This window comes from Pollachius pollachius (genome assembly GCF_949987615.1).
Source record: "Pollachius pollachius genome assembly, chromosome: 6".
Taxonomy (NCBI): domain Eukaryota; kingdom Metazoa; phylum Chordata; class Actinopteri; order Gadiformes; family Gadidae; genus Pollachius; species Pollachius pollachius.
Genome location: NC_136939.1, coordinates 18862909 through 19005556, shown reverse-complemented (window position 1 = coordinate 19005556; position 142648 = coordinate 18862909). Strand labels below are relative to the sequence as shown.

General features: G+C 44.4%; 9 protein-coding genes across 11 annotated transcripts in view; 6 read left to right on the top strand and 3 right to left on the bottom strand.

Annotated features, from left to right (window-relative positions):
* Positions 1-8763: 8763 nt before the first annotated feature.
* cdc23 (CDC23 (cell division cycle 23, yeast, homolog)) lies at positions 8764-16990 on the top strand. Its single transcript, XM_079738880.1, has 16 exons — positions 8764-8871; positions 9348-9420; positions 9608-9745; positions 10073-10115; positions 10210-10315; positions 10453-10585; positions 10943-11120; positions 11256-11353; positions 11569-11650; positions 12684-12837; positions 13361-13480; positions 13812-13887; positions 13988-14049; positions 14398-14476; positions 15989-16108; positions 16504-16990. The coding sequence occupies exons 1-16, from the start codon at positions 8765-8767 to the stop codon at positions 16654-16656; spliced, it is 1722 nt and encodes a 573-aa protein (XP_079595006.1). The 5' UTR covers position 8764; the 3' UTR covers positions 16657-16990.
* An 11019-nt stretch (positions 16991-28009) lies between these two features.
* On the bottom strand, positions 28010-42905 carry kif20a (kinesin family member 20A). Its single transcript, XM_079738433.1, has 19 exons — positions 42763-42905; positions 41848-42016; positions 41481-41600; positions 40902-41021; positions 40371-40509; positions 36657-36832; positions 36253-36346; positions 35588-35800; positions 34365-34476; positions 34170-34244; positions 33906-34049; positions 33324-33492; positions 32796-32951; positions 32567-32706; positions 32102-32204; positions 31435-31744; positions 30302-30393; positions 28945-29082; positions 28010-28565 (listed from the first exon to the last, which is right to left on the bottom strand). The coding sequence occupies exons 2-19, from the start codon at positions 42013-42015 to the stop codon at positions 28218-28220; spliced, it is 2817 nt and encodes a 938-aa protein (XP_079594559.1). The 5' UTR covers position 42016; positions 42763-42905; the 3' UTR covers positions 28010-28217.
* Positions 42906-43897: 992 nt separating this feature from the next.
* Positions 43898-49313, bottom strand: LOC307077132 (cationic amino acid transporter 2; the record flags this gene model as incomplete). The annotated part of the gene is made up of 11 exons (XM_079738435.1): positions 48690-49313; positions 48429-48584; positions 47943-48105; positions 47458-47588; positions 46737-46959; positions 46170-46306; positions 45848-45950; positions 45269-45402; positions 44674-44840; positions 44090-44198; positions 43898-44007 (listed from the first exon to the last, which is right to left on the bottom strand). Exons 1-11 carry the CDS (start codon positions 49096-49098, stop codon positions 43898-43900), a joined length of 1842 nt encoding a protein of 613 aa, XP_079594561.1. The 5' UTR covers positions 49099-49313.
* A 4013-nt stretch (positions 49314-53326) lies between these two features.
* On the top strand, positions 53327-60354 carry casr (calcium-sensing receptor; the record flags this gene model as incomplete). The annotated part of the gene is made up of 6 exons (XM_079738434.1): positions 53327-53514; positions 53865-54171; positions 56801-57640; positions 58194-58424; positions 58764-58887; positions 59210-60354. 6 exons carry the CDS (start codon positions 53327-53329, stop codon positions 60352-60354), a joined length of 2835 nt encoding a protein of 944 aa, XP_079594560.1.
* Positions 60355-61337: 983 nt separating this feature from the next.
* b4galt4 (UDP-Gal:betaGlcNAc beta 1,4- galactosyltransferase, polypeptide 4) lies at positions 61338-73076 on the top strand. The gene is made up of 7 exons (XM_079738436.1): positions 61338-61408; positions 62389-62879; positions 63882-64114; positions 66272-66459; positions 67627-67749; positions 68553-68657; positions 70725-73076. The coding sequence occupies exons 2-7, from the start codon at positions 62615-62617 to the stop codon at positions 70861-70863; spliced, it is 1053 nt and encodes a 350-aa protein (XP_079594562.1). The 5' UTR covers positions 61338-61408; positions 62389-62614; the 3' UTR covers positions 70864-73076.
* A 3362-nt stretch (positions 73077-76438) lies between these two features.
* On the top strand, positions 76439-91373 carry arhgap31 (Rho GTPase activating protein 31). Of its 3 annotated transcripts, XM_079738431.1 has the most exons (13): positions 76439-76973; positions 80272-80374; positions 81149-81293; positions 82097-82179; positions 82491-82598; positions 83076-83218; positions 83601-83814; positions 84266-84387; positions 85134-85190; positions 85429-86085; positions 86767-86864; positions 87242-87429; positions 87490-91373. In XM_079738431.1, the coding sequence occupies exons 1-13, from the start codon at positions 76874-76876 to the stop codon at positions 89783-89785; spliced, it is 4314 nt and encodes a 1437-aa protein (XP_079594557.1). In that variant the 5' UTR covers positions 76439-76873; the 3' UTR covers positions 89786-91373. The 3 variants fall into 3 exon arrangements, with proteins under 3 accessions (XP_079594557.1, XP_079594556.1, XP_079594558.1); XM_079738430.1 differs by having other exon boundaries at positions 87242-91373; XM_079738432.1 differs by lacking the exons at positions 76439-76973; positions 80272-80374; positions 81149-81293 and adding an exon at positions 81344-81364 and having other exon boundaries at positions 87242-91373.
* Positions 91374-96617: 5244 nt separating this feature from the next.
* gsx1 (GS homeobox 1) lies at positions 96618-97526 on the bottom strand (the record flags this gene model as incomplete). Its single annotated transcript, XM_079738394.1, has 2 exons — positions 96618-96967; positions 97154-97526. The coding sequence occupies 2 exons, from the start codon at positions 97524-97526 to the stop codon at positions 96618-96620; spliced, it is 723 nt and encodes a 240-aa protein (XP_079594520.1).
* Positions 97527-131876: 34350 nt separating this feature from the next.
* LOC307076835 (actin-binding protein WASF3-like) lies at positions 131877-136885 on the top strand (the record flags this gene model as incomplete). Its single annotated transcript, XM_079738016.1, has 8 exons — positions 131877-132009; positions 133110-133244; positions 133633-133786; positions 134051-134168; positions 134416-134600; positions 135021-135239; positions 135874-136187; positions 136734-136885. The coding sequence occupies 8 exons, from the start codon at positions 131877-131879 to the stop codon at positions 136883-136885; spliced, it is 1410 nt and encodes a 469-aa protein (XP_079594142.1).
* A 1188-nt stretch (positions 136886-138073) lies between these two features.
* The window catches only part of LOC307076833 (V-type proton ATPase catalytic subunit A-like), a 9958-nt gene continuing 5383 nt past the window's right edge, over positions 138074-142648 (top strand). The window contains exons 1-8 of the mRNA XM_079738014.1: positions 138074-138131; positions 139135-139234; positions 139446-139574; positions 140209-140423; positions 140607-140744; positions 140960-141111; positions 141663-141825; positions 142419-142527. Coding sequence (XP_079594140.1) covers positions 139153-139234; positions 139446-139574; positions 140209-140423; positions 140607-140744; positions 140960-141111; positions 141663-141825; positions 142419-142527 — 988 coding nt within the window. The 5' untranslated portion in view covers positions 138074-138131; positions 139135-139152. The remainder of the gene's footprint in view (positions 138132-139134; positions 139235-139445; positions 139575-140208; positions 140424-140606; positions 140745-140959; positions 141112-141662; positions 141826-142418; positions 142528-142648) is intronic.

The window sequence follows — 142648 nt, the reverse complement described above, 5'->3', positions numbered from 1 at the left end:
GCCACACACAAAACTTATACACACACACACACACACACAAACACACACACTCTCTCTCCTCCACAAACAACACTTCTATACGCACACCACCACGCACACACCACCACAACCACACACACACACACACACACACACACACACACAAACGCTCACATACAACAGACACACAACAATACGCACAGTGACTCCAGGGGGAAAAAAAACTGGAAACACCCCCAGTCCCGTGGTAATTTGTTTAAATTAGGGCACCCAAGCAGTGCCTCCAGACGAATGCGGCAGTGCTGTGCACTGCGTAGTGCATTAGCCCAGGACAATAAGAGCTGGAATGTCCTCACTACTGTACCTTAACAAATGAACTCGACAAACATTGTGTCCGCAATATTGCTTAATCGGTTTCTGATAATCGGTTCACAAACTAGGATTATAACAACAGGTTCAATAAACAACTCTGTGTACCATTATGTATATTAAAAACCGACCGTTTTCTGGGGAGGGGGATGACCCCTCCATCGAGTTAAATGTTTTCTTTTGAGCTATTATACTTTTTATTGTATTTGTACCCAAATTCTATCCGAAGAAATATTGACTGTTCAATTATCTGTCTGTTACTATATTTATCAAACATTTCACTTGAACGGGCAGGCATATTGACCTATTGATTTGGTCTGCACGAGAGTTGAAAATGTAAAATGAATAGCGTTGCCTTGTTCAAGCCACCAAGCGGCCTGCGTCCACCCACCTCCAGGGCAGGAGAAGATGAAGGAGGATGGAGGCCGTGGACGTGACTCCGGGCAGGGGGGTCCAGGGACCCCGGCTGGCCCCTGGCAGCCCTCCTGATCTGAGTGAGAGAGGATCATCTGTATTAGATTACCAGCCACCAACCAGACTCCAACTACACCCTCTGTCATGTGTTGTGAAGGACGTATCCATCCTGAGAACAATCAAATGGCATGAGATAGGAGTGTTTGGGCTAACTGCTGGACTGAGGGATTAACAGAGACCGTCGTCTAAAGGGACTTAGATAAGCATGGTTTTTGTTTTGTGAGTAATCAGGGATTTTTGAAGTGTCATACTTCAAACCAACTGGGATTATGCACAAATTTCCACATACTTTTGAATATTATTTTCCATTTCTGCCAAGTTGATTCAGCTAGACTGACATTCTACACACTGCAACTTTCAGGCCTCCTGTGACTACTACATGACTACAGGAATAGACACACATTGAGGACTTTGGCGTTTAAACCCAGAACCATATGTCTGGGAGTCAAACACACTAATCACACTTAGCTTCTGAAGTGTTTGTTGAACCCTCAAATAGCATACCACCTTTCCATTTTCAATCCAGAAATGTAGTTTTGGACAAAGGACCATAACAAGGGGAATGATAACATGTGTGAATGATAGTAACCCATTCTAAATGGATGTTTCAACTTTCCTTTTTCCAAATTGACTTTGTTAAATTAGATATCATCTGTGGTAATACTGGGCTTTGGGAGGCAAGCACTTTAATGACATTCCATGTAATTATAGTTTTTAATTTTGCGGATCAAAGATTGCCTCTTCTATATTAAACATGCAGAAATAATCCAACTCTGCAGCACATGAGAGCTGTGTTTATGTCAGAGTAAATTAAAATGGCATAGTAAATATCCCTGTGTCGTTCTGGTGAAAGTATCCAGAGATCCTGGGAATCACTGTCTCCTCTCAGTCGTTGCCATCCAGACAGCTCTGTCCACACCCCTCAGTCCTGTCCAGACGACTTACACTAACAGCATGGGAGAGGTACTGTATAATGTACTGCATGTTGTTTCGGGAAGTCTAGAGGTGATAAGGGTGTTTTACTCCCAACCAAAAGGTTGTGGGGTTGAACCCCAATGTCCAGCGTGTAACCTGTGGGCATCCCTGAGCAAGATGCCCCCTTATCCCCTTCCCAATGACACAAATGAAACAAATGATAAACATAAAAATAAATTCAATGAAAGAAACAATCACTGTTAAGTACCTTTGGCTTAAGGAGCCAAATAGCACATTTCAAACAAGTTGAGGTCATTTGTTCCTCATTCTTTTGGGCGTTTTGCAGTTTTGAAGTCACAACATTTCAATTAGCTCGTACCTTGAAATAACCTGGAGACACCTGTAGAGAGGGCTGGCCCCTCTCTCTTTGGTTAAAAGATTTGTACTACGGACGCTCCCTGAACCCCTCCCACTCACGCCAACCAGCCAGCCCAGCTACCTGGTTCACGTCACACGGTTGCACATCTCTTTAGAGCGGACAGAAGACTGTTATTTATGTGTTTTTCTAATTCTAAAAGTCTCCCGTCTTCCACCTTGGACCAGCAGCTTGATCTTACCGATTGTGACTTTAAGCTTAAGTATGAAATAAGGACATTTTAAACTTTGTTTTTATTGAATTTAGTATACATCTTGAAATGTCCTCTAAAGCAAATATTCCACACTCTCACACATGTACTGAAGCCTACTTTAGTAGAAACGTTCAACGAGTTCAAATGCATTATCTGGACATTTAACAATAGTGGAACAGTAAAAGAAAATGTCATAATGGAAAAAAATCATGAAAGAGTGAATTAATTTTGTCAAAATGAATAATGACACGAGTGTTAATTAAAAAAAAGTTAATTAACACCATTGACTGGATCCAGAAGAAGCGTCTATTCCTTGGCCGGCAGACTTCCCTGGCAGAGGAGAGGTTGGGGCATTGATTCGATGAGAAACTGCCGGACAGAAATAGCTAGATCCATCACTGTGGCAGTGATAAAGAAAAATTATGAAGTATGGATTCTTAATGTCTTTTTTGAAGGCATGAAACCCTCTTCTAGCCTTTGGCTTTACTAAATCCACTCCATGTGTTAGGTTGCTTTAAGAGTTTTTGGAGCAACTATTAGGCTAAACCGTGTTTTACTATATCATAAAAGATTATTTTCTAAAAAGACAATTATCTAAAACCCCCCAAAAAACAAACCTTTCATTTTGTCTATTTAATCTTACCCAGCGTCCTTAATTAAATATAGGGCTGTATTTAATTATTACAATCATCTGGAAGCCATTATCTTCAGTAAATTACATTGAGATGTGACAGGCAAAGGAGCGCTCTCGCTCTTTGTCCTAATAACGTCCCGGCTGCTAGATAAGAACCTGCACAAGACATTATTACTGTGCTTACTAATTCAGTTAGGCAGCCCCGCCTGGCTGCTCTTTTATTAGTGCACTCGCCCAGCAAGAAGGGGGTGTGGGTGTGTGTGGGTGTTATGCAAGCAAGGCAGTGAGAGAAAGAGAGAGACAGGGAGAGACACAGAGAGAGGAAGCAAGTGAGAAAGAGAGACAGAGAAGGGGCGAGATAGACAGAGCAAGGGGCAGAGACACAGATATAGAGCGAGAGATAGAGAGAGAGAGAGACAGAGGGGGAGAGAGAGAGAGAGAGAGAGAGCGAGAGAGAGAGAGAGAGCGAGAGAGAGAGAGAGAGGGGGGGAGAGAGACAAAGGGGGAGTGAGAGAGAGAGAGGGAGAGAGAGACAGAGAGAGAGAGAGAGAGAGAGAGAGGGGGAGAGAGACAGATGGGGAGAGAGAGAGAGAGAGAGAGGGAGAGAGAGAGGGGGAGAGAGAGAGAGAGGGAGAGAGACAGAGAGAGAGAGAGAGGGCCTTTGGCTCCTCAATAACTCCTTTCTAGTCATTATAAAAAATGGATCCATAAAGCTATTTAATCAAAACTTTCATCAAGTTTTTTATTTTTTTATATTTAAGGCTAATTTTGTCCACAGAATTTCAGAGAAAAAGTTAGAAAGATGTTAAAAAAAAGAATCTCCTATCCTCCAACCGTCACACACTACATATATGTTGGAAAAAGTATGTGTTGTATCTCCACACAGCTCATAACATATTACCCATGAAGCCGGGGGGATGTATTGATATGATGCATGACATATACAGCAGTACAACAGTGTCTCGAGAGACAACAACATAGCACCAAGTAATACTTTCATGGCTGTGCGGCCCAGGACAGCATTATAGTTTTTCCATAGCCTTACTCAAATGAGCTCCATCGTGAACTATTTTCTAGTCTTTACAAATGTCCCAAATTGTGCTATTTGGGGCGTCAACGTTTTGTCGTGCTGCTTGAAATTTGAGTGGATAAATCTGGTTCATTATTTAGTGCACTTCTTAATAAATGCCCATAATGCACTCTAAAAGAAGTGTAATAGTGATGCACTCTTACTTCAATTTAATTAAATTCATTGATTACTTCTGCACTATATTCCATGATTCATATAAGTTATGTATATAAGCACATACAGGTTAATTATTATATAATTGGCACATAATTAGTGTCCGAATTCCCCGTAATACTTGTTCCCTTAATAGTGTACATTGTTCGCTATAGAAAACAGGAAATGAGGGGACAAGTGAGCACAGCGCGTGTTTACATGACGCGTCACTCTTTCCATGTTGTTCTCTCCTGGGGGGCGTGTCATCTGTTGCTGCTCACCAAGAGAGGTCAGAGGTCAGGTAGGTGCTAGTCTCGCAGCGCCAGACCAGAATAGGGGACATGCGTTAGAACATGACATCACTCAGCTACCACTAGGACAACACAAACACTTTCTTTCTTGTTTTACATGAAAATATATTTTCTTGATCAATTGTACTCATGCATGTTTTTGGACTGAAAAATTCGATTTTATTTAGTCATTTGATTTGTGTCAATTCAAACTGTACTAAAATTGCAATGATGGCCAAACAGCTGGTGGTGTACTTTTTGTGAAATTTAAATCTTCGTAAAATGATAGTTGTATTTCATGAGTTGATGGTGATAGTATTATGGTGTTGCTGTGTATATCATCAAGTCGCCGACATACTTGTGACTTTTAACTGAACTCAGATCATATTTCAGTTGACCCGTCGGCACAAATTAAGTGCATATTTGACGGATCACTTTTGAATCGGCTACAAATAAATCCACCACAATCTCTTGGCTAGCTTTAAGTAAAAACATGTTTTGGTTGTCCCTGTTTTGGAAAAGTTTGAAATTGGCTAGCAACTGACAAACAGCATGTAGTGTGGGTTTTAAGTACCAATTTGTCTGGGATTTCAGGCTGACATGAAGATTTGCATTGGCATTGAATGGTTTCTTAATTAAACTCGAAAAAGTTTTTTCCAGCTGAGACTCCAACAAGCAAAGATTATCGCATAACTTCCAGCCATAACTTTAAAAGGTGGTTCCAGTTGGACATCTGTTTAGAATTGAGCTGAAGTACCTCCTTATTGACCGACAGGCGCAATTCATCTACGACCAACCATAACTTTCACAGGTGACCCCAAAAAGCTTGTATAAAAAGTAGTAGAACCCAAAAAAACAGGAAATATACATATATCCCATCCTGTATACTATGAAATTAGTATTCCATGATTTAAGTATAGGTTTGAAAATATTCAACGCCTACTTAAACAGACAGAAAATATTGAGCTCCAACTTCTCTGTTTTAACTTGTAGCATTATGAACCATGGGGTTGTGCTGGGCCAGCCTCTGGAACCCGCTGCCGCCAGACAGCTTGGGCCCTTCACTGTCGTCGGAGTCGTCCCACGGGGCCCGTGCTGGCCCTTAAGGTCCGTGTTACTCATCAGCCGGCCAGAGTCAACACTCAGATCGCCTTACAGGAAACACTAACAACGGCGGCGCAGCGACGTGCCGACGGAGTCCGCCCATACGGCTCCTCTTCTACCCCAAACCTTTCCCAGGGTGCACTGGGGGCCTTCTTGAACTTCCCATGCTACCACCAATTGTTCAGCTCAACACACACACACACACACACACACACACACACACACACACACACACACACACACACACACCTGTCCTGAAAGGCAAATTAAAGCTAGACCAGTCCGCACCCCCCCCTCCCCATCTCTCCCTGACGATCAGACAGGTCCATCTGTCCCCCAGTCGTTACCCAGGCTCCCTTGCGTGTGTCTGTGATCCGTCAGCCACCACCTCCCCACCAGGATGTGGGCGGCGGGGCTGCTCTCGCTGGCCCACCGCAGAGAGACAGACAAATGAGAGGCTTTCCTGCAATATTCCTCTCGCTCTCTTGTGCTTGCTCTATCTTCCTCCCTCCCCTTTTTTTTTTATCCCTGTCTACCTCTATCCCTCACTCTCTCTGGGATGTTCTCTTGCTCTCTCTATCAGTTAAATTCAAGCTTGCTAACGTCTCTCTCTCTTGCCACATATTTTGGCCGATATCAGCCAATGTACTGTATCTTGGCTGATAAAGCGGTGAATCCCTGCTAATAGCGACAACTTAATCAACACTATAGCTATCCAGCCCTGGTATCAAAACTGGATATTACAATTACTCCTGTTAGCATCCATTGCTAGCATGGTTTAGCATGTTAGCATGGTTAGCCTATTAATATGGTTAGCATGTGAGCCAGGCAAGCCTTGCTCCCATGTTAGCCTTGCAAGCATGGTTAGCCTGTTAACATCTGCTGCTAGCTGGGTTGAGCATGTTAACTTGTTAGTATGCTGAGTCCATCAGACAACTCCCAAGAGGGGGGGTAGCCAGCAGGCGGGTCACATAAGAGCGGCCCCCACCTCACCATGACAACCTTATCAGTTGCCAATCAAAGGGTCCAGTACCTGGTCCCAGCCCCCTCCCCTTAAGGTCCTGGTCTTCCCATTAGACAACATGACGATCATATCTCATGGAGAGAGCAGATGCACTAGCCGGGCACTACCCTTGGGGAGGGGACAGTGTTTCTGCCTGAACTAAGGCGCTCCCTGTGACCTCTGCTGCTGTGTTGTATGTCGGAGTCCAGCTCCAACCCAGAGTCGGTATGGAGATGGACCGCCCCTGAGGAAACGGGAAAGGTCAAAGTCAATTAACTTAAAAATAATTGTGATGTGAAAAATCAATGCGCTATATATAAACATGACGACACTTGCCTTTTTGACGACACAGAGAGAGACATTAAATTAGTAAATCAATTAAGTATGCGCCATTGATTTTGCTAACTGTTATTTCAAGAGTTGTCTGGACTCATCCTTTCAATCACACGTTCACAATTACACATTAACTCGCGCGCACACACACACGCAGACACGCGCGCGCGCACACACACACACACACACACACAATTGAGCAATTCCTTGTATAAATACGGATTGAAGGGGCAATTAAAAGGCACATTACTTTTTTTAGTTTGCAAGAGAAAGTGATCTCGTGCCAAAGTAAGCTGTGCACATAAAACACACAAACACATACACGCACGCACATACACGCGCACGCATATACATGCGCGCACGCACGCACACACACAGAGACCAAGTGCAGTGTTAGCATATTGTCCTTTTTAATTACACAGCCATCTCAAAATTCTGTCTCAGCAAGTCCGTCACGCGCACTTCACAGGACCCGCGGCGCGCTATGAATGAGTCTGTCAGTGGGTGTAGCGGAGGAGAGGGAAGAGGACGAGATGAGAGAGGGGAGAGAGAGAGAGAGAGAGAGAGAGAGAGAGAGAGAGAGAGAGAGAGAGAGAGAGAGAGAGAGAGAGAGAGAGAGAGAGAGAGGGAGAGAGAGAGAGGGAGAACACAGGGAGAATTAAGAAAGCGAAGAAGGTTGAAAAACAATGTCTTTATGCTTAACTTGTCTTAATGCGTCTTTCAGCCGGCTCGCTGAACCATGCGCTCGCCCTTGTACACTACAGCTCTCCTTGATTACTTTGTCACTTTTCTTAAATGGTTTTTTGCTCTGTTGAGAGAACGGGCCGACCGAGAAAGAGGAAGATGTGTCAACAGAGTAAAGTGCAGATTATCTGACAATATGGGCGAAGAGGCACAACATTACAACGCACGCAAGTGCCGGACAGAAGAGGGACGACGTCAAAAGTGAAATAGCGACAGCAGATTCTGAGGCAATTTTTGCACTTCACCACACGTGCTTTAAGTAATTGTCGTCCTCCAGCACAATTCTCTCTCTGCCTTTTATCGGATTTGAGAGAGCTAGGCTGCATAGCTTTTATCAAGACGGATGGTTTCTCATACTAGCCCTAATGATCGCAACTCAACAGATAAGTAGAAAAAAAGATGAACAAACTACAAAACACATACACATTATAGGACAATATTGAAACATAAGCAGCGGAGGATACCATATTTTAAAACAAATAAATAATAAGAGCAAGGGTTTGAAGCGAATACAGATCTTATGTGCCACCTGCCGGCTCTGCTCGGTATTGTTCGTGACCTACGGCGTAACGTGTATTATGTAAAATAGCGGCTGTGGACTCCTGTTACGACCTCTACTCATACTCTACTCAAAATTGTTATTGCAATTTCCCACGAGTAAATTATATAAGGTTTCAAGGCAGGGATTGTTCTATACTTCATTCATTATTACGGTTAAACCATTAGAAAACAGGGTTAAACCAATTCTTGGCCTGCACCTTGCAAGGAAACATTAATTGACAAAAATATCATGTAGCCTACTGTAGGCCTACATCATGTTTAATAACCCACCTTCTTTTTCCCTTTGTAATAACTGGTGTCTGGTGTATCTTTAGAAATGGTGCTTCATGTTAAGTTTTTATTTATACATATTTTTATATTATATTTCAGTAATCTTTTTTTTATATATATATAATTTTTATGTCAAAGGAAATCGTCACATTTACGTTCCTGTAGAGCGCAACAGTGACCGCCCTCTTTTTGTCTTCTAGGGGCGGGACTTCCGTTCATCAGACGCCAAATTTGAAAATGGCGGCTCTCTGCAGTGAGTTTGGAGACTTGGTGCAAATCAAAAAACAACTAATATCTGTGATATTGCTCTGCAAAGAGAGAGGACTTGTACACAGCGTGAAGTGGTACGTGTGATTAACGTTTAGAAAGAAAAAGTATCTTTATTTTTATAATGCAGTAACGTTAATTAGGCGCAGTAGGTCCATGTCTGATTAGCATGGGCTAACAACAAATCCATGCCATTGAACAGGTTTCTGTTATGATGAAGACATAATCTATGTGTTGCAATAGTAGAACCTGAGACTCGGTCGTGGATATATTGAAGGTTGAGAAAATGATGGAACACACGCACACACAAATTAACCATCTACTGCGATTTAATTTACAAGCTTTTCCAATTCTGAACCCAACTGGAATATAAGACGCTGTGGGACAATCTACCGTTAGCTTCTTTTTTAGGTTGGGGTATTCCTGTCACACATTCAAGGTTTTATACATGACCTCGAGAGCTCTATACAAGACATTAACGTTAAACACTAAAGCAATTCCCTCCGGATATGTCAATAATGACATGTGGCGCTGTCTGTATCTTCTATTTTAGGGCTTCGGAATTGGCTTTTGCCTTGGACCCTCTTCCAAAGGATGAATTACCCCCATCGCATCTCGTTAGTGAGGTTTGTATGCAACCAGGTTTATTTCATCTGATATATATATATATATATATATATATACATACATACATACATACATACATACATACATACATACATACATACATACATACATACATAATAACACAGGCTCCTGCAGTCAGTGTTTCAGGTTGTAAGAAAATGCTGCTTTCTTTGTCTCACACATTAGGAAGATGTTCAAGACCTAGATGCTTTCGCCCTGGCTAAGTCGTACTTTGACCTCAAGGAATATGACCGCGCTGCTTACTTTCTGCGCGGCTGTCACAGCAAAAAGGCCTACTTTCTCTACATGTACTCGCGCTATCTGGTAAGAGAATATATAGCTCTGATGCTTTTCACATTCAATTTTGCGTGACTTTTTGTTCTATTAAGTTCATTACCTGAAGTGATGATCATGCAATGAAATGCTGATTGCATATATTTTAACGTTCAACGTTATTGAGTGCTATTAAAAAGTTATTGAGCTTTGAGGGAGAGTGATTTAAATGTAAGAATTATAGTGTGCCTGTTGGTTCACTTATCATCCTACTTCTCTGACTGCCATCGAAAGAATTCCAGTGGTGTCCGTCTATTTATGTGTCGTAATTCACAACGTCAACCTTCACTCGATCACCTTTCTTCATGAACCCAACAGTCCGGGGAGAAGAAGAAAGACGACGAGACCGTGGACAGTCTGGGTGAGACCCCGTCTGGAACAGTAATATAGCATACTGGAAGTAGTATGTTATGAACTGGACTGGCCTGCTATTTTGTGTGTGTGCTTTTCTCCAGGGCCCCTAGAAAAGGGCCAGGTGCGTAACGAGGCTCTCCGGGAGCTCCGTGTGGAACTCAGCAAGAAGCATAGAGCCGGAGAGCTGGACGGGTTCACCCTCTACCTGTAGGAGCATGCACGCACACACACTTAAAAAATGCAGTACATTGTTCAAAATGACCGTCTTACTTTCATCAGTTTAAACATGACCTGCATGAGTGCTGGAGAAGGCTTCTAATTGTGTTCCATGTATACGTGAACAGATATGGTGTGGTGCTACGGAAGCTTGACCTGTTGAAGGAGGCGGTGGAGGTGTTTGTGGAGGCAACCCACACCCTGCCTCTCCACTGGGGAGCCTGGCTGGAGCTCTGCAACCTGGTCACCAACATTGAAATGGTACCGGCTGCTCAGTTTCCAATTGCTTTAAACATTAGTAATTACACATGCCTATGTTAATGAACTATTTCCAAACGGCATCCAATTATAAATAATTGGATGTTAAAATAATACATTTGATTTATAAAGCAAGGTATTATAAGAGATTAACGAGCATAGAGTCGATTATTAACAAAACAAGTGTTTAAAATGATTGGTATTAGTTTTACTGAATTGTTTTGTATTAGGGCAATCTCCCCCTTTTTACTCAACCAATGCCTTGCATCTAAAGGCAACAGTTCAGACCGGCCGCTTTTACTGTTGTGTACAGCCATTGTCCCTGTTAGCCAATCAGCCGTGGCCTCCCCCTTCCCGCAGCTGAAGTCCCTGTCTCTACCGAGCTGCTGGATCAAGGACTTCTTCATGGCCCACATCTACACAGAGCTGCAGATGATCCCTGGAGCCCTGCAGAAGTACCAGAGTCTCATCGAGGCCGGCTTCTCCAAGAGCACCTACATCATCTCCCAGATCGCTGTGGCATACCACAACATCAGAGGTCGGTCTTTCCCATCTTCGCACCTTGTTGGGTTGGGGTGGGGAGCTTTACCGAAGCCATGAGGTTTGCGTATGTTTCGGTTGAAGTTGTTTCCTTTGCAGTTCATGACACGGCTATCGTGGTATTGTGTTTCAGACATTGATCAGGCCCTGGCTCTGTTCAATGAGCTGAGGGAACAGGATCCGTACCGCATCGAGAACATGGACACCTTCTCCAACCTGCTCTACGTCAAGGTGAGTCAGCTAGACCGCTACCTGTCGTAGTGTAGATAGTTTACATGTGATGGGGATTTTATACTACATTTCCCACTGCGGACAACACAAATGCCCTCTCACAGTGTCTACTATCTTGGCCACAGAACAGGCGCTGTCTGTTCTTGCTTAGTGTCTCTACCTGTCCTCGGGCTCCACCAGCAGAGGGGTAAAGCTCTGCCCCTTTTCCTCCGCAGAGCATGAAGCCGGAGCTCAGCTACCTGGCCCACAACCTGGTGGAGATCGACAAGTACCGCGTGGAGACCTGCTGCGTCATTGGTGGGTGCTGAGGCCGCACGCCGCCTGAACGACTACCCGTGTTCCTCCTTTGGGCCGCGTGATGCGACGCACACAAACACACACGCACTCACACACTCAACGAAGCGCCCGAATGTCGCAGTGACTCTGTCACGCCGTGTTCTGTCACCGTCTGTGCGAACACGCGCCAAATGTTGCCCGCACCCACTGCCTGCACTCTGTTCAACACTCTGCTTGAACAAAGTGCCCGTTTTCTCCACGGGGGGACATTTGCATAGTCGTCTAATCACGGATCCAACTGTGGCATTTCCAAGACTGTGCCATGAGTCTTTCATAATTATTTATAACTGTGGCTTTTAAGTGTTTTCTAGATGGCCCCTACAAGCGATTTTGAGTTAATCGAACGGTTTCCCAGAAAGCTTGGTAGTACACCACAGGGACGACATGAGTGGACTCAAAAGGTTTCAAATGCCTAGAATTGCGCAAAGCATTCAAAACCCTGTTTTTAAAAGGCAATTCGGGGCTTTTGGAAAACTGAATGTGTTTTCTGAATGCCATAGGGCAGAAGTGCATTCCAAGAACTGTGGTAAACAAACTGTTGTAAACAAGCCACTGCTTGTGAGTAAACACAGACATACATCCGCTGTCTGAAGGTCTCAGTCAGTCAATGGTAATTGAATTATTAGAGTCTCATTTGGGGTCTCATTGTGTCCTGATCATTAAATCCCTCTGTGCTAGAGCCTTCCTGCTAACCCTAGGGACTTACCCAAACTCCAGTGCTAATGCTAAGTGCTAATGTCTGCCTGTGTGCAGGTAGCTATGGTGCTGCTTATACTAGGTGGTAATGGTGTACTTCTGATTTAATGCTAATTCTGCTAGTGGTTTGTTCAGGTTAGTAGCTGGTAATGCTAGTTTCAGGTAACTTAACTGTTCATAAAAGCTAACGGGTTGATTGTCTATAGCTAGCTCACTGCTTATTCTAGGTGCTAGCAGTGTCCGTTTGTAGGTAAACAGCTGCTAATGCTTGGCGCTAACTGTCAGGGTTCATCCATAGGTAACTACTACAGCTTGCGATCCCAGCATGAGAAGGCGGCGCTGTACTTCCAGCGGGCCCTCAAGCTGAACCCACGCTGCCTGGGGGCCTGGACCCTCATGGGCCACGAGTACATGGAGATGAAGAACACTTCTGCCGCCATTCAGGCCTACAGGTATGTAGCTTACTATATTACTATACTAGCTACTGCAAGCCTAGAGGTATGGATCGTAGCATCTTCTACTGCAAGCCTAGAGGTATGAACCATAGCATCTTCTACTGCAAGCCTAGAGGTATGAACCGTAGCATCTTCTACTGCAAGCCTAGAGGTATGTACCTTAGCATCTTCTTAATCCAGGTCTATATGAGGGTAGCTTAGCATCTTTATTATCCAGGCGTAGTTACGTAGATTAGTATGTTATACGGCAAGCGTACAGTTTTATAGCTTAGCATCGACTTCTGCATGCCTGCATGCTCTCCATGTGCCTAGCGTAACAAAACTAACTGCAATCTTACATGTCCACCATTCCCCCACTAGTAAAGCTTAGTCTTAAAGATATATATTTCAGCCAATTCTAGAATGTCGAGAAGACCGGAAATGCATAATTGTTCATGAAGGGGTAATAAGCCAGCCAGCCACATTTCCGGGGGGGGGGGGATGATATGTGGTCAATATGGTGGCTCTCCTCTTCCAACAGACACGCCATCGAGGTGAACAAGCGGGACTACCGCGCGTGGTATGGCCTGGGCCAGACCTACGAGATCCTCAAGATGCCCTTCTACTGTCTGTACTACTACCGCAAGGCCCACCAGCTACGGTCCGTCCTGTGCACACAAACCAACCGCACCCATCATGTTTCCATAGTCTATAAATAGATACAATTCATTTATTGAAGCGTGGCAATATTCGGAACATTAAAGCGCCACCAGCTGTGTTTTTTTTCTCTCTCAAAGAAGCCATTGCAGGGTCTTCCCTTTAGTGAAAGGTCCAACCAGATGTATGGTACATCAGCCTACACAGTGGGCCGTACCTACTGGTAGGCTGATTCAATGGATGATCAGCGTCACACCTGAGGGTCAAACAGGGGCCCTTACATTGACGTATTGAGCGTGTCCCCTGACCATATCCTGGTGTGTCTGTGTGTACAGGCCCAATGACTCACGTATGTTGGTCGCCCTGGGTGAGTGCTACGAGAAGTTATCGCAACAAGTAGAGGCCAAAAAGGTAACACTGCGCACGAGCGCTCCTTCTGCTTCTTCTCTTTGTGAAACTTAAGGATTAAAGGTTATATGCCACTATTTGACCTCTGACCTTGTCCGTCCAGTGTTATTGGAGGGCGTTCTCCGTGGGGGACGTGGAGAAGATGGCGCTTCTCAAACTTGCTAAGTAAGTAGTGACTCTTGCTGATATTTGAAACGTGCCACATTCAAAAGACACAATATGGCATGTGAATTGGTTCTTGTGGATTGGATTTTGCAAGTGCCTATTGCTGTGAAGAGGAGGTCCTACCGTTGTTCCTATTGGTTCAAACGTCTGCTCTGCACACTTGGCACTCGATGACACGACCACAAATACTTCTGAACTTTGAGGATTTAATGGTGATTCCATTTTGATGAAAAATAAGACCACAGTATTTACAGTGCTTATTAATGTGGAAATATGCGGGTAAGTAAACCAACTAAACATTTTCATGTTCGGTTTCTGTCTTAACCATTCCCCTCTCTCGGTCGACAGGCTCCAAGAACAGCTGACTGAGACTGACGAAGCGGCCCAGTCCTACATCATCTACATCCAAGAAATCTTCTCCTGTGGGGTGAGCTACTGCCAACACATCGTCCTCATCGTCACACGCTTCACAAACACACCATCCGTCCTGTGGGTCAGGGTTGGGATAGAGTCATGGGTAAAGTGTCTGACTCCCAGCCACAATGCACTGGGCTCGGTCCCTAATCTCAGTCTTATCTGTCAGCATCCTGTAGATTACCTCATCCCCATGCCCTTTCTAAATAACACGCATCTGAAATCCCACTTTAGATAAGTGGCTCAAATAAAGTAACTAAAAAGAACAAACCCATGATCCTTTTTTTTTTTTCCAAAAAAATTGGAGCCAGTAAGATGTTAAAGTAGTAGTTTCTTAACTACTTTAGTACTTTAGTGCTATTCAAAATCCATTTAAAATTACTTTATGGACCTATAATGGTCTTTGTCTGCTAAATCACTGATAAGTGATGTATTTAGAATGGAACTTTGCTTCTGCAACCGTCTCTAATGTCCTGAGACGTCTATTTCACTGCCATTTTACTTGGAACAACACTTGTATACACTGACCAATACAGAACTTCAACCCACTGTCATTTCATTGTACCGCATACCGAGGAATGTGACAAACACAGAAATGGAGGGGAACTGATCATCTCACTGGAGATTACACATTTTAGTCTTACAAATTAGACTTGAAGTACTACTGGGAAACTATAGTCTGATGTCAAATGAGTTCAAATCTTGGTGAAGTTTTCTCTTTTTCGCTTCATCCAATCATGTTCCTGGAAGCGCCTAATATGCAAACAAACAGAAATCAGCAGTAGTAAACTGTTCAAAGCGTCATTTTAAATCAACACTGTGCGACTAGCCATTGTAGGAACACTTTTAAAAACCCCTTCTGCAAGCCTTGTTTACTTGTGTGAATAAGCACGTAAACAAGGCTTTACTTTGTATAAGGCTTGTTCACACGGCGTAACTCAGTCCCTTGAGAGCCTTTGGTTTTAAACATGGTCATTTGTCTTATATGGTCTTGCCATTTTATCAGTTAACGAAAGTCCCCAATTTAGTTTTTTTTTGTAAATTTCCTATGTTTTTGCCATTCTCCCCAAACACCCAACAGTCAACTCTGCTTAACGCAGGTGGCATTATGTCTTGAAGTCCGACTACCTTTTTTGAGGTAGTCCGACGTCACTGCCAAGGGGCGGTTTGTGTGGACATGTGTGTTGGTAAAACGCTACGGGGTGTGTTATTATAACGCTCATAGCAGTTACACAACGACGGTGCTAAAAAAGTATCATAAAGTAGTGGAGTTAAACCATTGGGATAACACGCCCCCCTCTTCCCTAAAAAAAGAGATCTCATAGTGTTTGAATTCCATCTGAGCCAGTGGGCCCACTGGCTCATCAGGGTTATGGTGGTACCAGCCCAGGCTCTGTGCCGGTACCACCAAGAGGTTCTGCCGTAACCTGGTGGGACAGCTGGATCCGAGAGGACTCTTGTATATACTGAGGTGTGTGTGACCAACACAGACCCTAACCCTCTGGTCTGGTGTCCTGGTGTACAGGAGCAGCTGGAGCACGTGGAGGTCAGCACGGCGCTGCGCTACCTGGGCCAGTACTACTTCAAGAACAAGCTGTACGACGAGGCGTCCCTCTGCGCCCAGCGCTGCTGCGACTACAACGACGTGAGTCACCTGACCGCCCACTCCCACCAGTCAGAGCACGGGGCTCAAGGCTACATCGGAAACATCATCGGAATCGGCTTTGTTGGTTATACATTCTAGGAATCTTACTCGCGTTTACAATTGAATGCACTAAATATAAAAAAAAAATCAGTTGCATAAAAAATTATATGAATTTTAAAAGTATAGTGTGTGGTGGTAAGGGTGTTCGACCCGCAGCTTAAAGGTTCTGCGAGTCGAACTGGCGGCCTTTGAATCCTCACCTGCTCCTCAATGACATTGAATGTATCAGTATCATGTAACTCAGTGGAAATGGCTTGGGATAAAAGCATCTGACAGAAGACAGCAGTAAAGGTCAAATGTATAACATGAATGCACACCTGTGTGTTGGTCCTTAGGCGCGGGAGGAAGGAAAGGCTCTCCTCAGGCAGATCTCCCAGGTCCGGGACCAGACGGAGACGCCGTCTGGAGAACTGTTTGTCTCGCTCTCGGACAACAACACTCCGATCAAGAGAGTGTCACCGCTTAACCTGTCCTCCTTTACGCCATGACTCTCTCCTCAGACTCGTTCACCTCACGTGTTCAAAACAAGTAGTACTGTGAGGAATATTAAGATCACCAACACAGCTCTACTCAAATATTACATTTGAATTTGATCACAAATTGGCAATCAATAAAAATGTATTTATCTGATTTTGTGCCTTGTATGTCAAATCTGTTTAAAAAAAACTGGAAAATATATAAATAAGATTGTTTTAGCTAAAATTAGTATAGTTGCATTTTTATGGCCCTCTCACAATAAGGTATAACGAGTCTTCATATTGTAAATTAATGTAAATATGCAAATATTCCATTGCATGTTTTTTTAACCAAGGATCCTGGATTGCGTGGTAACAGGATTTACCAAGTGTGTGGTTTTGTTTTCTAATGTGAATAAATACTTTTAGAGAATGCAGTTGTGGCAAATGTGTTTCATTTAAATAATTTAATAAAGTGTAGTTGCGGTAATAGTCTCACCATGCTTTCAACACTGGCTCCTTGCACCAGGTGGGCACAGTTGAGGGTTGCCAGATGATGCGGTGCACCTGTGCAGGTATGGGCAGTATAAGAGGTCCCATATTGGTCATTTATCCGACCTTCAGGTGGGCATTTGTTGCATGTGGTCACAGCAAAGTACATAGATGCCACTTAGCCCGTGGGTTTGTGCATCAGTTGGGCTGCCATATTGGAGAAGCAAAGACTGGCCTGAATAAAGTAAACCAGGCTTTTGTTTTCTGTGAATATAAAACAAATGTTTATCTCAAGATGTTTTGGAAAAAGAACAATTGAAATTGGTCGAATGGTAAATATAGCGCTCTTCAAGAATAACTGCAGCTCCAGCCTTTACTTGTATTTGATTACAGGCCAGTGTTACAGCCATCCTTTAACTTAAGTTAAATATGTGTGTATTAATTGTTGATTTTTATTTGTAATGTTAAATGTTAATTGACTGATTAGATGGTTTAATAGATATATTTTGATTGATTTCATAAGGAATCTATTATTGTAATATTGTAAATACAATAAGCAATTATAATGGTAGGAATCTATTTTTGTAATATTGTAAATACAATAAGCAATTAAAATGGTTAAAGGCCGTTTAGCAGGGTTTATTTTCCAGCAAATTTGTGCAATTTGCTTGCTGGTTATACAGATTTAAACTGTTATCCATTGTATTTAATGTTGTTAGGTATCACAAAACGGAATGCAATACGAAAAAATAGGTACTATTTTAGCGGTTTGCTATTGATTCTCATTTCCCCCAGGATGCATTGCATGACGTCACGTTGGGGAGACACGGACCAAAGCCGCATTGAGACCCTTGAGGGTAGAGACTATTAAGAGAGTGTTCAGCAGATTATACAGATACATAGATAAATACATAGATATTATATATAGTTAGTATATGCTACACGTGAACCTCCTAAGTTGGCGCAATTTGATTGGTTCGCTATATCGGGATATTGGACAATATCCCATGATTGACATCTTAAACTCGATATTGTTTTCATCGCAAAAAGACCGCTAATAACAACAAATAAACAACTAATAAAAACAAATAAATCCTGACAAAAAGTATTTTTGGAGTGTTCACGTGTAGTATGTACTAAAACATTTAATTAACAATTATTCACCTCAGGCTCCGTGAATTGCCCCGGGGCTATTCCCCACTATTCACTTCGTCTTCGGTGAATAATTGTTAATTAATAGCCTAGAAAGATAGATAGCCTGGTCAATTTGTTATTAATACCAAACGACACAATTCGTCGGGAATTCATTTAGGTGATTCGGCTCACAGGACATAGCCTACAAGACCACACAGAACAAGGGAGACAACAAGTCTGACTGGACATACACAAAATACGTCACATTAAAAATAGACACATGCGTTGCTAGATAGATAGATAGAAAGATAATTAAATATGTTATATTATTTGCCTTGCGGAGCCAGCCAGTCCTGTGCGCGTATGCAAATTAGCCATGTGCGCCTAACAGAAGAAAGATGTCTGTTGAGAAGTCATACTAAAAACGGATAGCAAGCGAAAGCTAAACCAGACTGTATCAATCACACACTTTGGATCCATTCTAACTTATGGTAAGAGGCTAGTCTTTAAGTCTTTGCAGTAACTGAATGTTGATGATAAAACGGATTGTTTTGCATAAGATGAGTGAGAGCGACTGTCCTTTCCGGCTTCGGCATACTCCATGGTTATGAAGGCCTTGTGGTTAGTTGTGGTCTTAGTGAAGCAGCCTAGCCTTGGAGTTGGACAAGTTGGAGTGATTGTGTACGGGCGTGCGAGAGTGAGAGAGAGAGCACACCCGCCGTGGTGATGTTTGGCTTGTTGTGGGCTGTCTATCAGCATCCGCCGGGTTGGACGATGTGCTTTGTGTATGTGTTCAATGTACATCTGTCTGGTCGTATTTGCGGTAGATTGATGGTTAAATAATGTCACACCACGATCGGTCATACTTGCAGGCACTCATTTGCAAGTGCACTGATTGCGTGTCCAATAAGCTATACCTGTCATTTATTCAGTTGATTGCTCAAGATTTTGCGCAAGATTGGTGCCAATTATTGTCGTGTTTGCATTGTAATGCACAACTTTGCCTCTCCTTGTTATAAATCAAGGTGCATCCGAACAACTTTAGTGTGTTGTCATGTAGGCTAAATACTAAGTGTCTCGTTGCTGCTTTGCTAAATGATAGCAACTCTCCACTCATTCTCCTCTGACCATGCATTTAATTGGCTTTGACCGCCATCAGTTCTCGGCAATTCCCCATTTGCCCTCTCACGTCTGACAGGTTTGAAATTATACTGCTGTGGGCCACCATACATGTTATTTGTGGTTCTTGCAACCTCTTACTACGCCATAGTTCTAGTTCTAGGTTGAGGCTACCTTCCACCACGTCTCCCCAACGTGACGTTATCGCCAAATGGCTTAGAAAACACCCGTTACTGCCAAAACGACCAACAACTTGACTTTAACAATATTTTGGACACATTTTATGAATTATATACATACCCATTGATCAAAACTTCCGGTTAACCTGCACGTAGGCCTTTAAAGGGCGTTTAAAAGAGAATTTACTCAAATAGTTCATAAAAAGTCCTTTAAAACGTGTCCTGGAAGAGTACCTTTTGGTTGGTTAACTAGGCTTACCCAATCCGGAAGCAGAAGCTCTCGGCCATGCTGCCCTCATTCTTGTCGACGGTACAACTGAGAGAGAACCGTGTCAAGTGTGTTTATTAACTTCTCCCCTTTTTAGGTATGAAAATGAGTATTAATGGTTTTAACTTTTAAAATATGTTTGATAACGTGTTTCGTTTGTGTTTTGTTGGTATTATGACCGAATTTAGAGGTTAAAACCATTGTTAGAAGCTTTGTTGGAAGTTGCTGTATTAATTTGTGCAAGTTCAGTTATATCGCTATTCTGCCATGTCCAGTAGAGTGCGCCATTAGACATGCTTGAGACCAACATGCTTGTTTGGGTTTGTGTGTTTGCTGCCTTTAATACCTTTGTTTACAAGAACATTGTACATGTAAATACTTTGGAATCTGTAATACATTCTTGTCGACGGCACGACAGAGAGAGAGCAACGTGTCGAGTGTGGTTATTAACTTCTCCCCTTTTTAGGGTGTTACTTTTTGAACCTGTCCCAGATAAACGTCCCTGATCAACATCAACCCCTTACATCTATAACCAAGGAGGACAAAAGTGTTTTTTGGGTCAACAGGTGCCTAGAGAGACTTGCATGCAAGCTGAGATCAACCGCTGGTGCCAAGAGAGCAGCGTCGCTCACTCTGCAAAGGAAAAGGTTAAAGATTAGAATGGATTCTTCAGAGCTGGAAGAATTAAAACTAGAAGTTGGTGGGGCCCTGTACACATTAACCAGAGATGCTTTGATTGAAGTTTGTGACTCTGTTTATCGCTGGTTTAAACCTTGAAAAGGTAACAGGCAAAAGTCGATCCTTTCTCATCTCACATATCACAAGCCACTTAGAGAGAGAGGAGCTAAATGAGCTTGAAGACCAAGGCATGACAGAGCTACTGATTCTAAAAGACCTAATTGTCGAGTTGCAAAAGACTGCTCAGAATATTGCACAAGATAAAGCAGCCTCAAATGCAAAACAGACTGATTTGGTGCAAGAAGAACAGCGTCTGCTAAAAGAAATAGAGATACTACAGTTAGCATTATCACTGCAAAAAGAGTCAAGTCAAAGTAATGGAGATAAAAAGTCAGTGAGTGGGGAGGTAAGGATGCAAGACAAGTCCACGCCCCTTTTCAACCGACCCCTCAATCTCATATCTCACTACAGTGGAAAAAATTATTTAAAATATCAGGCCAAATTGATGATCCAGGCCAAAAAGACAAACTCACCTTCTCCAGTCTAGCACACCAAATCGAGCAAGGCATCAAGCAAGGGATTTCCTGAAATAGACATAGTGGATGCAGTGATAAAGGCAATTGCACCAGGCTTACAACTACGCAGCTACCTAGAAGGAAAAACCAACCTTACTTTACCTACCCTGAGGAGGATCTTGAGATCCCATTACCAAGAGAAGGGCGCAACTGAACTGTACAAACAACTCACCTTGGAGGTCCAAAGTGTTAAGGAAACCCCACAACATTTCCTTATCCGTGCTCTAGATATGAGACGGAAAATCTTGTTTGCTTCACAGGAAGCAGAATCTGGCATAAGGTATGATCCAGTCCTTGTACAGAGTATGTTTCTCCACACTGTTCTGACAGGCCTGCAAAATGATAGCATTAGGAGTGACCTGCAGCCCTACCTGCAACAAACAACATCAAGTGACGAGCTGCTCCTTGAGAAACTCAACATTGCTTGTGCAAACGAATTTGAAAGACAAAATAAAAAGAAATTACTCACCCAACAGCGGCCGACCACTGTGAACTCAGTCCAGTCCAATGATCCACCTGCAAATAAAGAAGAGAAAACAGAATACACCAACAAACCCCAGCCTGATATACTAAATTAACTGAAAGAAATGCGTTCTGACATGGCATTATTAAAGAATATTGGTGTTGAAGTCGCACAGATCAAGGAGGCAATGCAACAGCCTAACCCAGCACAAACACAGTATCTGGCCTCATCTGCCGCAAATGAATGTATCCCGCCCCCTCAGTTCCAGTATCCCCCACAGAACTGCTGGCCCCCGCAAGGACCAGGACGAAGAGGAGATACAGCTCAATACCAACAAAGGTTTGCACCCCAGTACAGATATCCTGCTCCAAATCATGCACGGCTGAGAAAATGTGTCAGCTGCCAACAAAGTGGGTGTGAGTATTGCACCCATTGCTACAGATGTGGCAGCAGTGAACATTACCTCACAGGTTGCAGAGTAAGAACCAACAGACAAGACAATGATTGTGCTTTAAACGAAAGAAGGTTACCCCCACGGGACAGGGGGTAACCAGCAGCAGTGTCATGTCCCATCAGTATTGCTCTCACTGTGGCGTCTCTGGAAAAAACCAAAGACTTAGAAGATGTGCATCTTGTAAAAAGACACTTACTCCTCTAAGACCTGTCAAAGTGAAAATTGGCCAAAACATGGAAAACAATGCAAGCAGCACTCTCGCCCACAAGGAAAACAACGCTCTCACCCAAAGAAAAATGCTACCCATAACAAGGAGGACAGCCAGTCTCGTCTTGTTGCCCTTGTAGGAAAATGGTGTATGGTTGATTGCTATATTCAAGGCTGTAAAACTCAAGCTCTATGGGATTCAGGTTCCCAAGTCTCTATTGTAGATGAAGATTGGAAAAGCATAAAGTTGCCACATGAGAAGTTGAGAGATGTAGCTGAGTTACTTGATGTACCTGACGAGTTGAAAATAATAGCTGCTAATGGATAAATGATGCCTTACAAGGGGTGCATTGAGGTCACCTTTGGATTAGCTGCAGCGGGAACCGACCCCAAAGAGCTTGTTGTCCCCATTCTGGTGATGAAAGGTGGCAGTGTTCCACACCCCATCCTAGGCTATAATGTCATTGAGCAAATAGTGAAAAACAGCGCTGAAGAACAACCGGACACTACCAAGAAAGGCCAGTTACATGATACATTAACAGCAGCATTCCCCAGCCTCAACAGAGAAATGTAACGGCCTTCATTGATTTAGTGACAACTGAACAGACTTGTGAGTATGTTGGAAAGACAACAAAGGAGAAAGTCACTGTACGAAAACACACCTCTGTCCAGATTGAATCTAAGGTGCAGACACAGCCATTGAAAAATGACACTTCACTTCTTTTTGAACTTGACATTATTCCACAATGGGCTTAAGGCCTTGAGTTCTGTGAAACGTTGGTAGAACTCAGAAGTGGTGTTTCACCGTACATTGTTCTTGATGGTCAAAACCCAACTGATTATGATATTGAGTTGGCAGGAAGAATTGTTGTGGGTACTTTACATCAAGTCCAGACTGTGTATCCAGCGACCATTTTTGAAAAACCTGATCATTGTTTCCCAGTGTCTGTGAGTCAAGGGAATGCAGGCAGTGACCAAGTGACTGGTACACCATGGACTCCACCAATCGACCTCAGTCATCTGGATGAAGCAAAAAAAATGATAATACAGAACATGGTTCGTGAAGAATGCTCCTCTTTCTCCAAATCAGATGACGACATTGGGTGTATCGAGAAATTGAAGTTGGGCATATCTTTGAAAGATATGGACCCTGTAGCCCGCACTTACCTGTCCGTGCCAAAACCACTTTATAAGGAGATGAAAGATTATTTACACAACCTTATTGCCCAAGGGTGGGTGAAGAAATCCAACTCAACTTATGCCTCGCCAGCGGTCTCTGTAAGGAAAAAAGACGGCAGCTTACGACTATGCATCGATTACAGAGAACTAAACAAAAAGACTCACGCTGACAGACAACCGATCCCTCGAGTGCAGGACATCCTTGACAGTCTTGGTGGCCATTCATGGTTTTCATTGTTAGACCAAGGAAAGGCCTACCATCAGGGCTTTATTGATGAAAACAGCCGGCCTTTGACTCCATGGGGGCTCTATGAGTGGATACTAATTCCATTCGGGTTAATGAATGCACCAGCAGCCTTTCAACGGTGTATGGAAGAGTGTTTGAAGGAAGCGAGAGATAACATTATTCCCTACCTGGATGATCCATTAGTGTACAGTCAATCATTTGAGAATCATGTGGACCATGTAAGAAAGGTACTACAGCTGTTGAGAAAGTTTGGGATCAAACTTAAACCCAGTAAGTGTGAGATATTCAAACATGAGGTTCGCTATCTGGGAAGAATTGTCTCAGTTGAAGGAAGCAAAGTCGATCCTGCTGACACCATCGCTGTGAGAGCCTTGAAAGACAAGAGACCAAGTAAAGTCGGAGAGCTACGAGCTATCATGGGTTCTTTAAGCTATTACAGACAATACATACAGGATTTTACCCGTATTGCTGTGCCACTTTATGACTTGCTTAAAGGTACCACAGACAACACAACACAAGACAGAGTAAATACAATGAGGAACACGGAAGACAAAAGGAGTGCCATCACATAAACCAATTGTGTGGTAGGAGGCACATCAAAGCATACTGGAAAGGTTAGTTGACTGCCTGGTTGAGCCACCAGTCCTCGGGTTCCCAGACTTTTCACAACCGTTCATTCTCCAATGACCTAAATTAACAGCCGTACTCATGCAAGAACAAGTAGTCCAGAAAATGTTGTAGACATACTGAAAAGGCAAAATGACATAACTGAAATATTAATAAAACAGCAGAAAGCCTCCCTCCTGCCTGTTAGAGAGATTCCCAGCTTTGATGGTGACCCACTGCACTTCCATTCCTTCATTAGAGCCTTTGAGCAAGGCATAGAAAACAAAACAGAATATGCAAGATACTCTACTACCTGGAGCAGTATACTGTGGGGCAGCCAAGACAAATTGTACGCAGCTGTCAGCATATGGATGTGGAAAGTGGATATAATGAAGCAAGGAAGCAGCTTGAGTGGCATTTTGGAAACAAGATGAAGATCACAATGGCATTCATGAGCAAAACATTAAATTGGACAGCTATAAAAGCAGAGGGTGGCCCTGCATTAAGAGCATATTTAATCTTTCTCCGTAGCTGCTAGAACACCTTTTCAGGAATCGACTATGTGGAGGCAGAGCAACGGGGGGGCGCCACCAGAGGGCACCCCCAACGCATTTGCCGCCCTAGGTCGCCTATGCCGAGCGCCAGCCCTGTGTGGAGGAACTGGAAAAGCAGCAAATCTGAGGATAATTGCATCAAAGTTACCCTTTAAGCTGCAATGCAGACGTCCAAAGTTTAAACATCTCCTCCAATTCATTGAGAAGAAAACTTGTGCACTACTGGATCCCATGTTTGGCGAAATAAATATGCCAGTATCAGTGAAAAATAGAGCCAAACTCAAAGTACTACAAAAGTCCAGCAGGGGGAACAGTTTTGCCACCACTGTCACCCCTGTCTCAGAAAATGCAAAAAACAAGATGGAAGTGGAGCATAAACAAATAACAAGGAATGCCATTAAAAGACCCTGCCTGTTTTGTAGCAAAGACCACTCAATGGAAACATGCATAGTGGGGCAAAAAAGTATTTAGTCAGCCACCAATTGTGCAAGTTCTCCCACTTAAAAAGACGAGAGAGGCCTGTAATTTTCATCATAGGTAAACCTCAGCTATGAGAGACAAAATGAAAAAAAAAATCCAGAAAATCACATTGTCTGATTTTTTAAGAATTTATTTGCAAATTATGGTGGAAAATAAGTATTTGGTCACCTACAAACCAGCAAGATTTCTGGCTGTCACAGACCTGTAACTTCTTCTTTAAGAGGCTCCTCTGTCCTCCACTCGTTTCCTGTATTAATGGCATCTGTTTGAACTCCTTATCAGTATAAAAGACACCTGTCCACAACCTCAAACAGTCACACTCCAAACTCCACTATGGCCAAGACCAAAGAGCTGTCAAAGGACACCAGAAACACAATTGTAGACCTGCACCAGGCTGGGAAGTCTGAATTTGCAATAGGTAAGCAGCTTGGTGTGAAGAAATCAACTGTGGGAGCAATTATTAGGAAATGGAATACATACAAGACCACTGATAATCTCCCTCGATCTGGGGCTCCACGCAAGATCTCACCCTGTGGGGTCAAAATGTACTACGCCGCCAGGGACTCAAATCCTGCAGTGCCAGACGTGTCCCCCTGCTAAAGCCAGTGCATGTCCGGGCCCGTTTGAAGTTTACTAGAGAGCATTTGGATGATCCAGAACAGGATTGGGAGAATGTCATATGGTCAGATGAAACCAAAATAGAACTTTTTGGTTAAAAACTCAACTCGTCGTGTTTGGAGGAGAAAGAATGCTGAGTTGCATCCAAAGAACACCTTACCTACAGTGAAACATGGGGGTGGAAACATCATGCTTTGGGGCTGTTTTTCTGCCAAGGGACCAGGACGTCTGATCCGTGTGACGGAAAGAATGAATGGGGCCATGTATCGTGAGATTTTGAGTGAAAACCTCCTTCCATCAGCAAGGGCACTGAAGATGAAACGTGGCTGGGTCTTTCAGCATGACAATAACCCCAAACACACCGCCCGGGCAACGAAGGAGTGGCTTCGTAAGAAGCATTTCAAGGTCCTGGAGTGGCCTAGCCAGTCTCCAGATCTCAACCCCATAGAAAATCTTTGGAGGGAGTTGAAAGTCTGTGTTGCCCAGCGAAGGCCCAAAAACATCACTGCTCTAGAGGAGATCTGCGAGTGTGAAAACCTTGTAAAGACTTACAGAAAACGTTTGACCTATGTCATTGCCAACAAAGGGCATGTAACAAAGTATTGAGATGACCTTTTGTTATTGACCAAATACGTATTTTCCACCATAATTTGCAAATAAATTCTTAAAAAATCAGACAGTGATTTTCTGGATTTTTTTTTTTCATTTTGTCTCTCATAGCTGAGGTATACCTATGATGAAAATTACAGGCCTCTCTCATCATTTTAAGTGGGAGAACTTGCACAATTGGTGGCTGACTAAATACTTTTTTGCCCCACTGTATGTTGTTTAAAGGCAAACCCAACAAAGAAAAAGTGGAATTCATGGGGGCCAATGGATTGTGCTTTGGATGCATGGAAAAAGGACAAATGAGCAAGTACTGTAAAAATCGTATGATATGTAAAGCCTGCCATAAGACCCATCCAACCATCTTGCACATAGAAGCAAAAGACAGTCAAAGAGAGCAACCAGCTAGAATGAAACTCACAGAAGCATCCATGTCCAGTGCCTTGGTTTCCCTGAACGCTGGTAGCCACACTGGGGCCGGCATAAAAGAGTGCACTCTCAATAGTCCCAGTAAAGGTGAAATTGGACAAGGGAACAAAAACTGTGCAAAGATATGCCTTTTTGGATGGAGGAAGCACTGCAACATTCTTCACAGAGGAGTTGATGAAACAGCTAATTGCTAACGGAAGTAAGCAGGACGTATTGCTCAGGACAATGGGTCCAGAGAAGCCAGTGTCTAGCTACAAAATCTCTGGGTTGGAAGTTGCTGCTTTGAAGGGAAATGGATACCTTAAACCGCCTGATGTCTACACACACAAATCCATCCCAGTCACCCAAGAAAATATCCCAAAATGAGGATATTAGAAAATGGCCTTACCTGGATGAAGTTGACTTGACACCCATTGATGCCAGCATTGGGCTGCTTATAGGTGTCAATGCCCCAAAGGCCATGGAGCCGTGGAGAGTAATTAATAGAGGGTATTCGGCCCTACGCTGTGAAGACTCGACTTGGGTGGGTTGTCAATGGCCCACTCAACATGACTGGTGATGGAAGTGACGCTGCAGGTACAGTGCAGGTTAATCACATATCTGTTGAAGATCTGTTGGTCCAGCAATATAATCAAGACTTTGTTGAGCAGCACTATGAGGGCAAAAAAGTGATATGGACAAAGTGGATATGGACAACAGTTTATGGACAAAGTGTCAAGCTCAGCTGTGCTGGAAAATAGCCATTACAGCTTAAAACTCCCCTTTCGTAAGGATAATGTGAATCTTCCCAACAACAAAGCTGTAGTCCAGTAGTGGTGCTGTGGAGACTGTTCTTCCTGGTCAGGGGTCACTCGTGAAACATACAGCATCAGCGCATCACCACCTGTAGATCTCTGCAGGTGAGAACTCTCACAATCACACACACAATGGGGAACGATCAATCTTTATGCAGGTGGGAACCTGGAGCTCTTCTCAGTGGGACTGTGCTTCCCTCAAAAACAAAAAGCCCATTCATTCTGGTTTAACATGGAAAAAAAATGGAGATAAATAAGTAGCACTCAATTTTAACCAAAACAAGCAATTTTATTGGATCCCAAGCCATTGTAAAACCGCATTGGCGACTTCATACACTCGTGGTATAATCCAAAATATAAAAAGGATATTTCTAATGTGCAGAGCAAATTTACTGACCAAGATGGCATATGCATGCATGAGGGTACGTATTTATATACTGTGTAGCAAAAATAACAAACGTGTATATCAATTGTAAAGCCCTGAAAACCGCAGTGGGGGTGAAAGTTAAAATTTAGTATTTCCCCCTAAAGGAGCGCGGTGTGGGGGCAGGGCTCGGGGGCGGGGACTGCTGGCGCGACCGCAGGATGCGGGCGGACGGCGTGTTGGGCTGGGCGGCGGCGGTGTATTTGGGCGTGGCCATGCGCGCGGGGAACAGTGAGTTGAAGAAGGTACGCTTCTCCGGCGGATGGTTCTCCATGTTCCCGCAGACCCTCTTCTTGCAGGAAGAGGGCGTGGCCATGTAAGCGGAGCCCAAGGGAGGGGGTCGGGAGGCCTGGAGCACGGCCAGGCTTTCGTCCTTCCTCCTCAGGTCGGCCTTGATCAGCCGCAGGCCGTTCTGGAGCTCCGATAGGATCTGGTCCTGGGGACGACGCAGCCAATAGGGTTAGGAGGAGCCCGGGGGGGCGGGGGTTAAGAGTGAAAGCCAGGTGAGAGGTATAGGAGGAGGAAGCAGTGATCGATAAGGCATCCGGTGAAGCTTTAGTCTTAAATCGTAACATTAGTTTAGGTTAAGTTTAGAAAACGGCAGAGGGAGAGAAGGAGTAGGAGCTGGTTACATCGGGAAATACACAACAAATAATAAACGCACAACATTCTTTATAAGATACTATACAAGCATAACATGGGAACCAGACAAATCTGCAAGCACAGGTTTTTTTATTTTCTCTGGCAGAGCGATTTTCTCAGGCAAGAGCCCTCTACACGTGCTATGTTGAGGACTGTCTGAGGACTTTATGTACCTGTCTGACCAGCGTCTCGTCGGCGCTGGACAGGTCCTGGCGCAGGCGCTCCCCGTCCGTGTTGCGGCAGCAGGCGCGCTCCCCGGACTGCAGGTTCCCCACCAGCCTCTGGAGGCTCAGCCTCAGCTGCCGCAGGTTCTGATGGGACAAGCAGAACCAGGGAGGTCAGGAGGGCCGTATCAGCAGGGCCAGCTCGGCCGCTGACAGCAAGGGACTCAACCGACGGCTTCAGTGGGCCAGCCCCCGGGACCCAGTGAGAGAACGATGGCGTAGACAGCTTCGCTGACGGAGAAGACGCCCCCCCTGCGTGCCACTGAGCAGCTCAGTCAGGCCATCTTGTATTTCAGTGAGCTCCTGCTCCATGAGTGGCCTGCTCTATGTTTTTACACATCAGGACAAAGCTGAGAGAACCGGTTCTCAACACAGGTGTTTATTGCAGTGTGTTATCAGTACAGTACAGTGGAATGCTGTTGTCTCCCAGGTCAAACACAATATGATATAAAAGAAATCAGTACGATATAGCTAGATAGAAAAACAATAGGTACAAATACATTGCAATTGATAAGCTTTTGGGGCGGGGGGAGGTTGTGGGAGTTCAGAAGGCACTTCATGGTGGGTTAAGATTTAATGTTATTCAATTATTTTATATAATAATATATATTGAACAAATAATTTTGCCTGCAGAAGCCATTTGTATAAAAATTAAGCTCCCTTACAGCACACTTGAGTTACTGATGCTTACAATGCATCAATATTTCTATTGCGGTTTGCTTCACTACGTTCGATAGCAACAAAATGAAGAAAGCTTTCAACACCAGAAGACCTGGCTGCTGAAGACTTCATACAGGTAGTTGTATAACTTTATAGAGGTAGTCGTTAATATATCACATGCACGTAGCTAGTAGTGCCTGGCTTTTATTCCTATTAAAGCAATAAAGTGTGTACTTTTGTTAAATAAACAATATAATAATGATTTGTCAATAAATAGTGATGAAGTGATTTATGTGTAGCTTTTCCCTCTAGGTTATATCTAATTCATTGTAGACCTTACTTTAGGGTTAGGAGTGGCCTGTGAAGCCCTTTGAGTCTTTACGTTATGATCTTGGCTATAACACATATACCATAAATCCACACGAATATACCTTGCATATCCTGATACATAAAATCATAAAACTTGATTATACAACTGTGCAACACAATATAAAGTAGCATTAGTTCTCTTGATTAGGCAGCATAAACAATGGCCCACTCCCTTTTCCCCCAGTGCAAATCTGAAAAACACATCAATGAAGTGCAGGCAGAGCTCCTAAAAGCAGGCAGTGAACTCTTTAAGCTGTAGGTCAAGATAGCGTCTAACCCTCTGGCCTTCCTCCAGCTTGCGGTCTGCGGAGCCCGTCAGCGCCCTGGTGGGTCCTGGTACGGCCATCTGCACCTCAGCACGCCTCAGTTCTGGGGGGGAGACGGGTGAGAGGTCAGTGCTACTGGTGACAACTCACAGGCACTCTGTGTCCTTGGCTTGACAATGGACATGATTAGTGTCAACTGTAGGCCTCCTTTAGCGCCTCATATAGCCTAGTGAAGACGAGCATGCTATGGCCTTTGCCAAAATATATTTTTTATTTAAAGGATTCAGTTAGTTTCACTTTGGAAAGTGTAAAATAGTGTAGTTAATGGCAGTTCGAGGATGGCAATTATTATGGATGGCTTTGATACACCCATGTTTTGGGGACGTTCTGGATGTGGTTTCCCTGTTTAATAGCTTAAAGTAGGCGATCACGCATCTTGGAGAAATTGGTGTCCAAAAGTGTCGCAATACAACTGCCTGCCGTAGTTATCAGAAGCAACACGTATTCACGTTCCGCAGTGCAACATTGGCTTGTAGCGCTGACTGCTATCGGGACGAATGATCAATACATGTAAGAAAGTATCGATAACTATAAGTATATGAATGTAGTACTAGGACTAGTAATAGCCCTATGGATGCAATAAGAGGACTGTGTGGTGAGAAATGTAAACTGGCTGTTACCTCCACCGTATCCTACAAACATGTACAGTGTGCGTGGCGACTGTGACAAAGATACCCAATTGGGATTTTTGTGCTGATTTCCATCACAGGCTTAAGCTGTCAAAAACTTATGTTGCCTTTTGCAAAACGCAAATCGATGCCTCAGTGGGTTGCAGATTGCAACCAGATTTGCGTAGAAGCCTCACTGCCAGAGGCTACTACATTCTACACACTTGACCTTTAAGAACTACACACAGGGGACTTTGAAGGTTATGAATCCCACGCTCTAAACAACGAACACTGTCACCGAGTGAAGTTAGCAAAGCACAACGGAAACACGGACAAAAGAAACCGGTAACAAAGTTACATCATTCCTAAGGGAGAAGGGACTAAGCCTTGGAAGGATGCCCAACGCTCCGGCAGCACGACACCCTAAAGAGTGATCGTTCTGCCCCCTTCTGGTCGGCCGCTCTCTGCAGGCCTACCTTGTGTTCTGGAGGCCAGCTCGGCGCGGCATTGGTCCAGCTCGGCGCGGCATTGGTCCAGCTCGGCGCGGCTTTGGTCCAGCTCGGCGCGGCTTTGGTCCAGCTCGGCGCGGCTTTGGGCCGGCTGAGGCCGCTCGCTGTCCGGCTGGCCGCTGCCCAGGCGCGCCGAGCGGCGCGGCGCAGCCACGGGGGTGAGGGGCAGCGGGGGCTGGGAGGACGAGGGCAGGGGGAGGGTGGAGGGCGCGGGCTGGGCCGCGTCCTCCTTCCGTTCCAGGGCCGCGGTCAGAGCGGCGATCTCCTGGTCGCGCTCCTGGAGACACGCGGGTCACGAGACATCACGTTGTTCATTCGTTTTAGGATACCATTTGATTCCAATGGTGGTACAGAAAACGTCCAAAATACTAATCTATCAACATAAGACACTTTTATTTACAGAACGTTCTTCTAAGAACACCACGGTTACCAATATTGTAATAAAGGATGAGTAAATAAAATAAATCTCCAGTCTTTTCAGAAGGCATTGCTGCAGAATCGCCTTTTTAAAATCAGCAGATTTTTTTAAAAATTATTTCTAAAGCGCTTAAATTCTTTGACAAATGTGGCACGCAATATATTCAATAGGCTTCATGCATTCATGAGTCCGGTTCGTGAATGTGAAGTGACTTACGTCCAGCTCCTGACTGTAATATTGCTTCAGGTACTTCTGCAGGTTGGAGAGATTGGTTTCAAACTTCTCCTCCATCAGATTCTTCTGCGCCTCCATAGAAGCGCTGTGTGGAGAAAGAGGGGGAGTGAATATCCCCTGTGCAGTGTGAACCCACAACCCCTCCAATAGCTACTAAGGGTGGCGGTTACAACTGCATTCGTCATTTCCAATGGAATGGATCAATATAATCCGTCGTGTTGAACGAAAAAATGTATTCAAGCATCAAATAGTAAATACAGCAAGATTAACGTGTGATAATGAATGAGCTTTCAAACTCCCGTAAGAACACCAATATATCGTTGTGTGCTGTGTGGATGTCCTTCAACTCAATGCCACAGACTGGTAGTGGGCTGTTCTAAAATACAATATCTCCGCCCCTTCCCCTGGCCCACCAACAGCTGCCACACCGGGCCACCCGACCCCCACCTGAAGTCGTTCTGCATGCTGGTGAAGACCTCCATCGTCTCGGACACCACCTGCTCCCGGACCTCCGCCTCCAGCGTCTCCTTCTCCTGGCGCAGGCGGAGCACGCCCCGCTTCAGCACCTCGATGGCCCTCAGCAGGGACTGGGGGGCGGAGGGGAGAGACGGTGAGCGTCGAGGGACCACACTGGACCGGGACACACAGCGGGTGGGAGGGGGTCAGGAAGTGGTACCTCGTTGTTCAGCATGGTCACGTCTCCCTCCTCCTCGTCGCTCTCCTCCACCTCCTCCTCCTCCTCCTCGTAGGTGCTGTCGAGGGCGGCGGCGGGCTCGTTCAGCAGAGACAGGATGTACGCCACGCGTGACTTGGTGGACGGCCCGTGGAGCAACTGGGGAAAGACACACCATCAACAACAGTAATAGTACAACATTTGGGCTCATTATAAATTAGCTCCTTAATCATTAAAAATTGTGGGTCTTGAAAACCACTATTTAAATTATGTATGACCAATCAACCAGTCAATGAAGGAGTGCGTGTCCGGCTATGCACCCTTATTCCGACCCCCGGCTGAGAAACTGTGGTGAGTGTCGGGTTAGCGCACGCGACACGGGAGGACGGCCTGTGTTGCGCGGCTGCAATACAGGACTACCTCTAGAACAGTCGCTTCCCTTCCATCTCCCATCTCTCCACACAATGCACAGTGCGTGTCGAGACCTCACGTCAATACACATAACACACGGGGGAGGGGTGTGGCTCTCACCTGGGTGGCGATGGCGGAGAACTTGAGGGCCTGCAGGGTCTCGTCGTAGATGCGGGCGCAGGGGTTGATGTTGACCACCATGCTGGAGCTGCCGCGGCCGCTGAAGTAACCCTGCAGGACGCGGGTCAGCTTGCTGTCCCTGAAGGGCACCAACTGGGGGGGCCGCGACCTGGGGGAGGGAAGAGGTGGAGGTGGTTAGCCACGCTAGCAACTTAGCCAAAAGGTAAACTGAACATTTGTTTGGGTTCAACTACAGGGTGTGCAAGTGGATGAGTCCAAACCTATGGAAGAACTACTGAAGGAACCAATATCTAGTAGTACATGACAAGTGTGAGCAAACCACTTGTTCTGGTGGTCCTACAGTGGACCAGTACCTGTTGTTCTGGTGGTCCTACAGTGGACCAGTACCTGTTGTTCTGGTGGTCCTACAGTGGACCAGTACCTGTTGTTCTGATTGTGTCCTACAGTGGACCAGTACCTGTTGTTCTGATTGTGTCCTACAGTGGACCAGTACCTGTTGTTCTGGTGGTCCTACAGTGGACCAGTACCTGTTGTTCTGGTGGTCCTACAGTGGACCAGTACCTGTTGTTCTGGTTGTGTCTGAGAGCAGCGATGCAGCGGCCCAGCGTGTGAAGGGAGGTGTTGATGTTGTTTGCCTCCTTCATTCTCTCCCCGTTCCTTTGGTGCTTGCAACGCTCCGAGCCAGCCAGGTCACACACTGTCAGCCTGCAAGGACACACACATACATCATTAGCACACATGTATAAGGGTACACACACACACACACACACACACACACACACACACACACACACACACAACGCATCTCCAAGCCGTGGTACGTACTCGCTGATGTGCGCTGCCTTGCTGGCCTCAGCCCCCGGGTGGACGTGCAGCAGGCGCATGGAGAAGATGCTGTGGCTGGAGGGTGGAGAACAGATTTACAGATCAAAACACAAATAGACCCATGGCTGACAAGCAGAGCACAGATTAAATCAAAGAAAGGAACACACAAAGGAAGACCAGGTGAGGGCTGGTTACCTGCGGCTGGAGTTCTCGTTGAGGTGGGTGCTGGCGAAGCTCTGGTTGCGCTGGCCGGCCCGGAGCACGCGCCACGCCTCCTCAGCACTGCGCACCTGGACCCAGGTGAGGTCTGCGGGGAAACAGAGCCCAGAGTCAGGTGACTGTAGGGAGATGGTAGACCAGGAGGCAGGAAGTCCAGTACAGATGGGTGTATTTATACGGGGGTATCTGCCCTGGCGTTTAAACAGCGGTTAAAATCAGCGGTTTTCAATAGGTGAGGCGCGCCTCCCCTGGGGGGCGCCAAAGAGCCACAGGGGAGGTGCAACACGCAACACGCAAAGAAAAGATACACATCTGTATGCAGCTCTATTGATATCAGTAATTGTGCGTGCTTGTATTAGTTTTAAAATGCATCGTTTTCTTGTCCCAAGTCACCAGAAGTCAGCATTAAGGGAGGAGAAAAAACGTAGGAAATATGATCCTGAATGCGTTTCTGGTTGTCTGTGGAGAGCGAGTTCCCCCAGATCTCCACAAAGGCTATGAAAGTCCTAATCCCCTTCACCTCAACCTACTTGTGTGAGTGTGGGTTTTCCGCACTGACCCTGATTAGACACAAATACAGATCAAGGCTGCAGGTGGACGACGACTTGCGTTTATTTCTCTCTGCAGTGCAGCCCCGCATCGAACACCTCTGCCATCAAAAGCGAGGCCTTATTGTTATCACTGATATGGACAATTAAATTGAAGGTCAAAGTTGTGTCTTGAATGCATAAATTGGTTGGGCCATAGGGTTGATGCTGCTTGTAGTGCAATGATGTGAGTATGGCGCATTTTGTTTGTGGTTTAAATCTGTGGTTTTATGTGGCTGAAATCGTTAAAAATTTTGATGAAAATATGTGAATCTGTTCGATCTCATAACATGCAGTTGTCGTTCATTGATCCGAGAGTTGTCCATTGTGCTGATTTCTTTCGAGACGATGTGCATCTCCTTCAAATGTGCACTTAAGGCCCAGACACACAGCGCCGATTTCAGTCGTCGGGTGTAGCTTTGTTTAGTGTGTAGTTTTTTTTTCTTTTGGGGGGGGGCTCGGCTGTCCTTACCTAGTCTAAGGGGAGGCTCACATTCACCCAATTTGAAAACACCTGACCTATGTAACAAAGCTGTTAAGCGTGCGTTGGCGAGGGAGGCAGAGAGCTGAATGACACAAGGACAATCATTTGCACGTGTCAGCAGCTCTTACCTTTGACGTAGGGGTTGCCCTGCTTGTCGTCGCTGAGCTTCAGGTTGGCTCTCTTCTTGAGCGTGCTGGTGGGCGAGGCCTCCAGCAGATCGTACAGGAACTCATTATAGATCTCGTAGTAGGACACCCACACAGAGTACTGCACGCCCTCCCCGAGACCCTCCCCCCCGCTTTGGGACAGGCTGTCTGGATTCAGGCACACGTTGTCCGAGTCTGGGTGGGGAGAAGGGAGGCGCGCGACCAGAGTTAATTGACAGTACGACCTGGTTTGGAACTGCATCAGGATATTGTAGTGGATAGGGTGCTGGATTTTAATGGAGGAGAATGGTGCTTGAATAGGTTATATGATATGCATTTGTTATGTATAGCTTTTCATTATCGAGGTCCACTTTGGAAACAAGCACTTTCAAGTGCCAACTCCCACGATGTTTTATGTACCGTAACCCCGAAAAAGCTTCCTCCGCCAAAGGTAACTGGGTTCGATCCCCATGTCGACAGTCTACCCAGAACTGAATCATTCCTATCTGGCCCTAGATGAAAATTCCAATTGTAATTTATTCCAATTGACTGAATGCATAGCTTTGGCTGATGACGTGCTGCTGAATGACTGAACAGCGGACGGTGTATTGGAGCAACAGAGCGGTGACGGGGTTGAGGGCTGGTACCTTCCAGCTGGGTGTTGATGGTGTTGGAGAGCCCTGCGATGCCGCTGTCCCACGTCGTGCTAGTCCCGCCTCTACGGGAACTCATGCTCTCCTCCTATTGGAAGACATGGATGTCAGCGTTGAGAAGCATCAGCACTCAATGTGTGAAAATGAGTCTGTGTCTGATACAGTAGAGACCAATGTCAGGGGGCAACAAATGCTCGTTTTGAAAGTATAACCATAGATCAAACATTGCGGTGATGGTGAAACAAACTTTCAATAACAAGCTAACAATTGTCCCAGCCCATCTGTTCCTCACATCCCCCCCCCCCCTTCCCAGGAATGAATACATCCGTATGAATCTTCTTTGACTTCATTTTGGAGTCATTTCAGCACCAACAAGCGACATGGCGTGGAGGTCTCACCTCCTTCAGCAGGGAGTCTCTGAGCTGCTCCTCGGCCCGCACCTCCCTGGGGTCCAGCTGCCGGACGTCCTGGTACATGGCCGGCTTCAGGTCCATGCCCGCGTACAGACGTCCCTGCAGCTTCCTGAAGGTGGAGACCAAGGCCCGGGGCAGGAGGCCCGGCTCCCGCCCCACCCCTGGGGCAACAACACATGATGAGGCTTTTATATGGGAGGGAGAGAGGATACGTATACGCTAGGTTTATACCCTAAAAATAGGACACATTTATTGTGACTTTTTATTGTTCTTCTGTAGCGGCAGTTGGTGCTGAAAATAAATTGCAAACTGTGCGTACAGATGCCACCGCAGGCTTAATATTCACCATTTGCATCATAGCTCTAATGATAATAAAGAGAAGCTTTATTTAGACACTGTCCATGTCACTGTGGCGATTGATTCATTGTAACTTTGTTTGCTAGACAGAATCTCGCAGAGGGAAGCGGCTGTCTCCCCTTACATTATTGCTACATTTTCTCTAGGAGCGCATTCAGTGTGGCGACACAGCGCTGTGTATCCTTAGGGCTCAATAAATGCAATCAGATCGTGAACACGGGGCTCATATAGTGGATTATAGTAATGCGCGATATAAACGATATACGATATAAACGATAAAAAAAATGGCCTACGATAGAGATTTTAATTCTATCGCTCTATCGTGATAATGCATGTTGATGACGCAAAATACAATGTTTAATTTTTGGTTTGGTGCAATTCCTTTTCACATTGAAATTTTCGCAACAGTGCCAGAATTCGTCAACAAACCTGCATGTGTGCAAAGAACGTTAACCCATTTGTACCGGCTGCTGTGCGGCGCAACATTGTATCTAGTAGATACAATGTTAGTATCTAGTAGATACAATGTTGCTCCGCGCAGCCGGTACAAATGGGTTAATGGTAAACACGCACAGATGCGTGATCCGGTCTGAATGGGTTAAATCATTGGACAAAAAGGTCTGGGGCGTTGTAAAGCGTTAAAGAAAAAGGGGGGGGGAAGCACCGGTGAAAGTAAACAATCATGGATATCCAGCGTGATATACATTGATCTGCGGACTGGTCAAACTCCTTCTCCCTCATCCTGACTCGGAATGTGTTAAATTCATCGGCATTTTTAAGTTATGTTTTCCAGCATACTTTTTACTTGCTTTTGTCGGACCGTCGGGTGGTGGCTCAACATGGAGCAAAGAGGAGACGGAATGTCTTTTGGATATCGGACCCAAATATCCAAAAGACGTTCCGTCTCCTCTATGCTCCATGTTGAGCAACGTCTCCGAGACCACCTCTCCGGCTGGGTCAACCTCCTTTTGATGGTTAAAAATATCACGTAATCGACAAAAATCTTAACAATCAATGATCGATCATCAATTAATCATGCCCATCCCCAATTGTCAGTACAGTGTCTGTTCCTTATCTAGAAAGACACCCGTTTTTCCTGTTCTCTGCATCTTGGGTGGCATTTAAGAACCAAGGACTTAAACTAAGTGTAGTGCCTTTTAGAATGGTTTGCACTAAAGGAAAGAAACCCAATGCTAATTTTATTTATCTGCAACATTATGTTGTATGATTACAGTGTTTCACAATAAATGTTCTCGAAATGACATACTATATTTCTTTTTTTTAAATACATTTAGCAGTTTGGCTTTCCTTAGGGTCTATGTAACCTGTTCTGAAACGGTTATTTTATGATTTTATATCGTGATATATATCGTTATCGCAAGAGGCTGCAATGTATATCGCAATATGGATTTTAGGCCATATCGCCCATCTCTGGTGGATTATCCACTAGCCTATACATGGGCCCCGTGTTCATCATCGGACTGCATTATGGGCAGGAGCCTAATTAAAACCCGAAGGGAATAAGTTGGCTACAATTAAGACGAGTTTGATTGACAGAAAACTTTTCAGGTCAGAACGTAATGAGCGCAACGCGCAAGCATATATAAAAGGCCTATAGCCTACCAGAACAGAGTGTTAATAGAAAGAAAACATTTTTTAAACCTCCAAAAGACCTGCCCCGCACGGCCGCCGAATAGTCGAATCTCTGGACTGAAAAGGCAGATCTGATTAGACTCAGAAAATTCCGAGTCGGGGACAGCCCTATTCTATATAGTGCACTATATCCGTGATATGGAACGATTTCAAACACAGCTTATGTGGTACAAGTCTAGCAAAAGTTATTTGTATCCGTTTGAAGCAGAGCGTCCGTGGGTGGGACAAAATTGCAGCATTAACCAATGAAAGTCACCGGCGGGGTGCATTTTTCAAACTACACTGGGACCATCCAAGCAAACTCTTACTTTCTGGAGTCTTGAAAGTAGAGGGCATTCTACACGACGGAGTTGGGGATCTTACATTATGTCAAATTAAATTACTAAGAACTGAATTCCCCCCGAATTATTGCATTAACATGCCGTAAGTGTCCTTCAATGTATTTGAATGGTCTGCTTGGATGGTCCCAGTGTAGTTTGAAAAATGCACTCCCTAACTTGTCCCGCATGTTCCAGGATGGGGGTGTGCCCGCGTACGGGGTGTGTCCCCCAAACCGGATAAAAGAGGGCCTGGCCGCCGAGAGACGGCGGCGGGAGATTATATTTGTGTTTTGCTCTGACGGTCAAGACCATAAACCAGTTTTTATTAATGCTTTTCACGCAATTAAAACCAGAAACGTGGATTGTCGCACTGTCTCCTGCCCCGTTTCTTTGTCCGACATCCACAGGGATGTCGGACAATGAGGGATGGTGAGGTCGTCGATCTATTTGCGGGGCCTTTAACCATTTAGTTCAGGCTTGCGTATTTTGTGGGATGTGTGGTTTATTATTTTTGAACAGTTCCTGTGGCTAGAGCATTTGTCTCGGGGGCACTCCAAGGCATTGATGGAATCGCCAGTTTTCTGGTTGTTTCGCCATACCTGCGGGCTTAGTGCTTAATTCATCCCACCATGGGCCTGTTTGAAGCTCCGCGTTTAGTTAATTAAATTTGGTTAAAAAGGTACCGGTCTTTGATTGTGTTATCGTTGGACTTCCCTGTTTAGTTTTCGTTGTCTGGTTTTGTGGAATCGTGTCTGATTTGTGCAGCTGGTGAGGTGCGCACAAGCGCTTGAATAAAGACATCACTTGTTGCGCAATCGCTAGAAGGATGTCGTCACTCGTTCAAACGTTTGTTGAAGAACCCTCCAGGGCTGTCTTCAATGCCTTAACCAAGGACCAGTTAATACAGTTGGCTGCCCATTATAGAATCAAACTTCCTTCCACTCAACTTAAAAGTTATGTCAAACTTTCGGTGAAGTTGGCGTTGTGCGCGAAAGGTCAGATTACCGCAGCCGACTATAGGTCTACGTCTTACGAAGAGGATGAGGCAGAGCCTCTCGATGATTCAATTTAGGACGACCTTAGAAACCTTTCAGTTGCAAACGAAGAGGAAGGTCCTCCGCCTCCTAAACCTGCGGCAAGTCCGTCTTTTAAGCAGCAGAGTAGCTTCAAATGCAGCTGGATAACAGTAGAATTCTGCATCAGTTGCAGTCAGAAAGTCTCCACTTCAGTGAGGAGAATGAACGCGCACGGAGATCATTAGAACACCAAAAGCTAGAGCTTGAAAAACAGCATTTGGATCTCATTCGATATGATTCACAGATACAGGCCCTGTTAGTAAGCCCTTCGACCAAGCTGGCCAGGTCCTCACCCTGAATGGTGTAGGTCTTCCCAGAGTTTGTCACTCCATACGTGTAGAGGAGTCGGTTCTCTCCGAGGAGAACGTCCTTCACCATGTGCTTCATGGTGTCCTCAAAGAACTCCTGCTGTTTGGTTTCTGGCCCAAAGATCTACAAAGACCCAGGGCAATATATAAATCATCAAACGTCTTGGGAGGGAGGAAATATGTAATATCATCAAAACTGATCACTGATATTTTTTAGATAAATATTGAGGTATGGGAATGAACAGTCAGTTAATGCTTGATCAAAAGAGTTTATATTTTGTCTCATATTTAGGGTACGATCTTACTTGGATCCACTTATTCAAAGTGTAATATACAAGTTACACCTGTCCAACTCTTCTTAAAACTCTACTAGACATTCTCAATACATTGATGTGGTGTCATGTTCTTTTAAAGGATCTGGTTTGTCTGTGACCTAATACTTTGTCATGGTCAAGTTGATCCAACACTCATCTGTGAACTATGTAAAAAAGCCAAACTCCAGGGAAACCTGCTGACCTTTGAAAAGGAGAACTTGTGAATGCTCTGTGTGATGCCTCTCTCTGCACTCTTGATGGCCTGAGAATCTATCGGTGCTTTGAGCAGGAGGGTGTCTTCATTCTGGATGGTCACACAACCCTTTGGAGAGCAGAGGGAGAAAACACCTTAAGAAATAGCTACAGTGCTTAGTAGAGCACGACCACTGATTTTATCCGCTAATCACAGATATATCAGTATCTCATTTCTCTTTTCATATATGAACACTTTCATTTATAATTCTTTATAAATCCTCTCCAGTGGTGGTTGAACCTCTAAATGCTTTAACTGGGCACATCCATGTGAACACTTAGTTGTACATCATGTTCTTGAAGGTGACGGTTCGTAGCTCCTTCCCATACAGATAATTGGTTTCTTCATCTCATGACTGCAAATCCCAAGGTGCTATCCCTAAAATCCAGTAGTCAGTAGTCAGGCTCAAGTGCTCATCTCTTTTGTGGTGTTCAGACAAGTAGAGACTCCACAGGACACATTAAAGCAATTAATCCCAGAGACTGCTTAGCTGTAGGGAGTTAAGTGGCGACTGGTGAACGGTCTTACCTGTTCCTCTGCCCGCTCTTTTTCTTCCTTGCTGAGTGGCCGAACGCGAACATAAACCTTGACTTTCTCTGGTATAGCATCATCCCTGCTGCCTTGTCTTTCAACTGCTGGTGCGGTTTTCTATTTGAATTAAAAAAGTTTAAAAAAAATTGCTATTGTTGCATGTTAAGCATTGAAACCACTGACCATAAAAACAACATGGGGTTTTAGTCTTCAGAAATCAGTTGATTCTGCTTGAAACAACCATCAGTCAACATTGGCATGTTGTCAACATTGCTTGACACTGTTATTAAAGGTGGGATTGTATAATGATCAAACATTATACAATTCTAGATTATAAGGAATCCTAAGAGGGCATTGTAGTTACCGGTGCTGATATGGATGCTTTGGTCTCCAGCCCAGGGGAGATGATTGAGACCTCTGGCAAACGAGGTCTAGTCACATTTCCCAGCTCGGCTGCTGTGGACTCAAACACGGGCGTTTCGCCCTCCTCGTCTGAGACCAGTCCACCAGGTGAGGCCAAATACAACGCCATTCTAGTTATGAGAAATGGGAAGTTACAATTCAAAAATTTTTACAGTTTGGAAAGTGGAAACGCCTTTTCCTTGGAGCTTTTTGGCATGTATCCAATGCATGTAACGGCAGCTAGTCTCCTACGTTATGTAACTTACAAAGGTGCATGCTCCATTCAACCACTGACAATTAAAACAACATTACCCTCTCGACTGGTAACGTTACAGAATTTCGAGGGTTCAGCTACCCCAAGGGATAATACATGCTTAAACACTGACATTGTTATAACACGTCTTAACTCGATTTCCTATACATTCCAGGATTCTTTTTTTACGAGGCGTTTACTTGTCTACTTGTCATTTGTCAGTAAACAAGAGTTTATCCACGACAAAGTGAAACACTACACTAAACGGAGTAATAAGACCTGGGTTGTACATAACCATGAACCCTATGTTAACAATGTTAACGTGTTGGAGGCCGTAGTGCATCTGTAGTCCCAACACTCATACAGATACAAACTGGTTCCTGTAACAGCTAGCCTCACGTCCTCCAGAGGAACACACACGAGCTGATCTGCTCGCAACGAAATACCACACATGTAGGTTTTAACAGTGTTGCACGCAAACAGTATTAACGTGACTTTTTAATTACATACACGTTAAATATAACCACAACCTGTGAACACAGGATTATATATCAGATACATGATAGCCAGTACCACGCTATCGCTCTCAAAGGGTAAACGGTTCCCCAGCATTTCATGACCTACCTCAAATATGAACCGCTGTTAGCTCTCCCAAAAACGAAACTAGCTACCTAAACTATTAATAAAACTAATCTAGTTGTAGCTCATTTGACGACTCGTCGTCTAACAACAGACGGGGTTAATCCAACACTGATCGACTTCGCAATTTACTGCCTGCACCGATATTTGAACCTCGCGCTCCTCGTACCTGGCCAATCACAGAAAACGTCGGCCAGCCAGGCTGTGTTCTCATTGGTCGAATCGTAATGTTTACACGGTAATGTGTGCTGCGTAAACGGATGAAAACAAAAGCTGCTTTATAAGTTCCTACCTCACTTACTAGGTAGTCTGGGGCTGCGCGACATAGAATCATTTTTATATTTGTATATTAAATTACTATGTTGAAGTATCCAATCGGTTTATTACAAAATCAGACCTCTGTAATTTGTCATGTAAAATATAAAAATAGCACTACACTGGTTATGCAGCATAGAAACATACAAGTATTTAGCATTTTATTAAAACAACTGTTTCAAAACTCTGACCATTCAAATGAACAACCCAAATGAAATCCAACATATGTCAAGCTCATTCCATCCACTATGTCGTAGATGAAATAGGAATTATTAATTTGTGGATTCATATAATGCAAAATGTTAATAGTTGTTACTCAATACATTTTAAATAGTAAATTAAAAGGAATCTATTTAACTTTATCAAATATTCACTTCCAATTTATTTTAAAAATCTAAACATACATCTTAATCAAATACATCTATCATAAACTCATAACTCAGAATTCTAAATGAAATGTTTTCCCTTGCTTTTGTGTATAAGGGATCCCAAAACATTTTAATACATTTAATACACTTCAAAAAACATGCGATTAGTTAAATGAATACAAGTCCCAAACAATTCAATATTATTTTCTCTGAGCAATACTATTGTTAGCTAAAAAATGGATTTTATAAAAAATGTAGGCTACTTAAAAAATATAAAAAGCCTGGGCCATGATAGTTAAAAATGGAGGAAGAATTCAACGATGTTGGTCCTGAAAAACATGCTGCCTCCACTTGCAAGTCAGTTGATACAACAAATAAAAAGCACACATGTCGTCTCACATCTGCAATCCACTGAAGACTGCTCAGACTGTAAACCATTACTCAAAGTTTCTAGGGAGGTTCTGAATATTGACGTTATTTTTTGTGCTTTCAAGCCTTCTTTTCTGCACACTGTGCTGCACACCGTAGCAGAAGTAGATCAGTAGACCTGTGGAAAAATAAACAACTCCCATCATTTTTCACACAAACACAGCCACTGTTGTGAGTTGTTGACGGTTAATTTCCCATACCGACTGCCATCCACACTGCGTAGCGGGCCCACGTGTCGGATCCCAACTGGATCATGAGGTAGACGTTGACGAAAATGCTAAGGACGGGAAGCACGGGCAGGAAGGGAACCTGGAGGGGTCGCAGAGGAGGTCACATGTAGTGTTATTCATTTATCACGAGCAGCAGAACAGTTCGAGGCCTGGTTTTGTTTTAAGAGATATCCGAACATGCAGTACTCCTCAACGAATAAAGAAAGTGTTCTAACAAAAGCCCTCTTAACACAGAGGTTATTAGACTCAAATAGAATACAGCAATATAATGATGAATAGAGTTGAGTAATTAAGAGTAGCCTATTAAAGAAGTCAATTAGAGTAGAACTGTTGAGTAGATTATACAAAAGATTATCTAGAGTAGACTCAATTAGTTTATATCATAGTAAAACAGAGTAGATTCGGGTCAATTAGAGCAGAGTTAAACAGAGTACAATAAAACACAACAGAACCCAATAGATTATAGTAGAGTAGAGGTGAACAGAAGAGAGCATAATATAATAGAACAGAGTATAACAAAGTGCAATACGGTTCACTACAGGTTTTCCACGCACCATGAAGGTAGCAGTGGTGGTGTTCTGCGGCTGTCTCCAGATGGCAGTGACCAGCAGCACCACGACCACCAGGATCACAGTCAGGGCCAGGAGGCTCCACCACTCCTGGCCCCGTAGGGAGTCCCCTCCCTTGCTAATCAGCAGGCTCATACCGATGGCTATGAAGACTGGAGGAACAGAGATTTATGGATTTTGTGGATCGACAACGAAATGCAGCTGTCCCAGTACATACCACTTGATTCACATTATAAAAGAGAACCAAAGATGCAACAAAGTGTGAAATATTTAAGAAACAGGGTAAAAGACATGAGGGATTAGAGGTCAAATTAGAGGTAGGGTAGGGTAAGGGGTAAAAATTTGAGCTATTATACATTTTAAATGCTAAACAATATCTTAACACTTTTTTAAGGTTAGTCTTCGGGAGTTTAACATCATCAATATTCCAATACGCATAACACTACCACGACCTATAATAATGATTAAAGTGATGAATATAAAAGTGATGGATAATATAGAATAAAATATATGATTCATAATATGTAGTTATAATAACAGATCAAATCTCCTAAAACAAGGTGATGAGGAGGCAGATTACTGATGGAGACGGTGAACATGGACACAGTGCTGGAGGTGCGAGGGGTGGCATGTGAGGGCGGAGACAGCGTGCTCATCAGAGAGAAGGGCTCTGGATTGATGGAACCCGAGCCCTCAGTGAGATCCGCCTGGTACCTGGGTGGATATCACACACTGTATTCCATCTGCAACGTCCAAATGCTCCATACTAACAAACCAGAACTTCTAACATCACCTCATGCTTCAGGATGTTATAGGGCCATTTCTGTGTCAATGAAGTAGGGATCAATCTCACTTCTCATATAGATCAGACTTGAATAATGGCTTACTTTACATGTGGACAATGTACCGTGCATATGTTTCACCCTAATCCAAATCTGGAATGATTTTATGATGTCTATTTTAGGTATTGCATGTATCTTCCAAATGTCATAGATACCACATGCCATGTCCAAAAACATCCATCTAACAAATGATCAACTTCATGATAGGTTATCATGAAGCAAATAGTAGGTTATCATTGACACAATTCAATATTCACATTCTTTCAAAGTGTTGATATTTCAGCAAATGGAAGAGGTTTGGTTTGAGTAGTAAGTACCTTAGTATGAGGATACACACGGCTACAAGAGTGTAGGCAAAGAGAGTTCCAATGGACATCAAGTCCACCAAGGCCTTCAGGTCGAACACCAGGGCCATGAACGCTGCACAGACACACACACACACACACACACACACACACACACATCGGCGCACAAGCACACAGACACACACGTGTGCATAAGCACACACAAACACACAATCCATGTTGCAGCGTTTCAATGTTACACCCAATGTTACAACCACATCACATACATGCACAGATTCGTACACATACACATGCACACACGGACACACACACACACACACACTATAAAGTGTACCTGCAACAGCGCCGGACACCAGCGTAGCAATGACAGGGCTCTGCCTGTCACTCAACCTGCTGAGCACCTTGAAGAGCAGGCCGTCCCGGGACATGGCGTACAGAACCCGGGGCATGGGGAACATGGACCCCAGGAGGCTGGGGACAGCACAGCGACAACACATTCAAACCTCTTCCACAAAACACGCTCATGAATACATTGCAGTATTATGAATGTGATGAACTGTCATCACATGAAATGTGATGAAAATGGCCGCTTATTGCCAAAGGTGTGGTCAAACCTAAAGAAAATAGAAGGCTTTGAGATCGCACTTCTACTGTAAGCTTTGGATAAAATGCTTAATGATCATAAAATGTAATAAATATGATTGAATAAAATTAATATTGTTAAATAATAATGTCATAAAATTATGCATAATTATGTATTTATAAATGCAATTATATATTTAATATTTATGAAATAAATAGGAAACATTTCCATTTATAATGTATTTTCTCCACGTAAACAACCCAAAGCTGATGTGTGTGTGTGTGTGTGTGTGTGTGTTTATCTCCCATCAGCCAGCACCTGGTGGACAGGGCGCACAGCGAGCCCACGGCCACGGCGTACTTGGCCGGCGGCCAGCCGATGTAGTCGAAGGCCACAGGGAGCGGGCTCTGGACGCTGATCAGGTAGTAGGGCATCAGAAGGGTCAGCGCCGCCGACACGCCGAAGTACGCCAGGAAGCAGATGAGGAGCGACGCCACGATGCCCAGTGGGATTGACCTCTGGGGGTTCTGGACCTCCTCTCCTGGGGGGACACGTTGCACGGGTCAGACGGGTTCAAGCGATTGGTTTGATCGTTGTTATGTTTGTGTTGTGGTTTATTTATATTATACCGCCTATCTCGTTTTATTTATGCACTATTTGGACTCCTGGTCAAATGCCACACTGCACGTTGATGACTAGTACCTACTTGTGCAATGAAAATGAAGATGAATCTAATCTTATTTACTCTTTGGTTAGTTAGCAAACTCTTTTTACAAAGGTGCCTCACAGTGATGGAAAGATAGGATATGATTTGAAATTAGAGTACACATAAATCATTTTAAATATTAGATTCAGATGGAGTATGAAGGGTTAGGGCAAATTGCTCAAGGATGTGTACAGATAAACTGCACCATTGGGGTTCGTCCAAGAACCACTGGGATTCTAACACATTAACCACTAGACTATCTGGCCCATCCTTTTTGCATTACCTATCCTACTATTTATTTTATTGTAGTACTTGACTTCGTAATGAACCGACCTGTTGTGGCAATGCAGTCGAATCCCACGAAGGCATAGAAGCAGGTCGCTGCCCCTGATATGGTTCCATTCAGGCCGAAGGGGAAGAACCCTCCTTTACCATAGCTACTGGTTTCATTCAACGCCAGGGTACTGAGGGAACACAGAGGGAGGGTCATCATTTGTTCATTGATGGATAGATTCCTAGATGCTTTCATTCAATCATCCATTAAGTTCAGTTTTCCTAACCAATAAATGAAATACCTTAACGACAACGTAAATCATTAATTTATTTATTAATTAGGTTCCAATAGTATTACATAAATACTTGTATACTATTTTATACTATTGTACAATGTTATACAAAATACAGTGTATATTTGAATATATTATATTATAATGCTAGCACAATTGCCTGCAATTGTAATTATATCATTATATATTATATAGTATATATTGATATATATTTCCATGTGTTTTATTCAGTGAAAAAGTTAAGTTCCAAACCCATATAGTGTTTCGTTGAGAATGGACTCCTCACTGGTGTACCAGTTATCAATGTCCCCCTTTATGAAGCCGCTGATAATCACAAACAGCAACACCAGGATGTTCAGCGCTGTGAAGATCTTATTGACAATAGCAGACTCTTTGGCTCCAAATGCAAGAATCCCTGAGAAGAAAGTTGACAGAAAATGACCTTTGAATTGTATTATGGGAAAACAATTCGTAGATACACAGCATGTTGATTTTAACACAAAACATATGTTTATTACACGTATATGCAGCATTTGATTTATTGAAAACGTGTTCATAATTCCAAAAAATATATATAAAATCCGTTGAATAGCAAGATTAGGATATACAGTATATTAGGTTATATATTCATTCATTCTCTCACCTTGATTACAAAAATGCATTTCTAAAGATTGTAGTTCATCCTTAAATATATATGTTGTGATACATATGTTTACAGCAGACTATGTATACAAATACCTGCTAGTAACATTATGAGGCCGGCCGCAAAGAAGTCTGGGTAAGGCGCCAGACCGGGAAGATCGATGGCGGCCATGTTTCTTAGCGAGCCGGCGATGGCGTTCCCGATGAGGTCATCAAAGGTTCCACTCCAGGCCCGGGCCACGCTGGACGTTCCTGAGCCGCAGGTGAGCGCAGAGACACGGTGCTCACATTGCTTACGGGAATTCCGATTTTAAAAGTAGGATTCAGATTCATTATCTATGTTAGATAGGTCTATACCGATGACGTAGGACAGCAGCAGGTTCCAGCCCGTCACGAAGGCCCATATCTCCCCGACCGTCACGTAGCTGTACAGGTAGGCCGAGCCCGTCTTGGGGACCCGTGCCCCGAACTCAGCGTAACACAGCCCGGCAAAGACGGACGCGATGGCGGCCACCAGGAAGGAGACGATGATGCTGGGCCCGGAGACGGTCCTCGCCACCTCCCCCGACAGCACGTACACACCGGCCCCCAGGGTGCTGCCCACGCCCAGAGCCACCAGGTCCAGCGTGGTCAGGTTACGCCGGAAGTTGGACTCCTCCCCCTCGGGCTCCAGGGGTTTGGTCCTGGACAGGCTCCTCATGAACCGCAGTACCTGGGCCCCAGACATGCTGGCAGAAAACCATCGTTGTTCAGCGTTCACGTTCATCTAAAGCAGCTCAAGGAGATTTCAGGTAGTTGTCGTTGAGATGCAGATAGGGCGTTAGGGTGTTTTGGTTGAGGGAGCATGCAGGTAGACTGCCATTAAGACCGGGGGCCGAAAGGGGAAATAGCAAAATATATTTAAAAAATATCATAAGAAAAAATAAAACAACAAGAGAACATAGCTTTTTGCCGTTCACATTGCCAGGGTATCCATTCCAATCAACAGAGAGGACACACCTAACCCCCTGCAGAATAGGACGTGGAACTCATGGCTCTGAACATAAGCCACGGTTCAGTCTGCTGCCTGGGCCAAAACACCCATCCAGCTGACACGTACTCGCAAGCAATGTAGAGATCGATCTCCAGAAGAACCACAGTAATCATCCCGGTAGAACACCAGACACTCTGATCAACTCATAAAGAGTCAGGTCAGCTGTCTCATAAACAGCCTCCCGGATGCATGGTGTAAAACACGATCAATATCTTCCTAGGAATGGTACCATAAACCCTGAAAGGAGGCATCCATAGTATTTCTCCCTAAGGTTTCTTCCTTGCTGGTATTTGATTGGTACCTCTAAGGGTTAAGGCGCCAGTGAAGCCCTTTCAGGCCGTCTCTGTGATGACGTCCCAGCATATAAACCTGACAGATTGACGGACGGTTCAAACAAACCTGACCTCGGAGATGAAAACATTCCCAAGCGGGCCAGGTAAATTAAACATTTCTAAGGGTTTATGTTCACAACTCTTGTAAGTACACACATGCGTTACATAGTTCATATTCACTGTAACAATAGTATCAACGGTTGAAGATTTTTAGAAAATAACTAGTAACACATAAGGAGAGAGAGGATGGAAAAACGTTATCAAATGTATAATCCTGATTATTTGAACCTTGCACATTGTATACAAGCACATATAAACAGGCACAAATATAAACACATAAAAGTTACTTGGGCACTGCAGATATTGTCCAAAATAGCATTGCCAAAATAAAAACATCACCCTAAATCTCAACCTTGAGGCTATTCATAAGGATTTACATGAATCTTAGTGCTCAACACGGGTTTAAGGCTCATTACTTTCAAAGTTATGTAGGTAAAGTAAAGTAACTACTTATTTCAAGACAGAATCTGTAGATTTACTGCATTTAAAGAGCTAAAAAAGTATAGGCTAACTAAAAACATTGACAGAAATATGCAGTATGCATAACAAGATGGTATCTCAAATAATATTGAGACAAGGACAAATATGCTTAAATCCCATTCGGGCACATGATAATATTGATTATATTAAATTATTATTAAAAATAAAATGAATGAAAATGTAATTAATGTGGAAAGACTTGTGAAATGTGAAAGTCCAAATCACCAAAGCATTATAACATCAAAAACTAAACAAATCATCATCGTTAGAAACTGATTTCAATGTTTTAGTTTTAATCTAAATTAAGTGCCCCGAAACCTCTTTCCCCAATGTTTCCCCAATTTCTTTCATTACCGCTGAATAGAACCTTCTCGTCTCTGAGTCTGATCTTTTCAAACAATAAAAGAAAAATATTATTTAATGATAAAGTTTCACAATTCAAATGGGAGGTTTTTGAATTAAAGAATTGTTCCATCGGAGCAGTTTACACTTACCTTTGAGCTGTTAGATGATGCTGTGAGTCGCCAAGTTTCTAAACTAGACTATTTTAGAGTAAATCTCTTCCATTTATCTGCCTTCTTCAAAAATCCCACATCTTGAGGTACCCACATTTTTGACACATTATGTTACATTTCAGGTGTACATGCCATTTCTGGAAAAAGACAGATTGGATTCATTTGACAGGTTGTTTGTGAAAACTCGGTTTAAACAAAATCCTATTAAGTAATTTTCTACTTTTTGCTACTTTTGATTCACCATTGAGTGATTCACTTACAGTAAGTGGATGTGTTTTACTTTTTTAAAATAATATTCCACAGGCCGTGTAATAATTTCCACATTATATCAAATGAAAGTGTTTACATTTCCTGCAATAAGGTGATCTCTTACTAACCAGATACTGGAAGCCCACGATTGGATTTTATTAGGATGGGGACATCTGCTTAGCAACAAATTGATGACTTGCTCGTTAGAGTGTGAGGGGAACGCTAAGAGCAATCCATTTGTGCCTGGAAATGTGCCGGTACCATGAATTAATGCTAGCAGCAGGATAGTGTCTAGCAGTGATTGTAGACCAACACGCAGGCAGAGAGTGCAGTGAGAGTGAGAGTGAGTATGAGAGTGAAAAAGAAAAACATTGATAGCTGGATGATAAAAGGATAGATAGATTGATAGAGAGATGGACAGACAGACAGATAGATAGATATATATGGAGCCAAGTGGGTATGGTAGATTGGTGGCAATAGTCATGCAACTCCCAGCTGTGAAAAGCTTCTGGGTTCGAGTCCTAATCTCTGCACCCTACCTATACGCACCCTTGAGCAAGAAGTCTATGCTAATTAATGACATATCAAAAACAATAATCACTGTTAGTTGAGGTTCGATAACTATCCTCCTGCTATGGCTGTCTCGTTGTGTTAGTTGTTGCCCTGTAGGCTGCTGTTGCCTGAGCTTTTAGCTTGCTTATTTTAAACCTAGTAATTTGTTTAATAAAAGACGTTGAATAAACATGTGACCCAATCTGTAAATAGCCAGCCCCTCTGTGGTGCCATGTTGCTCATTGAGTCAGGAGCTGGGATTGGTTAATGACTTCATTAGCTGAAGGGAATGTACTGGCGCTCTCCCAGTTAATGATTCATCTAACGGAACAGGTCCAGTCTTCCCTTTGTCTGAGAAACTCACACAGGACACATCAGAGACGGGCCTCCCGAGATGTGCTGAACTTCATTCAGCTGTATTTAAAATAACGTCCAAAAATTCTGGTAAGGAAACTTTTTTATTTAAAACTAAAGCAACTGGAGTTTGGGGACTTTTGGTGACATTGGCGATTGTACTATTCTGGTTACGCATACAATTATATTCTGTCTAGTATTAATGAAGTAAATGCTGTTTATTGTTGGACCGTGAAAATAATAGCAATGTTATGATAGAGATTCAAAAGCTCTTTGTATTATTCAGATTCATACGATTTCATTTTGTTGGGAAAATAGAATGTCTTTTGATGACGCTAGAATTTGGCTTTTAGGTATTTTTTCTATTTTTCCATGTGGGCCTACAGGAAAGTTGGAGTGCCTACATCACATTGATGGATATCTCTCGATTATGAAATGCACCACACAAATTGGACACTATTATATCTGGAGAGGCTTACCAACAGAAAACCAATGTGCATCATCATCTCCATAACGGTTCTACTTTGTTCAGCATACCATTATAGAAAGTGGTTGTGTAAAATGGAGTCCTTCCACACAAACATCTCTCTGTAATGTTTATGTTTGTAGTAAGTGGCCCTCCAGATATTCTCTTAATGGCCGCTGCCATCGCACGGCGGCACAGCGTTTTTTTTTCCAGGATTAGAAGCCAGATGGAGGGCCGGCCATCACACTTTTCCATGGTGACCGCTTTTTACAAGCCAGCGCGTTTTAGACCCCAGCGCTCGCAGGAAGCCTGCTCACTCAAGTGTGACTCTCTCCCTCACTCGACGTGCGAGCTTAGGCACTTCAAGCAGCATCCGTATAATCTGCTGCCCTGGGTGACGATGGGAATATAAACACCGGCTAATGCTCATACTTCCAGGAGGAAATATAACTATAAAAATGATGCAAAAAATGACAGGAACCAATAAGATATTTTGAAAACCAGTTTTGTACAATACTTTGTTGGTAACCACTGGGTTGGAGGAAGCCCTGTATGCCATTCACTGGGCATTCTTACAGGTTCCCTTAGGAATTGTATATATTCATACAACACAATGGTATTAATTGTATATTAATATTTCCATTATTGCATATGCATAGTAATAGTATAAAGTCATTGATGTTAAATTGATTTGTTGTTTCAGCGAAGTGTAAAGAAAAGTGTATTTTCCCATATTAGACTCTTAATGTAATCGTGTAACATAACATTAAAATCATATGCGATAATGAGCAGGGAATAAACAAACAACATTTTTTCTCTTTTCCTGCAGGCGTTTTTAAAACCGTAGAACCATGAGCGGGACCAAACCAGATCGCAGGCAGACCTATGGACCACAATGAGGCCATCAGGGAGCTTCTGAAAGGAACACAATCTTTGTTTCACCAAAGGAAGGGATGACGTTTTTACTGGGTTATTATCTGCTGCTCCTGGGGTCCGTCCAGTTGACCTCAACGTACGGGCCCTATCAGAGAGCACAGAAGACCGGGGATATTCTCCTTGGGGGTCTCTTCCCCATACACTTTGGAGTCGCTTCTAAAGACCAGGACCTGGCGGCCAGGCCAGAGTCCACACAGTGTGTGAGGTAACGTGTCCCTCATCGGTTTGAAATCAATCTGTGGTTCAATCTATCAATCAGTAATTGAATTGATATGGTTTCATGTGGATGTCAAATTAAATAATCAACACTTTTGACCATGTTTTTGGGGACAGGATAGTGTTGTCAGGGGGTGAGGGTGTTAAACTCCCAGCAAAAATGTACTTTGATCGCCGTGGCCCTAAAAGTACCCTGTGGTAGGCGCCCTCGAGCAAGATGCCCTGCCTAATACCTGACCTGCTGCTATCTGAATTCACAGGGAGTCGCTTGGAATGAAAGCATCTGAGAAAAAACAAACACAAACTAGTAACCGGTGGCCCTAAATGTCCCTCTGGCAGGTACAACTTCAGGGGCTTCCGCTGGCTGCAGGCCATGATCTTCGCCATCGATGAGATCAACAACAGCAGCTCCCTCCTGCCCAACATCACCCTGGGCTACAGGATCTACGACACCTGCAACACCGTGTCCAAGGCGCTCGAGGCCACGCTGAGCTTCGTGGCACAGAACAAGATGGACTCCATCAACCTGGACGAGTTCTGCAACTGCACCGACCACATCCCCTCCACCATCGCCGTGGTGGGGGCGTCAGGCTCGGCTGTCTCCACCGCCGTGGCCAACCTCCTGAGTCTGTTTTACATCCCTCAGGTGAGCCCAGCCCAGTCACTGCCCCTGGATACAGCCTCTCTATAGGGGCTGACTCCCTCCAATTTGGTAACCAAGTCTAAGCATTGGGAAACTGCTCACACTGACAGACATGCTCCAGCTTGAAGACCGGGACATCTAGATAAGGGAAAAAACACCTCTTCTGCTGCTGTGTGCTTGTGAGCATGATTGAATAAATCAATTCCAGCTTTATTTTTTTTACCTATATCTAACCAGATGAGGCTCACTAAGATTCAAATACATTTTCGTGAGCAACCTGGACAAGAAGGTACCATGAAATAATTAATCAGGATTACAGAGAGACACAGAACATAGACAAGCGTAGGGGAACCTCTGGTTTAAAAGTAAATATCTGTTTGAAATATTCTACTGAAAATCAATTACTACTATTAGGTAGTAGCATGAAAAAGGCGTCTGCTCTGTTTGACTAGAACCATAAGGACCTGACGTTTTGCGCAGTAGAAAGCACCACCAGGTAGAGGGCCACAGATGACAGAGAACCAGTCACAGTAGCACATTGTGCTTTGTTCAACCCACAACATGCAAATGATTGAGTCTGCAAGGGTTCTGCAAGATCATGTTTTGGCCCTCAAATATTGGCCAAAAATTATATAACTAGAAAATATACACAGATAAATTACACACACATATACATATATATATATACATACATACATACATACATACATACATACATACAGACAGACATACATACATACATACATACATACATACATACATACATACATACATACATACATACATACATACATGCATACATACATACATACATACATAGAATCAATGTTTTTTTCCTATTATAATGATCTTCATATCAACTTGTTATGGTTGAGTGCTGTGGCACGACAGAGGTCGAAACAGAGGATCTGTGTGTTAATATTGGACATAACAACCACAAACGTCGTCCACACAGAGATGTCACAGACCCATTGTGAATGTTACAGACACACACACTCCATAGTGTGTTTACTGTTACTTACCAAGGCTTTCCCTTTGGCAGCTCCCAGTTTTGTCATGTCCCTTTTTAAGTCACATGACCCTCGCCAGAATGACAGCAGTGGGCCAGGCAATCAACGTCGAATTCCATATTATCTTGTTATCGCAAGCACACTTCAACATGTGCCAATTATCTATAGTACACCCATTTGACCTACACAATCCCTCTGTAGAACATAAACAATTGAAGACCCATCTCTTCAGAAACCTTCAATTTACTACAACTTCTCTGTTGTGTTCAGGACATCTCCTATGTTGAGCACCAGCTCCTTTGACACACTTGACCACAGGCTTGTGACACCTTTGTGTTCTTGAGTCATAGAGCTGCTCTACACTGTGTCCAGTTGGTTTGTTAAGAAATGTTCTTACATTTTTGCACTTGCTTCAACATTGTTGGTCTGCCTTGATTGTTCGCAAAGTCATTTTAGATAAAGTTGTCTGCTGAACGATTATGTTATGTGATGTAAATGTGATGTCCTTGTAAACGTGAATGTATGTGAATGTGATGCAATATGAATGTGTATGAACGTGCAACCCAGTCTGACAACAAAATTTTGAATAGCTACGTTGGTCCACAGCGGAAAACGTAATAGTTTCACAATAACGGCTCAGAAATTGTGAGATGCCTACGTTTTTTGGACTATTATTTTCTATAGGCCTACTTCCATGACACGTGACTGCCAAGTTTCTGTCTTTGTAAAAAAACAAGATGGCTGACATTTCTTTGTGGCTGATATCTATTGTATTCTCGGTGGAAAGTGCAATATTACGCAAACATCCGATATGTTATATTGCTCAACACGTATTTAGAACATGTGGAACCATGAGGTATATTTTTGTTGCAAGTGTTTTACGGCCTATGGCCATTATTACGTATTCTGTAACATGAATGGAAATTTGCTTGCCTGTGGACAAGTACTTCAAGTCTGGGGTCAAAAGGGGAAAAGGAGCCCGCACTCTGCCCCTTATGAGATTGAAAGAGGTTCATTGTTCATTTCACTCATCATTTATTTTCGTTATGAATAATCTGATTCTCAGATATGCATGTTAGATGGGTAGGGTCTAGGTCTGGAAGGAACTTCAGTTAGAAATCTTGCAAGCAAGCCGCTGGGTGAGGTGTCACGAGTTGGAGCATATGCTAAGGCTTTTTGAGTCACTTCTTTTAGGGTTGGAGACCCCAGATTGATAGTTGTTCTTGTCCAGAAGACCCACTTTGATATAAAAGAGAATCCAGGACAGTCGGGGTACATCATACATAAATAGGAAGCACATTTCAAAAATGTTACTTTAATGTCTAATCTATATCAGAATATTGCTTTTTGTCAGCCATCTTGTTTGTTGTCAAAGACTCCATGTCACGAGACATGACAAACTCACGTCTCGTGGCATGGAAGCAGGCTTTTAGAAAAGAACAGGCCAAATAACCTAGGAATTTCAAAATTTCTTGAGGAATTATTGTGAAATGACTATGTTTTCCGCTTTGGACCAACATAACTATACTACATTGTGGTGTGAGACTGGGTTGAAATGTGATGTAATGTGAATTTTTGTGATTGTGAATGTAAATGTAGCTTAATCTGAATGCATTCTACAGATCAGTTATGCTTCCTCCAGCCGGTTGCTGAGCAACAAGAACCAGTACAAGTCCTTCATGAGAACCATCCCCACTGACGAGTACCAGGCCACTGCCATGGCCGACATCATCGCCTACTTCCAGTGGAACTGGGTCATCGCCGTGGCCTCGGACGACGAGTACGGACGCCCGGGCATCGAGAAGTTTGAGAAGGAGATGGAGGAGCGGGACATCTGCATTCATCTAAACGAATTCATCTCACAGTACTTTGAAGACCACGAGATCCAAGCCTTGGTGGACCGCATTGAGAACTCCACGGCCAAAGTGATCGTGGTTTTCGCCAGTGGTCCTGACGTGGAGCCCTTGATCAAGGAGATGGCCAGGAGAAACATCACCGACCGCCTCTGGCTGGCCAGCGAGGCGTGGGCCAGCTCCTCGCTGATCGCCAAACCAGAGTACCTTGACGTCATGGCCGGCACTATCGGCTTCGCCCTGAGGCCTGGCCATATTCCAGGGTTCAAGGAGTTCCTCCAGCAGGTGCAGCCCAAGAAGGTCAGCCACAACGAGTTCATCCGGGAGTTCTGGGAGGAAACCTTCAACTGCTACCTGGAGGACAGCTTGAGGCTGCAGGAGAGCGAGAACGGCACAGAGAGCTCGCGGCCGCTGTGCTCCGGCTATGAGGACATCACCAGCGTTGAGACGCCGTATCTGGACTACACGCACCTCCGTATCTCCTACAACGTGTACGTGGCCGTCTACTCCATCGCCCAGGCCCTGCAGGACATACTCACCTGCACCCCTGGCCGAGGGCTTTTCGCTAACAGCTCCTGCGCAGATACGAAAGATATGGAGGCGTGGCAGGTAAGGAGACGCAGTGATGAGAGATGGGTAAGTGGATAGACTGATAGGTCATCAAGGAACATGGAGGGATAGAGAGTATATGTATTTGACAGTGAATCCAGAGACAGGTCAGAAGCAGATAAGGGTTTAGACAGTTATTACAGACAGAGACATGTGACCAAGAAGCTGGAAAGGGTTACAGATTGAATACAGAGACAGGTTATGAAGGAGCAGGAATGGGTTGAACAATGAATGCAGACATAGACATTTCATCACGGAGCAAGAAGGTGTTAGAATGTAGATTTAAGGAGCTGCTAAGAGTTGGGCTCTTGCTCAATTATGCACAATTATTCAGGTAAACTGAGGCAATCTAATCCATTATGTTTCAGATGGAAGTCGAACTCAACATACTCACTGCCACCACACTATCCTGCACCCTATCAAAATCTATCAGCCATTTTAATGTTCAGTGCACTTACTTAGTTGTAATCTTAAAACAGGCAAAGCAGCTAAATATGTGAGGGCTTCATCATTTGAAGTTTCCATCCATTGCACACTGCTCTCTGCTCCACAGGTCCTGAAGCAGCTGAGACATTTGGATTACATCGACAGCATTGGGGAGAAGGTGCACTTTGATGAGAACGCTGAGATGTGGGGGAACTACACCATCATCAACTGGCACAGGTCAACAGAAGATGCGTCTGTGGTGTTCGAGGAGATCGGCTACTACAACATGCATGTCAAAAAGGGATCCAAGCTCTACATCGACAAGGCCAAGATACTGTGGAATGGATACAGCACAGAGGTTATTAACCTACTTAGGGAAATATTTTCCATTACACTCCCTCTCCCTCTCTCTCTCGCTCTCTCTCTCTCTCTCCCTCTCCCTCTCCCTCTCTCTCTCTCTCTCTCTCTCTCTCTCTCTCTCTCTCTCTCTCTCTCTCTCTCTCTCTCTCTCTCTCTCTCATACATAATGTGATGTAAGTTAACAATTAAACAAATTAATAACTATATATTTTTTATAATAATAACCCTTTAAGGAAGATTTGCAGAGATTTTGGATGACAGATGATACTGTTGTGACTGCAGGTTCCATTATACTAATTTCCATTCTCACATGCTCTTCTGCTATCATACACTCCAGCTGCCGTTTTCAAACTGCAGTGAGGACTGCGACCCAGGCACCAGAAAGGGCATCATAGACAGCGAGCCCACTTGCTGTTTTGAATGCAAAGAGTGCTCTGATGGAGAATACAGTAACCATAAAGGTATGGATTCATGAAATACCTAAACTCCCATTGTTTCACACTCACTTGTCGTTTAAGAGAATACACTGTTGCTGCTGCATTTAAGTGCCTTTATAACTAGATATTCATTGTTTGTTTTGTTGTTTGCACATTTCCGTCCGCTGGTTGTAGATTGCCCTGATTTATTACAACTAGTCAAATGTTGAATGTAAGAATCTCAGCCACATCTTAGTCCCGTATGTCTAATATTTTGGGCTATAAATAATTTTGAATCTTGGATATTACAACTTGTTACTGTGGCAGTGTGAAGGCGGGCATGTGATTTTGTTTATCCGTCATGCAGATGCCAGTGTTTGCACCAAGTGTCCAAACAACTCGTGGTCCAACGGGAACCACACGTTCTGCTTTCTGAAAGAGATCGAGTTCCTCTCATGGACGGAGCCCTTCGGCATAGCCCTGACAATATTCGCAGTGCTGGGAGTGTTGCTGACAGCCTTCGTCCTGGGGGTGTTCGCCCGATTCCGCAACACTCCCATCGTGAAGGCCACCAACCGGGAGCTGTCCTACCTCCTCCTCTTCTCCCTGGTCTGCTGCTTCTCCAGCTCTCTAATGTTCATCGGTGAACCCCAGGACTGGACGTGCCGTCTGCGCCAGCCGGCCTTCGGGATCAGCTTCGTCCTCTGCATCTCCTGCATCCTGGTCAAGACCAACCGCGTGCTGCTCGTCTTCGAGGCCAAGATCCCCACCAGTCTCCACCGCAAGTGGTGGGGCCTGAACCTGCAGTTCCTGCTGGTGTTCCTGTGCACCTTTGTCCAGGTGATGATTTGCGTGGTCTGGCTCTACAACGCCCCGCCGGCCAGCTCCAAGAACCACGACATCGATGAGATCATCTTCATCACCTGCAACGAGGGCTCCATGATGGCCCTGGGCTTTCTGATCGGCTACACCTGTCTCCTCGCCGCCATTTGCTTCTTCTTCGCGTTCAAATCGCGCAAACTCCCGGAGAACTTCACAGAGGCAAAGTTCATCACGTTCAGCATGCTGATATTCTTCATCGTTTGGATCTCATTCATCCCGGCGTACTTCAGCACCTACGGCAAGTTCGTGTCGGCGGTGGAGGTGATCGCTATACTGGCGTCCAGCTTCGGCCTTTTGGCTTGCCTCTTCTTCCACAAGGTGTACATCATCCTCTTCAAGCCCTCCAGGAACACCATTGAGGAGGTCCGCTGCAGCACCGCAGCGCACGCTTTCAAAGTGGCTGCCAAGGCCACCCTCAAGCACAACACGGCATCCAGGAAGAGGTCAGGCAGCAACGGCGGGTCTTCAGGCTCGTCTCCCTCCTCGTCCATAAGCCTCAAGACCAACGGTAACGACTGTGAGCCCAGTGCAGGCCAGCCCAGGATCCACAGGCCCAGGGTGAGCTTCGGGAGTGGAACGGTCACTCTGTCCTTGAGCTTCGAAGAATCGAGAAGGAATTCAGTCATGTGATGTAACCTCACGTTTGGAACATTGCAAGCCCATTGCGAATCCATTGGCAATTCCCTTATTTGAAGTCCATAACCATTACAATGTCTGTCTGATATGATGACAAAGATGGCATACTGTAGATGTTGAAACTTGGAGATTCAGAATTGTAAATAATTTTCATTAGCAATCAACATCAACATGGAATATTTATTGAAATGATTTGGACTGTAAAGTAAATCATCACATTTCATTTGACTATGTAATAGATGCAATTTGTTTAGATTAGTCTACTTATAAAATATTCCGTACATTGTATTCTCGTTTTCTCAATAACTATAACAACATGGTAAATAATTAATTATTACAATAAAAGCAAAGCAGTTCAATACAAATCAAAGAATGAGTATTTGTATTTATTCTTGCTTGATATTATATTTGTTCATCAAGTGGATTGCAAAGATTAGTAGACAATTCGATTTAATTTGATTGACTGTATAAAACCTATATAAAAGTATATACAATGTCATAGGCCTACTAGACTGTCTACTTTAATACTATTTTTAGATATAATACTGGATAATAAGTTAAAAGTTTTTTCAAGGAAATTTCTTACGTTTTTTGATTTACATGGCATGTTTGGATATAAGTTTTCAGACTGAAATTTTTAGATTGGAGCCTATTGTTTGTTGTTTAAACAACAAAACGTGCCAATCAACGTTCACAACCCACCGATCACACACTTTTTGACACGTGGCTGTCATCGGCGAACATCACACTGCGGGCACAGGAGGGCAAACAAACAGAAGCAAGGTTTATGAAAAGGAAAGACCAAGAATATTGTTAATGGCCAAGTAGTGGTTCTGGCAAAGTAGTAAGAAGTCCAACGGTAATTAAGGGATTGCAAACGTTAATTACGTGTGTTTATAGACTTTATTGCGTTTATAGGCTTTTATTGTGAAACAGACACCCCGGAAGTCATTTTCAGTTTCTGTTTTCCTCCTCCTCTGTCAATACTTGAACTGAATCCAAGTCGTGGCGCTGTGGTATCACTAGTGCAGCAGCTTGAAGAAATGAGGTAAAGTAACTTTACTACACTCATCAACGTAGATCGACTAAGAAAGCACCGTATCTGTAGCCATTCTAGCCTAGTCTATACAACTTTGTCAACATATATTTAAAGAGCAATCGTCCATAAACGATTTCAATGACTGTTAGGTCTGTAGCTAACGCTACGTCTTAATTAATCTTAGTGGTTATTGGTTATTTACATAGGTTATTTCCGAAGGCTTAGATAAGGCTATGAGATGTTAAAATGACAGCACACCTTTAGACGTACCATGAACCATCATCAGACGTTTGCACCTCCATGGATGGGCGGTGTGTGAGGGGTGGGTTACCTTGAAACAAACGTGTTGTTACATCGGTTCCTTATGTGTTTCTAGGATTATTAATTTGGTCGATTGCAACATTCTCCATGTTGATTCCTTGGCTATCGTTTTTTTTCACCTTTTATTGTTAATTGGTAAGTAAGATTGTCATGAATGTATGTTCAGACCCTCCCCCCGTTACCTGTTCAGCTGACGATGGTTGATCAGCTGAGCCCTAACTTCATGTCTGAAGAGCCCAGGGTGGGGTACAGGCGAACTGGGTATTAACCTAGAGATTTTGTTCCTGGACATGGTGAATGCGAGGGGAGGGGTATCCTAAACTCGAGCTTTGCTCAAGATGCTTCTCTATAGAATAAAAACCTAAAACCTTGTTAGCTGTAGCTGTTGTTTAAGGGGGAGATGGGCTAGTGAAGATCAGTTCATTTCATGTTTGAAATGAAAAGCAGTGAAATACTTGACGGATATTGTATAGACTAGAAATTGCACCAAAAATGTCTGGTCCAATGGGAACAAAGCGTTCGGTTTCCTGGAAGAGATCAGGTTGCTTGCAGTAAAAAAACATTTGACAAATACCGACATTGTTGTGGTGTGTGGCACACCCTGGTTGTTTGCCATCCAATCTGTTGAGGTTAAATTCACTAACCTTTCCTTCTCTCTTTCTCAACAGTTTCTGAGGGCGCTGCATTAAGAGTTGTGTGTTAAACACCCTTTCTGATGTAAGGTGAACAATGGATACTCAAAGCTGACAAACAACATGTTTAAATCCATTGCCATGAGCAGATTATCTCAGATCCTTGGAGCTGTTTTCATCACAGTGCCCTGCGCACGGCACAAAAACAAAAGCTGAGAAGACTACTCAACACCAAAACAAATAGTTAATCGAGGGGCTGGCCATGGGGTTCTGTCCTTCTATGCTCACGGTCTCCAGGAGAGGAAAGTACGTCATTGCCCTCTTGCTGTGTCTCTCTGCGTTGGCGTGGATTGCCACCAACAAGGGGGACACGGTGAAGGCCTTGCAGTGGTCCCCCGTGACGTTGAGGGTCCCGCTTGCAGGGGATGGCTCGCGGGTGGATCTGAGACCAGAGGGAGCGTCACCAGAGGAAGCGTCGAGTGGCCGTGTGCCCACGGCCCTGTGCCCGGAAAGTTCTCCCCTGCTCCGTGAGTAAACAACGTCACCAGTGAACAGGGTGTTAACGGGGTTGACAACATGATCTCAAAAATACCATTACACACTTACTGAAGATGTTAAAAAGTATATTAATATGCATTTCAAGATCAGCTGAGTCTTGGAAAGACGTAAAGACTGTAGGGGTGTGGTCTGCCTCTGAATACCCCCCCCCCCCCCCCCCCCTGTTAGTGGAATGTTTTTTAAATCACACACTAACCTTTATGGAGGTTTCAGTATAGCCACTGTAAGGCAGCATACATTTATTGGCAGAAGACCCAGTTCTGGGCCGTTCTACAGCAGTCTAAGGTCTCCTGACTAAGCAGAGTTGTGGACAGGGTTGCACGCTTATGGAACAAAAGTTGTGATGCTAAAAGGTAACTTTTCCCTGGGCAAGATCTTAGTCCTTAATATCAGCGAGTATTGTAGATGTGGAGGACTTCTACGATTCGGAATCGACTCGCAACTTCGTAATTGTTGCCTTGAGTTTGCTTTGGTATGTTTACTTTATTGTGATCAGCTGATACAACTTCTTCAACCATACCAACTACATCTCATACTATCACTTTACTGCTTTCATGCCATCATTTGGATGTAAAGTGCGAGAGTGACAATATGTACGTGTGTTTTTCAGAAATCAGTAATGTTTTCTAATGTTTTGTTGGATCAGAAATACCAGAGACACAAATAAATGTTTTTGTCAGTGTGTACTTTATAATCGCACATTTTAATGCTGCATGTCAGCATATATTTCAATATTCTGTGTCCTAAGGCCCTTTTACACCTAGTGGCCGTCTTGGTACTGAATGCGAGCTGAGTGGGGGAATTCTGCAATCAGTTCCCCCACCGAGCTAGCCTTCAGGACAGAGATGGGGGTATTGGGCCCATATCCTGTTGACAAGGAGAGAGGGCTGTCCTACATCACATGTTCTACCTAATAACACAGACCTCATCTGACTCGTTCTTTCAAATCCTATTCTTTTTGCCCCTCCAAGATGGCTCCCTGAAGCTGTCCTTTGAGCCTTCGCTTACGATGAAGGAAGTGGCAGATGAGAACAGCGTGGTAGTCGGGGGTCAGTACCAGCCCCCAGAATGCAAGGCGAGACAAAGCGTGGCCATCCTTGTCCCTCAGCGTAGCCGCGAGAAGCACCTCCTCTACCTCCTGCATCACCTACACCCTTTTCTGCAGAGGCAGCAGCTCCACTACGCCATCTACGTCATACAGCAGGTACGGACAGGAAGTGACATCATCTCTCAGACTACAGAGGTAAGGCTTCTTGCCTTTCTTTCAGACGGGAAGTGTACCACAGGCACATGATCAGAACTCTTTCGGACAGGAAGTGATGTCATCCAACAGATAATGGATTAAGGCGCGTTCATGGTCCTGGTAATAACGAGATGCCTCGTCAGTGATGATGCTCCCGCTTATGCGTGTTCCCGACAGCGACCGTTCATGTGCACTGCGTTCGGAATCTAAAAGTTCTTCACAGCAGGGTTTGATAGGCTACAAGAAAAAAAGGCATGTGAACTTGAAACTGATCCTACCACCTGCTATCCTTTTGCTTTTATTTATGAGAAGCACATTGTAGTGCCGCTGTATGGAAGGCAAGACTTGCCCTTATACAGCTGGTTTACCAGTACACAACGTTAAAAACTGAGCAAAGTCGATGCCAACAGACGGTTTCAACGTCAATCAATAGTAAAGTATGTGATATGATGGTTGATTGTTTTATATTGCGTAAAACATTCATGTTCCACCATGTTCATGCGCGTCACTAGTAAACAATACATCACCAACTGGGCAACTCTGTTGCAATACATCACCAACTGGGCAACTCTGGCCCCAGTTGCCAAAAGGAAGTAGAATCATCAGAGCTTTTTCCGACGCCGAGAATTTTTTTCCTCATAATTCCCAGCGATCTGAACGTGCTATTAGAACCCTTTCAGACAGGAATTGATGTCAATTAACAGTTACAGGGATAGAACTTATATATACAGAGATATATAGGATATGTAGTCTGCATTGTCGCCCTACTTGAGAGGCGATTTCATTGATTAGTTCATTGTTTATTCAACAAATGATGATCAACGTGGAGTATAAAAAAAAACCTATGATTGATCTAAAAAAATACGTAATATGATATTAAATATAAATCAAAAAATATTTTCATGAGTTTTTCATATTTAATATAATTTAAATAGGAGCTTTTAAAGGTCCCATGGCGTGCTACTTTATGGATGCTTCGCAGCGGCGGGCAGAGGGGCTCCGGCGGGAGATAATCGTGCGCAACAATCCCTTTCTCCTCCATGTTGCGGTTCATGTACTTCAGGGAGTCAAAGCCAAAGAGTCTTGTTGTGGAAATACCAGAGACGTCAGAGAATCGACACGTTATGCGCCATAACACCAACAGCAGAACGGTTATCCAAATAGCAAAGAAGTGTACAACACTACAGTGTGTGTAATCAAGCACACACACACACACTTGCACGATCGTGGCTCATTGTCTCATTGGCGGGCCAAATTATCTGGGCGGGCAAGGCAGAGAAAGGGGAGACGACTTTGCCCCTTATGACGACATATGGGGCCATTTTTCAAAGGCGGAGCAGAATAGCTAGTGCTCGTTTTACACCTGACGCCATTTCTAGCTACTGGGGGACCATAGGCAGGCTAGGGGAACTCATATTAATGTTCATAAAGTGAACCTCATAAAGTAAAATTTTGATGCCATCGGACCTTTTAAAACGACTCGATGAAATCCGATGAGAAATGTCAACGGTAAACCGCAGCCCCCACCCGTACCGGAATTTGTTCACAGGCCATTATTCAAGTAAGGCGGCAGTATTGATTTAAGATCTAAATTCAGAGCATGGTCAGGGGAATACACACTGCGAGCATTCACCAAGCATCTTCCATGAGACAATGGGAGATTCTTATCGGGAAATGTTCACATTGTGGGCAGTAAAAACAAAGGTGAGGGGAGTTTCCATCAGGAATAGCCTTGGCAGGAGAGACCAAGAGAGTTTGCAATAAACTACTCGGGGTAGGGGACAAGTCTGCAAGGATGAAGGCAACCAGAGGAATATACACATTAAACAGAGGAGATTGGAGCGGCCTTATAACAGACTTTGTGGCTACAGTGGCAATGTGCATGCTCCCTGATATCTCAAATATCAGTGAGCATTCACACTCAAATTGAACACCTTTAAATTTGAGAGAGGAAGAGCGCTATCTCTAGGTGCAAGCAGAATTACAGACGCATTTAAATGAACTACTAGCGAAATCAAGTATATATCATTTCATAATTTATTATTAGGAACCATTGTGGGCTTATGGTAAAATGTGCTAGGGTATATTTATCGTTTATTTGTTTGCATGTTGTTGAAGGCAGGCGACGCAACGTTCAACCGTGCCAAATTGCTGAATGTGGGTTATCTGGAGGCCCTGAAGGACCACGACTGGGACTGCTTCATCTTCCACGACGTTGACCTGGTGCCCGAGAACGACCACAACCTGTACATGTGCGACAGCCAGCCCAAACACATGGTGGTGGGCCGCAACGCCACGGGCTACAAGTACGTGTGAAGGCTGGTCAGTGTGAGGCTAGTCACACTGAGGCTAGTCATACTGAGGCTAGTCACACTGAGGCTAGTCACACTGAGGCTAGTCCCACTGAGGCTAGTAAGGCTAGTCACACTGAGGCTAGTCACACTGAGGCTAGTCACACTGAGGCTAGTCCCACTGAGGCTAGTAAGGCTAGTCACACTGAGGCTAGTCACACTGAGGCTAGTCACACTGAAGCTAGTCATACTGAGGCCAGTCACACTGAGGCTAGTCACACTGAGGCTAGTCACACTGAGGCTAGTCCCACTGAGGCTAGTAAGGCTAGTCACACTGAGGCTAGTCACACTGAGGCTAGTCACACTGAGGCTAGTCCCACTGAGGCTAGTAAGGCTAGTCACACTGAGGCTAGTCACACTGAGGCTAGTCACACTGAAGCTAGTCACACTGAGGCTAGTCCCACTGAGGCTAGTAAGGCTAGTCACACGGACTTGAGACACCACAAAATGTCTTCCTTGAAACTAACTGGCATTTACAGATTAACGTTACAAATAACTGTGTGTTTTAATTATTGTGATGGGAATATTTCTTCCTCATTGCCCTGGGGCAAAACAATTGGTTTATGTGCGTGTGGCCTTTATGTAAATGCTATTGATGGTAAATGCATTCACATACCGACGGTGGAGTCAACCATGCAAGGCGACAACCAGCTTGTCGGGAGCAGTTTGGGTTAGGTGTATTGCTCAGGGACACCTCAACACTCAGGAGAGGCTAGGAGAGGAGGCGAGGATCGAACTAGCAACTTTTAAGGTTACAAGTCAACCCGCTCTACCACCAAGTCCACTAATGCCGCTCTAACTGATGCATGGGTTCTTGTCCGGACACACATCTCCATACCTGCGGAGTGGAGTTCTTATGTGCAGTGGATTAATGTCACTGTTGGGATAGGCTATGATAAAAAGAACATTAAGTGTGTGTGTGTGGAAACACATTACCATACAGACAGGGTTGAGTTCTCAACTGCTTGAATCAGCAACATCACATGACCGACAGTTCTCGTCTTTACTGATGGCCCATGTGACTTAATAAATCCACTGCGAATAGACCAGGATCTGAACGATAGTTTTGTTAAGTTTAGTTTTGTCTCAATCTCATTGTGGTACATTTCCACTTGTTTCTAGATTGCGCTACAAAGGCTACTTCGGAGGAGTCACGGCGCTGACCAAAGAGCAGTTCAAACGAGTGAATGGTTTCCCCAACACCTACTGGGGCTGGGGAGGCGAGGACGATGACCTCCGCATCAGGTCAGACCCCGCCGCCTCAGGACATAAACACCAGACCTGTTACCACTTTGTAACCACTGTGTTCCTGTGCCTTGTTAACAATACGTTGTGGGTGTTGTTTTATTCCTCTGCCACATCCATAAGGTGAGGGTGTTCTTGGAAATGTCTCAATGCTAATATTAACTTTTCACATTCCACTTGATTGAGGGATAACAAGTCATTTCTGCCGCTAGTGGTCCCTCAATCAAAACATTAACAATATGAGTAATGACATGCAGTAAAGTTGTATCATGGGACTTGTTACCTGCACTACTATCACGGGAAAAACTACCCAAAGTCGAGTTAATGTGTTTCAATCATTACCGGACACAACAAAAGGTTAACTTGCTAACTCACCATTAGACGAGTCGCTTACCCAGACAGAAATGTTGTGTGGGGAATTAAATGATGTTATTTTTTTTGTTGGGAAGATATAACTCAGAAATAAAGTCTTGATCGACGGTACGATTCCCGTGTGTCTAGCGGTGTATACCTGGCCAGGAGAAGGTCGGGCAGCAGAACTCCTCTCTAAATGAGAATTTGTTTGATCAATATTTCTCCATAACAAGTGAATTTCAGAGGGCTCTTCCCTAGACAATAGCTGAACTAAATGGAAGTCAAACCGGAGACGTCTCACGTTTCCAAATATTCCCAATGGATTCAAATCTAGTATTACTATCAGCATTATCAGAGGTATTATTGAGGATTGAGTATGACTGGTTATGTTACAATGGTCGAAAGGGGGACATATTACAATTGTTATTGTTATTGTGTGTGTGTGTCAGGGTGGAGCTGCAGGGCATGAAGATCGTGCGTCCTCCGCCCGAGGTTGCGCGCTACACCATGGTGTTCCACAAGCGGGACAGCGGTAACAAGGTCAACAACGACCGGTAGGTGGCCCCTTTGGGGTGGTCAGAGGGTCAAAGTTCCTGCATTAGAACATTAGCGCTGCGTTCCTCTGTATGCCTGTCAGGCTGATTACGTAATCTACTTATTGTATGATGTCAAAGTCATCTTTAATGTCAATTACTTCACATGTAAACATGCAAAGCAATCGAGATGACGTTTCTCACTGGCCCACGGTGAACAGATCAAGTTCACATGCACATTTTTTTTTAGAGAAATAATATAATAAAATCTAAGAGAAGCAGCATAAGTTTCTTTATAAGTTCATTTGAGTTGTGGTAGTGCAAAAAAGTGTCAGTAATGGCAGCAATTTCAGTCTGTTTTGGTCGCTCACTATCATGGTCGCTTTTTGGGTGAGGCGGGGGATGTATGTGTCTTTCAAGGAAGGGAGTTGGGCACCAATGATCCTTCCAGCTGTGTTGACTATGCGTTGCAGAAGAACGCATAGTCTAGTATGTATGGACGTGACCTCAATATTGGCCATTATGCTCCCTTGCGTGTTGGTTTACATATAGGTCCTTCAACATTGACGTCCATATAAGAATTTAAAAGAATCATGGAGCCAAACTGGACACGTATGACTCAATTTCTATTTGAAGTAAACTTTTTTCGCACCAGGGTAGATATATATTTTTAATTGTCTCTATCCTCTGAATTAATCAGTTAACCCAATCCTAACCGGGTATCTTTTTCATAGTCACTATTGAGACTGTAAATGTTATACGACATGATGGAGCTAACTATGTACTATTTACGTTTCTTTAAGTTTCTCAACACACAATCCCCTTATAAGGTTAAACTACATTCATAGACCTTTAGTCAACACTATCTGTTCTATGTATTCTTCATTCATATCGATAGCGGTCGTCACTACAGGCTAATGTTTACTTGCAGTGCACTACATGAAAACATCTAGCTTTTGATGACCGTGTGCAGTTGAATTGTTTCGTTTTGGATACCGTCTCTCTCAAAAACGTACGTCTCACAAACACTGATGTGTTTAAGAATCGAGACCCATTTATCGTCATCCCCCCCTCATTGGTGAAACTGCCTTTGCACTTGGATTAGAAAGTCTAACTCCATTAAAATGTGATCCTCTACACAGAGTTCGGCAAGCTTCTTGGAAAGTGTAGTGAGCTAAGCTACCAGTTACTCTATATTAAAGGAAGCTCACCACACAGAAGCTCCTTCTTTTCATGGAAATTTATTGCCATCTCAGTGATCAATATATGTCGTCAAGTCAAACAGATAGCCAATGTGTAAAAAATGTCAGTCCAATGGTTTATCACACAATTTATTAAACAATAACTGAGACCACATGCCCGATTGAACCATGCCATTCCAGATTGAAAGGTGTTCACAGGATTTGAAAGATCACAAGTCGGTCATAAACCGAGCAAGTTAACCTGGGAACAAAAACTGTACTCATATTTGCGTCTTCTGCACTGCTTCTATTCTGTGTGAAAAGCATTTCCCGTTCAATTCCAATGTCTGGTCATTGTTATGGAAGAAAGAATAATTACTCTTTGAAAGGGTGTACTTGCATTGTTATGCTATTATATTGTTTAGGCTTTTTTTGCCTTGTCTTCGACATCGAGAGCGCTAATATTGAATGCACTATTATTGACTGTGCTAATGAGTGCCTAGGGCACCAAGTACCTGGGGGGGCACCAAAAATTATGGTTTGTAAAAAAAATAAAAATAATTATTACATTATTGAATTAAAAAAATATATAAATTAGTTATGAAGAGGCCCACCGTTGTTTTTTCTTAATTGCATAACCTATGACCCCCCCCCCCCCCCCCCCCCCCCCCTGCCAGAAGCAGAATTTCTTTTAAAACCAGCGAGATGGAAAAGGCTTGTCTCCCAATTCGGTTCATCGCTCTCCGACTTGTTTCTATTTACCGCCAGCACGAAATTGCCCAAAACTAGTAGGTACTTTTGAACTGGTGCACAGGGAGCTCACCACTGTAGAAGCCTGGGAGGCCACAAGCGATATCAAGTGGCCCGCTCGAATCTCACCATCACTCCTCCCTCCCTGTTGCTCCAGGATGCGGTTGCTGGGACGAACGCCCCAGGTGTGGCGCAAGGACGGTCTGAACAGCTGCTCCTACAAGATGCTGTCGGTGGAAAGACAGCCTCTCTACGTCAACATCACGGCGGACATCGGCACGCCGCCCCGACACTGAGCGCCGGCACAGCGGGTTTTCCCCGGTAACCGCACTTGAGGTTCGATCCCCGGGTTTTGTTCTGGTTGAGGTGCCCCAATGAGCAAGGCACCTTGACACAGCTAAGGGCTCCCGGTGAACCGGTGGCGGCCCTGTGCGGTGGACCGCCTTGCTGGTGTGTGAAAGTGTGTGTGAACCAGTCGGGATGTTACCGTGGAAACGTTAAGGACGACCGCAGAGGGTAGAGAAGCGCTTTATTGAGAACTTTTGCATTCCCACCACATCCTTCAGAATACCCTCAGGGATGTGTACCTGTTAATTAGTGTAAATTTAGTTGGTTGCATATGGAAGCTGGAATCGAAACCGGTCTTTGCCCCCCCCAGGGGGACACATATCTTTCATTAGTTTGATATCCTGAATTTTTTTCTTATTACCAAAGCCTTTTACTTAATGTTGAACAGCCTCAAACATGAGGTGATTATGTGTGCCATCTCTGTTTGTCCCTGCACTTTTCATGTACAGGCCTAGCTTCGTATGTAGCCTAGCACTAGCTCCGTTGGCGGCTATTAGTCCGTGTGTTAGCAGGGCTAATCTTAATGCTAACTGGATGCATAGATTTGGCTAAACTTGATCAAGATGTAAGATGTAGATTTGTGCAACATGCTAATCTTACTTTATCCATACCAAGTTTATATCACGTAGCATAACACAACATAGGCTAAACTATGAGATGCTAATGACCAACCATTTTATAATACTTAATGAATAGAGAATCTCTTAATCTCTTATCCATATCCTTTTTTGTAATCCTTTTTTGAAGATCTATTTTCAAGGATTGGTAAAGAACTTGTGCTTACTGGGTAATGGTATTAATTTAAAATTAAATTTAGCATTAACAACTGCATTAATAGCCATTAACAAAAGGCTATTAAATATATACATTTTATTACTTTTATTTTTACATTTTTTACTTTTTGTAACTTCCTTCAATCCTCAACAACTTTCTGATAATTAAGGCAAAGTAAAGAACCAACATGCCTTATTAAATCATTGCATGGCGTATCAGCCTAATTGATGCATGCATATCCACAAATTTTTACAATGACGGAATTATGCATTACTGTCTGTTAGTATTTTGTTGAACTATGTAGCTCCAACCTACCTGTCATAGTGACAGATATACTGACTAATTATTTTGCGATAATGACTTATTCCCAAAGCATACCACTGTTTCGGGATGGACACAGAGTCATATTTTCACATTTCCGTTTACAAAATTAATAATACAAAACGAGCAACACTGTGTTCCGTCAAACTCTGTGTGCTTTTCTCTTTTAAAACATGTGATTCTCATTCTTTTTTGGGCACGTTGCAAATATGAACTGAAATGTGCACTTAATCCCCTGATTTGTAAATCAATGATTAACTACTGAACAGGCATGTCATTAGAGCTATACTACATGTCCTATTCATGAATAGTCCTAGTGGTGTATTTGAAAGCTTCTAAGTCTCAAAGATTGTTTGGTTCACTCTGACTTGCCTAAATCTTTTACAACTGGACATTGATCTGATTTGGGGCTTTAACCAATAATGAATGAATTAATATGTGATTGATTTTTCTAATTAATCACGCAGGTTTTGACATTTCTTAAATAATGGCCATCACAGGTAAGCTTTCTTTGTCTGATGATCAGCCAACCAAAACACAATGTTGTTTTAATCTGAAAACCAAACACATGCATTTCCTGAGCTATTAGCGGCAGCAAATATATGGGATTTTTACTCAGTGAGCATAGAGACAAACTAATTTGTCACGTTTCCTCTTGATGTTTGCCTTGTCCGGCTTAACTCTCTTATTATCCACTAAGAACCAGGGACGGTTTACGTTCTCTGGCGATAAGAAAATCGTATCGAGATCTAAGTAGTCTTGAATCTCACTACGTCATGTTCTCATTGCCATAAATAGCCGATTCCATTATTGTACCATTCTAACCGTAGAAAACATGTAGCATTGTTTACCCTCTGGAGTTTATTTTGTATTTTATTTTCATATATATCTGGAATCAATGTGAAAGAAAAAGAAGTAAGCAATAAATGAAAGGATTTGTATGAGTGAAACTGTGTGGGAATTTGGGTATGTTTGGGTGTTTATTTTTGTTTATGTTCGGGAATTTCAAAAAAGGGACCTTGTGCATTCAAATACAAATGAAATATATACTTGATTTCAAAACTTATGTGGTGTCTCGTTCAACTGATTTTGAGATTTCAGCCAATGCTACAAATACATGCATCAGGAAATGCTTCTTTGATTACATAGTTGTAAACTTAATTCATAGACCTATAGTTATCACTATCTGTTATATGTATATATATATATATATATATATATATATATATATATATATATATGTATGTATGTATGTATGTATGTATGTATGTATGTATGTATATGTATATGTTATTCTTATCAATAGCAGTCAGTGCTACAAACAAGTGTTTACTTGCACTGCAGTTCTTGAATATTAGGTTTCTTTTGATAATGCCTTTTGAAAGTTGTATCGCAAAAGTTCGTTTTGGATACCAACTTCCTGCCAAAGAGTGATACTCTTGGTTATTGAACATCGAAACAACCTCAAAAACAAACGTCCCCAAGTGTATTAGAGAACGCACACCCATTTAATATAACGCTGAACAGGCAGTTGATTTTGATGGCTGCGTCTCAGAGATGGTTGAGCTTCAAGGAAACAAATGGAATAACACCAAGGTGTGTGGGGATATTTCATATCCAACATTGCTCATAATAATTATATAATAGATAAAATAACATATATTGTTATCTGAATAACGGACAACGCCTACACGATGATGTTACGAAAAAAGAATTACAAAAGGATCGTAGCCATTGGGATAACACCCCCTCTCCCGAAGACTCTTTGCCCATTTATTTTTAAAATTAAAATAAAATCTCTAGAGCCTTTTGTTTGTTATGAGCTAATGCAGAAACATGGTGTAGCAACATGGTGGCCCCCTTGGAAGAGGACCGTGCTCCCTTTGTAGATACAGAAGGTTTATTCTCAGGTAACTACAACACAGTTCTTATTTTCATGGGATTATATACAAATTAAATTATACATATGATTATTATATTACATTTCTGCCAAGTCTGTTATGCTAGATGGCACGGAATTCTATACACTACACCTTTAAACCTCAACCGCATCCACTTCAGTATGTGGTGAATCGAAACAAGAACAATCTATTGATTCTGGGACTGGGGAAAACTGTTCCCACTAGTGGCTCAGCTGAGCATGGTTGGTGACTAACGTGGTCACAAGCGTCTGTGCATGGCCACCGAGTTGCATAGCAACTTCCATCAATAGTGTTACATTACATCTGGTAGGGCTTGGCCAAGTCAATAAGAAAGTTTACAACTTAAAGACATGACTGAGAACTGGGATAGAAGCTCGAGTAGGGCGTTGATCATTCTCTGATGTTATAACATATATGTGATGACGATTATATTTCTCTAAAGCTATTAAAGATACATTATTATGATCGTAGTACAATCTGAGTATATCAACGTAACTCTTCCCTAATGTAATTATTTCGGATAACATGTTTTTGTAATATCACCATCCTACTTCATCCTATTTGATAAGCTGCAGATTTACTAATACCATCCCAAGTCTATTTACTATTTATGGTTACATTACACATGGGTATGTATCACCATTTGCTTGATAATTGTATGAGGACAGCAGATGTAGTGCGCCAAACCATCAAAACGCATCAAACACAAGCAAACCCACAACACACAAACATATTCTCAATTACCGAATGACTTTCACAGCCAGAGTGAAACGTTTGCTCACAGACTCATGGTCAACCGTAGCAGGGGGGTGATATTTGGACCTTTGTATGGACAAGATGATGTCATGTCCTTTTCCGATTGGTGGAGAATGAGTGCTTTGTCTCGCCGGGGCCAGGATGGGTCATCATGCTCACTTGTGACTTAAAAAAAAAAAGGGGACCAAAAACTGCCTGGCTGTAGAACAGCAGAAGCACTCCATGTTCTGTACCGGCCACGTCTGAAATGGGCTGAGACAAAGAAAAGTATTTTAAAAGAAAAGGGAGGAACAAAAGCACATATTGCAATGATTCTGCTAGTTTCCTGCTAAACGTGCGCTCCTATATTACGGCCTGCCTCCCATATGCTGACACTGAACACAGGATTATGGGATTATAAAGGGAGTCGGGGAGACAATGTTCATCTGAAATCAAGGTCTGATGCTGGTCCATTGTCCAGGCTAAATGGAAAAATGGTCCCTTATAAACGAAGAGCTATGTTAAAAAAACACAAATGTTGACCTAAAGTACTCCTTTTGTCCAGTCACTATTGTATGAAACCATTCTGACTAATCTAAAATAGACAGTCACATGCCTTCTTCTGCTTTCATTTCAACATAGAAAGTCGTGTGTTTCACTATGACACCGTACTGAGATGTAGCGCATCCAAACATTATGCCAGTGATTTTTGTTCTTCCATATTCTTTCTTTTTCTTAGAAAAGTCTTAACTTCGCATAAGAAGGAAGTCTTATCTCATCTGTTATCAAAGCTGCGCTACTACAAAGCACTTTCCCTCCCTGCTAGCAAACGTGCTAAACAATTAGCCATCACCATTCTAATTCCTCGTTCCAACAGCTGATGGCTGATTGCCACTGTGCTCGCCCATCGACCGGGAGGCCAGACACGAGCACTAAACGTTGCATTCCAGTGTGAAAGAGAAAAGATTGAAACTGCACAGCAGTGTATTTAACAAGAACCATGTGCGAACCCCCCCCCCCCCCACCCTCCCCTCTTTTTCCCATCCGTGCCCTTCAGCTCCTCGATGCCGCCTCCTCCCACTTCCTCCTCTCCCCTGAGCCACAGCGGCTGTGTTGTTGTTGTCCAGACTCGGGCTCCAGTCTCTGGACAGGAAGCTGTGTACTTTGGGAGCATTCAGGAAGGCCGAGCAACCTTCCCGTCAGGGGTCGAACTCTGGGAGGGAAATAAAAAAGGGGAGAGGAAATGGATGGAAGGAAATAAAGAAGACAACTTCTCCTCTCTTCTTCTTCTTCTTCTTCTTCTTCTTCTTCTTCTTCTTCTTCTTCTTCTACTCCCCTGACTCCCTTCCCTCCCTCCCCTTAACCCTGGCGGTAATGTCATTCTCAAAAACCATGTCTCCATAAACACAGAAACATCGGGGTGTGAAAGCAAAATTTTTCAACTAACCTAAAATATGTCCTCTGGAATCTGTGTGTGTGTGTGTGTGTGTGTGTGTGTGTGTGTGTGTGTGTGTGTGTGTGTGTGTGTGTGTGTGTGTGTGTGTGTGTGTGTGTGTGTGTGTGTGTGTGTGTGTGTGTGTGTGTGTGTGTGCGTGCGTGCATGCGTGTGTGCGTGTCCAGTGCCTGGGTGAGCGAGGAGGCTGTGAGAAAGAGAAGGAGGTCTGTGTGGAGTGAGGGCAGAAGGAGGAGGAGATAACCAGGGCCAGGCTGGAAGTGGGGGGGGGGAGAAGAAAAAACAACAGGAAACCGTGTCTAACGCTGTTCGCTGCAAAGGAGAAAAGACCCTCCTCTCAGTTTTCCAACATAGCGCTGAAACCCACCAGGACACCGACTCTGTAGACTATTTTTTATCCAAACAAACAGAGATTACAACTTGTGTCTTTTCCCTCTGGTATTCCTTGTCGAGGCTGAGGAGCTGGAGCAGAGAGGTGACGTCACATCTGGGAGAGGGCAGCGAGGGGAGAGAGCTTGTCATCCCACGACGGCGAGGATGGTCAAGATGTGAATGGATGCAGACGCTGGCGGACTCTGAACACTGGAAACCGTGGGGCTCTTCTTATCGACCTCTTCGTGGTGGAGAACCTTGTTTTTTGCGTCTGTGACCTCTCCTTCTCTTCCCGGGGAGATCTTATGGATGTGAAGGCGCTGCAGCGCGTCCACAGACATTTCTCTGTTTAGGTCTTCTGGACATCTGAGGAGGATCCACATGAAGAACAAGGGGTCGAAACTGAAGTCTAAGAAGAAAGGAAGCGACAATGTGTTTGGCTGTGACCTGATCGAACATCTGCAGAGCTCAGCAGAAGATGGTAAAGTCTTATTTTTAAAATTGTTGCTCTATCTTATGTCTGGTGTGAATCGGCTGTATTGAAATGAGCACAATCGTACGGGGCAGGGGTGAAAGAGTTGATTGTACACATACAGGCCTCGCTAGGGAGAACAGTAGGACTTTGTTTTATATATACTGTGGCGTTGTGCAGCTTGTTGCGTTCCCACAGAGAATATGAAGTCAGAAGTCAGACTTGCATAACATTTGTTGAGCTGACACTTTTGTCCGAAGAGACTTACAATTCGACAATAAAGATATAACTCAAAAAGGGCTAGAATCACTCAAGTACATAAAAGGCAAGAGTCATATATTGTGGATATATCGTTGGTAACATTAAATGGACTGGGGGAATTCTTAGTGGAAGTTTCCGTACCGAGCAAGAAACCTGGCAAAGCTGTCGTGTTTGAATGACAACTCATCCAAGAAGCATTGAGCGAATAAAATGAGGGATTTGTCATGCAGGGCGTGGCTCAGAGGCTGTGGTATTTTCTTTCCTCCGGGCACTGAGGAGCCTGTGTGTGTGTCGAGGGGTCTGCCGAGCTAGCGGTGAGCCGGGGCAGAAATAAACATAAGAAAAAGAAGCCCTGGAGAAACTTTCCCCATCATCCCAGTTTCATTGAGAAACAAAACGTTTCAACTTTGATATGACTCTAAAGTGCTTGGTTTTACAAGTGTAACTATAACTTGTGCTCTCCCTCTCTCGCCCTGACCTATATATTTAACATGGTCTGTGCTGTTTCTGTTGTGCTGTTTAGTGGGCTGAGGCGTAGACTGAAACTCTGTAATTGCGTCAGGGATGAATGGAGCAAAGTGTTTAATTGGGAGTGTGTTACAGTTACAAGCCAGGGCGTGAAAATACAGAAACTAGTTAGAATAACAGGACTTTCATCGTCTTCTCTGCCGCAAATTACTTTTCTACGGAGAACTAGACTGGAACTAGACATGTGACTCAACACTGTGTCTGGCCCCAACATAACTCATTTGTTGTTGTATCAGGGGAAGACAGATAGTGTCGATAAACTTAAGCACAGGACTGTAACAACTTTATTCTGGTTAAAAAAAGATGAGTCACTGGAGAATGTATAACACTTGTTCTACAGATTACTGGAAAACCTGAGGAGCCACGAAATTACACTTCAATTTAAAAGCACTAAGCTGAGAACCACAGAATACCTTACAATTATTTGGTCTGCTTCTGTGCGCAGGGCCCAGTGCTTGACCTTAGCTCCACCTTGCCATGTGTACAGATTTAGCCTTTGAATAAGTACTACTTTTGCCCCAAAATGGCAGCTTTAGGCCCTGGTTTACAAATCACTGGCCACAAAGTCTTTAGTCTGTCTACTCTGTCTTACTAAATGAGAACAAAACTTGTTGCCCACACATAACTTATAAATAGGTTGTCATAAGGCATACAATAAGTCATATGACATGTTATTTTGACTCCAATTGTATCAATCGGTTCATTGTGGATTGCAGTGCTTAGAAGCCGCCAGGCTTTGTCGACCACAACCTACAACTATCATTTTGATTACAATTTTGTCTTAATATTTACTTGTGTTGTGCAACCCCCAAGAGGGATTTTAAGTTAAGATCTACGATAAGATCTACCATACGATTTAATGAGTAACATTTTTAACCCACATGAGCACTGATGATCAACATGAGCAGCGCTCCACACATCGATCTCACATGGCGCTAAATCTGGCAAAACAATTAGCGTTCTCCCAACGTTTCCTGTCATTGTGATGGTTCCAGCCACCCCAGTGGTTTCCTTCTACTGTCACAGCACAGCGAGGTTTTGACAGTCCAGTGGAAACCAGAGCTCCAATCTCGTAGAGCAGGAGAGATAAGGGTAGACTTCTCCACCGGGTCCAGCGGTTATAGCTTGTGCTCCATCCAGCGTTTCATGCGCACAGCACCGTGTAAAATTAGCAATTTTGGTTCTTAAAGGTTTCTTAAAGAGTTTGATTTGATGTTGCCCCAGCCTCCAAATTTGGATGAGAGACAAAGCATGATTCTGCATAATACAACTAATATTAGTGGAAAAGCCACTATTGGGACTCAAAGTGGCTAGGTTCATTTAAAAAATAATAAGAAATTATAAATAGACAAGGCCCCCTTTCCTTTGTTCACAACGTTGTTGTACAGCAATCCATACTAAATACATCCAAAACCACTTTTAACCAGCACCTTTATAGGTGTATTTATAGGCTTTGTTTACATTTTCCAATATTCCAACTAAGGCCCTTGGCTTAATACGCTAGAAATGTAAATATCACCTTATAGAGATGACTGGTGCCCTTTGGCTTTGAAATGAACACGGTTTAGCCAGCTGCCTGCACAATGGTAAACAATGATTACCCACATCAATTCTAGACCGCATTCTCAATCATGAACCATTGGTGATTTGTAATGTGTACAATCATAAAGGCTACAGCATGGGGTTGGTGGTAACTTTTCAAAAGTCTGTTTCTATTAGAGGAAATGTCGCAAGTATTACCAGCTACAAGGGCTGGGTGGGACAGGCTTCCTTTGAAACAAACAAACCATTTTTTAACTTCCTGTGGAGGTCCACCTTCTCCTCTGCAGCCCAACAGAGTTGGAGCGCGCAGCGCAGCCTTTGCTGTTCACACTGTCCCCTATAGAGCATGCATTTAGTGCTGAGTTCACCTTAGCTTCTGCTTTGCTTGTGTGCTCCCGTTATATTTCTGCCCATTCGGTAACTATGGCCTATTGCACTCGTCACCGTCGCTCGGAGGAGAGATCCCTGGTGTGTGTCCTTCTCAGGGTTTCTTCCCACTGGGTTTAGGGACTTTTTCCACGTCCTACAGTGAAGGGTTTAGGGTGAAGAGGTGCTGTATTATGTGCAGGATGTGAAGCCCCTTGAGAGTGTAACTTGGATTATGGGCTATACTAGAACTGTTGACGTTACTCGACTTCTTATTTATTATATCAACCCCGCTATACTTTCCCAGTTTTTATTTTTGGAGGGACTTAATATAGTCACTCCACTCCCTTCCTTTGACTTGACTGTGGCTCATAATCTTAAATGTGCTGAAAATCTTTATTTTGGTGAAATAATTATGCAGTCCCTGAATTTGTTGTATTAATGGAAGGAAATTAAGATTCAACTATTTGCTTTGGAAGGTAACGGAAATAATAGCTTCCCGAAAAAGAATCCAAGTACAGACCAATGTTGTATACGTAGCCGAGTCGATTATCCACGACCCTCCAATGTGCGTTTAAACTGTCTTTCCTGATCCTGTGTGTGTTCTCAGTCCCCCAGGTTCTGAAGAAATGTGCAGAGTTTATTGAGCATCATGGAGTGGTGGACGGGATCTACCGGTTGTCTGGGGTCACCTCCAACATCCAGCGTCTCAGGTAGGAAGGAGGAATGAATAGGAAAGCTAGGCGTAGCGTTCTCTAGCTACCCTCTAGATCAGGTGTTTCTCAGGAACCACTGGCTTAATGGAGAAGCTATACCTACCCTAGCTATCCTCTAGATAAGAGGTTCCCTCAGGAAAAACGGACTGAATGGAAAGCTAAGCCTACCCTAGCTATCTTCTAGATCAGAGGTTACTCTGAATCTTCTGACTGAATGGGCAAACTGCCCTTCTAGCTACCTAAGCTACATTCTAAATCAGGGGCTCCTTAGGAACTACTGAGAGAGAGAGAGAGAGAGAGAGAGAGAGAGAGAGAGAGAGAGAGAGAGAGAGAGAGAGAGAGAGAGAGAGAGAGAGAGAGAGAGACATGGGACAGGGTTGGGGTTATAAGAAAATGTTATATCTGATAAAATAGTCTCCAGTCAATAACAAGGGGAGTTTTTCCTCCTTCTCATGACTTTGATGTGACTTATTGCTGACTTATGAGGACCTGTGGGGGTCTCGGAGGTTGTTGCAGTGATGAGGGAGAAAATGTGTACTTGTCTGGGGATAACGCTCGTAACGTTGAAGCTACATCAAGGTCCATATTTTTAGATAATGTTTATTTCTTAAATGAAAAATGTTGATATACTGAATGATACTGTACATCAAAAAGTACACAGTAAATATTTACTTTATATGTATGTTTGTGTGTGTGTATGTGCGTCTGTGCATGTGCGTGTGTGTGTGTGTGTGTGCGCGCGTGCCTGTGCGTTACCGTGTGTGTACCCAGGCAGGAGTTCAGCAGTGATTCCTGCCCTGACCTCACTAAGGAGGTGTACCTCCAGGACATCCACTGTGTGGGCTCCTTATGCAAGCTCTACTTCAGGGAGCTGCCCAACCCCCTGCTCACCTATGAGCTCTACAGCCAGTTCACCGTAGGTCCTCACTGTCTCCTCCCGTCAAACACCTTCACCTCTACACCTATGAGCTCTACAGCCAGTTCACCGTAGGTCACTTTATGATAACACACAATCAGCTGATGTTCTCTCCCTATACATATGTTTATTTGTCTACTGTAAAATAAATATTTTTGTGCTGAGGTCTGCTGCTGTTAGTATCTCTCTATCCAGAGCGTTTCACAATACCATGTATGCATACCTTCTCATCATGGGTGGTCCCAGTGAGAACTGAACCCCTAACCCCCACAGCCCTACCCCTGTCCTCACACAGGTCCCCTGAATGTAACACAGTGATACTCTACCCCTGTCCCCACACAGGACCCCTGAATGTAACACAGTGATACTCTACCCCTGTCCCCACACAGGACCCCTGAATGTAACACAGTGATACTCTACCCCTGTCCCCACACAGGACCCCTGAATGTAACACAGTGATACTCTACCCCTGTCCCCACACAGGACCCCTGAATGTAACACAGTGATACTCTACCCCTGTCCCCACACAGGACCCCTGAATGTAACACAGTGATACTCTACCCCTGTCCCCACACAGGACCCCTGAATGTAACACAGTGATACTCTACCCCTGTCCCCACACAGGACCCCTGAATGTAACACAGTGATACTCTACCCCTGTCCCCACACAGGACCCCTGAATGTAACACAGTGATACTCTACCCCTGTCCCCACACAGGACCCCTGAATGTAACACAGTGATACTCTACCCCTGTCCCCACACAGGACCCCTGAATGTAACACAGTGATACTCTTCCCAATAGGAGGCGGCTCGTATCCAGGAGCCGCAGGAGAAGCTGGAGCACATTCAGCAGGTCATCAAGGAGCTCCCCGTCTCCCACTTCAGGTGAGCACAACCAGGACATGGCCCGCTAGCTCCAGCCGCCAGGGCTTCATAATAAGGCAACACGCCTTGTGCCGACCACAGGTTAGCTTCCATCCTGTGGTCCCTAGGCAACATGTCATCCCCTCTCTCTCTCTCCCGCTCCTTACACACTCATCGCTGTCCTTTCCATTCCAGCCCAAAAAAGGGACTCAGACCTCACCTGGCTACTTCACTGCCATCCAATCAGAAGACCTCCTTTCTTTCAAAGGGCCAGTACCAGCAACATGTGCATAACATTCATAAAACACACTTTGTTTTCCTCTCCCTATCAGGACCCTGGAGTTCCTGACCAAACACCTGTCGTACCTGGCCACTCTGAGCAGCCAGACCAACATGCACGCCCGCAACCTGGCGTTGGTCTGGGCCCCCAACCTCCTCAGGTGAGAGCGGTGTCCAACGGCACTTGGAGTTATTTTTCTTTATTCCTGAACCTGTGACTCTGTTAGCTGCTAGGCTATACTAGCGGACTTGGAAGGACATGGCATTAAGACCATTGTTAGGAGATTAAATTCCCTTGATTTGCTTGGGCCAAACGATGCTAAGTGTATGTGTGTGCATGGATATTGCATCCACTAAAGACTTAGTCCTTTGGTCGTCCTTTTGTATTTAAACAAAGGACTTTGTCCTTTGTTTATCCTTAATATCAATGGACGTTAATTTAGGCCCCAATCCAACGCAACTATCCCGGATGGATTTCAGACCAAATCCATCCTTGATAGGTTTTCACCCACTGGCGACCATTTCAGTACTTCCCTTGGTCACTTATGTGACAACTCAAGACCAGTTAAGCAATGTCTGTAAAGAAGTTTTTCCTGTCTTTCTCTTAATCCCCCCTCCCCCCGCCACCCATCCCCCAGGTGTAAAGACATCGACGCGGCAGCATGCAGCGGGGACCAGGCCTTCCAGGAGGTGCGCGTGCAGCAGGCGGTGGTGGAGTTCATCCTCAACCACACAGAGCAGATCTTCAACCGCGGCACCGGCCTCTGCAAGGCTAAAGAAGGTAGGCCTCCACAGACTCTGCGCACACAGAGTCAGCCACAGCCCAAAGGTACTGCTGTCGACCCCCTCACTGTATTGGCAATTAAATAGTACAGGGGACGATTATCGGACCCCTCCCTACTTCCTGATGACATGTATCTTTAAAAATCCCTGGAAGTCTCTTGGGATGAACGCATCGGCTAAATGACCGAAACTGACATCGTAAAAAGTAAGTGTCATGGCTAGGGTGTTCAACTCCCAGCCTAAAGGTTCTGAGTTCGATCCCCGCTGTATGCAGGCATCCAAGAGCAAGACGCAAGAAAAATGAATTGGCGCCATGCTAAGATGTTTCGGGTCCTCCTATTGGTGACATAAGGCCCACCCTGTGCCCCTCCCTCTCCCAGCGCCGAGCTATGCGTGCGGGGAGCGCTTCGCCACGCTGCCGCTGAGCGCGGGCCACGGCCACGGGCCCATGAAGCTGATGAGCCTGGAGGAGGCCCAGGCCCGCTCCCTAGGCCCCAACCACCCGGTCCACCGCGAGCGCCAGCGGGAGAACAGCCTGCCCGACGCCAGCACCGCCACGCTCTACCACACCGTGCTGGACATCTCCGACAGCAAGTAGGCACCCAGGGGCATGGAGGGGCGCGCGGGATCCCAGACGGATTGTTCTGTGTTTGAATCCCAGTGTGTTCTGTCTACCTTTAGCCTTTATTCAGGCAGCTTACCCAAGTGTGGCCACTGGTTGTGGCAACTGTACCAGAAGCGAGCAAACACAGGGCTTGTTTGGGTGGATATGGGTCATGATGTGTGAGCGGTTTGGATTGAGTTGATGGCGTGCTGCTGAACGTAGTTTTATTGAAGGTATCTAAAGAGCCTTTTAGTACTTGTTGCACTTCTCATGGTCCCTGGACTGTACAGTTGGTCCAAGGTGTTTCCCTCTATTGTGGGAGGTTATATTCCTTAGGAGGTGTTGTTAATAAGGACCTTTGAGACTGCAACTAGGATTCAGGGCTAAACAAACACATGCAGATACATTCAGTGCTAAAAGTGCTGAACGTCTGTTCTTCAGGAGGAAATTCTCTGGGAAATCTAAGAAGTGGAAGTCCATCTTCAACCTGGGGAAGTCTGTGAACGAATCCAAAGGCAAGCTGAGCCGGAACGGCAGCGTGTTCATAAGAGGACCAAACACAGGTAACTTCTCTAACTTCTTACAACATCCAACGGTTTACATACGACGTCCTCCGGCTAAGGTGGGCCGGCCACCATAGTGGCTTGCTGCTTGAGCTACCCGCTCCTTATTGACATATAGAGTATATATTATCTGAGTTCACTTTAGGTGTCTGTTGAATGAATGACTACGTATATATATCGGGGTTAAGACTATCATATTGCGATAGAAATCTGTGGAGTTTGATGCTATTCAACCAAAGTTTGGGATTGACATGTAATAGTGTCAGGTCCTTGTTAAAGAAAACTCCATTCTGAAAGGCCCGTACTAAATATACTGTGTGTTTTATGGGAGCATGGCCGTGGGAACTTGGGAAGATGCACAGCAATACACTCAGAGGGGCTAACCAAGAATCCTTTAAGAGCAAGGCTAAACCACAAGTAGTAGTTATAGTTTAAAGATAGAAAAACACCCACAGTGATGGAACGGTAGAACAAAGAACCATGTATGCAAGGGGCTGAGGTTATTGTCTGTACAATAGGACTGCAGCCACTGGTCTACAAGCTACCAGGAATACAAGCATATCATGATAGGAATAGGCAAAGGGTGAATGAATACAAAGGCCATAAAGTTGAAATGTGATACAGATTTAGACTTAAGATCATACCTTCATAATTGAACTCATCATATATTCTAAAGATATCTGCTAGAACAGAGACAGAGTGTCGTTTTGTGTTGTTTGATGAAGTCTGATTGTATTATTTCACAGACAAGGCGGCTCTCCGCCCAGCCAGGAGTATGGACTCGTTGTGCTCTCTACAAATAGGTAACCTATAGCATATCAGCATAATCAAATCATATATATACTTTCCAATACACTCGGATACACACAACGCTTTACTGCTAGTTGTACTTTTGCCTTCACCAGCAGTTAGACCTTGTATATTACAATGTATACAGATTGTATTTTTCGTGTTGACTTCTTCCTGGCAAGGCGGAGGCATGCGTTCGTTTGATTAAACCTCATTTGCATTGTAACTGAGAATCCTTTCCTCACGCCCTAGACGACGACAGAACGGGAAGCCTGCCCGGCGGATCCAACGGCGCCTTGACCCCGGACCCCAAGTCCCGGACGCTGGGCTCGGACTCTCTGTACGACCTGAGGGAGGAGGACCAGCGGTGGGACTTCAAAGGGAAGACCACCCCGACGAGCAATCAGAGAGAGACGGCCGGCTCCTCCTCCTCCTCCTCCTCCTCGCCGCCTCAGAAGGCGCTCCCGGAGCAGCTGAAGGTGTTCAAGGGAGACGACCTCCCCGGGTTCAAACCCACATCTCCCAAGAACCGGAGGATGTTGTACTCAGGCTCCACCCAACACCACCACCACCACCACGGCGCGTCCAAACCCTCCTTCCCGGGCAGCCTGTTCCCGCTGGAGTCCTCGTCGCCGCGGCACCAGCGCAAGGCCGTCAACATCTCGGAGCCCTTCGCCGTGTCGGTGCCGCTGCGCGTCTCGGCGGTCATCAGCTCCAACAGCACGCCGTGCCGCGCCCACGTCAAGGACAGGACGGCGGGCGGCATCAGGCCCCTCCTGGGGGAGGGCGGCAGCAGCAGCAGCAGCTCCAGCTGCTCCTCGTCACTGCTGCAGCTGGAGACGGAGGGGGGACGGATGAGACCAGCGGGGGACGTCCCGGAGCGGGCGACCTCTGACCTCAGCTCAACAGGTAGGGGAGGCTAGCGTTCGACCAGTAGGATACTGCTGCTGCCGTTGATTGTGTCTGACTACGACAAATGTCAGGGTAGTACCCGTTTACACCAGTAGGTGGTGCTCCAGGCACTGTAAGTCAGTCTGCCGGGACGGTAGACACATTCTGTGGCTGTGAGACGTTGTACTGATATTTCTGGTGATTATTCCGATGATGCATCGTTTATGGGCAGATCCTCACCTTAACTACATCACCTCTTAAAATAAACCTTGTAATACCTAAGCGCAACAACTCCCGTAGTATACTTCTACTAATATCTAAACATTATGCTATTTAGTCAATATAGTTGATGGTGGTACTGTTCTATGTTATTTTTATTCCCTGATGGGATGCCTTTGAACTTTTTCAGATCACATTCCTGCATTCTCTTCTCTCCTCTCTCCTCTCTCTTTATATCATGATATGACACATGACATATGACATATTATGATATAGTAGAGAGATGAAGATAAGATAAGAGAGTGGCCTACTTTTTTGTCCCAAGACGGACAATTCTGGAAATATCAATAAATAAATCAATAAAAATATCATATGATTTTATTGATTTGATGCTCATATCCACATATACCTGATTGTGTAGTACAAAGTACTAAGGAGAATTACTGATTTTTGATTATAATTTATATTTAATCACTCTAGATTCCAATGAAAGAGCAGCACAAGATGTTGGAGAAGGGAAGGGTCTTTCTAAACTGGAATGTTCTGGAGAACATTTAACATCATCTCCTGGGAAACTGGTAATCATATTTTTTTTACCCAACCCTAACCCATTTTTCAATAATAAATACATTTTATTATTGTATCATACTATCATCATATCATCATATCATATTAGGTAATGCTAATATTGATTACAGGTGTTCTTCTCAGTATCGGTGTGTATAGTAGTGTTCATCATGATAATAATGGATAATAAAGAAATATGCATTTCGAATTAAGCTGATTATAATGTATCATTATCACCCCTTGCCATTTTGAGTACATGCACTCTGTTGATCAAGATAAATAAACATCAAACAATTAGAATATATAAGATCAACTAAGATAAATGTGCTGCATTGTCTCCTAATTTGGCTATATCCATCAATGAATGTATCATTTTAATATCTTCCAGGACAAGGGATCTTCTCCCAGCGTGCAAGAGCTGTGGTCCGAGCTCCACAATGAACTGAAGATCACTGAGCCTGAGCTGGACCTCCTGGATAAGACCTTCAAGCCTATCTTCTGCCCCGAGGGCTCCTACGAGATCTCCTCTCTGCGAAAGAGCTCCGCTCTCAGCTCCAGTGAAGACCTGAAGACCAGGTTTGGAAGAGGAGGAGCGTCCCAGAGGAGCTCTAGCTCCAGTGGAGACCTGAAGACCAGGTTTGGAAGAGGAGGAGCGTCCCAGAGGAGCTCCAGCTCCCCCACTCTCTCTGTGTTCCACGGCGTTCCCAAAGCCTCCACCGTCACTCTGAGCGACATCCCCTCCGGGTCTACAGGACCCAGCCGCGTCAGGAAGCAGGCCTCGGAGTCGGACATCTTGCTTCCCTTCTACCAAAACATGGACTTTGCGGGCGGAGATAAAAAGCTGAACCCTTTTCCTTGCGCTCCTTCAAAAGAGGAGAAGATGAGCAAAGTATACAGAGCCTCAATGGTGAAGTCTGCGAGCTTGGATACCTCTACTGATATCAAACACTGGCAGGGCCTCTCTGGGAATAAAAGTTTGGATTTCACTCAAGCCAATCTCTTTGAAAACACAGTGCCTCCGGTGGATGACACTGGGGACAGGGGGTTATTAGCAGGAGCAAGTAACAATGCAGTGGAAATAGAGACGTATGAGAATCACAAGCCATCAGAGGAGGTGTTGATTGTAACCACTTCCACCAAGACTTCATCTGAGGCCAGACAGGAACCCCTGGCAGGAGTTGAAAAAGCTGCAAAAACGTCCAAATGTTTGGTAGACGGACCAAAGACGTCCTCTGAAGACGGAAAGGACCACCTAACAGAGGTTCAGCAAGGGGCAACATCGCCTAAACATTTGGCAGACAGTCCCAGGACTTCCTCTGAAGGTGGTCCGAAACCCCTGGCCCAGATTCCCAGAGCAAGGATATCCTCCATACGTCTGGAGGACAGACCAAAGACTCTGGTGTTCCGCCACCTGAATGAAGACGAGGCGTGCGCGAGACCCTCGGAGGAGTTGGACCTGGGGGAGACCTGGGACGAGCTGAGCTCCTGCTCCAGAGAGTGGGTCACCAGTCCACTCCACACGCCCGATATAGACGACCTGTTGAGCAACCACCTCCTGCCCGCCCCACCGTGCTCCACCTTGAGCCTAGTGGACGGAGGAGGAGGAGGAACTTCATCTCATCCACTGAATATGAACAAGTCGTACCCTGCAAGCAATGGCACCCCCGTCTCTCAGGGTCAGCGGAACGCAGACGAACCAGAGGAACCCAAAGTGCCTAGTTTCCAACCTCTACTCTCCAGGACGAATGGAACGGGCCCCAACACTGCACCGCAGCAGACGGGTAAAAGCGGCTCAGCAATAAAACCAAAGACCACCCACGGTAACGGTAACCCGGCCCCTCAGCGCTTCCGCAGGCAGTTGTCCCAGGAGGCATGTCCCACGACGGTGAGGAAAGAGGAAGGCTCAGCGGCAAAACACGCTCGGCCGTGCTCGCTCAACCTGGACCTGGTGGGGCGTCGCTGCATCCGAGACATCTCCAATCAGCAGCAGGGCCGTCACCTCCAGGAGCCGACTCCCTTCCAGCGAAGCCCGCTGCCCGGCCCGCAGCCCGGAGACAATGGACAGGAAGCCCTGGAGCTGGAGCTCTTTCTCAACAACAGCCACGCCCCCCTGCGGAGGAACTCGGCCCCGGTGAGCGTGTCCTCGGTGCGCACCGCCTTCATGATCAAGACCAGCCAGGCCAAGGCCGTGCCCGTCATCCCGCCCAAGGTGCAGTACACGCAGATCCCTCACCTGCGCCAGGATGGCGACCACCGCGGCACGGCCCGCCAACAGGAGAACCAAAACCCCAAGAGGGCCGACCTCACGCGGGAGCAGACCCCGCTGCCAGCTCCGTCCGCCGCCCAGGCGACCACGGCGGCGACCACAGCCGGGGCGCCCAGGAAGAAGGAGGAGCTAGAGAACAAGAAGCCCGTGCTGAGACACCAGAAGCATCCCCCTGCGGAGAAGCCCCAGGAACCCCCCCAGGAGACAGCCAAGAACGGAGCCTCTCGGTTCCAGGAACCACAGGTCACCGTGCGGAAGCCCGCCGCCGCCCCCACCCCTCCCGCAGACACGGATGTCTTCCTGGATTGCCCCCGGCCCAACCGGCCCAACATCCTCCAGAGACCCTCCTTCAGGAACCGGCAGAGGCCACAGAGTCTGATCCTGCTCAGCCCGCCCTTCCCCATCATGGACTTCCCTCCCCTGGACGACAGCAAGCTGCTGCTCTCCCCCAAGAGAAGCCTCAATGATGCCACATCCCTGGCCAGGCGGGAGGATGCCACCGCGGGGGTGAACCTCCGCAAGACAACGGGGGACGGCAAGGGGCTCCAGAACAAAATGACCATCCCCAAGAGCGGCCAGCGGCTGGAGACGTCCACCAGCTGCTTCTACCAGCCCCAGAGACGCTCCATGATCTTTGAGAACCGGACCCAGCGACAGATCGAATGACTCGTTCAGCCCCCCTATTCGCAAATCACCCACACTTCACTGGAATTTTTGAATGACATCATGTATTTAAAGGGTTAATTCGCTGGTCATTTGGTCTTTTAGTGGGTCCAGGAAAACAGACTGGTTACCAGTTACAGTTGTTTAGAAGGAGGATGTATGTGTGGAAGCCGTGGAGGAATCAAAGGTCAGTGAAAGGTCTTAGCAGATGGGGCTTAAAGGTGTATTGTGATTATGAATTGTTATATAAGGATGGAATAGAACAAGACATCCAGTTTGAAGGGTAGGCATATCCAAACGGTTGAAGTGGGGGTGAAATTACGTCTTGGAAAGTGGATCTACATGCTAGAGTGTTTCCTTTTTCAGATTTCCTCTTGCAACTTTAGAACAAATGCATCTGTACTGTCCCCTTTTCAAGAGCTGTAATAGAAATGTATTCTGTCGACAATTTATTCTTATATATGTTCCGATTTCGCTGTTGTCCAACCGATTGAGACCAGAGTAGACTACTTTTAGATGGACGTTTGTATGTCACTATGTTACTGGTTGAGTAGTTTGAGTATGCTATTGTACATATCGGGCTGAAGTGTCCCATTGCATCACCATGCGTTAAATAAAGGGAAGACGCATCACTGTTGCATGTAATTCTGGGCGTATTTTCAACATAGTCTTGCTTTTTGATTCTACTGTAGTCTATATCGCTAGAAACTATTTTATTTATTCTTATACTATTTTACAAAACAGGGACTGAAGTGACTAATTGTGTCAAAGATAAGATGACCGTATTTCAATATTTAAAAGACAAATACTTTGCATTTGTTTAACCACAACATCATACTGGATTTATATTATATGTTGACCTAAAGATTTAAGTTAATTTTATTTTGTAATCTTACTGTGTCAATTCTGTCCTTTTCTTCTTATTTTATAAGGGTTAGAATTATGTATGAATTGAAATGGACAAAGCTCAGTTGAATGCTATCACATTATTGACATTCTTGTGAATTACTTCCTGTGTCTCCTTGACTGAAGAGCTGAATTTTTATAGATATATTTTCTCAGTGCGTCTGTGAATGAGATAGTGATCCTCAAACAAACTGACATTTTATGTGCACTTGTAACATAACCTGAAATGATGTACAGGACACTGCCCTTATCTGCTTCTTACTGTACAACAGAAACATGATATAGAAAGTGTAAATATAGCCCCTATTTTAAAGATATGAGAGGACACATCCCTCTTGTGCATTTTGCCAGATTTCAGGGAAATACACGTTTCTTAGACGTTGTCCATGACTGAAAGTTAAAGCAAAATCACAACCAAACTTTGGCTAAAATGCCATCTATAATTCTGGAATCAAGCCATCATTTGGTCTTAAACTTGAATTAAAGACGAATATTTTAAGTGTTCATTAATCTTACATTGCTTTTTATTTAGTTCTTTACAGAAATCTTCAATGAAAATAAATTGCCTTATTGGCCATTAATATTAGTTAAGAGAGGGTGTGTTTGTATGTACGAATGGAAGTATTCAAAGCCATCAATGATTGTTTTCATTGATGTTTTATTGTTTTGTTTTGTATTGTTTAATGAGAACAGGTATTCCTCTATGTGGATATTATCTGTCAATAAAAAAATATATATTTACATTTTTCTGGACGCTGTATAATTTTTATGTGTTACCAGTATCTGGCATTTCAGCCATAACTATAAATGTAAATTAACCTGAGCAACAGAAAGGAAGTCAAGATCTCTTATCTATAAGTTCTTCTGTATTTAGCTTCTAGCACCCCCACACACACACACACACACACACACACACACACACACACACACACACACACACACACACACACACACACACACACACACACACACACACACACACACATACACACAAGCACCCAGTGTATTCACTAAACTGCAGTTAGATTTGTCGCCACCGGGTGTCACTCATGTTCAATATTTTCGAGGTGGTTTCTCCACTCATCATTTCAGTGAGTGGAGGCCTGTGGTTCTTTGCATGGGAAATCAAAACATCCCACATTTTTAAACCTGCTACCAGTGTATGCTGTGTGTTTGAAAGATATTCACAAATTATGTTGTGTGTGTGTGCCTGTGTGTGTGTGTGTGTGTGTGTGTGTGTGTGTGTGTGTGTGTGTGTGTGTGTGTGTGTGTGTGTGTGTGTGTGTGCACGTTAACGATCCCTGTATACGGTCTGCATCTATTTGTAGGCTGTAATTTTAATTATATAAAAATTGCATCAATACCTTAAACCCCTAACAAACATGTAACTCTGATCATCGTCAGAATCTATTAATGCATTCATAAATGAAAAGTCCTATTCGGACAATATGGTTTGAATTAAGGTTCAATTAACGAGACGACCTTGAGTTTACCTGCAAACTTTCCCAAGAAAGTAAATTACACAAAATAAAGTAAAGTCGAGTATTTCTAGCAGGCCTGGCCCGCTGACTGCAGGGCAACACGTGGTTCATTAGGCTTCAGGCCACTTGGATAAACTATATTATATATATATTACATTAATCATTTTAATATACAACCATTTGATTGTTAGCATTGCTTGGCCCTTGGAAAAAACTATCAACTCATTCTTGAAATGTCCTCATAACGTGTAATCAACCTACAACCATAAGGCCCTAAAGGTGATTATTCAAACATTAATTGAATTGACGAATCCGCAGCAGTAGTGAAAGCAACCAGATGATACCTGTAACGAATCAAATGATCCCAAACGGGGCAACAACAATCCCAGTTCTAGGAGGAAAAGAAAAGCACCGTATTCTATTCAAGCAAAAGGTATACGCGTTCAAAGGTCATTTCCAAGTCCGCGCACTTCATTATTTCCTCGACCCTTGACACGTGAGTCTATGGCTCCATAATGAGGCAGCAGCCTCCTTCTCGCTGATCCCAGAACAGGTCGGCGTGCATGTTGCATTTCAATTAGAGCCGGCCGGCTGACGGGAGGCGGAGAGGAGGTTCATCATCTCACTGGTGGATATGGAAATGCTGACCGTTATACAGCCTGCAGGGAATAATCAGTGCCCCTGGGATTAAAACACTGCTTCACTGTGTGAAGTTCTGTTTTTGGCAAAGTTTCACTGGCTGTTTATTTTTTTCATTCCCATTCCGTTGTACACCAAAGCTGTTTTCAACGATTTGGTGCCAAATATGTGGCAAATAGCAAAATAAATGGGGAACTTCACTTCCCAAGGGTTAAACAGTGAAATGTAGTTGAAGGTCAATTCATGGTCACGGCTGTTGTCTCATCGACTGTGAAAATGAATATTTAACTATCTGACACAGGTTGTGGCTCCTTAAAAAACAAAAACATGCTCTCTATAGACAAGTACTTTTTTTTTTTTTACTTCATAGTAATAAAGTATGCTAAATATGTATTTGTATCTTGGAAAAAAAACAGCGATTGAAAACGCTCCTCAAGTGGAGTAATGAACATTTATCAACTTACTTAGAGCCATTTAACTACATAACACCTAAGTTATATCCCTTAACAAACAAGTGAAAACCTTCCAAGCAGGCAGCAACAACCAGCAGCCATCGACGGGAGCAGAGCTGTGAGCAGCCGGACTCCTCCGGGAAAACCAACAAAAGAACCCCATTCGTTTATACTTTAAAGTACCTAAACAACTTTATCGTGTTCTCATCAAACATTGTAGATATATTCCGCAGGATTATATATCCCTAAACAACGTGAAACATTAAAAAGGTTTGCGGTTGTGCATGTGTAGTGCCGCGGAGGGCCGCGCGGGTCCGAGAGGCTCCTCATGGAGAAGCCACGTGTCCGCCTCCAAAGAGTGTCCAACTTAACCACCTCCTTTGTACCACTAACCCACATCGGCAGCGTCCCTTCACATAAAGGGATTTGCAATTTCAAGATATTTCAGCTTAAATGTTTTTGACAGTTCCCTCGCTTTTACCTCGGCTTGGTTATTTTAACTGTGCCAAATGGGTCACCTTGGGTTTCTGTCTGCGCGCAAAGGGCTTTTGCGCGCATTCAGTCTGAATTTTTTTCCAACTTTCCTTGACGGGGAAACCAGCTGCTGGTCGTGAAAAGACGGCTTATTAATTGTCCTTTGTCATGCAGAATTGCTTGATTTCTAAAGAAACGTACAAAGGCTCTTTTTCAGGATTCAAGTATTTTGTTTCGTGCGTATTTTCCAACCATCGAATCAGCTGCAGCGCCGCTCCGTCTACCAGACTCTCAGGTACTGACGGCGGCTCCCTTTGTCCCCTTGTAATGCTGTTGTAAATCGTGCAGACTGATTTGTTACAAGCTGGTCTTTTAATCTGATAGATAAGAGACATGTCAAAGAAAGGCCGTAAATAAAAAATTAGCCGGTATAAAGACAAGGGCGAGTCTGCTAGATGGGCGCCTGTTGGCTCAAGCCGCTCTCGAGCTCCGAGGGAGCCCTCTCTCCCCGGCTCCGTCAGGGTTACGTCAACAATTCGCCTTTCTTCTCTCCAAAAGACACTGTCGTTCTTTTTCTGCTACAATGAATTGATAGGCACAAAATTAAGAATAAATAAATTGAGCATTTGGAGCACCGCGAGCGGCCATAAGCTCCCCCAGGGCGCGTACCCCGGGGCTATTGAACGGATAAAGAGCGCTTTGCCGAGGACCCAGTGAGCAAAATGGGACTCTATGGTGCAATTAACAAAATAGTCTAATCCCATATCTTAACAAATGCAAATATTAGGGTTTTGTTAAAATGGTTAAGTGAACAATTAAAGGAAAGTTTACAAGAGAGACTCCACGTCCAGGGTGATACAAAAGGGCCATGAGATGCGGTGCTGTGGCACCCCAACTCAACAACAGCTTTTTTGTTGGCAGTGGAGTCTGGCGATGGGTTTTTAACGAAGTAAATACACTTTAAACTCTGCTCTTTAGAGCCTGTTGCACAGGGCGCGTTGATGAGAAGAGGCAACGCATGGATCTAAAGGCAGCAGGATAGATGCGTAAAGTAGTACTTACAGAGTGGCCATCTGCACTATCCTTCCGTAAATCTGGTTATATGAACTCCAAATAATCTAGAACTTTTTTTAACAATAAACTGATAAATTACACAAATATATATTTGGGAGTTTATTTTTTAAATGAATGTGTGTAACCTAACTGAAAGAGACATACAACCAAGAGACATACATGTATTTGTGCGTCCTTCACTTTTTTTTAATTTTGTGTCGTGACTGAAAAGCCATTATTTTTGTTTTGTTATTATAGGGCTATTATATATTGGTTCTTATAATTACGGCACACGTTTCACAGACTGTGCAGGAGGAATGATATAACTTACATTTGGAGGTGAAACATCCTTTATTACTCCGGACCACGCCACTTCCACACACCATGTGTGTGTGTGTATGTGTGTGTGTGTTTACAGGTTTCTCATCCACACCACTGGCTCTTGGTGCACCTTGAACCTCCGACAGAAGGACGCGCGCCTATATGATGTTCTGCGGACTGCGTGGAGAGGATTGATTCAGAGTCACGCGAGGAGGATCCGGACAGGTTTAGACGGAGTCTGACAGGTCGTTCTATGAAACCTGGGAGGACATATGTATATATATATATATATGTGTGTGTGTGTACAAAAGACACATGGTTTATTCATATAGTGGGAGACCCGAGACGACTCTATAGATAAGCATATTTTAAGATTATTATAGACCCCCGTTTACCCCTAGCTGCACACACCGGCACGTTTTATGTGCAAATATAGGCAATCCGTCAGTTTGCTGGCACTCGGATTAGTCATAGAGAAGGTTAGGTTTAGTGGTTGCACGGTGCATCAGATCATCGCACGCAAACGGCGCACTGCAAACTTTTTAACCAAGTTAGTCTTTGGCGTCTTGGATTTTCCCCGCTATAGTGCACGCTGCCTGTCCACCTTTCACTTGGATACTTCAACTCCAATAGTATTCCAATATTGCTATATGTAAGGAAATCCAAGGGACGTATACACTATACTTTAAGGCAAATATACACAACTGTAAATTTGCTGTTCTTTTTTTGTTTCCCCTTATGTATTGGCCTTTAAGCAAGATTTTATGAAAGAAAATGTGCACTTTGAAGTACATTATTCGTTAGTAAACTCAAGCTTCGGTTTTTCAGTAGTTGTCCAAGGCTGTGGATCGCGGCCGCGCGCCCAGTGCGCGCTCCCAGTGGTGCGCAAGGGTACGTTTGATTGACATGACAAACATCAAGGCAATGTTTGATTGACACGACAACATCAAGGGTAGATTTCTCAGAAATATGTTTATTCATGTAACATTTTAAATAAATAAATATTTCTTAATGACACTGAAGATATAATTTCAGAGTGTTGTGGCGACGATGCCGTAATGTCAGGAATCCTACTTTTGTACCATCCACACACAGAGTGAATCTAGTTTTTAACATCAATACAAAATACTGCTTTCTTCCCAAAACTAAACAACTTCTTCCAATTATTTTTCTTCATTTGGGTTGTTCATCATTACACATTTTCTAGCATACTTAGATAGATTGGCGAAAACAAATTTACAAACCGTAAAAAAAAAACTACATAGAAAACGTACAACATGTATTCAACTATACAATAAGTCAGAGAAACCCCCTGTTCATATATATTTTTTCTTCCTATGTACAGACGACTGCACTCAAAAGTAACAGTCTTTTTTTGGCTGCATTCAAAGTTTTACGGTAACCGCGAGAGAGTCATATTGTGTGTGTGTGTGTGTATGTGTGTGTGTGTGTGTGTGTGTGCGCGCGCGTGTGATTGCGTGCGCGCGTGCGTGCGAGTGAGCGGAGATCTCACGGAGACACGGACAGGTCCACGTCGTCCTTCTCTGACGAGGAGGACGGAGATACGGGGCTGTCCTCCTCCTCCTCCTCCGAGCACCGCGCGGACGAGCACTTGCAGTTGTGCGTGCCCCCCGCCCTGTGTCCGCTCCCCTTGCCCTCCTTCTTGTGCTTCACCCGGCGGTTCTGGAACCAGATCTTCACCTGCTTCTCGGACAGGTTCAGGTACGTGGCGATCTCGATGCGCCGCAGCCGCGAAAGGTACATGTTGGAGGTGAACTCCCGCTCCAGCTCCAAAAGCTGCGTGCTGGTGAAGGCCGTGCGCATGCGCTTGCTGCTCTGAAGTTTGGCGTTGTTACTTTCTGTGAGAAGGAAAACAATGAACACGACATAAGTCAAACAATCAGATCACGATTTACCCCAAAAATAAATGCGTAACGACAACTTTTTAACGGCGTGCGTGGTTCTGTGTTTCGCTCATCCTGGTCTGCTAACTCACATCTAAGTGATGCACATAAAAAAATCAATCAACCATCTTTTAAACTCACCGATGGAAATGCAGTGGAACTGCCGTGGGTCGGGCATGGAGTAGGTGGCTTGGTAAATCCCCGGGCCGTGGCCGAGGTGCGCGCCGTTGGCTGAGGAGTGCCTCGACAGTGCCGAGTGGCAGTACTGCGAGCCGAAGGCGGGGAAAGAGGCCTTGAGCAGAGGCATGGACGGCGGGGACGGGTGCAGCTGCGAAGCGGCCATGCACAGTGGGCAGAAGCACAGCAGCCCTGCCTTCCTGGAGTGGCAGGAGCCCGGCAACGCGTGGTGGTGGCCGGAGTGCACCGCGTACGGGAACAGCGGCGGGCTGTTCTCGTTGCCCTTGTCATTGGCCTCCCTTAAAATCAACGAATCCACCAGGAAAGACCTCGGCATGTTGACAGGAAAAAGTAGAAACTTTCTCTTGCGTGCGCGTGTGGGTGTGTGGAGAAAGAGTGGTAGAGATTCGTAGCGCGCGTCGTCAGTGCAGTTTGGAGTGCTCGCGTAAAGAGAGTGGACAGCGAACTGGTGCTGATGAGAGCGACGAGCGCCTTAAATAGCACCGGTGGCGGGGCCGCGCGGCTCCGGACATGTGACGGTTACGCGGTGATGCGGTGAGAGCTCTGAATGGGGTTGCTGCTTTTCTCTTGGCATTCCCACTGCACGCTTCCCCATTATTTCAGTTGTTAACTAAATGAACTGCATAATGTAGTCTTTTCTTGTCGGCCCCACCCACACCGCGAGAGGCGGCACTACCCGACACCCCCCCCCCATTTTCATTATCACCTATTTTATCAGAGATAAAGCCCACGTTTACGAAAGAATACATTGAAGCGAGATTTGGGAAGGGCGCCGTATGCATTTGGAGTGGGTTGGGTCTTTGAAATGGAGTGCGTTAGATATGGATAAAGAGCGTCTTATTGCGCTCTCTCTATCTGGGGTCCCTAACTTAGACACCAGGGGCCAGTTCTCACGGGGATTCTCAGCGTGGCCCCTGATGGATCTGACACTCAATGCTTTATCCCATCGTTTACGTTTCTCCGGTAAATGTTGTTTATCTTGCGGGGCTGCCACTAACACTAATCTCTTCATTAAAATCTAGAATAAGATTCAACCTTTTGGGAAGCACACAGAAGCAGGCCTAACCCGTTCTTTTAAAGCCACGTTTCAATGCTCTAGTTGAAATGATGGGCCGTTTGGTCGCCCGGCATAAATAAACGTCGCTGTTGATGAATTAAATCGTATTCAGTATAAATGTATATTAATTTAAGGGTTAATGTGTCATTTCTGGCCACAAAAAAAAGGACAAGTCATCCCCCGAAGGCAATGCTCAGTGATTAATTCCTTAGCCCGGGCCCCTGCCGGGGCCGGGGAAAGAATATGTAAAAATAACCAGGTTTTCACTTGCCGGCCCTTATTGAATGTCATTGTGGGGACTTTTCAATGAGAGAGAAAGAGACTCGAATTAAAGTGTGTGACAGCGGCGGATAGAGGCGCACAAAGGGCGCTCTGTCAGAGGGCCCGAGCGGAGGGCCCCGCCCCGCCCGGCCTGAATTAAGTAATAGGAAAACATTTTCTTTCACTTTAGGGCCCTGCTCAACAACACCTTCAAAGACACCAGGGCTAGGAGCAAAATGACATTTCTTTTCATTTTAGCCGAATTCCTTTCATTTCTCCTCGTGTTGCCATGTGTTACAATACTGTTTAAAGTGTTGCTAAGCCTAGTTTAAACCACGGTGTTAAAATGTCAACAAAAAAAAAAATCCGTAGATAAAGAAATAGTTGAGATAATGTCCACATATATGCCCAGGTTAGACAGACAGGCTATTTCGGTATGCGTTGTCAGATTATAATCAATTTTAGTAATAGATCATCTTAAGTTTGCTTTTAGGAGTATATCGTTTTTGTATCACTCAGATATTCAGGATCATTTCTCCAACAAGTCATTTTCCGTCTGTACTGGGACTTCGATTGAATTGGGTCGCAAATAGTGAAGGCTTTTCGGTATCCTTACGTTTGACATCGCTTTGAGAACCGAGCCAGCCAGAGGAGGGAGGGCACCAGACGTACCACAGCCTGGACCAGCCCAAGTTCCGTAGAAACAGTAGTCATGGAATTTAAATCCAAAGAATACTACAATTAAGAAGCAGTCGAACCATTACGCAAACGACCCGCAGGCATAATCATTCCAAATAAATTGTCATTCCTCCAAATTTGGTACATTTCTTTATGCACCTGCACATTGCTTTGTATGGCTTTCTGTTCATGAACTGTCTATTTGAACTACAAAATACAATAATAATGTGTTGGATTTCAACATGATTGTCTCTCTTGTTTGTTTGGATTGTGATCTTAAGCCTGTAAATGCACCATTAATTGTGTGGTTAGCTGTGTGGTTTTTGTGTGTGTGTGTGTGTGTGTGTGTGTGTGTGTGTGTGTGTGTGTGTGTGTGTGTGTGTGCGTGAGAGAGAGAGGGAGAGAGAACGAGTATGTGTGTTTGTGTGTGTGTGTGTGTGTGTGTGTGTGTGTGTGTGTGTGTGTGTGTGTGTGTGTGTGTGTGTGTGTGTGTGTGTGTGTGTGTGTGTGTGTGTGTGTGTGTGGCGAGGTGCCGGAGGCCTATTGCTGATCTGACCAAAGGGCCTAATTTTCTAATGATGTACGCAGCGGTCTCCCCGTGGATATCAATAGAGGTCTCTCGAGTCGTCACGCAGAGCGGCTCATCCTAATAATTTGCCAGCCCGACTGGAGACCGACAAATAGACCTGACCTCCCTCTGGAGGCGCGAGGCTGAAGTGCAAAGCATCTCATTGGCCAGAATCACTTGTTGTTACCGAGATAAATAACCCACACGGGTACCGCTCCACGAAGCACGGTGCGTAATGGTGGCAAACTCAGAAAGAAATGATCCCGTGTATTCATATTCCCGTAATGGACTGTATTAGTATATTTTCACACATTTTCTTGACTATTTATTTCACTTTTTGTATTCCGGACGGGTTATGGTTGAGAATCGTGCAACCTGCTAAGTCCCCGCATAACACGTATTAAAACACACGCACACACACAGAGGGCCTGCTGGAGAAACTCGACATCTACACACACAAAGGGATTACGCAATGTACACCAACCGTTTATACAGTACTTATCTGGTAAAAATACAACTGACGCCATGATAAATAAATTAGGAATATTTAAAAAGGGGTATATTTTGAAAACCCCCACAATGTGTCTTAAATTGTAAATTATTTATGAGTATTAAGCGGGAACAATCGCCGTCACTCACACCCATCCCGGGTGATAAAGCTGCGCCGTATGGAGGAGCACATTTTCATGCGCTTTAATGTAATTATTTCAACACATCTCGTGCCCGGTGACAAAAAGGGAGCAGTCTGTTTATGGAGATGTAGTCAATAACTCCTTTTCTTTCCACTATGAATTATTCATAGTTTTAAGACACTATCCCCCTCGCTTAATATGTACACACATACACACTTAAAACACCCACACATCGCTAATACAAATGATGGTTTTAGCTGACAGTGTAACAGGATTTAAGGTCCCTGAGGGGTACGGGGGGCCAGCTGTGGATGGGCTCTGTGACTGGCGACGTGACACAGAGGGCCGGTGCGCGCCGGCTAAGGCTAATCTTCCCCCCGGGCTATAGGCCTCCGCTCTCTATACGGGCCCGACAGCCTGCGCCGCTACGCCGCTCCGCGCGTCGCTTGCGCTCCGGACGCACAAAAGGCTGATTATCATTCATATGACCAGTAGAGCCACCAGTCATACACATAAACAGTCAACAAGCACCGGCTCAATGGGGCGATATGGGGTGGCGAGGCGCGCACTCGCACGCAGGTGTGAGCACACACGGGGGCGCGCGCACACACACACACACACACGCACACACACACACATACACACACACACACACACACACACACACACACATACACACACAAACACATGAGAGATGGAGGGAGGGAAAGAGATGGGGGGGGGTTGGATAGAATATTCATTGCTCATTTTGCTTTGATAAATGATTAATTTGTTAGGCTAAATAAAGTATTTGAATTGAATAGAGATAAAGAGTGAGAGGCTTGGAGGAAGGGAAGGTGAGAGAGAGAAAGAGTGGGAGGGGAGAGGGGGAGAGAAAGATGAGGATAGAAGAGAGGGAGGGAAAAGGAGAGAGTGTGTGTGTGTGTGTGTGTGTGCGTGTGCTTGTGTGTGTGTATGTGCGTGTGTGTGCATGTGTGCTCGTGTGTGTGTGTGTGTGTGTGTGTGTGTGTGTGTGTGTGCTTGTGTGTGTGTGTGTGTGTGTGTGTGTGTGTGTGTGTGTGAGAGAGGGAGAGTGTGAGTTGAGAGAGAAAGAGAGACAGTTGAAGAGGGAGAGATGGGTGGAGATAGAGAGGAGAGAGGGATGATTAGAGAGGGAGATAATCATTGGAGAACGAGGGGTGAGAGATAAAGAGAGAGAAGCAGTTGCAGTGAGCGGGTGAGGGGTTGATTTAAAAATCACAATTTGACAGAACTATGTGGGTCGGGTAAACATGAAGATGGAGATAAGTGACATCAGCGACTCATTACCATAATTGCTCTGCCATGATTATATGTAAAATAATGTAATATTTATTCTGAGTACGCAGCCTGCAATCTGTGAGCTCATGTTCAAGCAAGCGAGTGAGAAGCAGACATCACATTAAAGAGACTGTGATTATTAGGTTTTGATTACCTTAAAAGTGTGTGGGGTGAGTCTCACTGTTTCCTCTGGTCCTCGTTAGACAAGATGACGTCTGACAGGTGAGTCAAAATTCATACCTGCATTTAGTTTAGATATTTTTTTAACTAAATATGTTATAGAATTTTGTTAATTTTGTTTTAATTTTGTTAATAAACCTTGTTCCAATCAAAGGAACTTATACTGATGGAAAAATGCATTCATAAGAAAATAATTTAATTTATAATTATTAACTTTCAATATACTGTTGTTAGTATAGTAATGTTTTGTTATTACGATATTGATAATAATTATATATATGGTAAATGTGTTGTTTTTGTTTTTATAGTTGCTGTCGGATTTCATAGAAGAGGCCAGAAATTCTATATTTTCATACTGATACACAGTATCATTTATTATAAACTTTTATCACTTTAATCACAAAACAAAGAAGAACATTTGGTCAATGTTTCTTCAGTAAATAAAGTATAGTAATACAAGCTCAATACTACAATTTGTAACCTCTCTGGCATTTCAGTTATGATTGGAATCATTCCATGCTGTTCCTTTCTTTGCTGACTTGTGTATCCATTTAAATGTACGTATTACATTTTCTGTGCGTCTTTACGATCCCCATTATTGTTATTTCACAGATGTCTTCTTAAGCCATACTTTCTACACCAAAACTAATTTGACAGATTAAATGTATCATTGCAGTGTAGTGCATATAGTGATTGAGGTATTGTAATCTTCATGTAGATGGGGAGTGGGGGTGGGGGTGATGGTTCCCAGCAGATATCTCTTCAACCACCTGCAGTGATGTATTCAGAGCATGGTGGGAGCTGGGGAGTTCAGAACTGGGTTCTTCACCGCAGGGTGTTCAGATGGACTGGCGCTACATTTTTTTGCACTCTGCATGAAGAGTAATAAAGGGTCTCATCTTTCATGATGAATGTTGGCGGATTCGATTTAATATGTATGTGACACTAGGTGAAAATGCAGCATGCGGTTATATTTGGAATCCTGAAAAAGCAAACCCCCCCTTCCTCCTGACATTTCTCCACTATCAAAATGTGTTGCATTCATTCCCCTGCGGCAGAGCTATTGGAACACTGTGCACAACTGTGATTGATGGATTCCCCAAACCTATCAGGGAAGAGATGCCCTGATCAGAAATTAGTCAGGAGTATTCAAAATCCAGATAGTCTCAGGCAGAGTCAGGCGCACAGTAAAACAGGAACATTCGCACAGAGCATTTCCCTCACTCAATGCTGACAGATGGATTTGGAATTTCTAACAACTAACACTCAAATGATGGCTCTTCACTCTGACCTACACCTTCTTAAAGTAAAAAAACAAAATAACATGAATTATTAACTGATTTACTCAGTATTAATTATCCAAAGACATTTAATATAAAACGAAGAATAAAAGCATAAAACCAACTTCCTTAATGCTTTTTGTTTTGGCTTTGCATTAAAATGGAGCCTGCAAGGTTCACAGAAGTCCATGACTGACAAGTCAGATACTGTGACAACTGTAAACCAGAATGATGGCTAGAATAGCCTCTCCTATATGCAAGTGTAGCATAACTTTTGATATAATGTTGCATTATAGGTCAAGAATTGAAAAGCCGTGTGTGTATGGATGGGCCAGATTTAAAATAACCGCCCAATCAGAAGCAGGCTTGTTGGCCAACAGAAAGTCAATAAACATGGAACAGAGCAAAGGATCAATCCCCAATGTCCACCTACCTGTGGTCATCCTCCCGATGTCTAAACTCCTACCTGCTTATTAAAGGGGAAACATCACAGGCTGCTGTTTAAGAAAGCACTGCTTAATACACTTTGTCAACATTTCAGCAATCTTCCAATTCTTCAACATCTTCTCGGTTTCTGCCAAAAGAACACAGATATGTTGGATTATGACGTCACTGGCCTGGGATTTGCGTTCTCCACTGGTACAAATAGGAGCAATGACATGAATGGTGCAAATCTTCTGTGATGTTTTGATGTTTCAGACCAGAATTGAAAACCATCATGTTTGTGTGTGTGTGTGTGTGTGTTTGTGTGTGTGTGTGTGTGTAGTCATGTACCTGTAGTCATCCTCCCAGCGTGGTCTGAAACAATTCCTGCTCCTTCAAGCTCTTCACAGTCTTCATCATCAACTCTGTTTCCTCAAAAAGATCATGGAAAAGTGGGACTGCTTATGTCATTTGTCTTCGTCATTTGTCCTCTATTTGTCCAACAAGGAGCAATAGCGCAAATTGTCCAACTTTTCAGTGATTATTTTGCTCTTCAAACCAGGATTGGTTCTCAACGTGAGAAGTAGGACTGTCATGTATCAGAAGATATGGTTTGCTGTGGGTAGCGAAAAAAATAAAATAATAGGCACACTTCATCTACTAACTTCTTGTAGTAATAGCAAGAATTTATTATGCACCTTATGAGAATAGCCAGATAAACAGCCTCTTATTGTGAATGGTCGTTACGGCTAGCAAGGTTCAAGGAATATCAGGAAACTTTAAACAACTTCATTTCGCATGTTTCCCACGTTTCTAAAAGCTTCTCCAAAATGTTTTTAATAACCACGTTATTTCCTCACAAAAAAATGGGCACAAGATCGTAAGGGACTAAATATCGTTTGATGATTTCAAATTCCCTTTTGATGTAAATCCATTGGTTCTGGTATGGATAACTCGGGAGCCAACCCTGATGGACGTATTCACACAACAGCCTTGAAATGTCCCTCAAAAGAGCTGCTCTGGCTATGGAGGTCAGTAGGCTACTACGTATGGCTGGCTCACATTTTCTCCAAATCAGCAGACTTTTGGCCTAGAAATAACAGGTCAAACCAATGAATTTAATGAACTCTCCCAGACACAAAGGCTGCCTTTTGCCATTTGAACCCAGATAAAGGGGTATGGGCAGGCCAGCAAGCCCCTTTCAAAGGGGTTTGTACACAAATGGGAGAGAATGAAGTCACTCCAGCATCTGCATTGACAAGTTGTTTAAAGTATTGACGATGTCAGTGACGGTGCCTTCCTCCTCACACTGGAGCCTTTGTTCAGGTCTCTGTTTGTGTTTCTCTTTCAGGAACTTTCAAACGCCACCGAGGACAGAATCAAAAGCTATTTTCACAGTTTTTCGCCAAAAATGCCAAGGCGAAAAGACTTTGAGAGAGAGAAAGAAACAACCAACCAACAAACACGTTTCTAAAACTGCCATTTTAGAGGAATTATTCACTTTCCCTAATTTACCATTCTTTTCTTCGGTCGCCGCCTTTGATTGTCAGACCCTCCCTTGTTTTTCTCCCTTCATTCAGCTGTACTCATTCACTGTCACTGTTCCTAACCCTAACCCTCTGCCTCCGTCTTCTTCTCCCTGACATCTCACTGCTTTCTCCACCCATTGCTCCGAGTTCTCCACCCTTCACTACCAACTCTTATGATCTCTACCATGCTCTTTTCCAGCCCAACTTCTACGATAGTTTTTGAAAAGCAACAATAAAAAAAATGGCAGAAAGCGGTCCTGGTGTGAAGTTGTTAAGTGTTTTGGTTTTCCTTTGGTGTTCCTTAGAAAGGCACATCTTTTGGTCATTAGTTTTTTTGTGTTTTCAGTTAATTGAATCCATTTGAAAGCCATGGGAAACCTCCACGGGGTGTCCGGGCGTGGAGGGGGGGTGAGGTCAGAGAGTAAAGGAGGGGGAGGGGCAGTCCTCAGCAGACTTGTTACCCCTCCTTGCTGATTTTGAACTTAGTGCGTCCTGATTGCCTCGTTTTGGGTCTTATAGTTTGGCCCCGGGTCAGTGGGGTTGTGTGGTTCTGTACTGTCACTTCATCGCTGCAGGAACAGCCAGTAAAAGTGAAAGTCTGCTGTAAGCAGAGAGTTGAACACCTTTAACATGCAGTGAAACAGCTGGAAACAGGGAATACACAGGCCCCTGTTTAGAATGTATCTTTTTGCTTGATTCACTGAGTTGATTTCACTTTATCTCTGGGTAACAGAAACTTTAATTCTGCTCTCACGACCTGACAGGAAAGGTTAATGTTAACATTAATATCTTTCTATTTCCATCCATGTATGGTACCACTTCACCTCACTTCGACACCAATGAAACAGAATTTAAGACATCAGCATAAAGTACAAAAAGCCAGCCTCCTCTTTTATGATTTCTAATAACCCAATATCATCTTTTCTCCTCACTTCTCCATCATTGTGTGTGTGAAGCAGCTTGTCAGATGTTTTGTGGACAGTCTTTAGAGCCCCAGCTCTCCTCCTGACCTGCGTGTCCACTCCTCTCACGCTCCCTCGCACACTCCGTTACAGACGCTCCTCAAGGTTAGAATGTGAGAGCAATGAAAGACTATATACACACACACCCTCTGCTCTGCACCCTTTCTTCATCTCCTAGTGTGTGTGTGTGTGTGTGTGTGTGCACGCCCATGTGTGTGTCTGCACATGAGCATGTGTGTGACTATGCGTGTGTGTGCACAGCCTTTCATGTGTTTGCCTGTGCTTGTGTTTGTGTGTGTGTGTGTGTGGGTATGTGTGTTTGTGTTTGTGTTTTTGTGTGAGAGCGTCTGCATAGACCTGTGTGTCTGTGTGTATCCATGTTTGTTTGTGGACAAACATTCATTTGTGTGATTGTGTGGGTATGTATCTGTGCATGTGTCTGAGTGAGCGTGTGTGCCTGCATGTATATTATTATATTCAGAACATTTTATGAATGTGCACACACACTAGCCTTTTCTGGTTTGTGTGTGTGTGTGCGTGCGTGTGTGTGTGTGTGTGTGTGCGTTTATGTGTGTGTGTGCGTTTATGTGTGTGTGTGTGTGTGTGAGTGTGTGTGTTTGGGTGTGAATGTGTGTTTTTGTGTGTCTGTGTGTGTGAGTGTGCGTTTGTGGGGGGGGTGCCTGAGTGTGAGTGTGTGTGTGTGTCTGTGTGTGTGTGTGTGTCTGTGTGTATGTGTGTGTGTGTGTGTGTGTGTGTGTGTGTGTGTGTCTGAGTGTTTGTGTGCTAGAATTATGTTTAGAAACTTTCTCCTCACCACCGGGTCAGTGCAGATAGGTGGGGGGGGGGGACTATAGGGGGGGACACGCGGCATGGCCCAGCCCCCCCTCTATTACCATAGAAACGACCAGGCCAGGGGTCCGGCCAAGCCAACAATCACACTCGGCAGAATCCTCACAAGCACAGCCATAGAGCTGGTGGAAGAATAAGCATTAGATCACAGTCGACTGGGAGAATACACGGCCCCTCCGCTCCATGACGGGCCCCTCTGTGACGGGATGACGAGGAGAACCCGAGGACCAGGCTCCGCTCTTTCAGACGTTCCCATAATGAACGCCAGGCTTGAGAGATGCAAGCGTTTGAGTGAAGGCCCTGTAGTTTGTAAAGCGCTCGCAGACATAAAGAGGCTCCATTACACACCATCACAGCCCTGTCGTCGCCGCGGGACACCGTGCTAATATCGCTAATATCTCTGTTAGCGAGGAGAAAGAGAGAGACAATGAGGTATAGAGCGACCACCATCTTAATAACGTTAGTAATGTTCGAGAGCAAAGAGAGGGAAACAATGAGGGATAGATCAACCCGCCATCTTAATAGCATTAGTTATTTCAGCAAGGAAAGTGAGCAAAACAACGAGGGATACATCAACCGCCATCTTAATAACGTTAGTTATGTTAGCGAGGAAAGTGAACTAAACAATGAGGGCTTGATCAACCGCCATCTGGATGAAACTTTATTGAATTACGTATGAATATATTTAGTTTGTATTCTCAAGTTTTAGTCTCCCTTGATAAGCCATTCAAATACAAGTAAATAAACCATAAAAACCATAAATTCATTGTCTTGTTTTTATCTCTGAATGAATACTGATGCCTGCACCAAAAGGAATTTTACTTTTGTATGGTGAAGATAACAACCATGCCACAAGTGAGATAAAATAGAACATGAGTTCAAGTAACAGCTCAAGTAGTTCTTGAAGAGCATTGCACATACACACTTGAAACGCACACAGACACAGACACACACACACACACACACACACGCACACACACACACGGGGCATGTGTGTTTTGTCTTTGTGTCTGACTACGTGTGATCAACGCAAGCCTTCTAGAACGTAGAAAGTCACAGTTCCCAATTAATGACATCACCCCACCCCCTCCCACCAGTCCCCATCCAGCCCGCCCCGACCAGCTCACCCTTCACCCCCAGATTCAATCCAGGCAGGTGCAGCCCATCAGAAAGAGAGAGAGCAAGAGACAGAGAGATCGAGAGACAGTGAGAGAGACAGAGGGAGGGAGGGAGGGAGAGAGAGGGAGAGGGGCGTCCCACCTCTTCATTCTGGCTCCGCTGGGGAGAGGAAGGCGGCCGATTGATGGGTGCTCTCCAGAAAGCCATCACCTGCTCGGCCCGCCCTGCCAGCCTCACCACTCCTGCCAGAGAGAGGCTGTGTGAGCCCGCCCACCCCTCCACACAGCGGCCCCCAACACCGACCCCTAGCGGCTCCCAGCCTCAAAAAAACCAGGGGGGAGAGAGTGAGAGACACACACACACACACACACGCACACACACACACACACACACACAGACAGAGATAGACAGAAAGAAAGAGAGGGATAGAGATGATGGACGGCAGAAAGAAGGAGGTGAAGTTTCTAACCTCAAGCCTCCATCTACCACTGGGACTCGGTCCAGTCTCCCCCCCCCCCCCCCCCCCCCCCCCCCCCCCCCCCGTTTTCTCTTTCCACCATCCCCAATGTTGTTTTTTCCAGAGAGTGAATGCGGCCGACGGCGACAGCAAAATATACATTTGTCATGCCCATAGAGGGGCTGTGCAGCAGCCTGGAAGAAGCTTTGAGCCTGTGTGTGGACAGGGGAGCCCGGGAAGAGGTGCTGTGCATTGATGGGTGTTGCGCCAACCCCCCCTCCCCCCTCCCCCCTCCCCCCTCCCCCCTCCACCCTCCACCCTCCACCCTCCCCACTATTGTAGCCTGTGAGTGAATGCATCCTCCCTGCATACAGCGCTGGAATGCCTCCTCCTCCTCCTCTCCTCCTCCTCCTCCTCCTCCTCCTCCTCCTCCTCCTCTCAGGGCCTGTGTGATGGATGGGGCCTTGTATCGGCCACTCTCCTGCTCCACCCTGCTCCTCCCTCCCTCTCCGCGACGGCCTTTCAGCCTTTCAGCACATCCCTTTATCCCCCGGCCCAATAAAAGTCAGCGACGCTCCGTCAGCTGTTGTGAGGATCTGAGGGCCCTCTCTGATTTTATTTACCAGGAGCGTGTCCCAAATCAACAGGCCAAGAGGGGCCCTCTCTCTCACCTCCCGCCCCCAGCACACAACCACCCCCCCTCGCATGCGGCATGCATGCCGCATGCGAGGGGGGGTGGTTGTGTGCTGGGGGCGGGAGGGAGCAGGTGGACCGGAGCACGGAGGAGTCGGCGACATACACGTTTAGAAAGTTATATCGGGCGTATCCTCCCGTTTTTCTTTAAATGTAAAACGGGGGTGTTATTGTTGCTATTGTTGGACTGGGTTCGCCCTTTGATGGATATATATATATATATATATATAAATATATAGCCATCTTTTGAAGATGCCTCCTTCCTTGAAGCTGGTCTCTCGAGATGTGTTGCCGGCTTGGCGTTAAATGATGCCATGAATTATGCATGTGCCGTGCATAAAACATGCTAAATGGGCTTTATATGCATAAGCTTTTCATTACGGGACAACAAGTAGGCCATCTTTGCCTTCGGTCTGGTGATGACTGCAGTTCAATTACCATATCGCCACTACTTAGTGCAATTAACCAATTAGATTGGAGAAACACACCATATGACTACTGCAGATTAAGGGTTAGCGTTAAATGTTTGAATGGGATGTTAATGATAAGGCGTAACAACCCGAATGAACAATAATAACAAAAGAAAAACAATGACCAATTGGTTATACAGCGCTAAATCTGGTCGCTGTATTTCTTTCCCCGTTATTCTTTAAGCCATTAGAGAAAATTTATTCATAATACATGTTAGAACACTGACCAGAATGACAAGCCATTTAATATAATAGAAAAAGTGTGGATATCATCAGGTGATACAGAAGATATCAAAACTGACTCAAAGAAAGTAGAGCAAAATGATCAAAGAAGGTTTAATTTAAATTGTTCAAATGTTTGATTCAAGAAAGGAGGAAATGTTAAAACCATTTCAGTCATAAATCACCCATGTCATGAATTTAACCATGTATTGCAGAAAATGGTTAAACAATTTAGTTTGGCATGGCTCTTTTCTTGTGCTCCCTGCTGTAGGATTTAAAGCACGCCATGCAGTGTCACATACAGAACACGAACAGCATACAAACATTTGACAGCAGGGAGCACCATACAACCCCAAGCCATGAGGTATATCAGATATCTTGACCCGTTGTGTAGATAACATACAGTACAGAGCCAAACCAAAGCCGGAGGCGACTCGGGTGGAGGTGGGAGACATTCAGCTCAGCCCAATCGGCTTTACAGAGTGTTTGTGTGAGAGGTGAAAGGTTTTAATTGACAGCCATTGATCAGTCTGCAATCAGTAGGCGAGTCTGTCTGTCAGCAGATAGAAGATAGATCACAGTGCCATGCAAGAACTACCTATGGCAATTCTTTGCGACTTGAAAACAGTATATAATATAAATATACATTTTAACACAGAAGTATAAGTTTCCAGTTGCAAAAAGTAAGGAAATATTATGACTTGAATATGACAATATATCTTGAAACATGACATTAATATCTGTATATATTGGCAGAAATGTATTTTGTGCAAGCAGTGCGTCATATAAAGTTAGAGTATGGCTATTTCAAGTGAGAGTAGGGCTGTTTAAAAAGCATTATTCAGTAGGGTGTTACATAAGAAGTTTCAAGCTGTAATAAAACAGAGAAAATTGCTCATTACTCTTCTAGGGCAGCAGTCAACCCCACTCCACAGTCCACCTAAACCACCCTCTAAACATACCATCGTCCTCTCACATCCCAAACCCACTGTTCTGTTTTAGGGAAACCAAAACGGCCTTCAAAAACACCTGTGTCGTGCCTTTACACGGATGTCCACAACAGCCTTTGAGTTCGCCGTGCACAAGGGTCTGGAGAAGGGCAATACATTTTTTTCTGCTTCTGATACGGTTTTGCGGGAGCCAATCACCAAGCTGGCTTTTCCCCTTGGCGCACTATTGGCTGGTTTAAGGCAATGACGACAGGGAAGCGACGGCAAGCAGCCAATCGCGTACAGAGTCAGCTGAACTAGGCCCGTTGATGACGCCTCTTGTGCTAAAGAAAATGACAGCAGCTTCCCCAGACCACGTGCAATCTACGATTGAGCTTGGTCTGGCAATAGCCAGACTATGGATATCCACAACAGCCTCTAATCCCACAGTACAGTTCTGTTACATATCCAACAGCCTCTAATCCCACAGGACAGTTCCTTTGCATGGATATCCACAACAGCCTCTAATCCCACAGTACAGTTCTGTTACATATACAACAGCCTCTAATCCCACAGGACAGTTCTGTTAAATATACACAACAGCCTCTAATCCCACAGTACAGTTCTGTTAAATATACACAACAGCCTCTAATCCCACAGTACAGTTCTGTTACATATACACAACAGCCTCTAATCCCACAGTACAGTTCTGTTACATATACACAACAGCCTCTAATCCCACAGTACAGTTCTGTTACATATACACAACAGCCTCTAATCCCACAGTACAGTTCTGTTACATATACACAACAGCCTCTAATCCCACAGTACAGTTCTGTTACATATACACAACAGCCTATAATCCTACAGTACAGTTCTGTAACATATTCAAAACAGCCTCTGTTCTCACAGTACAGTTGTGTTACATGGATATCCACAACAGCTTCTAAACCCACAACACAGATATGTTACATGGATATCCACAACAGCCTCAAAGCAGACCTGTGCCATGCCTATGGATATCAATAACAGCCTCTAAACAAACTGCTGTTGTCTTTTCTCGTCTAAATCAGCCTCCTAACAATGTACACACTTTGGATAAAAGGGTCCACTGAATGTCACATATCTAATCTCCAAACCACTGGCAGCAATCGCTACTGAGTACACCTCAACAGACCATTTCACGTGTTTTATAATACAATAAAGGAAATACTTATTATACAATATTGAACCACATAAAATGATCTAATAGGTAATGTTTCCTTTTCAACTTTTCAAATCGTCATTGCATCATAAAAAATATTTTGAGAAAATTTCTATGAAATCTAAAAAATTATTTTGTACTTTATTTTATAAAAGGGTATAATGTTTTACCGTTTAAACTATTTGAGAATGTCACTTATTGTCAGGTGGAATCACTGACACAAAACAACACAAAAGAATACTTAATAACTAAATAAGCTCTTTACTCCAATCCCCATATCGTCATATTATTTTAATTTTTTTTCATTTAGAGCCCAGATTGAATTGGATGATTCCAGGCAAGGGTTGTAAATATCAAGATTACCGATCAAGTGCTTAAAGTTCACAGTAAAATGTACAGTCAAGTTTACAGTAAAGCGTACTGTAGAGAAAATTTTACAAAATGAAGGTCTCTGGTCTGATAGTCCTATTTGTTTAGGAAGTTTACCAACTGAATGATATGACCGAGAGGAAAGTGGCAGTCATGATAAGAGCTGGGCGAATTTTCTGAATGCAAAGGAAAGGTAATTGAATACCATCTTTCTTATCTCCTTAGCATAGGGAACACTGGACGGTCCTTTGCGAAAGGAAAGGAGATAGGGCTGTCCCACAATTCCTTGTGGAGAGAGAGAGAGATGCAGCCGGCACCCGCACTCAGTTGCCCAACACTCTTGACAAACACCCAAGGCTCGTGTGCTGAACTTGAACGTGACTCAGGACAATGGTCAGGGTTTTAGCTGGATTAGAGCCTCCTAATCCCACTTGACAACACGCTCCCTAATGGCTGGCGACACAATGATGGAAGGAGTTCATTCCCCAAGATGGCTACTTAACACGGCCACCTCTGTGGCACTGAGATCTCTCTTTAAATTACTCACTCACTTTGTTTACCTGCCAGTCAGTTTTGGTTTGGACACACACTGGTCTGGGAGGAGGAGACACCCTTGAAAATAGATGTCTCATGTAGTGTTGATTTATGATAAATGATTCATTATGATGGACAGAAGAGGAACTCCTTGGAGTTGAGAGATATTATATATATGATTATGTCCTTATGAGATAATAATAATAATATCTCTCAACCCAAAGGAACTTGTACAGACTCACACAGACATACACAGACATACACTAACACACACGCACGCACACACACACACACACTCACTCTCTCACACACACACACACACACACACACACACACACACACGCATACACACACACACATACACACATTTGTATATTTCAGCTTCAACAAGATTATGCATATTTTGGCATAGAACATGTACAGATATCATTGAATAAAGATGTAAAAAATCAAAACTGCACTTCATTAAACAATTCAAAAGCAGTTTATAGCCTCTGTTTACCATAAAAACAAGAAATAATATTATGAGCATAATAAGCAATATTGAGAGAAGCCTGAGTTCAATCTGATGTTGGTGAAGGCTTTAGCTATCATATCATAATGATATTGCTGATATTAATGGTTCATCATCTTCTCAATCATTAACTATTAAGTCCATTTCAGGACTTAAGTCTGAATGGGAGAAACCTTCAACTCATTTCCGAGATGCTGTTTGACATCTTAAAAAGCAGTTTGGACCTGTGTGCGTGTAAATGTTGCCTTTGTGTGGTGGATGTTGGCGAGTCCAAATGTTCCTGGTGGTAATCAGCCTCAATACAAACCTCTCGAAGCGCCGGGGAATGGCAGAGGCATTAAAAACATTAAAGGGAAAAAGGGCAGTAATAAATTTAGAGGAAAATGGACATTAATGGCGTTAGCATTACTCATGTTCCAGATAACAAATTATTGGAAATTTGACAAGCACACCAAATTATCTCGTGGTGGCCGTCGGGAGCAGGTTGAAGTTCTCTCTACCTGCGGGAGAAAGACAATTTCTGCTCATTTGACTATTTTTAACAATAGAACCGACCCATTAAGAAAAATTAATGTCATTATGAAGTCTCTATGAAAATGACAAATAACAGCGTTTCGAGCAGCTTTAGGGGCTTTTGACAATAATGAAATTCGGTGTACAGGTAGTGAAAAGAAACACTCCAAGTAATTATTTTCTAGTAGCTTGTTTGTCTGCCATCCGTTCATTTGCTTTCAGCTCAATTATCTGACTCTGTGAGCATGTGGAGGCGAACAGTGGCTCGTGGGCCGCCGAGCGAGGGCCCTAATTGGCCAATTACCGTCCCGATTCGAGGCTTTTAGCTCCGCTGGAGAGTGGCGGAAAAAACCTGCGCGCTGCGTAAAACTATGAGGACCCAAATGCACGCACGTCGTATACATGCATGCGCTCGCGCGCAAATACACACACACACACATGCACGCACGCAAGCACGCAGGCAGACACACCAACACACTCACACACACACACGCACACAAACACACACACACACACACACACACACACACGCTGACTGTTTTAAGCCAAACAATAGCCTCTGCTTCGATGCTCAGCATGGAATATATTGCAGAGGTTTGTTGGAAGAAGGAGAAGAAGAAGAAAAACAACCAGCAAGGGTAAAACAAAACCAAAAAATCACAACATGCCTTAACTAGTCTAACAGTTTGACAACAATGACACGTGTGAAGGTGACACAGATGGACGATGGTGGGATAATAGGGTGGCTGGGACATTGTTTTGGTGGTGTAGGAGGGTGTTCTATGATGGTGTATGAAACGTTTATCGTGCTAAATTAGAATGCTAAGGTGTTGTAAGACAAAAGGGTGTAGGACACTATGGCACAATTAAGGTGGTGTAGGACACTACAGGGTGCTGAAGGGCACTAGGTGACGTAGGACCCTGGGGATGTAGGTTTTTTTTACGACACCACTAGGGTGGTGTAGGACACTAGGGTGGTGTAGGACACTACTAGGGTGGTGTAGGACACTAGGGTGGTATAGGACACTAGGGTGGTATAGGACACTAGGGTGCTGTCAGACACTACTAGGGTGGTGTAGGACACTACTAGGGTGGTATAGGACACCAGGGTGCTGTCAGACACTACTAGGGTGGTGTAGGACACTACTAGGCTGGTGTAGGACACTAGGGTGCTGTCAGACACTACTGGGGTGGTGTAGGACACTACGGTGGTGTAGGACACCAGGATGGTATAGGACATTACTAGGGTGGTGTAGGACACTAGGTTGATGTAGGACACTACTAGGGTGGTGTAGGACACTACTAGGGTGGTGTAGGACACTACGGTGATGTAGGACACTACTAGGGTGGTGTAGGACACTACGGTGGTGTAGGACACTAGGTTGATGTAGGACACTACGGTGGTGTAGGACACTACGGTGCTGTCAGACACTACTAGGGTGGTTTAGGACACTTGGTTGATGTAGGACACTACTAGGGTGATGTAGGACACTACGGTGGTGTAGGACACTACGGTGCTGTCAGACACTACTAGGGTGGTTTAGGACACTTGGCGGATGTAGGACACTACTAGGGTGATGCAGGACACTACGGTGGTGTAGGACACTACGGTGGTTTAGGACACTAGGGTGATGTTAGAGGACACTAGGGTGGTGTAGGACACTACTAGGGTGGTGTAGGACACTACGGTGGTGTAGGACACTAGGGCGATGTTAGAGGACACTAGGGTGATGTTAGAGGACACTAGGGTGGTGTAGGACACTACTAGGGTGGTGTAGGACACTACTAGGGTGGTGTAGGATTGTGTAGGACACTAGGGTGGTGTCATACACTAGGGCAGTTAAGGAAACGAGGGTGTAGGATGCTAGGGCATTGTAGGCCACTACTAGGTTGGGATATTAGGGTGTAGGGCACCAGGGTGGGGTAGGATACTAGGGGGGTTTAAGGAGCTGAGGGTCTATAAAGATATTTCTCATACAAGTGTTCTCAAAAACGTATCAAAGGTCTGCAACCTGGTAATGTTCATTGAGAAAAATGAATTCAGAGATTAACTCTCTCATTTGGTCAACTGATTTGTTGTTTAACCATTCAAAGAGTTTCCTCCCGACAGATTGTTTCATAACAATCCCTGCAGACTTTATAACCGAAGCTTCAGGGTTCATTGTGCGTCGTCTAACCAGTGTTCAGCAAACTCAGATTAGGTTCAACTCACCACCTTCATAATTTGCAAACATCAACGGGTCCCCTGCCCCTTCCAGCTCACCCACCTCCTTCTCCTCCTCTTCCTCACCCTCCTCCTCCGCTTCCTCCTCCTCCTCACCAATTGTCATCCTCCTGCCCCCCCCACCCCACACCCCCACCCCACCCCGCTGTAACATTCTGCCAGGCAGCCCGTGGATCATGGAGCTGGTGTTAATTAAAGCCTCTTTCAGATCATTTTCTTGCTCAAGTGGCGCTGCAGCAGTACCCATTAGTCAGAAAGCTGCGTTATCTGATTTTCCAAATGCAGCTCGGCGTTTATTAAAGTGAAATTCATCCGTTGATTCTCCGCTTCCCCGTGGCCCCTGTGTCCCCCTCTTTCCCTCTCACGGGGCCCACCTGCTCAGAGAGTCCTGCGGGCCAATTACACCCCGACGACCCCAGCCACTAAACAGCCAGGTAATTGCGTTAATAAAAAAAAATTAACAGCGGCAGCATGAGGATCATTATGTAAAAATACCCCATAATGAAGCATTAGCCGCGATTTCATTTGGATTATAAACAGCCGTCGCAATTCCGGGGTGACCGCGTGACGGCTAAAAATACCCACCACAGACATGTTTAATTTTTGCTCTTTTCATGCGGCTGATTGCTACTCAGCTCGGCAAAGTCTGCAAATAGAAATCCTTTAAGCTTGTAAGATGTTGCGCAAACACACTTAATGAAGTGCTGAGTGTTTGACTCCGAGTCAGAAGGACCCGGAGTTCGATCCCGCACCTGCCCAGCCGTATAAGGGATTCATTGAGCAGCACGGCTGACTGCGGCTCTGCTAAATGCTAAACAGAAGCTTAATAATGAGTGTAATTAGTGCTAATGTTCAGTCCCCTCGAGACAGGCCCATTCCACTGGGACATGGAGGCAACAGGGTCAGTTAAGCTACCCTGAAGCATGTTGGGATAGACCTGCCGCCTTGCTCAGGGAGCTTTGGAGCAAGGCAGGAAGGAGGATTCCTACTTTCGAAAAGGTTCTGTAACAATCTGTTCGATATCTTTCGTTAAAATGACTTCATTATTATACATGAAGGACAAGGAACAAGTCACTGAGCCAGACTTTCAGCTGTTCTGACAAACAGCGTAACGGATTATATTGTAATAGGCCTAACTGTATACCACCGACCAACAAGATACGAACACACACACACACACACACACACACACACGCACACACACACACACACCCACACACACACACACACACACACACACACACACACACACACTTACACACAAACACATGCGCGCGCACACACACACACACACAAACACATGCGCGCGCACACACACACACAACGTACACACAAACACATGCGCACACACACACACACACACACACACACACACAGACACACACACACACTCACACAATACACACACACACAATACACACGCAAACGAACACACACCAACACCCCCTCACACACGCGTGCACGCACGCGCGCGCGCACACACACACACAGTCAAACACACACAGTCAAACACACACACACAGACAGACACACACACCTTGCAGACTATCATTTCAGAGACACAGTAAATAAAAACCTACATCAAGCAGTAATGCAGCTGTGATGTACACAGACACGATGATGGGAAAAGCACCAGAGATGATAGATTTACACACACACACACAGACACACACACACACACTCAAACACACACGGCTGGTTTTATTAACACATCAGCCGGTGCTGGTCTCCCCGAGCAGCAGCATTTTAAAGCATTATCCTGATCCATCCCAACCGCCGCTAGACACCATCGCAGCAGCCTTGTGTCCCAACGTTGAGCGGGTCAGGGGGCTAACCCCTATCTGAAGAGCCCGTTCACACTCCCCCCAACCCCCCCTCTACTAATGGACACCACGTCCGCAATTTGGTGGATTTCATCCCGGGGGGTTTGAGATGACAGAATGTCTGTGTCTATCCTGCAGAGTTTGGGCGCATTAAAATACTATTGTGTGAGAGACACCGCTGTGGTGGCCGTGTGCGGGCTGCAGGTGACGTGGGAGAGGAGGGTGGTGTTTGGCTTAAATGCTCCGTTTATTTGTCACCCTGATTTAAAAGGTTGATTCAATATGAACCGTGGAAGCTGGACCCCGCGGTTCACCTGAGTTAGTTAGCGGGATTCTGAACATATTGAAGAACACCACCACTACCACCTCCTAAGGTTTGGAGAGATTTCTAAAAGGCATTTTTGCTCATTGTTAAATTGTTACCTGAACAAAGAAGTTGGACATAACATAAGACTGCCCTTCTCGCAGAGCAAAAGCGCATCCAGCTTAATCATCTGTTGTCTCTTATTGTTTGCTTAATTTTTTACAAACATTACACCCAAAGTTTATTTTAGATTTTTCCAGAAGTTGGCAAGAGTTGATGCAATACTAAATAGGATTCAGCACAACGGTCCAGTCGTATGACCTTGGATAGTCTATATTGCGACACCTTATGGCATTTTCTGCAAGTGCAGGTTTGTTTTCACCGAAAATATGAACTATTGCTAAACCTCTTAATAAGAATACATAGATGTAGGCTTACATATTCATTTAATAAGAGCTTTTTTAATGTGTGAGAATCCGCTAGGACAATATAACAAAAAGTGGGAGATCGTAAACAATTATAGTGCATATAACTACATTATAGTGTAGTGATTTACAGGACTGCAAAATGTCCTGTAAGCCTACTTGAACGCAGCACGCTGTCAAAACAATCAAAGCTGGCAAAACAAGAGCGATGCTTGATAAACAACTTAAAGTAAATAAATTATTAACCCATGTAAAAAAGCCTAATAAGGTGAACAGAGACCCTCCTACCTCGATGTTTAGCCTTACGTCATAAAAGTGAGTAAATGAAGGACCAATTCCACCTGCTTCTCGCTATTAAGAAATCTGGCTGCAGAGGTCTTTCTATTTTCAGAGTTAATAACCATATTATTAGTTCAGGTCTTCTTATTCAATTATACTTTAAATAGAAGGCAACATAAAGCGAGCAATTTTCCTCATCGATGCGTTTAATTAGTATGCCTAGAGGAAGGTCGGGCATCGGTAGTTTAAAGAGTAATCCCAATAAACAGAACAAACACACGCTTCCAGGTGTTGATTCAACCCAATGAATCGATTGGAATCGGATCCTATGAGCCAGTAATTACATTATTCAACGCAGGCCTAATGATCGACAATACCATGGCCCATAACGAGTTATCGATAAATAGCATTACTGGACAACGTAGACATAAAAAAAAACATAGGTTTATAAGTAAACCTTGACCTACAATGCAGATTAAGCAGCATCTTAATTCTACAATTACGGTGCCCGACTAGAAAATTAAAATAGACGATAAGGAAAAAGCAAGACCAACCCTTTAATATTAAAATAAATAAAATGTTGAATATAAAGAAATATATAGCCATTTTGGGGTTAAAACAACTCAATTTTGTAATTTGGTTTTATTGAGAATAAGGAAAAGTGGTCCCATGAATCTTCTCTTCGGTCCACACAATAATCTGTTTTGGGCATTTCAAGAAAATTAGTATTTTTCATAAACACAGAAGGAGTCCATATGCAATATAGATTGAGTCCCTTTAGTTTCTTTATACAGCAGTATGATCACATTGGAACTACCTAACTCACAGACCAAGAAAAAAAGAAAACAAAGAATCAGGGTCCTCAATTATTTTGTACTTATTTTGCATCAACGTAAAATATATAATAAAATATTTAAACAATTCCCCTTGGGTTATCACAGACTAAGAAAGTTCTTCCTTGTCTCTATGGACCAGACCCTATTAGTGTTTACCAAGTCAGAGTTAAAAGGAAAAAAAACCTCAAGAATAAAGTCTGGAGCCCAAGAGACCCCCTGCAGAGAGCTCCGTACCCCCCAGCCCTCCGCCGCCCCATTCACCACCAGCACTAAAATAAACACGCAGGGACCACATTGTCACCCACAACCCAAACTGTCCCTGAAAAGATCTCTAAACCGTTCTTCATCGACGGAGGACATCCAGCCAGAGGAAGTGGACTCCGAAACCTCATTAGGAAATAAGGGACGTCTGCTCTGAATGCCCCCCCATGGGTTCCAAGCTTCTTTTTTTTTTTAAATCAGTCAACCGTCGCACAATTATCCACCTGCTACTCCCAATGATGGACTGTTTTGTTGGGGGTGCGGAGGTCTCCTTCCTTTAAACAGACTATAAATGGCTTTTCAATGTAAAGCACGTCGCCCCAGGACGTGCCGTCCGCTGGCCAGTGCGGTGCTGAATGGAGCCCCTGAATGACCCTGCTCCAGGTTGCTGAAATGTACCCCGTGTAAACACGTCCTCTTGTTCCCCAGACACACAGCCACGCCGCCGAAACAGATGGCAGAGTGGACCAGCAAATGAAGTAAATAAAACAGCAGAGTGTGTTTACGTGTTTCTGTTGAACCCTTGCCCACATCATTGGTTCTTTTGCACACGACAGAGCCGGTAGCTACACTTTTAACACTGCCACCGCCTCCCTTCACCCTTTGACCTTTCCATTCATGTGGCGGAGCCCCGCCATTGGCTGAGCGACGCCTGGCGGCGTTGGTGGGAGGAAGGAGGGGAGGGGAGTGCACACCTGTGGAATGGGCAGGTGACTCGGGGCCCTTTCACACAGCTCCACCCCCATGGCTGACATGAAGGTTTAAACCCATTGAACGAAAAAAGCCAAGATTAGTGTTTCTTTATACTGGCCTGCGTCAAACATATTAATCTTTAGCTGTTCATCTGACTGTGAATCTTTTGGGAGGGCTGTTTCTAAGGACCAGTGTGGGTGCTATTGACAGAGCCAGTGTTACAAAGAAACTTCTTCACATAAATAGTTTCCACCAGGACACTTGTTTTTGTAATTTAAAGAAACATTTAGGAAGTCTCTCTAAATATATTTAGCGGTGTGAATATCGAAGCAAAATGTTTGGATCTATCCTGCATTTTCACAACATCTAAGCTAAGCTAACAACAATAGCTTCCCCTATTGAAGTCTCAGTGAACTCCCCTTTGAATACTATATAGCCGCAAGAAAAACAATTCCATTAAGCCCACAATCCCCAACAAAGGTCCACAGAGGACTGGGAGTCCTTAGCCCAAATAGAAAACCAATTGTTTGGAATGGAGTTGAGTGGACTATATAACAGTTTATAGAAACTCTGAGGCCGGTATTAAACGCAGTTCTCAGGAAGGAAAATGGAAGACAAAGGGCAGCAGAGTGGGGTGTTTGCCCAGGTCAAATTGTGTCAACCTGGGTTACATTCAGATGAGTGCACCGGTGGAAACCGGCTTGAAAAAGGCTCGCGCCGGGGCCGGTTTAAAGAGAGCCCACCGGCTTTCATGTCACGTCCTTGATGTGGTTCTGTCTCCGTTCAGCCATGTAGTCTCAGCTGACAGACACACTGCTGGTTTGGACAGCCTTGTTTCCTTTCCAGACCCCTCTGATGGTTGAAAAATGGCCCAGTGTGTGTCCCGGCGTGTGCAACGGGAAATCCTGCCTGCAGTGGTGGAGGGCCCTGGGTTGTGCGGTTGTCGGTTGTCATCGACGAGTCATGATTCTCTTCGACTGATTTATTAATGAATCTCCACAGACCAGAGAGAGACAGAGAGTTAAAGAAGAGTTTATTTTGCCTGCCTTACTGAACGAATCAGCTTGTATCTCATTCGTTTGAGTATGGTTTGGAACCACAACACAACAAGAGAATTGTTTTGAAGAAGGTGCAAAGGAAGGTTATTAATGTATTGAACAATTTAATATTAATCCTTTAGCAGTATCAAAAGTATGTTGGGGTAAGGGCATCTTGCTTAGGGTTTTTGCAAGTATACAGACATTGGGCATTGGACCCAGAACCTTTTCTGCTGGGAGTCAACAGCCTATCTACTGGTGTAAGATATAGAACTGGTGGTTTAACAAGATGGTTGGAACCCAAACGTTGCTGAAAACAAATGTGTATTTAAACTGTGAGAATTATTCAAAATAATTGCTTCCACATCTGAGAATAGAAGTGTAGAGGATGTTATTATGTGATTGAAATGTGTTCTCAGATTGATCTACAGTCCTGAGAGACATTTAGCATAACTCCCCTGGATAATTTGTGTCAGATTATTCATGACACGCAAACAAGTATGGCTTCACTGATTTAAACTGTGTACAGTGACATTGTACTTTACAGCTTACATGTATACAGGTTTGATCTTTAGCTGTTTCACCACGGACAAACTGTATCCTTACGGCTCACAGTGAAATCAGCATTCACAAACAAATTTCCTCTCTAAGGAAAAGCAGCATCTTTTCTTTCATATTATATATAGGCACACACAATATCTCTATCTCTAACTCTAACCACATACACGCAATCACATTCTGGACCATCCACACGCCTTGTGCTTCAACAGCTTCAACACAGCAGGCACGACCGGTAAAGGACACACATAAACTGAGGCTAAACCAAAACTACATGGAAGTAGAGGTCCAGAGGTCTACTTCAGCCCCTCTCTGCATCTTCAGGTCCTATCCTTGCAATATAATAAAATGATTTTAATCTCAGCAGAGGGTTGGAGCTTAGGGTGTAGGAAGGGGGGTGTTGCATATAGAGATTATGGGGTTAACCAGCTAGGTTTGGGCTTAAACCAGAGCTTTTAGGTGTTATGGACGGACCCCCATGGTAACTTATGCAAGATGCATGCCTGTGGTGAATATGTTTTGCACAGCAAATGCATAAAGAGTTTTAAATAAAACATTGCAAACGTTTCAATATGTACTTGATCAACACAATCAAGAGTCCAGACTATTCATTAATACATAATAATACAAATATATATGCTATTCAGATTAGAAGATGGATTGTATTTATGTGCATTAATTAGATTACTGGGATTCCATTTTTAATATTTAATATACATAATATATAATATAATATAATATTTAAGTGTCGAATTACGTATCTAGGCCTACTTCAATAATGGGTTTTTATCAAAGCTTAGATTTAATTTCCTTTATATTAGCCTATTATCATCATATTATCCAGATTGTATGGATTCAAAAACATTGGGTCATCTTAATTATACTCTATAATTATACTTATATACCTATAATTATACTTATATACTTAAACTCTTTTTCCAAGTCTGTTCTTTGAAAACACAATATAAGCTTTAACAATTAAAGTAGGAACAACGATATGTTTAACCGTATTTAGTTCTGCTGCAATAGTTAGGGACTTTTGACAGCAATCCAGGATTTCAACATCTAAGCTTAAGTCCACCTGACGCACAGAACACACACAGCGTCCAAAGTTAACACAATAGTCCACCTTGTGGTCCTTCCATACTACTGCATGTTTGCGTGTCTAACGTCGAAATGTGTTTTTATGTTTTTAGTACGATTTAGAATGTTTTAATGCCTAATATGTCAGATCATAATTTGAACATTTAAACGTATCACATTTGCACTTGCGTATTTAACGTCTGAATACATCATGGTTCTACTTTCTTAATAAATTTAAATTAACTTAATTTCAGGAATTTCCTTTTCTTCCATTTCACGTTATGACTGTTGTTGATGATGATGAGGATGATGATGATGAGGATGATGATGATGATGATGATGATGATGATGATGATGATGATGATGATGATGAACACTCTGCTTCCTCCTACAAACTCTTATTTACATATTTGGTCATAAGGATGCATGTACTTACTGTCTATGTGACCCCTTCTGAGAGATTGCGAGGACAGAGATAACAACACTTCACCTATTTGTAATGTTACATTAACATTGAAAGTGCATCACGTGACACTTCTACGGCACACAGTGTTAATGTGATGTCATGAGTCCAAAGCACTTGCAGTCACTATAGATAAGCCCGACCCGGGGCCAGACTGCCATGAAACCAGGCAATACAGGATCCATCCAGCTCTTATTATCCAGACACATCCTATCATATGCTGCTAACGTGGGAGAAGCCATGTAAAACAACACTGAAGGCCAGCGGGATGTGTTTTAATGCCATGCTAGGCTAATCCATCGGCATCATCTGATCCCACTCATTTCAACTGTAAATGCAGGATATCGTTTGCGCAGCTCGGGTCACAGTTACAGTCTAAAAGAGCTTCACAGCCGATATAAAGCCTATAAGTCTGCTAAAAGACAAGGAAAAAGCCAATGTAGGCTTGGAGAAGGCAGAGTAGTGTAGGTCCAATGGAAAGACAAAGCATAGAAGCCCTATAGCAACATACAACTAGAAAAGTAAAGGTAAAGTAAAAGTATGTCTCAAATCATGAATCATCATTAGTATATTGTATTTATTATTTATTCTGAATATCTGTTCTGTTTGCGTCAAATCCCTGAAGGCCCCCTGGGGTCTCCGATTGTGTGTGTGTCGGTGTCGGGGGATCCTCTTCACTGATATAATGTGCTTGTTTAATGCGTAGACAAACACACATACACAATGAGATTCCTTTACATACACACACACACACACACACACACACACACACACACACACACACACACACACACACACACACACACATGCATTTAGACACTCATTAGCCCATACTAATACAATAAGTGCCAGCTCCCATTACACGGTGCCTGGGAGGATATCAGGATTGGACATCGACCAAATCTCATCACACAGAGGGTGTCAGCACCCCCCCACCCTCCCCTGGCCCCCTGGAAGATTTTTAATCTTCCAGTCACAATGTTGGATTGTTTTACCCCGCGCTCGTTCGTTTAAACCCATAACACAAAGAATGCACCCAGACGCGGACAGATTATCATTCATTATGAATTATTAGACTCATTCATTTACATTTTCCATGAAGCGCAACGTTGTGATGCGTCAGGCGAAGCCTTGTGTTAAGTGGGGAAGGGAAAGAGGGGCAGCTGGTTAAGGATTTAAAGCCCCCTCCCTCGCTGCTCTCTTTCATGGCCATCCTCTTGTCTCACCCGTGAACAGCACACATGCAGGCTTGTAGCAAATCTTAATTAAGACCGCTAATTCTGCATGCAGTCGCACGACCGGCGCTGTGGGTTCACGTGACGCGGCGCTTAACACCGCATGGGGGCGCGCACCCTCTGTCCCACCGTCTTCTGCTGTTGTTGGCGCTGGAGGCGGCGGCGGCGGCGGTGGTGGTGGTGGAGAGGTGGGGGCGAAGATGGAGATGGGGGAAGTGGTGGTGGAGGGGTGAGTTTTGTGGTGGTGGTGGTGGTGGTGGTGGTGGGGATGGTGGTGGTGATTGGGTGGTGGTGTTGGTGGAGGTGGAAGTGGGAATGGGGATGGTGGTGGTGATGGTGGTGGTGGTGGTGATGGTGGTGGTGGTGGTGGGGTGATGATGGTGGTGGTGGTGGTGGTGATGGTGGTGGGGGTGGTGGTGGTGGTGGTGGTGGTGGTGGGGTGATGGTGGTGGGGGTGGTGGTGGTGATGGTGGTGGGGGTGTGATGGTGGTGGGGGTGGTGGTGGTGGTGGTGGTGGTGGTGGTGGTGGTGGGGTGATGGTGGTGGGGGTGGTGGTGGTGGTGGTGGTGGTGGTGATGGTGGTGGGGGTGGTGGTGGTGGTGGTGGTGGTGGTGGTGGTGGTGGTGGTGGTGGTGGTGGGGTGATGGTGGTGGTGATGGTGGTGGCCGTGGTGGTGGTGGTGATGGTGGTGGGGGTGGTGGTTGGTGGTGGTTGGTGGTGGTTGGTGGTGGTGGTGATGGTGGTGGTGGTGTTGGTGGAGGTGGAAGTGGGAATGGGGATGGTGGTGGTGATGGTGGTGGTGGTGGTGATGGTGGTGGTGGTGGTGGGGTGATGATGGTGGTGGTGGTGGTGGTGATGGTGGTGGGGGTGGTGGTGGTGGTGGTGGTGGTGGTGGGGTGATGGTGGTGGGGGTGGTGGTGGTGATGGTGGTGGGGGTGTGATGGTGGTGGGGGTGGTGGTGGTGGTGGTGGTGGTGGTGGTGGTGGTGGGGTGATGGTGGTGGGGGTGGTGGTGGTGGTGGTGGTGGTGGTGATGGTGGTGGGGGTGGTGGTGGTGGTGGTGGTGGTGGTGGTGGTGGTGGTGGGGTGATGGTGGTGGTGATGGTGGTGGCCGTGGTGGTGGTGGTGATGGTGGTGGGGGTGGTGGTTGGTGGTGGTTGGTGGTGGTTGGTGGTGGTGGTGATGGTGGTGGTGGTGGTGGTGGTGGGGGTGGTGGGGGTGGTGGTGGTGGTGGCCGTGGTGGTGGCCGTGGTGGTGGTGGTGGCCGTGGTGGTGGCCGTGGTGGTGGTGGTGGTGATGGTGGTGGTGGTGGTGGTGGTGGTGGTGGTGATGGTGGTGATGGTGGTGGTGGTGATGGTGGTGGTGGTGGTGGTGGTGGTGGTGGCCGTGGTGGTGGCCGTGGTGGTGGCCGTGGTGGTGGTGATGGTGGTGATGGTGGTGGTGGTGGTGATGGTGGTGTTGGTGATGGTGGTGGTGGTGGTGGTGATGGTGGTGGTGGTGGTGGTGGTGATGGTGGTGGTGGTGATGGTGGTGGTGATGGTGGTGGTGGTGGTGGTGGTGGTGGTGATGGTGGTGGTGGTGGTGGTGGTGGTGGTGGTGGTATTTAGGTGGAGGTGGTAGTGCTGGTGTAATGTAATGTAATTAAAATAAAAATAAGAGTATGTTTGATTATACTGGAATTTGAATTCAGGCATGATTTATTTCTACGATTTAAGAAGTTTGTGGGTTTCACAATGGAACGTGTGGCCAACAGATAATCTAAACTAGCGGGAGGTAAGCGCCTCCATTCATGTCCATCTCTGGGGGAGGTGTGCACGTGAGCATGTGATAGATAAAACGTGCATTCTCCTCTCTACACCAGATGCCCTGATGGAAGACCCCTGACAGACGGGTCCAAAATGAGCGTGACGTGAACTGCGTACGACTGACAAGGAGGTCATCATTATCTCCCCATGCTTAAGCTAGCAATACATACATAATCAACTAGTTATACATACGTAAGCAACTAGTAATAAATATGTAAGCAACCAGTTATACATATGTAATATACTAGTTATACATATATAGTCAAGTAGTTATACATGTGTAATCAACTAGTTATACTATGTGTCCAACTGCTATAAATAGGTCATTACTAATGATAAATAACAAGAAACAATTTCAGAAGTCACTCAGTCAACAAACAACAATAAAAAGTTCTTAAACAAGCGATCGTGTTCATGAACTTGAATACGTAAAGAATGAACATATTTGTTAGGATTCAAAGCAGATGTAATGCACAGCACAGAAACACATGAGAAAATATGTGTCTGTTAATCTGCAGGACCAGGTGCCTATGAACTCTCCCACACGACCAGTGATCGATGGACTCCTGAAGCCACCCGCTCCATCACTAAACCACACGTCACACACCACACTAATGAACCTCGGTCTCTCGGTGGCCTGACCTTTGACCCGAGTTCTTCCTGCGTGACAAAGGTGTCAGTGATGGTGAGTTAAACAGCAAGGAGGAGGAGGAGCAGGAGCAGGAGGAGGAGGAGGAGGAGGAACCGTTTGGACCACAGGGTACGGGCTAATCACATTAGGTTGCAGGGGGAGCTCCGGGAAGGAGACAGAACCGTGACCGCCGGGCCAACGCCGCACCGCCAAGACTAATCCCTTTAGGACGCCACCACGCCTCCGACGCTGGGAACGAAGAGAACTCTTTCCCAGGAATCACTTCACCTGTATGGTAACACAGGGAGGGGGTCAGCCCGCGGCTGGTGTTGTCTCACTGTGACGATGGGCAGGAGGGAACCTGGTCCCACGCGGCACATGCCTCGTGATTTTCTGTGTTTCTATTGTTTTCGCTTTGTTTTTGATGATCTTCTCGTGCCGGGGGTCACACACCCAAAAAATACACCAATCACAAACCTGAGTGCTAGGGACAGCCAGATGATCGCACTGAGATTGTCTCTCATGAGCAACACTGTTCTGTTGAAGGCTCTACTATCAGTATCATCAAACGGTGAGAAGGTGGGGAACGATAGAGCGAGGGAGGAAGGAAGGGGAGGTGGGGAAGAGGAGGGGAGCGACAGAGAAGGAGGTGGGGGGGGTGTTAGTAGCAGGATAGAGCCTACTTCATCTGCTATTGTAAGTGCACCCGAGTTCAACCTTAATGTAAACCTTGGCAGGCAGCAGATGAATGGGATGCTCTCTATAAAAACCCATCCTGCTGCTTAATCCGCCAGATGGCCCCTGGAGCTCCGCAGCGCTCCAGAGACCGGCCACTGGCTGGGAGGGGGTGGGGGGGTTCCTCCTTGGGTGCCTTGGGGGGGAACCTGTACTAGAAAACCCCTAACTCACCTTAGCAACCCTGGGAGAGGGCCGTCAGAATAGATCCATCAAGCTACTCCTTAAGCTCATCCCTTCATCCGTGTCTCTCCCCGTCTCGCTCCCTTTCTCTCTTTCCCCCTCTTTCTTTCTCTCTCTCCCCTCCATCCCCCTCAGTCTCCCCCACGCTCCCTCTGCCTCCGTCTCTCCCTCCCTTCCTCACGGGTGAGTGGGTCTCATCTGTCTCTGTTTCTTTAAGGGTGGGTGGGGGGATTAAGTGGACTGGTAAAACCGTGATTTAATGATCTTTCCATGGACTTGTTCACCACTGAAATGCATGAGAGAAAACAAGGCGAGCCTCTGGAGGAGTCACCCCCTCGGAGGGCGGGATCCGAGGCCCTGCGAGGCTTTTGATAGCTTAAGCTCGGGGTGCTTATTTTTCACGCTGCCATGTGATTCGCTTTGGTGTTTTTGGTGCTGGGAAAACCTGGGGGTGGTGGTATGTCCCCTTCAATAGGGGCTGTGGATGGAAACAAAGGCCCCCACGAGCAAACAATGTGATAATTAGTATATGATAGCTCAATAACGATAATGCAGCGGGAATGTTAATGAAATTTAAAAACACATGGGAAAAGCAGCAGATATAAAGGACTATATATTAAACAGATCAACACCCCTCCTCTCCATCTTAAAGGAATTGTAAAGAATGGTATACATACATAAACATGAACACATAAAACCATTGTCCCGTTTTTTGTTTGATACCCCTTTTCAATGTATGAAGAAAAACAACATTTGTTTAAGAATACAAGCAATTCCTCCATCCCATTGTGTTTTTGCAGCTTGTATTTGTGTGTGTTTGTAGGGTGTGTGTTTGTGTTTTTCTGTCTGTGTGTTTTGTATCGTATTCACATGCTGGCTTCATTTCTCGTGAATGAGCTGAGCTAAGCACTATTTCAAAAACATAAACCGGTCAAACTGGTGAGAAAGTTTCTGGAAACCTGTTGCTTTCCAATAAGAAAAGCAAAACCATTCCTCTCAATTAACTCACTTACTTAAAGCAATCAATGGCCCAGTTGCCTTCGTAATTATGGAATGGTAGAAAAGTAAGAGGAGGCATTACTACACAGTATTATTATAAAGGTAATTATTATAACATATCACTTTATGGGACATATGATTGACCGTGTGCAATTAATCAATGTTTTGCTGCAAGTACAAATAGATGAAGCCACAATAAATTCAAAACAATGCAGGCAGCTGTTTGTTTTGAGGGAGCAGCGATAGGCCAAACAGCATTGTCGTGGGAAAACAAGTTAATGATACAATGAGGCCAGTTAGCACCTATTGGGGTTAATACTTTTAATCTGTCCAGAGATTATGGGATGTCAGAATGACTGAAGACCACTGTGCTTTGGTTCAAACCCATTATCTCTCTGAGAGGGGGCCTCACCCACACACACTCTAAAGAAATGACTAATCATGGTATGATGGTTAGATGGCAGTGGTGCTGTGGGCCTTGAACATGGGCCTACATTCACGGCATTAGGCCTAAATGAGTAAACCCAATGATTCTTCAAAAGCAATTATGTTGTCTACTGCCGAGCCAAAAATAGTAAAAATCAGATTTGACAATGCTTGACCATAATAAAATGTATTGGTGATGTAAAACAGGTATACTGATGGTTTGTTTGAGTGCACTCCCAGAATCAAAAGCTGTCTGACTTATGCAGTGGTGTAAGTGTTAGCATAACCATGTACTTACATAACAAATGGTTTCATAGTGAGCTAGGGGGTTAAGCCTATAGATCTAGGCTACACCCCCCCCCCCCCCCCCCCCCCCCCCCCCCCCCCATCCATCCAGATGAAGCCATCTGTTAGTGAAAACATGCCATACAGTTAAAGTCATCTACTAAATACGACATTCCAGGTTCAGACATGTATGCAGAAGAGCTTAAGAAAATCTTAACTTATGGATACCACAAATGTAGCAGCAAACAGCATCTGAAGGGATAATTGCAAGAGATGTGTGTATGGCTACTGTTTTTCAGGGATATTAACGGATAAGCTTTAGTTATCGGTTAATAATTGATCTATAACCGATCATCATAGTTGATCATCTTTGCTCTCCATTTGATTTGTAATAGGCTTACGGATGCATCAATAACAAAGCAATATAACTTTAGTAATTTACTTAATAGATGTTGATGATGATGATAAGATTACCTACATAGCCAATGCCATATATAATTTATAATTTACGTCGTTGTATAGTAGCCTTAATTTACTCAATATTATCATCATCATTGATTTAAAACAGGAATAGTGACGTGCATCAACAACACGTGGCTTACCTACTGCGTTTATTAAACAGCCTGACAAGATTGCTGTGTCGGACATGATTGGACGACAGGAGTAAATCTGTCTGCCAAATCCCTCGGCCAGAGAGCTGCTTTAGCCAGGACAACGTTATGCGCTGTGCGTTCTCTTTAGGAGTGAATGTATTCAATTCTCTAGTAGGTTACTACAAACAAGGCAGGAATTCGATGCTTTTTTTAGTTCGGAAAGTTTTCGCTACTAGGTTAGAGAAGTACTCTCACTAATGAATCACTCAATTGTAACTCGCTGCGATACGCTTTGCTGTTATTAATCAGTCACGACCTACAGTGGGATACACGACATTAGAGACGAGCGATGGATGTTAAAATTAAGGAGTTAAATAAGAGAGAAATGAAAAGACAAAGCTGATCATTGACGGACTTTATCGTGACGGTGCACGTCACAGCCGCGACACAAGGTAGGCCTACAGGAGATCACTCAAGACGATGTGCGTCCGTGTTTGTGTGTGTGTGTGTGTGTGTGTGTGTGTGTGTGCGTGTGTGTGTGTGTGCGCGCGCGCGTGTGTGTGCGTGTGTGTGTGTTTGTGTGTGTGTACAGTAATCTTATCAATTGAGTTGAATAAACTGAATGGACAGTTGACTCTGTATTCTCAAAACATCTCTTTCAACTTGAACATGTTCATTACATGTTCGGAACATTCCTTCAGCTGCCACTTGTGACCCTGGTCGAGTTGTTGAGTTAGTTGAGCTATTAGTTTTATTTAATCATGACATGAGACACATATTCATCCACAGGAAGAGACACTAAATACAGGTCATCAAGGAGGAGGCAGGTGTTTGTGCTTACAGGTATGGAGCTCACCATGTCCATTAGTTAATTCACTATATTAACACTCTATCTGGCAGATTATCCTGCCCCCTAGCACTACTGCCGTTAGATATTGGTATCATATTATATGTGTGTCATGTGTATGTTCTAACCTCTTAGTTTCTCTCTCTCTCTCTCTCTCTCTCTCTGCCAGGCGGGGTGTGGTCGAGATGTGAGGGGTCGTCATGCCGCTGGTCAAGAGAAACATCGAGCCACGCCACCTCTGCCACGGCGCCTTGCCTCAGGGCATCGGCGGGGAGCTGGAGTACGTCACCAACAACTCCCTGTCTGCCATCATCCGCCAGCTCAGCTGCCTCAGTGAGTCCCGTTGTCTGATGGCACCCGCAGTCCTACGACACAGAAACCAGAAAATAACAACCATTATCCACACGGCGTTACCAAAATGTCTGTTACAAAGGTGGGGCAGGATAGTAGTTTTGGAGTACCTGTGGCGAATAGCAAAACAAACGTATCTAGGGTTATTTTTTATGGTTAATGTCTTGCGTTGAATTGATTGAGGGGAGTTTGTTGCTGCTGCTGTGTGTTTGATAGCTATTTCGACATGCAAGTTGTTATTGACATTTAAATTCATTTATTGTAGATGACTCGGTATATGAATGCCTGGTCATGAAGAAACATGGAAAGCGTATTCATAAGTGCCAAAATAATGTAGTTGTATTAAGGGAAACCAAACCATATCTGGTTCAGGAACTCTGTTGTTTACTGTGTGTGTGTGTGTGTGTGTGTGTGTGTGTGTGTGTGTGTGTGTGTGTGTGTGAGAGACAGGATTTAGTGAAGTTAGAGGGGCTTAGGATTCCGGTAAAGCTTTAGAGGAGAATAAAGCCAGTCAGGAGTGCAGAGACACAGACCATAAGTCTACTGTTCCACTTTGGGCAGGGTGGTGTAGTGCCTAGGAGGGTGTCTCCCTAAGGACAAAGTGTTCTGGGTTCCATCCGCTAAATCATGAATGGTTAAAGAAGTTTATGCACTAACTCCAAACCAGAGGACCACCTTTAGTCCATACATTGCTGAGGAATGGTCTACCAGAACCCCAAAAACCTGCTCACGCTCTGAGTCCACAAATGATAAAATACAATCTAAATAAAAGCTACTGAGCGCCCAACGCCCCTGATCCATGTTAATTCAAATGAATATCTGTATTAATGAGATTGACTCCTTGTAGCAACAACAAGGCGGCAGTGCTTGGTTAAATGTGGTCCACAGACACAAGAAACATGCAGTCCTGCATCTACCGTCTGACTTGAAAAGATGTGGAACATGACATGTATTTATAAATGTATGTATCAGATGTATTTAGTTAGTTGTTAAACAAACTAAACCGTGAATTGTCAACATTGACCCTGACGCTGAATTTCATCATAATCCATCGAACTTATTTACATTTCCTCTGGTTTCAGGCAAACATGCAGAGGACGTTTTCGGAGAGCTGTTCGACGAGGCCAACACCTTCTATGTGCGCGCCAACTCCTTGCAGGACCGCGTGGACCGCCTGGCTGTCAAGGTCACCCAGCTGGACTCCAACGTGGAGGAGGGTGGGTCCGGGGGTAGAAGGCCCTAGGAGGCTAGACGGGGGTCTGGCCGTGAGTGGCTCAGGATGACTAGTCCCTGTGTCTGAATCGTGCTCATTCCTGTCTTGTGGACATCTCAGTAAGATGTCCACCATCCAACCTGTAGACCGCATTGAGCAAAGATTCCCTTACCGTTAACTGCTCCTTAACGATCTTAACGACCTTATTGTGGGATTAAGAAAATGTAGCAAATAATTTAGTTTTCAGACATAAACCTATAGTTCTTCATGACACACAAACCTCCTGCAATATGCACTTTTAAACAACCAAAGTTCAAGATTTTACCGTTGATTATTAATACGAGTACAAAGAAGGTCGCGTGTGTCATTGTGTTCCTCTCTGTGCACCTCAGTGTCTCTTCAGGACATCAACATGAGGAAAGCGTTCAAGAGCTCCACCCTCCAGGACCAGCAGGTGGTGTCCAAGAGCACTACACCGACCTCCGTGGACCACCTGTACACCACCAGCGAACCGCCCCCGCCCCTTGGCGGCCTCAATGCCTTCAGGTAAGGCCCGGAAACTGTAGTAATGTACCTCAAGAGATTAAGAGAACGTCTTAATAAAGAGAATGGGTGGCTCCAGTGGTAATTGAACCCCCAACCCTGACAGTATTTACATCGCTCCCTGCCAGCTCGAAAGAATTTAGGTGATTCTTCACGAGAATCTGTCTTTATTCTTTCACCCCTTCATACAAATGAACTATCTCAGTGAGCAGTGAGTTTATTTGGATCTTCTATGTGGTAACTGCAGTTCTGTGAACCCCACTACAGAGAGGACAACGTGGACGCCATGAAGTTCTACACGGACCCGTCGTACTTCTTCGACCTGTGGAAGGAGAAGATGCTGCAGGACACGGAGGAGAAGAAGAAGGAGCGGAGGAGGCTCAGAGTGAGTCTCTTCCTTTAACCCAACTCGTCAAGCAGATTGGTTTTTATAGCTTGACTGTAAACATGTCAACAGTGTAAGGAGCTTTATGTGACTTTGTTGCTATAACAGTGAGATGGAATGACATGTAACATAGGGCTGCAGGTTGGAATCTTCCCCATTTGATGCTCAAATAGCTGTGTAGGACAACCAAACAAGCAGATGGTGGATATCTTCTAACAAGGACCTAACAGGTGGCTTCTCTGTGAAGGAGCAGAAGCGCTTCGTGGACAGCAGCACGCTGCAGCGCGAGGCCAAGAAGGTGCGGAAGGCGGGGAACCGCCGGCAGGAGTGGAACATGATGGCGTTCGACAAGGAGCTCCGCCCGGACCCCCGCCGCGCCCAGAGCCTCCGGCGGGGGGGCTCGTTGGAGGGGTCTCTGTCCCCAGACCGAAGGCATGTCTTCTGTATTCTTTAGGCGCCACGGAGCCAAATCACTTAGACAAAATGAGGAAGGAAACGGATAAAAGCTTAAATAAATCTGCTTTATTTAGAAATGTGATATAGTAATATACTTATATATCTTTGTGAGGCACTACACTGAGAATACATATTCTGTTATGTATTTTAAAAATATTATCCTGGTCATGTATTTGTTTTTATTTAAGTTTTTACATCCAATGTATATGTTTTTTCACAAAATGCATCTCTCTCGCTTGTACTGTGACATTAGTTTGTTGAGCCCTGAACCATTTAAGGAACTCCCCAAATCTGCATATTTCATTCTCTGAAGTGCTTAAAGTAACATTATTTTCCCCTCGAGGCAGTTAAAGTCAGCAGCGTAAGAAGCGTTTCTTCCTGTCTCTGACCATCCAGACGGGACCTCCCAGACTTCCCAGTGCCCCCCTGCCCACCGCATGCCAGCCATCATCCCAAGGGGCAGGGCTACGTGGCAGCCAGCCCCTCGCCCCCGGCAGAGCACGAGTATCAGAGCATCGAAGCACACCACGGGGGCGGGGCTCCGGGATACACCAAAAAACGAAGTCACTCCGCTGAGCCAATCAACGGCTTCCCTCTGCCACCTGTGGACTACAAGTACGGTGGCCGGGCTGAAGGGCTTTGGCCGATGGCTCTGTAATCGTCGTTATTAAAATAATATAGATCTAGAAAGATATAATAATGAATTTCTATTTTGTTTCATTTATTATTTTAACGCACAATATAATATAGTATTTTATTTTATAAAGTGCATTCATCAAACCAAAATACCGTAAAAAAAACAACATAACAAAGGCAACAAGATATAAATGATTGAATAAAATCCTTATTTCTTTATATTCAATTTTGTTTTGAGATATGTTGAGCTAAGGTTTATGTGTAAAATGTAAGAACTCTTTTGTTGTTGGTCCAAACTAACTCTGTATCTCTACCTGTCCAAACTAACCTGTATCTCTACCTGTCTTAACTAACCTGTATCTCTACCTGTCCAAACTAACCTGTATCTCTACCTGTCTAAACTAACCTGTATCTCTACCTGTCCAAACTAACCTGTATCTCTACCTGTCTAATCTAACCTGTATCTCTACCTGTCTAAACTAACCTGTATCTCTACCTGTCTAAACTAACCCTTTATTGCTACCTGTCTAAACTAACCTGTATCTCTACCTGCCTTAACTAACCTGTATCTCTACCTGTATAACAAAGTAACCTGTCTCTCTCTACCTGCCAGGTCAGCAGAGTTCCCCACCAGCTCCAGATGCCCACCCTCAGGTCCCTCCATCCCCTCCACCCTGACTGCCTTCGCCTCTCCCGTGGGTGCTCTGCCCCCCGCCCCTCACATTGGCCCAGGCTACTCCCTCCCACCCATACCTGCCCTGGGTAGTCGCATGGCCGTGGCTCCACCCCCTCCCGGACCCCCGCCTCCTCCCCTTCCTCCGGCCCCTCCCCCCAGCATGGCGGGCTACGGTAAGGGAGGCTCGATGGCGCCGCACTCCAAGCCTGGGGGAGACGCCAGGAGTGACCTGCTCTCAGCGATACACATGGGTGAGTGGAGGCGGAGAGAAGCTGTGCTAAAGAAATCTCTGGGTCAGTCAATCCTGGAAGTGATATCGCTTTACCAATGGCTTGTTTTGACAGAGCGTGTTTTAAGAGCCAGATGTGAATATTATTATAATGTTATATATATTAGATGTGCCTCATCATCCTAGATGCACAGGATCTAGGCCTCCAGAGTTACAGGACATTTGCAGTAAGCTAATACAAACTGAAATGATTCATTCTTAAGGATGTACAAATGGCAAGTTATGGTGATGTACGGTATTATATATCAGAATTCCTGATACTTAATAGTTTACAGGAATCCAACTGAATCAGGTTCATTTTAGACATTATATTACATATTTGATTAGATTTGATTATGTGTTGGACAGGAATCCATCTCAAGAAGGCTTGTTTAAGACATTATGTTACAAAATGTGGATTGTATTACATTATATTATGTGTTGCACAGGAATCCATCTGAAGAAGGTTTGTATTAGATGTTATGTTACACAATGTGTATTTTATTAAATGATATTATGTGTTGCACAGGTATCCAGCTGAAGCAGGTTCAGGAGCTTCAAGAGCAGCAGAACAAGCCGGTTGGGAACGACGTGGCGACCATTCTGTCACGACGCATCGCCGTAGAGTACAGCGATTCCGACGACGAATCAGAGCTCGAGGACAATGATTGGTCGGATTAATCCGTCAACTGAACCTTGGGGTCTAACAATCTCGGATCCAGCAATTTGACAATGCTAAAGCTAAACTTCTTGGGGAAACTCGTTGCATGTAACGCTCGTCTACAGAACCCAGCCCCCGGCAACAAACAGGGTGTATCTGACGCCATCTAGTGGAATTATTCTTAAACTTGTATGTTCTCCCAAAATGTGATAGGTACATCATTATTTATTTATTTGCTCGTTATTTATTTAAGTCAGTTAACTTAAAAGCCATGTTGAAAAGTTTAAGTTGTGTATCTTTTGTGTGGTGAGCTACAATAAATGGGAGCTAGTTTCAGGTCATACATGTCTGAATATTTTGTTCTGTCTACCATTTGATTTTATATGGAGATGTGAATGCTGTTATGAATCCTATAAAACAATGGTTAGGACCTAGTTCTTTCCATTCGCCAAAGGTATAATTCTGGTAGAATTGGGCCTTTTCTGGCTCATTTTATACGTTTCAAATGTTGGACCCTATGATTTTAGTGCTTCTTATGAAAGGGTGACTTGTAAGAAAATGTTTAAAATTGTCTGAAACTGCCTCAAAATAGTTAATAAAAGAATGAAAGAATGCATTTTTCCATACTTTCATTTTAAGATAAAACAATCAGAATAAGGTTTAGCAAAGATAAGCATAGATTATTACAATTAATGTAAATGTGTCATGTCAAAAATTTGTGTCATGACCGAAGTGTGTAAATACATGAACTATCATTTATGTTTGTTCCTTTTTGTATAAATCCTGTATTTACAATTCCATTTGATCTTATGTAGGTGGGAGGATAGGCCTCTACTTTAAAAATCTGATGTTAGAGTGGCTCAATTAGTATTGGACAAAAGATGAAAAATGCATAATCAATCAATAAAAGGTATTTAATTGTACACTGCAATTTCAAATAGGCATGTATAATGTCAAAATGGTCAGCTCACTTGACTCTTACTTTGAAAAAATTCAAAACAATTTATTCATAATATTATACATAATCAAAAAGTTGTTGATTACAACCTGCATCTTCAATTAAAGAAAATTAAAGAGTCGACGTGCCTGAGTCCCATTCTATGTTCTCTTATTGTGATGCTCCTCCCAAACCCTGTTCCGGGCTCCAGTCACATTCTACTCACCCCAGCTCTATGTCTGACAGTTTAGCTCAAGCTCCTCCCCCTTCCTGATCCCCTCTTCTGTACGGTGGATGGAAGCTACCTGGACCATTCATATCAACACAAGGTATGTGTGTATCCAATCGCTGCAATTCTTATTTTGTTTAACGTTAAATGTCTCACATTTTGGCGTAGTTTGCCGTTTATTCTTTACGTCATCTAAATTAGCAATCGATATCTCGAAGCTATCAAGTTTGGAGTGAGAGGCTAGCTGGTCACATGACCAAACGTTATACGCTCAAATCAGCTTTGCGACTTAAATACAACCACGCTCATTATGACCAACGAGGGAAGTTAATATATAAATCACTACAGTTAGCGAAAGATAGTTTGTGTGCCTTTCATCTCAAACGACAAGGTGATGTTCTTGCAGTGGTAGAATAACCTGTACAGTAGCTTGCTCGGCTACTGTACAGGTCGACGTAGGGTAGTGCTCGTCGGTCGTTGGATTGGCTGGTTGTAATTGTACTACGTAGGCACATTAAAGTTGTACTACGTAGGCACATTAAAGTTGTACTACGTAGGCACATTAAAGTTGTACCACGTAGGCACATTAAAATTGTAGTATCTATTATCCAATTTGCTTGTAGCATAAAATTACATCGACATATCTGTACTCAATGCTGATCGATAATGGTTGTATTAATGTTATCAATAAAATCACATCCTATAACCGCGATATTGTACAAATAAAAAACAGTGTTCAGTCCGTAACTTTCCCTTTTGTTAACATGTCATTTTTCTATAGTAGCCCAGAACTCGAAAACGGCTTTGTTAGCTTATCTTAGTTATCTAAAGATCTTACATTTACTTGTAAATTAGGACTTTTAGTTTGACAGACGAAATAACAAAATAACCGGGGGAAAAAACTCAAAAACCTCAAGTTGACGCTTGGCTACTCGATTACATCGTAGAGGACAATGTCATTATTTGGGAATTACGTTCTGTCAATTTATTGGCCAGTACAGGCCACCGTAGCTTCTGTTGCTTTTGACTTTGTATTGTTGCTTAGTATTTTATGTTTCCGTTTTATGTGTCTCTTTACAATGCATGTTCTTATCATCTGACAGTGAAAAGTTTGGGTCAGGATGGAAGCGGCTAATCTCCCCATGATCAAGGATGAGGAGAGGGAAAGCCTGTTTGGATATGTACACGGCGTTTCTGGTCCAGGTGTGGAAACTGTCACTGTGTGTGTGTGTGTGTGTGTGTGTGTGTGTTATTTATCCATGGAAATAACACCAGTTGTCTTAATCATGAATCTAAAACCCCATGATAACAAATTCAAACGGATGAATGAATAAATATCTAAGTTGTTTACCTGTGAAAGGTGCTTGATGTTTTCTTTTTGTCTCTCTACATCCATTGCTGTTACCCTTAACAGTGGTGACGGCCACTTCAATGGCGGGAGCGGCTATGTACGAGCTGGTGCGTGTGGGCCACAGTGAGCTGGTGGGAGAGATCATCCGCTTGGAGGGGGACATGGCCACTATCCAGGTCTACGAAGAGACTTGTATCCCTTACTCACAATTTATTTTGGTGGGGCTGTGTCTCATTGTGAATCTGTCTAGGTGTGGATCGGTGTCCAGGTTTGGGTCATTGTCTAGTTGTGATTCTGCGTCTAGGTGCCTGTCTTTCTAGGTATGGGACTTGTCTAGATGTGATTCTGTGTCTAGGTGCGTGTCTTTCTAGGTATGGGACTTGTCTAGTTGTGATTCTGTGTCTAGGTGCCTGTCTTTCTAGGTATGGGACTTGTCTAGATGTGATTCTGTGTCTAGGTGCGTGTCTTTCTAGGTGTGGGACTTGTCTAGATGTGATTCTGTGTCTAGGTGCGTGTCTTTCTAGGTATGGGACTTGTCTAGATGTGATTCTGTGTCTAGGTATGGGTCTTTCTAGGTATGGGACATGTCTAGATGTGATTCTGTGTCTAGGTGCGTGTCTTTCTAGGTATGGGACTTGTCTAGATGTGATTCTGTGTCTAGGTATGGGTCCTGGTCATGTGTGTTTCTTTGTCTTGGTGTGGGCCGTGGTCTAGATGTTATTCTGTGTGTAGGTGTTGGTCAGTGTCTGGTTGTGATCCTGTGTCTAGGTGTGGGTCATTGTGTAGTTGTGGTCTCTTGTTGTCCCTCCTGAACCTGGTGCCACAGCGGGTGTATCCGTGGGAGACCCTGTCCTCCGCACAGGGAAGCCCCTCTCGGTGGAGCTGGGCCCGGGCATCATGGGCTCCATCTTCGACGGCATCCAGCGGCCGCTGAAGGACATCAACGACCTCACCCAGAGCATCTATATCCCCAGAGGGGTCAACATCGGAGCCCTGAACAGAGACATCAAGTGGGAGTTTACCCCCGGTCAGAGCATCAGAGTAAGAGAGAGACACGCCTCGCACCTTCACAATCATGGGTCGTGGGATGGCCACAATAAACCATTTATTATGACCTGTCGTTTATAAGGATAATTGGTTTCCTTGTATGTTGTTGTTACAACATACATGTTCGTCTTTAACTTTGATTGCTCTATCTCTGCCTATGTCTTTCTCTCTCTCTAGGCTGGCAGCCACATTACAGGTGGGGACATCTATGGGACGGTGTATGAGAACTCTCTCATCAAACACAAGCTGATGCTCCCGCCACGCAACAGAGGGACCGTAACGTGGGTCGCACCAGCAGGAAATTACGATGTCACTGTGAGTCATTTCTTTCAGAATAAAAGTCCCCTTGGTCGTAGAGTTTGGCAATATCTAATGTAGGAAGCTTATAACACCCTTTTAGACTAGCATTGTGATGAACTAATATACAAATAAAAATAATACAGCTTTATGAATACGCTTTTTCTGACTCTTTGCAGTTGACCAGGATCTCAACAAGACGGTTGATTTTTGGTTCTGTCTTGTTTCATTAGGATGTCGTTCTTGAGCTGGAGTTTGAAGGCGTGAAGGATAAGTTCAGCATGATGCAGGTGTGGCCTGTGCGCCAAGTCCGCCCAGTTACAGAGAAGCTGCCAGCCAATCACCCGCTGCTCACCGGTCAGAGGGTGCTGGATGCTCTGTTTCCGTGAGTAGTTATATTTCGTGGATATCAATATAGAAACGTAGGAATAAAAACAATTTTATTTAGTGTAATTCCAAATAATACTGTCTACAGATGGTTAATTGGGCTTCACAACGTCTAGAATGCATTCTGTTCAGTTTCACAGTCGGTTTTAGTAGAACTGCTCATGTTTAAAATTTGTATTTTCCGTAGTCTGTGCATCCCGTTGACTTTTGTAAATGAACCATTTGTTAATTTACTTTGGCAGACTGGCAGTAGGAATTACTTGATGGGAAGAGGGGGCGCTAGGGGAAGTGTTTCCCTGTGACAAAAACTTGTATACCTGATTGAATATTGTTGGCCTTTAGACACATATCTGAAAGAATTGAGCAAATAATGTACTGTATTGCTAAATAACGATGCACTGATTTGATACATAATTAACATTTTTAAATATCACTAAAATGTAAAAGTCTCTCTGTTAAAATCTTTCAAACTGTGTAGCCTTTTATTGACATTAGCGGACCTCTACTGATAGCTCTTTCTTGTACGCTCGTCCCAACGTCCTGCCCCAGGTGTGTGCAGGGCGGGACCACGGCTATCCCCGGAGCTTTCGGCTGCGGCAAGACGGTCATCTCCCAGTCCCTGTCCAAGTACTCCAACAGTGAGGTCATCATCTACGTGGGCTGTGGAGAGCGGGGGAATGAGATGTCAGAAGTACTACGAGACTTCCCCGAGGTGGGTCGAAAGAACTGTCGATCTGAGCCCCAATCTTCTGGGTTGCTATGGGTTCTATTCACCTGGCGGCCATCTTGGTTCTAATTCGTAATCCGGTTGCCGCACAAAAATGGAACCAAGACGGATACTAAGGGAATACATTTGTATCCACAGGATAAGATTGCCAAATGACACCAAAGCTGATATGTGACTCAAAGAATCACAGGTTTCATAGTTGTATGACAAAATGGCATGCATTTGTGGCTACATTTTCACTTGTTAAATTGGTTTGCAGTTCACAAATATTGACATGGCAAATGTATTGTTTGCTTTTTCCATATTATCTAAACCGGTAATCTGTTGAAAAAGGGTCTATTTACTGATTGCCGCAGGGGGACTAACAAGAGGCACAGATTGTCAGATTGTCCACTGTTGTTGGACAATCAAGCTGTGCGCCAGAACCTAGCAGGAGTAAAACTGATAATGTGGAGATGTTTTACACACATCAGTGTTTTCTTAAAACGGATCAAATGGCAAATCACACATGGGCAGTATGTCCCCCGTTTATCCTAATGTCTTATCACTAATGTGTGGTTTGTGTTGCCTGGCAACAGCTGACCATGGAGGTGGATGGCAAGGTGGAGAGCATTATGAAGAGAACAGCCCTGGTCGCCAACACATCCAACATGCCCGTAGCCGCCAGAGAGGCTTCCATCTACACAGGTAAGGGACACGCACTCCTGAAGAGGCTCCTCTTTACACTATCGACACTATGGTTCCTCTTTTTCTTCTTCTCATTAGACATATAGTCCATATACCTTCTTTTTTTTTTATATACATACGC

Coding starts and splice junctions, on each gene's coding strand:
- cdc23 (XM_079738880.1), top strand. CDS start 8,765: ATGGCGGCTCTCTGCAGTGAGTTTGGAGACTTGGTGCAAATCAAAAAA. Junction 8,872..9,347: donor CTTGTACACAGCGTGAAGTG/GTACGTGTGATT, acceptor CTTCTATTTTAG/GGCTTCGGAATTGGCTTTTG. Junction 10,316..10,452: donor GACGGGTTCACCCTCTACCT/GTAGGAGCATGC, acceptor ATACGTGAACAG/ATATGGTGTGGTGCTACGGA.
- kif20a (XM_079738433.1), bottom strand. CDS start 42,015: ATGGCGTTGTATTTGGCCTCACCTGGTGGACTGGTCTCAGACGAGGAG. Junction 32,707..32,795: donor TGACCATGCTGAACAACGAG/GTACCACTTCCT, acceptor TCCGCCCCCCAG/TCCCTGCTGAGGGCCATCGA. Junction 32,205..32,566: donor AGCATGCAGAACGACTTCAG/GTGGGGGTCGGG, acceptor TTCTCCACACAG/CGCTTCTATGGAGGCGCAGA.
- b4galt4 (XM_079738436.1), top strand. CDS start 62,615: ATGGGGTTCTGTCCTTCTATGCTCACGGTCTCCAGGAGAGGAAAGTAC. Junction 62,880..63,881: donor GGAAAGTTCTCCCCTGCTCC/GTGAGTAAACAA, acceptor TGCCCCTCCAAG/ATGGCTCCCTGAAGCTGTCC. Junction 67,750..68,552: donor GACGATGACCTCCGCATCAG/GTCAGACCCCGC, acceptor TGTGTGTGTCAG/GGTGGAGCTGCAGGGCATGA.
- arhgap31 (XM_079738430.1), top strand. CDS start 76,874: ATGAAGAACAAGGGGTCGAAACTGAAGTCTAAGAAGAAAGGAAGCGAC. Junction 82,180..82,490: donor CTCCCCGTCTCCCACTTCAG/GTGAGCACAACC, acceptor TCTCCCTATCAG/GACCCTGGAGTTCCTGACCA. Junction 84,388..85,133: donor CATAAGAGGACCAAACACAG/GTAACTTCTCTA, acceptor ATTATTTCACAG/ACAAGGCGGCTCTCCGCCCA.